At 38.6% G+C, this 142,199-nt stretch overlaps 14 protein-coding genes, 1 long non-coding RNA gene and 3 pseudogenes across 21 annotated transcripts in view; 9 read left to right on the top strand and 9 right to left on the bottom strand.

Moving 5' to 3' along the window:
- Window positions 1–3,407, top strand: part of LOC106436828 (PTI1-like tyrosine-protein kinase 3) — a 6,213-nt gene extending 2,806 nt beyond the window's left edge. Inside the window, exons 1-4 of one of the 4 annotated variants that reach the window (XM_013877774.3) lie at window positions 1,159–1,648; window positions 1,900–2,080; window positions 2,157–3,025; window positions 3,114–3,407. In XM_013877774.3, coding sequence (XP_013733228.1) covers window positions 1,607–1,648; window positions 1,900–2,080; window positions 2,157–3,025; window positions 3,114–3,245 — 1,224 coding nt within the window. In that variant the 5' untranslated portion in view covers window positions 1,159–1,606 and the 3' untranslated portion in view covers window positions 3,246–3,407. Of the gene's footprint in view, window positions 1,649–1,884; window positions 2,086–2,156; window positions 3,026–3,113 lie in introns of those variants that run through there. The other 3 variants (XM_048753713.1, XM_013877776.3, XR_007322051.1) reach the window with 3 other exon arrangements.
- Window positions 3,408–3,427: 20 nt separating this feature from the next.
- On the bottom strand, window positions 3,428–7,769 carry LOC106436829 (annotated as a pseudogene).
- A 14,957-nt stretch (window positions 7,770–22,726) lies between these two features.
- On the bottom strand, window positions 22,727–28,201 carry LOC125586007. The gene is made up of 2 exons (XM_048755770.1): window positions 26,336–28,201; window positions 22,727–23,224 (listed from the first exon to the last, which is right to left on the bottom strand). Exons 1-2 carry the CDS (start codon window positions 28,199–28,201, stop codon window positions 22,727–22,729), a joined length of 2,364 nt encoding a protein of 787 aa, XP_048611727.1.
- Window positions 28,202–40,894: 12,693 nt separating this feature from the next.
- LOC111213772 lies at window positions 40,895–42,750 on the bottom strand. The gene is made up of 3 exons (XM_022715604.2): window positions 42,445–42,750; window positions 41,539–42,069; window positions 40,895–41,299 (listed from the first exon to the last, which is right to left on the bottom strand). Exons 1-3 carry the CDS (start codon window positions 42,748–42,750, stop codon window positions 40,895–40,897), a joined length of 1,242 nt encoding a protein of 413 aa, XP_022571325.2.
- A 14,424-nt stretch (window positions 42,751–57,174) lies between these two features.
- LOC125586006 lies at window positions 57,175–58,167 on the top strand. Its single transcript, XM_048755769.1, has one exon. It carries the CDS (start codon window positions 57,175–57,177, stop codon window positions 58,165–58,167), a length of 993 nt encoding a protein of 330 aa, XP_048611726.1.
- Window positions 58,168–62,223: 4,056 nt separating this feature from the next.
- LOC125585136 lies at window positions 62,224–67,255 on the top strand. Its single transcript, XR_007322050.1, has 2 exons — window positions 62,224–66,818; window positions 66,907–67,255. It is a non-coding gene; the product is annotated as an uncharacterized LOC125585136 (long non-coding RNA).
- An 8,434-nt stretch (window positions 67,256–75,689) lies between these two features.
- Window positions 75,690–77,329, top strand: LOC111213913 (probable fructokinase-4). The gene is made up of 4 exons (XM_022715754.2): window positions 75,690–76,155; window positions 76,445–76,777; window positions 76,849–76,965; window positions 77,065–77,329. Exons 1-4 carry the CDS (start codon window positions 75,754–75,756, stop codon window positions 77,191–77,193), a joined length of 981 nt encoding a protein of 326 aa, XP_022571475.1. The 5' UTR covers window positions 75,690–75,753; the 3' UTR covers window positions 77,194–77,329.
- A 44-nt stretch (window positions 77,330–77,373) lies between these two features.
- LOC111213914 lies at window positions 77,374–78,978 on the bottom strand. The gene is made up of 4 exons (XM_048753712.1): window positions 77,913–78,978; window positions 77,725–77,835; window positions 77,609–77,653; window positions 77,374–77,525 (listed from the first exon to the last, which is right to left on the bottom strand). The coding sequence occupies exons 1-4, from the start codon at window positions 78,080–78,082 to the stop codon at window positions 77,393–77,395; spliced, it is 459 nt and encodes a 152-aa protein (XP_048609669.1). The 5' UTR covers window positions 78,083–78,978; the 3' UTR covers window positions 77,374–77,392.
- A 224-nt stretch (window positions 78,979–79,202) lies between these two features.
- Window positions 79,203–80,625, top strand: LOC125575620 (protein YIF1B-like). The gene is made up of 5 exons (XM_048753711.1): window positions 79,203–79,334; window positions 79,552–79,706; window positions 79,784–79,882; window positions 79,952–80,103; window positions 80,177–80,625. The coding sequence occupies exons 2-5, from the start codon at window positions 79,554–79,556 to the stop codon at window positions 80,562–80,564; spliced, it is 792 nt and encodes a 263-aa protein (XP_048609668.1). The 5' UTR covers window positions 79,203–79,334; window positions 79,552–79,553; the 3' UTR covers window positions 80,565–80,625.
- A 77-nt stretch (window positions 80,626–80,702) lies between these two features.
- Window positions 80,703–83,665, bottom strand: LOC125585135 (receptor-like protein 53). The gene has a single exon (XM_048753710.1). It carries the CDS (start codon window positions 81,972–81,974, stop codon window positions 80,721–80,723), a length of 1,254 nt encoding a protein of 417 aa, XP_048609667.1. The 5' UTR covers window positions 81,975–83,665; the 3' UTR covers window positions 80,703–80,720.
- Window positions 83,666–95,852: 12,187 nt separating this feature from the next.
- LOC125585133 (zinc finger BED domain-containing protein DAYSLEEPER-like) lies at window positions 95,853–99,579 on the top strand. The gene is made up of 3 exons (XM_048753707.1): window positions 95,853–96,050; window positions 96,144–96,199; window positions 96,314–99,579. Exon 3 carries the CDS (start codon window positions 96,337–96,339, stop codon window positions 99,385–99,387), a length of 3,051 nt encoding a protein of 1,016 aa, XP_048609664.1. The 5' UTR covers window positions 95,853–96,050; window positions 96,144–96,199; window positions 96,314–96,336; the 3' UTR covers window positions 99,388–99,579.
- Window positions 99,580–99,788: 209 nt separating this feature from the next.
- LOC111213353 lies at window positions 99,789–100,583 on the top strand (annotated as a pseudogene).
- Window positions 100,584–100,637: 54 nt separating this feature from the next.
- LOC111213355 (protein STRICTOSIDINE SYNTHASE-LIKE 13) lies at window positions 100,638–102,742 on the top strand. 2 transcript variants are annotated; one of them, XM_048753708.1, is made up of 5 exons: window positions 100,638–100,850; window positions 101,122–101,510; window positions 101,580–101,864; window positions 101,936–102,103; window positions 102,190–102,742. In XM_048753708.1, exons 1-5 carry the CDS (start codon window positions 100,833–100,835, stop codon window positions 102,599–102,601), a joined length of 1,272 nt encoding a protein of 423 aa, XP_048609665.1. In that variant the 5' UTR covers window positions 100,638–100,832; the 3' UTR covers window positions 102,602–102,742. The 2 variants fall into 2 exon arrangements, with proteins under 2 accessions (XP_048609665.1, XP_048609666.1); XM_048753709.1 differs by having other exon boundaries at window positions 100,667–100,850; window positions 101,216–101,510.
- Window positions 102,743–102,831: 89 nt separating this feature from the next.
- Window positions 102,832–104,545, bottom strand: LOC111213354 (60S ribosomal protein L38). Its single transcript, XM_022715094.2, has 3 exons — window positions 104,379–104,545; window positions 103,852–104,035; window positions 102,832–103,110 (listed from the first exon to the last, which is right to left on the bottom strand). The coding sequence occupies exons 1-3, from the start codon at window positions 104,379–104,381 to the stop codon at window positions 103,088–103,090; spliced, it is 210 nt and encodes a 69-aa protein (XP_022570815.1). The 5' UTR covers window positions 104,382–104,545; the 3' UTR covers window positions 102,832–103,087.
- A 730-nt stretch (window positions 104,546–105,275) lies between these two features.
- On the top strand, window positions 105,276–115,163 carry LOC111213356 (annotated as a pseudogene).
- Window positions 115,164–130,900: 15,737 nt separating this feature from the next.
- On the bottom strand, window positions 130,901–133,096 carry LOC125586005 (ATP-dependent DNA helicase pif1-like). Its single transcript, XM_048755768.1, has one exon. The coding sequence runs from the start codon at window positions 133,094–133,096 to the stop codon at window positions 130,901–130,903; it is 2,196 nt and encodes a 731-aa protein (XP_048611725.1).
- Window positions 133,097–136,912: 3,816 nt separating this feature from the next.
- LOC106416818 lies at window positions 136,913–140,546 on the bottom strand. The gene is made up of 8 exons (XM_048755767.1): window positions 140,417–140,546; window positions 140,248–140,346; window positions 140,073–140,177; window positions 139,549–139,632; window positions 139,362–139,472; window positions 138,942–139,280; window positions 137,930–138,859; window positions 136,913–137,835 (listed from the first exon to the last, which is right to left on the bottom strand). Exons 1-8 carry the CDS (start codon window positions 140,544–140,546, stop codon window positions 136,913–136,915), a joined length of 2,721 nt encoding a protein of 906 aa, XP_048611724.1.
- Window positions 140,547–141,175: 629 nt separating this feature from the next.
- The window catches only part of LOC106418380, a 3,431-nt gene continuing 2,407 nt past the window's right edge, over window positions 141,176–142,199 (bottom strand). For 2 of the 3 annotated variants that reach the window (XM_013859074.3, XM_013859075.3), the window contains exons 10-12: window positions 141,982–142,096; window positions 141,723–141,908; window positions 141,176–141,652 (exon numbers count right to left, since the gene is read on the bottom strand). In XM_013859074.3, coding sequence (XP_013714528.1) covers window positions 141,446–141,652; window positions 141,723–141,908; window positions 141,982–142,096 — 508 coding nt within the window. In that variant the 3' untranslated portion in view covers window positions 141,176–141,445. The remainder of the gene's footprint in view (window positions 141,653–141,722; window positions 141,909–141,981; window positions 142,097–142,199) is intronic. The other variant, XM_048753706.1, reaches the window with a different exon arrangement.

Below are 142,199 nucleotides of genomic sequence, written 5' to 3'. Positions count from 1 at the left end.
AGTTTATTAGTTCTCTTTCTCTAGGAATCTCACTATTTCTGAAATTCACAACTTTTTTTAATTGCAGATTCACACAAAAAAGAGAAATATGCTAGATGCCAATCGCTTAAATAGCTTAGTCTATGTGCAATTCAATGCAAAGCTGTTTAAGAAGCAGAAAAAAATCAGAGAGCAAAATGCTGATGTGATATTCGATGATGGTAATGAAGATACAGTGGAAGAATGGCTTTTGGGCCGTGTACCAGACATAGACAATGATCTTAATTTGCTACTTGTAACCCAAGCTCCAAGGGTAAGAGATTTATATGATGATGACTTTGAGTCTGAAGAAGATGAGGAATATGCTGTGGACATGGATTTTGAACCAGATGTATATCAAAATGCTCCTCTCTCTCGTGATTCATAATCTGCTAAGTAAGGTTAGTAATTTTATCTTAGTAAGGTTAGTATGTTAAGTTACAGGTCTTATAGATCTTATAGATCTTCGTTGTTTTATATCTTTTTATTTGTAGGTGTATGTCTTTTGTTGCAGGTGTATGCTAAGTAGTCTAACTCCTAACACATCTACCCAATTCATGGTGATTATTTGATCTGAGGACAAAAGGATGAAGACTTCGATCCTTTTTTGTATTTTGTATGTTCTCAAGATCAAGACAATCTATTTTGTGTATCTCATGAATTGGAAGTTTTTGTACTTTTTGAATTTGATGTGTAAAGGAGAAAACAATGTTTATCTATAAATTATATAACAAGTTATATAATTATGTCTAAAATTTTGTATTATCATATTTAAAATTAGCTAAATATATTATAAATATATTAAATTGTATTTAAAACTAGGTCCCGCGTATATCCCGCTTAATCTCCGATTTTTTGGTAACTCGCTAGGTCCGGAACTGCCGCCCGACTAGCGCCTGGCGTAATTCCGAACAGGGGTGAAAAGGATGGTTGGTAGAATATTTTAAAAACATTTGGGCCTACAATGGACTGAAACAGCATAGAGAACTGGAATACGAGAATACTAGAAAGTCGAACAAGGCCGATTAAAAGAGACCGAATAAGGTCAAATACGTAAACTAAAGACTTTGATTTGAGTTGACCTGGTTAGGCCAAAAATCATAGTGTGGTGGTGGTATTAAAGAATGTTTATCCAGAAGAAAAACACTTGACCATCGAAAAAATGATGTCGACAGAAAGCAGAAGAAGAACAAATTAAACATATCTTTGTCGAAGCAAGCGCGTTTGCGTTTGCGTCTCTGTCTCATCCATTAATATCTCTCTGTTCTTTCGCTCAAAGCTTCTCTGTTCCCGCACGTCTCTGTTTCTTCTCTCTTATCTCTCTCTAACCAACAAAACGGAACAACAAAACCAGCATTAGAAGAAACATATCATCACTATACGGAGTTTACAGGTAAATGTTCTCTTGTTTCATTTATATATAATCTCTAAATTTGGATTGTTGTTTTACGCGACAAGTGTCTATTCTTGATCATTCCTCTCTGTCTCTCTTTGCTTTTTAACACATACCCTTAGCTGTTTTCTCCTTTTTATCTCTGTTTCTTAAAATCACTTCCTCTTTTGTGGGTGTTTCGAGTTCTTTTTGAGTATGTATTCAATGGATTCTGATTATCATCGCCGTGGTCTTGCGGTAAGTCTTATATCCAAAAGCTTTCACCTTTTCGAATCTAGATGTTCAAACAGCTCGTGGGTTTGTGTAAAGGTCTTAACTTTAACCGTGAATCTCGAATCAATGCCCATATTTAGAATCTCCTTAACATCAGAAACAGTTTCTGTTTTGTTTGAAGGAACTTGCTTTGGCTCTGTTTTTGGCTCTGTTTAGATATGAAAAAGAAAGGAAAACCTTTGCGAGTGTAATGATGATAGTGATGACATTTTCAGGCGGACGATCGTTCACCAGTCTACTTTGTTCGGCTTGATAAACCGAGAGCTGTAGACGATCTCTACATAGGCAAGAGAGAAAAGATGCGTAGGTGGTTGTGCTGCGCTTGCCACGTCGAAGAGCCTTACCATGCTTCTGAAAACGAGCACCTGAGAAGCCCTAAGCACCATATTGATTACGGTAACTGCTCTCTTTTGCTCTCAAACAAACTATTTATGATTCCTTTGGTGCCAACATGTTTGATGATTCTTTGAAGGGTACAATAAAAGAGCACCTGTTGCTTTGAAGCCAGCTGCTTTAAAGGAGCCACCATCCATCGACGTCCCTGCATTGTCATTAGATGAGTTGAAAGAGAAGACAGATAACTTCGGATCAAAGTCTTTGATCGGTGAAGGATCCTACGGAAGAGCCTACTACGCAACTCTGAAAGACGGCAAAGCTGTAGCAGTCAAGAAGCTTGACAACGCAGCCGAGCCTGAATCAAACATCGAGTTCTTGACTCAAGTCTCAAGGGTCTCTAAGCTGCACCATGAGAATTTCGTCCAGCTCTTTGGTTACTGCGTAGAAGGGAACCTCCGCATACTCGCTTATGAGTTTGCAACCATGGGGTCTTTGCATGATATCTTACACGGGAGGAAAGGTGTCCAGGGAGCACAGCCAGGTCCAACTCTTGATTGGATCCAACGGGTGAGAATCGCTGTTGATGCAGCAAGAGGGCTTGAGTATCTACATGAGAAGGTTCAGCCTGTGGTTATACACAGAGACATTCGTTCCAGCAATGTGCTTTTGTTTGAAGATTTCAAAGCCAAGATTGCTGATTTCAATCTGTCTAATCAGTCTCCTGACATGGCTGCTCGTCTTCATTCGACAAGAGTCTTGGGAACGTTCGGTTACCATGCACCGGAGTATGCTATGACTGGTCAGCTGACGCAGAAGAGTGATGTTTACAGTTTCGGTGTGGTGCTTTTGGAGCTTTTGACTGGTAGAAAGCCTGTTGATCATACAATGCCTCGCGGCCAGCAGAGTCTTGTCACTTGGGCCACTCCGAGGCTAAGTGAAGACAAAGTGAAGCAGTGTGTTGATCCTAAACTCAAAGGAGACTATCCTCCTAAAGCAGTTGCAAAGGTAATATAAAAGTTTTCATCTCTTACCTGTGTAACCACTCACTTTTGAAGCTAATTATGAAATGTTTTCTCCTTCTTGTGTCTCTTAGCTTGCGGCTGTTGCAGCGTTGTGTGTGCAATATGAATCAGAGTTTAGGCCGAACATGAGCATTGTGGTAAAAGCTCTGCAACCGTTGCTGAGGTCATCAACAGCAGTACCTGTTCAATCACAGGGGATATGATTCTTCTATGTAATAATGAGAGATTGGTTTTCTGTTTTCATGTGTTTGCCATATCATATACAAATATGTTCTTCAAAAGTCTTTTTGTCGTCTCTTCTTCTATGTTTGCTGGAGTTGTTCGATTCTTATAAAAGTATTCTATATATTTGTGTTTTTTTCCTCTTTGTCCTAACAGTCTTAAGAGCGGAAAAGTGACCTGATATTTCGCAAAAAACCAAAGAATACAAAATGTTATGTATCACTTAAACAAGTTTGCTCAATCTATCTTAAGACAATACACATCTATAGACAAGAGGTTCTTCCATGAACTTAAAACCGACTCTTGAGAGAATCAAGAGTTGGGTCTCATCAAAATTTGCTTCACTATGCAACCTGGAACATACTCCTTGTGAGTTCAAAAATCCTGCAGCGACAAGGTACAAAAGTAGATGATGACTCTCCTTATTAATAACATTCAGCTTATACTCTTTTTTAGTGGAAAGATGCACATTTTCTGCAACCTAGATTTGGTTCTAGAGGTTTCTTTGGTAAGAATCTATCTGATTAGATAATGGATGATATTTTAGAGCTTGAAAGGTGAGAATTTGTTACCTATTTTTAAGAAACATTTCATCTGGGAAGAAGCGGTGTTCTATCGTCTGATTCACCACTGTGAGTAGCCTGAACAGAGACGGTGACAAAAAGACAATGATCATTAGTGTCAGACTTAGGTTGGGACATGTTCAAGAACTGGCTTCACAAATTTATTGTTATTCACCTCTTCATTTGCTCCTGCGGCCATGTTGATGAATGAATCATCAGCCCTGAAGGAAATAACAAGGAAAAGAAGTTAAATGGTGTAGGTACGGCGATGTCTGAACAAGATTTGATAAAGAAGTATGTATACTGTCACTAACCTGTGAGTATCCTTTGCATTGCTTAATTCTAGGCTCCCGTTCTGTTGTTGCTCGTCTTTCACTTTGGCAAGTGGTGAAAAGAACTATACATAAATGAGACGATAAATAAACAACACAGAAATGAGTTTGTTGAGTTTGATTCAGCAGGGATATGGTTCATATGAGGTTTACCTGGTGCATTGAAATGAAAACGATAGATATCCCAAGAAGGAAGTTCATGGTTATAACATGTCCAAAGAGTGCTGCAGATGCTATCCCGGTAAAGATTGTGGCAACTGTGGATGAATATTTCTTCAAGATTGTATCTGAAAAGCATCAGAGATATGTTAACAAATACTCTTAACTACATATAACAAAATTCACAATCTCCAGATATAAACTCAAGCAAACTAAGACATAAGCTAAATGGATCTAACAAAACTTAGTTTAAGTAATTACCTGCATATTTGAAGAAAAAGGAGGATAGGATCCCTTGTGCTGCGTTGTTCATTATTAGAAACACGGTTGCCCTAGAATGTCCTTGTAGGATGTCAAAGCTTTCAGGACCTGTCAATGATAAATTTTGTAAGCAATGCATCGTGAAGTTCTCAGGATTATCTACTAGGATTTTCAGAAGCTATCATGGTGCTAAAAACGTATTATTTTCTTCCGACACTTCTAAAACAAATGCAAATACCTTTATATATAACAGATGCTAGTATGCCAAGAAAGTTGAATATCGCACCATAGCCATAGAGAAACAAGTTCTGCAACAGAAAATAATGTCAATCAGACGACAATTACACACACAAAAAAAGACAAACGAAGAAGAAGTCAACACAGGTGTAGAACACCATGATCTTAGAATTTGACATTACTAAGAATCTAGCTATGTACCCTAATATGTGGAATTTTAGCCATAACAGAGCTAACAAGATCAGAAAACAGAACAAAGAGTTCAACAGCCCAAGGATTTCTGCTTCTATTTCATTGATAACACATCATTTTCAAAAAACATAACAAGTAACCAAGCACACAAAGTTTCATGTTACTACACACATATCAATCCATGATGCAGGATTAAAAATTGCATCAGGACTATCTAACCTGAAGATAGATGCTTGTGTCATACTGACTCTTCAGGGCATACTCGTTGAAGACAGACGCCATCGATGGGACAGTAACCTGCACGTGAATTTTAAAAATTAGTCTCTAGCATGATTCTTGAATAAGAACTTTCCATAGTGCATCAAATCAATGAAGAAGCATGAGAAAGCAGATTATGTGCACGGAACCACTTTATATATTCAACTTCAAGATGAGCAAATATAAGCACAGGAAAAAGAAACTTACAAAGATAAAGGTACAGATGTATGCACCCGTAGCAAGAGGAATGCCAATGGCAGTAGCACCTTCAGGAAGAGAGCGCAGTTGATTTACACTAATCCCTATCAGCAACAGAGCAAGTGCCTCTCACTACAACAAAAACAAAGATAAGCAGCATGTGAGCAATATAATTATGAAAACAGATAAAATCCAAACGAGAATAAGAGGTGTAATTATGGATGGAAGGCTACACAAAACTTCCACAATAATATTTTCTGATACTGAAAACCAGACATATGCACATATAAAAATAAGAATATCTGAACCTCACCTGAATGATGGAAAACCGCCGCTTCATCACCATCTTCAATAGAACAGCAATGACAAGAACCTTTAGATTGCTAAGCATCTTTACAGTAGCAGGATTGAAGTATAGCTGGCACAGTAGAAACTTTCAGTATATGAAATAAAAATACATGAAAGAATGAAAGATAGAACCAAATAGTATAAGAATTAGAAGGAGAGCTCTGCAATGCACAATGTAAGAATAATGTTACCAACTAGACTCAAACATCTATCACCAAAAGACAACTAGTTTTATAACGCAATGACTAGCAGGTCTTACGGACGCATTTAAGTAGCAGGATTATCCTAAGAAAATGGTGATCAGTCATTTGTTTAGAGTGCATTTAAGTAGTGTCTGACTAGGAAATTCACAAAATACAGAATCAACAAAATTGGAATTAACAGAACACCACAGGACATGCCATTCTCATAAAGCCAAAACCTCAGACAGTAGATCATATCCCTACATTTCAGAAGCTTAATTAGACTAACGTATGCCAAAATGAAAAAAAGAACAAGTGGATGTACCTGCATTGTGAATTTGAGATAGTTATTGATAGCATACAACAGGGCTGGAACAGCAAGAAGCAAATTGTTTCGAGCTGCCTGCAAAATAGACTCATGTAAATGCGATTTCCATTACAAATAGTCAACCAATTGAACTTAGAAGTTTCAAGTTATTAGAATAATATGTTCTGTCAGTAACATTCACATTCCACAATCTAACAAACCCAATGAACTGTGTAAAAAAAGTGATCCGCAGATGAGATATGTGTAAGCGATCAGGTAACAAAAGGTCAAGGAACTAGCTTCAAATGTGAGGATGTGCCCTAGGAAAATCCTAGTACAGACTCTTTAATTGACAAAGAAGAAGTACCTGGACAAATGTTGAAACAGATAGAAGTGGCTTCTCTCCAACTTTTTGGTGCTTGGCCTACAGTTTGAACACAAACCATTAAGTAGTAATAGATCCATCCTCAGAAAAGCGAGCGAGTCAACAATAGGTAACAATTTGGAAATAGAGAAATTGTCTTTATGCACAGAACAGAGTGGGATCCTTTTCACATTCAAACTTCAAAGTACAAGTTAATCAAGAAAAGGGAAAAGTTACTCGAGAAAATATCCAAATGAACTTCTGGTACTTTTCATCTCCTAACGCAGAAGAAACATCTAGCAACTAGTTTCTAAATACTAGAGTGTACATGTTGAAGTCAGTTCAGAAACAAACCTGGATTAAAAGCATCACAATCGCAAAAACAACTTTAGCAATTTCCGTCAAGAAGTTGACACTAATAGGACATGTACACCAACACAGGCTGGAAAAAAAAAGGGAAAGGTAAGTAACTTTTAAGTTATTCTGATATGTAAAATGTCATGGTCATGGAAGACAAGCTGAGATGGTTTTACCTACCTGTAGACCAACAAGCATGCAATCACCAACAACCAAAAGGACATTGAGGACGCGTTGCTTTGAGGTCACTCTAGTCTTATGATCATCATAAGCCCTCGAAATAGTTTTGCTACGACATACACTGCACACAACCTTCCCATTCATCTTTTTTATCTTGAACCAACTTATAGACTCTGAGCCAACCTGAATGAAACATGAAGTCACGACAAAGGTAGCAACTTTCAGTTGAATTTGAGCAAAAGGAATCAGTCAAATCAATCAATGTTGAGCTAAGTAACAGAATCAAAACAAGGATTCTCAAAACATCCACGATCAAATCTCAAAACAATAGAAACAGAGAGTTAAGTAGCAAATAGATTTCAAAATCAAAACTTGGATCTAAGCTTAACCTCACTTGACATAAACGATCAGTTTTATCGAAGCATCATCCCTCTAAAGTCACGATCTTCTCCCACATAACTCGAATTCCAGAGAGATGAAGATTGATTGATTGAAACAGTCGCAACTCGCGAGTACTCTCTCTAATTGCTTTGATTACACAACAACAACCAACATTTATTTGTTTAATTAAATAATAGTATAGTTTTGAATCTGCAAGGAAAAGCTATTTAAGAATGTGCCTAATTTTATATACTATTTATATTATAATTCATTTATTTCAACAAAAAATCGTTGCTTTGATGTGAAAACAAAAATTGAATTGCAATGTTAATGATAGCTATTTTTGAGAGATAAATCTAGTAACAATGCTTAGCTAGTTTGGATGATTATAATGATACAAACATCTTCATTTTTTATAACTATTAATTAGTCTTAGATATTCTTATAAAATGTTGCAATGAATATAATAACATTATAAGATACTAATTGACAATTATAGTGAATAATACTTACTTGAGAAATTTCTTATGATAGTCATTTTTAATTTTTTGTCATAAAAATAGACCTCCAATGAAAAAAAATGATCAAAATAAGTTTTATTAAAGGTAAAAATATATTTTTACTATAAGGTTAACTAATCTAGACTTATAGTTTAGAGATAAAGGTGTGGAATTTTGGGGATAGGGTTTCAAATTTAAAAAAATAAAAAATAAATATTAAAATTTTCAAAATAAAAAAGAGCTATTTTGGTCATTTTTTTCTTGAGGTCTATTTTTGTGACAAAAACTTATAAATTGCTATTTGAGATAATTGCCCATAATATTATACCATTTTATTTGAAGATCAGATTTTTAGTTCTAAATTAATAAATTGGGTTTGAGTTTTCTACTTGTACAATTCTGTTTAGCTTCGATTTCCCCTTTTGTATTGCCAAAGATAGCCACAATACTAAGTATTTTTTTCTAATAAGTGAGATCTTTATCATCATTTTCAATTTTATTACGCTAATTTGAACCCTTCAAATAATGGAAAAAGAGCTTCCCAATACTGTTCCTGATCAATCTCTTTGACGAACACGTCCGATGGCAAAATCTGACTGACCAATCACTTACCACTAGTAAGAATGAACGTCAAGCTTTTTAGTTCGCGACGTGGCATGGGGGTGCATGTAATGAGATGAATCAATAGCTCTATGCCGAAAATCCCTTAATTTAGTGGATCCATTGCCATGTTGTGCATTGTCTATTAAAAGAAAAAGGCCGCCATGCATCTGGGAGAATCTAGCAAGTTACCTGGTGCAATTTGTTTGATTATTAAGCAAGTTAAGAAGAAAGTCGTCAAGTTACTTGTCCTTGCATGATATGTATGATCGATCTTTCCTATCCATTATTTCCTATTGTCAAGTTACTTATCCGGATGAAGATTGGTTGAATCAATCGGTCGCAAGTGCCTCTCTCTTGTTGCTTTGATTTCACAAGAACGTTTCCTTTTTTTTTGTCAACACAAGAACGTTTCCTATTCAAGTTTCTTAATCGATCAAGTTAATTTATATATTTTATTTAACCGAGTTTAATTAATTAAATAACAATAGTTTTGAATCTTATAAGGAAAACTATCTAAACTCTAAAAAGTGTGCCTAATTTTTTTTTATTTTTTGGGACAAAGAATTTTAATTAATAACGTGCCCAACATTCTTGGTTCTACGGCCTGTTGTTAGTTCTTGGCTCTTCGTCTTGGATAGGGGTTGAGGTGAGATTTCTTTTAAGTACATTGCATCGCTTGCTATATTGTGGATCATCGGAAGACCTCCGATCGAGTGAGGCTTTTCAAGATGTTATCTTTGTTCTATTATGAGGATTCTATGTGGGTTTAAAGGTTGACATTTGGTTTTGTCTTATGATTTGCCTATATTTATTTGTAGGTTCTTTTGTTTTGTTGGGTGTCAGTTTCCTTCTTTTAGGGCGTGTTTTCGGAGATTTTAACTTATTCCGCCTGCTTATATATCTCACTCTGATTTTCGATCAGATCTATAATATTATTTGCAAAGTGAATTTTCGCATTCAAAATCTCATGTTAAAAGTTAGAGCGATTAATGTCATTTTAATTTTATTAGATAATTAATAGGGCAAATGTACAAAATAGCACATTTTTAAGTTTATATCACAAAATAGCACTCAAAAACTAAAATGACCAAAATAGCACCTTTCTAAGTTTATATCTTATCCCCAAAACCTCATTTCTCAATTCTAAACCCTAAACCCTAAACTCTAAACCCTAAACCCTAAATTCTAAACCCTAAACCCTAAACTCTAAACCCTAAACCCTAAACTCTAAACCCTAAACCCTAAATTCTAAACCCTAAACCCTAAACCCTAAACCCTAAACTCTAAACCTTAAACCCTAAACCCTAAATCCTAAACCCCACCCTTTAACTCTAAACCCTAAGTTTGTGACTTTTGATAAAACATTAAGTGCTATTTTTGTGACTTTTGACTTTGAGTGCTAGTTTGGGAACAAAAACTTGATTCAGTGCTATTTTTGTCTTTTTCTCTAATTAATATATATATATACCAAAAAGTAAAAACATATTTTAAGAATACAAGATAAGTCCTATATGTATTATGTTGTTATCCAAAAAATATTTTTAATTATTGAAATTAAAATTAAGAAATAGAAAGATGTATAAAAATTAATTAAATAAAAATCAAATTTATAATTTTAAATAACGAATATAGTAATAAATATTTGTAATTTGATTATGCCCGCATGCGCAGACAAAACTCCTTGTTCTAATATAAATCAATTTATGGAAAAAGAATATGCCTAACATAAACTGTTTATTATAAAAATATTTATTTTAACCCAAAAATTCATTTCCTTGTATGTGAAAACAAGAATTGAATTTTTATGATAACGATAGCTGTTTTTGAGAAATAAATCTATAAGAGTGTATTCAACTCAAAATTTGAGGTGATTTGCTTTAAAATGACAAATTCATTGTTATTCAAACATGAATTTCAAATACTCACTAAAAATTTACTGTTATTAAACTTGGAATTTCATAAAATAATTTAAAATCAACTGTTATTGAAGATTTTAAGTTGTGGGTTTTTAAAAATTTAAAGTGATTTTAGAGTGTTTGGATGAAATTTCTTAGTTTTACAAACACTACAAGAAAACATCAAGGATTCTGAGGGAAAAAATCGTCGGAATTTCGTCGGAATATCGTTATTCCGACGCAATTCCGACGAAATACGTCGTCGGAAATAATTCCTCGGAATTTCTTTTTTCCTCTGAAATCCCTCGGAATTTTCCGACGGAATTCCGAGGAAATAAATTTCCGAGGAAATTCCGAGGATCCCTTGTTTGTCGGAAAAGTCCTCGGAATATACCGAGGTAGAACTTCGTCGGGATAATTCCTCGGAAGTTCATCGATCGATGCGTGTTTGGACATATATACATCGATCGATAGGAGTATACCGACGGACTTTTTCCTCGGTTTATTCCGAGGAACTGTTCCCTCGGTATATTCCGAGGGATCCGTTCCTCGGAATTTTCCGAGGGAGTTGTCCCTCGGAAAATTCCGAGGGAAATGTCCCTCGCTATATTTTTTAAAAAAAACGGATCGATCGATGCGTTTTTGTTCAAAAACGCATCGATCGATGTAGTGAAAAATATAATTAATTTCCTCGAAATGTAAAAAATATTATTTTTTTGAAAAAATAAAATTTCTGAAATTTAAATTCGAAAATATGAAATTAAAAGTAAAATTGAAATCATACTAATTAATATTCAAAGTTTCACAAATAAAAATAAAACATTCCGAGATTGGGGAAAAAAAAACTACGGGTCTGGCACGTCCGGGAACACCTCGTTCGGGTACATCCTCTGCATCATCTCCATCATTTGCTGGTTCAGCCTCCTCTGTGCCTCATAGCCCGCCTGTTGAGCCGCCATCTGGGTCTCCAACAAAGATATTCGATCATCTTTGTCCTTCAACTGAGCCGTAAGTACTTCTGGATCAACAAAGGGCGGTGGTGCAGAAGAAGGAGGAACCGACCGGGTGCGACGACCCAAACCGAACAAACGTCCCTTCTTCTTTGGAACCGACTGAATAGAAAAAAGCCAAATTTAGAAATTTAAACCAAGAAATAAATGAATTGAACTTTAAAAAAAAGAACTTACGGATTCAACGATTTCGTTGATTCGAAACCGGGACAAGTTGGTCGAAGCCGTCGAAGCGTCATCCTCGGTTTGAAGCTGAGACACTTCGTCTACCACCTGAGTTTGGACCAGGTCGACCACGTCCCTCACAAGACCGTCATCAATCTGGCCGGTCTTCTTGTTGGTATACGCCCTCCTCATTAGGGCGAGATCATCGACCGGCTCGCCATCATTTTCTTCCGCCTTGAAAAAAAACATAAAATTAAAGAAACATTAGAAATTAGAAGAAATGCACAATAAATTTAAATTCTGAAACTCAAATAATTGAAGAAAAAGCGGTTGAACTTACCATGCGATCTCCGAGAGTGGCAATAGATTGAGCACCCAAGTTATGCTTGTAGATGCCCTTCCCTTTACGGTCGCTCCTGCGGTTGGTGGAGTTGGTGGAAGAAGTTTCTTTCGTCTCCTCCTTATCCCAATGCGCACACAACTCCTTCCAGACCGTATCGTTCATCGACTTTGGGACCTTTTAATTAAAAAAAAAAAAAAAGTTTAATAAATTAAAAAATAGTTTAATAAATTAAAAAATTGTTTAATAAATTAAATCGAACCTTATTGATTTCCCACTTCTTCTTCCACTCGTGGATCTGCTTCCCATAGTTGTCCATTACTTTATGGACGAAGTGGTGATAGATAAAGAGCGTCTCATCGGAATTCCAGTTGAACTCTTGCTGAAAAAAAAACACAATTAGTAGAAAATTTATATTAAAGATTAAAAATATAAGTAAAAAATTAGAATACTTACCGCAAACTGACGAAACCACAGAACCTGCTTGTCGGTTGGGAAGTGAGTGAAAGTCGGATGTCCACTGTCGAGGGCCGAGTACATCATACGGTTGATCCATGCGCTGATCCCGTTCCCGGATCGGTTGAACCTTATTAAAAGAACAAACGGTTAATAATGAATCCAAATTTAAAGAAAAAAAAATGTTTAATTACCATGTTTGACCCCGTCCATGTGGATACGGAGTGAGATACGGAAGATGGTCACGACCGGGCTGTTGAACCAACTCCGCAACCCTCATCACTCCCGGAGGACCCGGAGGAACAGGAGCGGATGCAGCAGCGGGAGCGAGAGGAGCATGAGCGGGTGCAGCAGAGGGAGATGTATGGTTGGAGCTGTGGGGCGAAGGGGAATCCTGAAAATGGCTGGAATCCCGAGACTGGCTCCCCGTACCACCACGACCACGACGCTGTCGAGGCCGGGTCTGATCATCATGAGACCTGTAAATTAAAAAATATATATTTAATAAATACAGAAATATATAAATTAATTTTTTTTATTAAAAAAAAATCCCAAATAATTTAATCACAGAAAAAGATTTATATATATTAAATTTTTTTAATAAATATATAAAAATAGTTCTAATAAACAAAAATAGTTTTAATAAATAAAAATTGTTTAATAATTAAAATGTTTTGTAAAATCCAAAAAATCGAATTTATATAGAAATTTTTTTTGTAAAATCCAAAAAATCGAATTTATATAGAAAAATCGTTTTGTAAAATACAAAAATCGATTTTATATACAAAAATCGATTTTATAAATACAAAAAATAAAAAAATTATAAAAAAATTCTAAATCAATTCAACAAAACAAATTATTCAACCAAATCACAATTCTAAACCTATTATACAACCAAATCACAATCCTAACCAATCACCCTAACAAAAATCTATCAAAACTACACAAAAACCTAACAAATAGAACCTAAGAGAGTGGGATAGGGTCCTTACATGATTTGTGTAAGAGAAGAGGGAGATCGCCGGAGATATCGTCGGATTTCAGGGGGAAATCGCCGGAGAGAAAGAGAGGAGTCGCGCAGAGGAAGAAGAGAGAAATGGGGAAGAAGAAGGGGCTCGTGGTTATAAAACCTAGGGTCCGACGGACATTATCCGTCGGAATTCCGTCGGAATTCTAATTTCAATTTTCGCGAAATATTTGCCCGGTAAAATGAAAATATTCCGAGGAAATTCCGACAGATAGTAAAATATCCGTCGGAATTTCCTCGGAATATTCCGAGGAAATACCGAGGAACTAGTGTTTGGGGTTTCAAAACATCAATTTTTTTTGCCGTATTTCATTTCTTATACAATTGTAATGCATACCATTGAGGATTCTTTGTATACATGAGCATAAACCATGAAATAACAAATTTCAAAACTAATTGAAAGTATTCCCTTTACCGTTCGTTAAAAGGTATAAGTGTTTCTCTTATGTTGCGAGATTTCGTTCATACAATCGGAAAAGTGTTAATTATACGGTAAGGAACAAATTTTTGACTTCATAATGAACGTAAGACACTTAATAAGGGTTATATAGGTGTTATTCAAACGGCAAAACGTTGTTTTCGGTTTAAAAACCCTATTTCCTCGGAATTTCCTCGGATTATTCCGAGGGAACTCCGACGAAACCCTCTTCTTCCTCGAAATTTCCTCGGAATATTCCGAGGAAATTCCGACGAACTAGTGTTTGGGGTTTCAAAACGTAATTTTTTTTAAAAAAACGCATCGATCGATGCGTTTTTGAACAAAAACAAATCGATCGATTACTAAGATGGCCCGGGCCGTAAGATTGTGATCGATCGATGAGAGTATCCCATCGATCTATCGACAATCTGAATTGTTCCTCGGAATTTCCTCGGAAAATCTTGTATGTTTTTTTAAAAATGCATCGATCGATGCGTTATAGAACAAAAACGCATCGATCGATTACTAGGATGGACCGGGCCGTAAGATTGTGATCGATCGATGAGATTAACCCATCGATCTATCGACAATCTGAATTGTTCCTCGGAATTTCATCGGAAAATCTTGTATGTTTTTTTAAAAATGCATCGATCGATGCGTTATAGAACAAAAACGCATCGATCGATTACTAGGATTTACGGGGCCGTAAGATTGTGATCGATCGATGAGAGTAACCCATCGATCTATCGACAATCTGAATTGTTCCTCGGAATTTCGTCGGAAAATCTTGTATTTTTTTAAAAAATGCATCGATCGATGCGTTATAGAACACAAACGCATCGATCGATTACTAGGATGGACCGGGCCGTAAGATTGTGATCGATCGATGAGAGTATCCCATCGATCGATCGACAATCTGAATTGTTCCTCGGAATTTCCTCGGAAAATCTTGTATGTTTTTTTAAAAACGCATCGATCGATGCGTTATAGAACAAAAACGCATCGATCGATTACCAAGATGGCCCGGGCCGTAAGAATGTGATCGATCGATGCGTTATAGAAACAAAACGCATCGATCGATGCGTGTTCGGAAAACAGAATTATAAGGCAAAACCCGACCTTTTTTGGATCTAAACCTTAGAACTCTCATCCCCTCCGATTTCCCCTATAATTCGCCCCCCCCCCTTTCTCTCTCTATAATCATCCGATTTGAACAATTTTGGGCTCTATTCCACTTGATTTTTCGAGCTCTACCTGATTCCTACACTCGTCTTCACCCTAAGACAGGTATACTCCGCGAATCTCCACATTCTGAAATCGTGTTCTTGAGCAATTTTTTGGGTTTTGTGAATTTCTTATTTCCGTGTTGATTCCTTGATCAAATATGCATGAAACAGATGTTTAAACATGGAATAGAACACAATTGTCTGTGATCAACGAGTTTGGAACATGATTTGAGATGATTTAGGGATAGAGAATTTTTTTCAATTTCGTTTTTTTTTATCACAACTCGATTTTGCTTTTCATTTTCATGTTCAGCTTTGCCTTCTTAATTGATTATAACCATGTTGAGAGCAATGATTCTATTTTGTAGAGAATGAAGCGCACGAAAACATCAGCAAAGAAAAACACACAAGAAGCGGGTTCGTCACAGCTGGAGAAGCAAAGGCCAAAGAAGTGGGATAAGTCTGATACCACCCACTACAACAACATGAAGAAGGTAGCCGTTCCGGCTACACAACTAGCATGTCCTGAGACGATGACAATATTGGGAATCAAAGCAGACATTGAAGGACTGTTCCAGAACATGGGTCTAGGCCAACTATGCAACCTCAAGGAACCCACTTATCCGGAGTTGGTACGCCAGTTCATAGCATCCGCATACGTCACCCGTCCCGATGATAGCCATCAGGAAGGTTTTCTGGCATTCGTAGTGCAGAAAGTATACTATGAGGTATCTTTCACAGACCTCTGCGGACTATTTGGATTGAGTGCGGGGGAGAGGACATATGGTCTTTATTGGACTTCAGAGCTGTTGAACTTCTGGGAAACGATTGGCACAGGGGTTTATAGATCTTCTCAGGCAAAGGAGTCACTTATCCGGAGCCCAGTACTGAGATATGCGACACGCCTCATTGGCTCATTGCTATACGGGACAACCACAGCCGCATCAGTCACGCAATGGGAGTTGTGCCTCCTGTACCAAGGTGTGAGGCATTTGCTACCGGCATTTGGAAACTCTACATTCCCACCTGCTACTGCCTTCAACATGGGAGCGGTGCTGGCCGCAAACTTAGCAGGATACAAGGGGAAAGTAACCAAATCCAAGAGCAATGCATGTGGATTTGGTGCAGTGATTACTCGGATCCTTAGACATGTGGGTGTAGACTGTGAGAACCACCAGGTAGCACTGGACAGATCGAACAACATTGCTTGGAACTACCTGGATGTCATTTCTCTAGTAAGTAAGGAGTTCATAGCTGGTCCCCACTCGAGGATCGATCGGGATGGTCCTTACGTCTACGTATTCCAGGACCGAGCGAAGAAAACACTCTACTGCCACCTGCCTCAGATCGGCCTGACTGCTCTACTTTCAGAGGCTGCAGTTGAGTTTCTACCCCCTGCTACCGCACTAGTAGACAAGCCATCCTTCTTCACGCCAAAATATCAGACCAAAGGCAAGGGCGTGGTTGATGAAGAAGGACAAGATGAGGCTGCACAAGCCATTCCAGATGATTCACAACCCCATCAGCTACTCCCATCAGACTCCAGCCAGTACAAGCTGCAAGAGCTTCCACCGAACGCCACTTCGCGCCAGCAACAACATTGGAGAGATCAGAGCATAAAGACAAACAACGACATGCTACACAAGATCTGGGCTGCCATTTCACGTATCAGGCCGTGTCGTTGCCAAAAGGATGATGTAGTTCATCGGGACAACTCTCCATCCAGCTCTGGTTCGGGTTCGAGTGGTACACACAGGGTAAGAAAGAGGTCCAAGAGACCCAACGATGCAGGAACATCTGGAGCAGGAGACGAGGAGTAGGAGCTATCACCGGCTATTTTATTTTCTTTTCTATTCTAACGTTTTATGGTCTTATTTTCTGTTAATTTTGAACTGAGTTTTTTTTTAGGTTTCTTAATTATGAGTTCGTATTTCTTTTACATGGTTTCTTTGTTTTATTTGGTTGTGTTTTGTGTAGCTTTTAATTCGTATTCAGCTTTGCCTTGCTAGATAAACCAAATAACTATTATCCAAGGAAAGAGGTTATATCAAGTGTTCCTCGGAATTTCCTCGGTATTTCTTAAAAAAAAAAAAAAAAGTTCAATGGTAGTCTGTTTCCGAGTCATCATCACCAGATGAATCTGAATCTGGATCTTGGTGAAACTCTCCAATTACTGGTTCATCCTCTACGTGAACGACGGCTTCCTCTCCAAAGTCGGTTAAATCGACTACAAGGCCAACTCCAGCTAAATCTTCTGCTGCACTACAGTTGCCGGATGTGCTTGGTTGTAGTGGGTCTTCCAGCTCAGAACTTCCCTGAACTCGGCCTCTCGGGTTGAGTCTTGTAACAGTAACCCATGGATCATCTCTGTTCCTTACCCGGGGGTACTTGATATAACAAACCTGTAACATTTAGAAAAATTATAAATTAATACACATGATGATGAATCATTCTGAATAATTAACATTTAATTACCTGATCGGCCTGGGAAGCAAGAATGAAAGGATCATAATATTGCAGCTTTCGCCTCGAATTTACTGATGTAACACCAAATGCATCTGTTCTCACACCTCGATCTGGGGTGTTGTCGTGCCAATCACAATAGAAAACAGTACAGCGCAATCCAACCATGCCCAAATACTTGATTTCCAAAATCTCATGTATGTGTCCGTAGTATACATCATCTCCTGATGCAGAACAAACGCCAGCATCATAAGTCGTACTCGAACGTCTCCTCTTCTGAGTTGTGAATGCATATCCTCGAGTACAAAATCTCGGATATGACTTCACAACAAAGTTTGGTCCAACGACCATCTCACGTATCCAATCGTCAAATGTTTCACCTCTGGCCAAACCAGCAGACACCTATTAATAGCACATATATATATATTATATCAATAAATGTGAATTAGTATAAATATGTGATAAAATATATTTTAATTTGTTTAAAGCACTCACATAAGTAAACATCCATCCAGTAAATTCTCTCTGCTTCATTTCTTCTAGTTCGTCCTCTGTGGCGTATCTATACTCGAACCGCTTTTCTGCCATGAAAATCCTGTATATGATGACAATAATGTAATTAATTAAGATTTAAATTTCAACTTGTTAAAATAAAAATTTGTAAGCTCATTTATTTACCTCTCATATTGAAGAACGTCTTCGCAGTTGGTGAGCAAATATGTTTGCAAATGACTGCGCTCCTGCTCAGTAAGTCGACGGTCCTTTGGTTTTCCGCTAAGTCGTCCAACGTCTGTGAAAATGTCTGGAACCGTAACATGATATGTTGCCCGTTCGCCTCTATCATCATGCCGAGCAGGTCTTCTGTTTTTGGTCTGAACTTCTGCTGGAAAGTAGTACTCGGCAAAGTTTGAAGTTTCTTCATTGATCATCTGTGCGACTATAGAACCTTCCACCCTACTTAAATTTTTCACCATCTTCTTCAAATGGAACATATACCGCTCATACAGATACATCCATCTATACTGCACAGGACCACCAAGTTCCAATTCTCTTGCCAGGTGAATAACAAGATGCTCCATAACATCAAAAAATGAGGGAGGAAATATCTTCTCAAGGTTGCACTGAATCACGGCTATGTTAGTCTTCAAATTTTCAATACCTTCAAGAGTCACTGATCTCGTGCATAAATCGCGGAAGAAACCACTTATCCCTGCAATTGCTTCATGAACATTTCGTGGTAATATTTCCTTGAAGGCGAACGGAAGGAGGCGCTGCATCATTACATGGCAATCGTGGCTTTTCAAGCCAGTAAACTTTCCTTCCTTTCTGTCGATACAGTTACGCAAATTTGATGCGTAACCGTCTGGAAATTCCACATCGTTTGAAATCCAATCAAAGAACGCATCTTTTCCCGCTGCATCAAGTCGGTATATGGGAAAAGGAGCCCTACCATTCTCATCAACATGAAGTTCTGAACGAGCACATATATCGACTAAATCCAGTCTTGACTTCAAATTATCCTTTGTTTTACCTTGAACATTAAGGATCGTGTTCATGAGATTGTCAAAAAAGTTCTTCTCAATATGCATGACATCTAAATTATGCCTTAGCAGATGATCCTCCCAGTATGGCAGATCCCAGAAAATACTTTTTTTGTGCCAGTTATGTAGTTCTCCAACAGCATCTACCGGAAAACGCTCATGTCCACCGACTTCTGGCGTCCTTTCTGCACCAAAATCTCTTAGTTGTATCTTCAAATCTTTCCCACAAATTTCCGGAGGTGGACTGTCAAACACCCTCTTGTTCTTCGTAAACAAATTCCTACTCCTACGATATGGATGATCAGGTGGTAGGAATCTCCTGTGACAGTCAAACCAACACGTTTTCCTTCCGTGCTTTAGTTGGAAAGCATCAGTGTTATCTTGACAATATGGACATGATAGCCTTCCATGCGTTGTCCATCCAGACAACATACCATATGCTGGAAAATCACTTATTGTCCACATTAGTACTGCCCGCATTTGAAAGTTTTCTTTACACGAAACATCGTATGTTTCAGCACCTTGAGCCCATAGTTGTTGCAACTCATATATTAGTGGCTGAAGAAACACATCAAGTGATCTCTTAGGATGCTCTGGTCCGGGAACGAGAATCGAGAGAAACAAAAACTCTCGTCGCAAGCACAAGTTTGGGGGGAGGTTGTATGGTGTAAGAATGACGGGCCATAGAGAATACTGTCTTCCACTCTTGCCAAACGGACTGAAACCATCAGTACATAATCCAAGGTAGACATTTCTTCTCTCATACGCAAAGTCGGGATACTTTGATTGGAAATGCTTCCACGCTTTTGCATCTGAAGGATGTCTGATCTCACCATCTGTTGAGTGCTCCGCATGCCATCTCATTGGTTGCGCTGTGCGTTCAGACAGATACAACCTCTGCAACCTTTCCGTCAAAGGTAAATACCACATCCTTTTATATGGCACTGGAACTCTTCCAATTGTATCTTTATAACGAGGCTTTCCACAAAATTTGCATGTAACCCGCTGTTCATCCACCCTCCAATAAATCATGCAGTTGTCGCTGCATACATCTATTACCTGATACGATAAACCAAGACCAGCTACGAGTTTCTGAACCTCGTAGTATGAACCAGGAGCTACATTATCCTCGGGTAGAATACCTTTTACAAAATCAGCAATCGCATCCACACAGTCTTCAGCCAAATTATAATCTGTTTTAATGCCCATCAATCTTGTAGCAGATGATAAAGCTGAATGACCATCTCTGCAACCTTCGTACAATGGTTGCTTTCCAGCATCCAACATATCATAAAATCTCCTAGCTTCTGCATTGGGTAAATCTTCCCCTCTAAAATGATCATTTACCATCTGCTCAGTACCTACACCATAATCTACATCCGTTCTAATTGGTTCTTCTAATCTAACCGCTGGCTGAGGTTCACTAGTACTACCATGTTCATAATCAGTTTCCCCATGATGATACCAAATTTTGTAACTTCGTGTAAACCCACTCAAATATAGATGAGTCCAAACATCCCACTCTTTAATAACCTTTCTATTTTTACAATTAGAGCAAGGACATCTTAACATACCTGTTTTTGCTTCCGGTTGTCGGTGAACTAACCCCATGAATTCAGTTATACCTCGTTGGTATTCTTCCGTAAGCAATCTCGTGTTCGGATCCAAATGAGGTCGATCGATCCAAGAACGAAAATAATTTGAAGAAGACATATTTTTTATGAATCAAATTCGTGTGTAAATAGAGTAAGAGGGAGGATGAAGATATGAAGTGAATGAAGAGGAAGAGGAGTGCTTGTATTTATAGTTTAAATCCTGCCGACATACCGAGGAAATTCCGACGGAATTCCGACGGACAAAACTAGTTCGTCGGAATTTCCTCGGAATTTTGTAAAATCCCCCAACGGCTCTCCAACGGCTATAATATTTCCTCGGAATTCATCGGTTTTTTCCGAGGAACAGAGTTTTCCTCGGAATTTCCTCGGAATATTCCGACGGACTGTAGTTTCCTCGGAATTCCGTCGGTATATTCCGAGGAAATTCCGAGGAAACCCAATTTTGTGTTTCCTCGGAATTTCCTCGGAAATTCCTCGGTATATTCCGAGGATTTCATTTTCCGTCGGAATGTCCGTCAGAATATCGCTGTTTTCTTGTAGTGAAAAATAAAAATCTAAATCTCATGATTTTAAGTGAGATTCTAAAGTCGACTGACAGAAAACATATTAAACTCTCTAATTCATATAAATCATCTAAAACTTAATTAAAAATCAAATAACTTCAGTATAGATTGAATATGCCCCCCCATTAGTTTGGATGATTATAATGGAAAACAACTTTTTGATTTTTACAACTATTAGTTATAGATGTTTCTTATAAAGTCTTGAGAATCAACATAATAACATTAGAAGATATAAATTGACCATTGTAGTGAATACTAGTAGACAATTTAAAAATCAGAAATTTAGTTTTAATTTGTGTTTGAATTTTATACTTGTAGTTCAATTTAGCTTCAATTCTCTGTTTTCTGTTACAAAAAAATAGCACATTTCTAAATAGTTTTATTCTTATAAGTGAGATGTCATTTTCAAATTTAATGCCAAATAAATGTCTACATAATTGAAACTTTTCAGTCACTTACATACCTAATATTTTTGATTGGAGAAATTATTATTCCGCTATAAACTATAAACTAGTTGTGATTTGTTTCCCTAAATTTAATTCCTTCAATTGTTTAGCGTTTTCCTTTCTTTTCACCTATGTTCATTTGTTAGTCATATATTAAGCCAGAATTCAAAATGTAGATGATACAGTTATGTTTGAAACTAGAAATTTAATTGGTATTTTTCTCTCCCCAATTTAAATTTGACTGATTGTTTAGGTTTTCCCTTTGTTCCTCGCATATGTTTGGTTGTTAGTGATTGATTAAGCACAAATTCAGCACATGGATGTTCATTTTATATTTTATACCATATTATTAGACAAATTTCACAATACATAATATGTCAATGAAATATATCTTTGTCTTTGTAAATATGTGGTTTCACATTTTTTAATGCAGAGAAATTTTATCATGTCTTTCATGAATTCAAGACCAACTACCATGCTATGAGGACATCGAGGAATGCATGAAGAAGATTTTACTTGTGAAGTGGAAGTTTGAAACGTGGAGATATAATCTGTTTTAACAATACTTACTTTAGATTTAAAACCTTCTTTTTTGTTGCATGTTGATACACAGAATTAGTATCATTTAAAGCTTCCAAAAATAGGCTTAAAAATCTGTTGAAATTTATATATCAAATAAAACAAATTATGATAAAGAAATCAAAGATCAAACATTGTAAACCTTGTATATATAATAATTAAGTGTTTGTATAAAATTTTGTAACATCCGTCTTACCGCCTTTTGAATATATGGCGTGCTACATACGTCACTTTTATCTCAATTAACTCTTACATCCTTTTTTGATCAAAGAGTACTTCATTCATAATAAAGGTTTTACGCTCCATTAGAGGAGACTGATACAACAGAGCTGGCAAGAGCCAACTTAGCAACTGAATCAGCTTCAGAGTTTTGCAAGTGAGGAATAAAAAGAAAGGAGATTACATCCAAGTAGGTGCTAAAATGATAGATATCGAACAAAATCCCATACAGAGCCGGCCTTGATTCCTTCTGTTTCAGCATCTTGATGAGAGTAAGAGAATCAGACATGATCACAAGGGTTTTAATGTTCGAGAAAGCCACAGTCATAACTGCCAGACGAATTGCGAGGGCCTCAGCCATTAACGCAGATGATACAAGGCTCCGACTGGCGGAGATCCGGGGGAGACGAGTCAGGGTGGGAGAGCCAGAGAAGAGGCCTCCCAGCCCGCACATACCAGAGCGGGCATCCCATGCTGCATCAACATGACAAGTAGGACCAGACGTATTAACACGTAAAGGTGGGTGAGGTGCGAGGCGGTTGTGAGCTAGCGAGATATCTTCAGCAAAGTGAGTCTGCGAGTCTCACTACAAAAAAACACGTCTGTTGCGAGGGAAATTTGCGAGAGAAAAATTTCCATGCAAATTTGCAACACGTTTGTGACGGAATAGCAAGAAAAAATTAAAACCCTCGCAAATGTCTTGCAAATTTGCGAGGGAAAATTTTCATCGCAAATTTGCGAGAGATTTGCGAGGGAAGTTACAGATTTCTCGCAAATCCCTTGCAAATTTGCAAGAACACTTTTCTCTTGCAAATTTGCAACGGATTTGCAAGAATTTTGTCTATCTATCTTTTTTCCTCACAACTCTTTCGCAAATTTGCAATGGATTTGCAAAGAACAAGCATGATATTTACATTTTATCACATTTCTTTCACAAAATCAAATAAAGTTAATAAATAAAATATTTAGTGTTTAACAAGCACATCGATAAATATTTTGGAGACTTAATCAAATATCAGTCAACTAAATATTCACGGGATACGTGTTTCCTGACACTTAAACTAATATTAAGTAGTACTAAACATCAAAACTCTATAATTTATACAATAAATACATGTCAAATTTCTAAAAAAAAATTGAAACAAATTTTCTTGTTAATTATATTTTTTCAGAAAACAAATACAAAATATATATTATTCCACCAAACAAAATACTAAAACCCCAAACTAAACCCTAAAGTCACTGACATATGAATTGCAAGGAATTTGCATGGGAACCCTCGCAAATTCCCTTGCAAATCTGCGAGAGAATCTAAAAGCTCGCAAATTACCGAAGGATTTGCAATGGATCCCTCGCAAATCCCTTGCAAATATGCGAGGGATACAATTTCCATTGCAAATTTGCAAGAGATTTGCGAGAGACTCGTTACAGTTTTCTTGCAAATCCATGTTTCCATACTTGAACGGTTTGGGTTTCATCAAGGATTTTTGTGTCAGATAACACATTTTATATTGAATCATTTAGTGTCTAAAATGTATGTCAAAAAATATCTTAAGAAATTTAATTAATTATAGTTATGAACTTAATTTCCAACACTTGATTTGTTATTGCAAGTAATTAACATCAAACCTAGGCCTGGGCATAATATCCGTAACCCGAAATCCGAACCGTACCCGAACCGAAAAACCCTATCCGTATCCGGTTCGAAATGTAAAAAATATCCGAATGGATCTTGTAAGGTGGTACATAACATATCCGAACCCGAAATGTTATTATCCAAACTCGAAAAACCGAAAAAAAAACTGAAAAATCCGAAAAAAAAATCTGAAGAAACCGATCTGAATGTCCAAAATAATATACAATATAATTATATGAAACATGAATATATACTTCAAATATTCAATTTCATATTTATTTTGATATGTTATCTAACAATAAGTATTTAAAATTTAAATAACTGCCTTAAATACTTAATTATATATATATATATATATATATAAATAAATATATATTTCTTTTGTTTTACTTTTAAATTTTAAATTTTATTTCAGGTATATCCGAACCGATCCGATATAATCCGAATCCGAATGATATATGATTACTTTATGGGTTCTATGATGTGATACAAAACCGACCCAAATCCGATGTGTTATATCCGAACCCGACCCGTACTTGCAAATTTACTAGAATGGGACATATGAGGTGTTATAAAAAAGAATCAAAATCCGAAAAATCCGATCCGAACGCCAACGGGTACCCGAACGCCCAGACCTAATCAAACCCTTATAACTTATATAACTCATATACATCAACTAAATTTCCTGAAAATGTTAAACATATTTTTCACGCTAATTATTTGTTTTGAACCGAATCAATAACACTTGATTTGTTATTACAAGTAATTAACAGCAAACCCTTATAACTTATATAACTCAAATACGTAAACTAAAATTTGGAAAATGTTAAACATATTAATAAACTAGTTTATAAAGCCAAAATATAATCAAACACATCCACTAAATTATCTACCATTAACTAAAATGTTTTAAATTTTTTAAAAGTAAAACTCTCATTGGTCAATGCATAGATGCAATCTATGACCATTGATTAAACTTGAATCAATGGTTCAGATGTTGTTTCGTTTCAATCTCCGCCTCTCCTCCTCATTGGTGGAATATCTAAATGCAAGGATTGTAATCTGTGTCCATTGATTAATTTTGAATCAATGGTCCAGATGCTTTTTTTTAATCTTCTTCTCTCCTCCTTTCACGTCCCGTAGTCTCCTCCTTAACACTTCTTCTTGCTTAACTCTTCCTCATCTGCAATTCTTCTTCTTTATTTCCTTAGCATCTCATAATCTAGTCTACAATTTCTTCTTATCTCTCATCCTTCACGAGCCTTTAACCGTTCATCTTCTTTTCCACGCCTCCCTTCCTCATGTACGAATCCAGATCTCCTCCTTTGATGTACTGCCAAATTCGTGAACGCCTCCCAAATCTGAAGCTCGATCTTCTTCACCGAATTCTCCCGCCTTTCCTCACTCACCGCCTCTGACCAAGTCCCTGAAATCTGTAGTTTTCGCCGTCGTTCGTGACTCTTGCCGGTGATGAAGAAGAAGCAAGGATAGAAACATGGGAAGGACATCGACCGGCGTCTTTTTTTTTTTTTAGTTTTTTTTTCCTTTTTTTTTTTTTTTTAAAATTAGGTTAAGTTGTAAACAGGTAGGTGTGAGGTGCCAACAAAAAAAGAAATTAAAAAAAAGTTGTAAACCGGTTTAATATATAGGAATATGTATTTGTAAATTTATAATATTCATAATATATTCTCTTATGTACACATATTCACATATATATACAATTAATATATTTTTCGGTAAGAGTGAAATTATTTGTTAGTTATATATATGCTATATATCTATTTTATTTTTCAATTTCATAATTTTTTTAAAAAATATTTTTCAAGAAATTGCAAGGAAACTGCGTTTTCTAAATCTATCGCAAATTTGCGAGAAATCATTTTCCATCGCAAATTTGCGAGGATACATTTTCCGTCGCAAATTTGCGAGGAAACATCTTCCGTCGCAAATTTGCGAGAATGGATTTGCGAGGAATATGTTTTCCTCGCAATTTCCTTGCAAAGCGCGATTTGCAAGAGAATTGCGACAGTTTTTTCCCTTGCAACAAACGTGTTTTCTTGTAGTGTCTTGCCATTCCCGTGCATTAGAGACGGCCTTGGAGACAATCTCTGTAGCTGAGTAGGTACGGTCCTCAAAGCATCGCTTATTGCGGGCCTTCCAAAGGCTCCATAGGACCCAATGCCATAATGGTATAGCGACACCAGACGGGGGATGGTTAATAAGTTGCAAAGCTTCAGATATAAGAGTCTTGATTGATGGAGCTAGTGGAGATGGTATAGAGACCATCGGAACTAGCTCCCATACCTGAGCGGCGATAGGGCAGTGGATGAATACATGAAGATCATCTTCTATCCCACCGCATGACTTGCAAAAGAATGGAGTGATACCTCTACTAGCTAGATTCTCGCTGACTGGAATGGCTTTCCTAGCCACTCTCCATAGGAAGTCCTTGATCTTAGGAGCAGTGTGAATGTTCCAGATGTTCTTTAGCCAGTCGAAGGGGGAATGGGTGGCGGGGTCTTGAGGAGGGGTTTGCATCTCAGGGCTTCTCAAGAGGTTCATCCCAACCCTATAACCTGATCGAGTAGTATAGAGTCCTGACTTATCAGGTAGCCAAGCGAGGCGATCCCGAGATGGGGCTGAACTAGTGATCAAGCTTCGTATTTCATCTTCGTAATGCGGTAGCACAGCTCTGACTTTTTCCAAGTCCCAATCATTCGAGAGAGGGCAGAGTAAGTCACTGACACGTAGGTCGATTGACATAAGGGTGGGAGGACCGAAAGGGGTGGTGGATGTATCGCAGCTAATCCACGGGTCCTGCCACACTCGTATATCTTCACCATTCCCAACTGTCCAGCTCAGACCCTTTCTGAGAAGCTCCCTCCCCACTATAATGCTTCTCCACCCATGAGAAGCAGCCGACGGAACAGAGCAGTCCATAAAAGATGACTTCCAAGCATATTTACCCAACAGCACACGAGCCAACAACGACTCCGGATTTGAGATGAGTCGCCAACCGATTTTTCCAATAAGGGAGTCATTAAAGGTTTCAATATCTCGAAAACCAAGGCCGCCAGCATACTTAGGTTGGGTTAGAGTGTCCCAAGCTACCCAACACATCTTCCTCTTCTCCGGGTTTGCATCCCACCAAAAGCGAGTAAGGATGGACTGGATTTGTTTGCACAAGGAGATGGGTATTTTGAAACAGGATATGGCATAACAGGGCATAGCGGACAGCACGGCCTCGAGAAGAACCTGTTTCCCTGCCCCCGATAGAAACCTAGAGGTCCAGCTGAAGGCCTTTTGGCGAATGCGGTCAACGATAGAGGCAAAAATATCCCTCTTTTTCCTACCAAAGTGCTCGGGAAGACCGGGATATTTTCCTACGCCTCCTTCCGCCTCAATGGACAGGGTACAATTAACCCGCTGCTTAACCTCCGGAGGGGTTTTCGCCGAGAAGGTAATAGAAGATTTAAGGAGGTTGATCCGCTGACCCGAGAGTTCTTCATATTGTCTCAGAATGGAGCCTAGAGTGGTTACGCTGGTCGGGTTTGATTTGCAAAAGAACATCGTATCGTCCGCGAACAAGAGATGGTTGACCGAAGGGCTGTGGCAAGACACTCGAACCCCCGCCAGAGAGCCATCCAGCATGGCTTTATCGAAAAGGGCAGAAAGTACTTCCGTACATAAGATGAAGACGTACGGAGAGAGAGGATCACCTTGTCGTATTCCACGAGAGGGTTTAACCGAGCCTTGTGGGGAACCATTAATCAGGAAGGCATAAAAGACAGAGTCAATGCACCTCATTACCCATGTGATCCACTTGATAGCAAATCCCATATTTGTAAGGACAGCCTCGATAAAGCCCCACTCAAGTCGATCATACGCCTTGCTCATATCTGTCTTTACGGCCATGGAACAGTACTTTTTCGCTTCCGAAGTCCGCTAATAATGGAGGATTTCATGTGTAATCAGCACATTATCTCCAATGGCTCGACCAGCAACGAACGCAGGCGGTGATGGAGAGATCAAAGTAGGTAGAAGCGGTTTCAGGCGCCGTGATATAACCTCGGCAATGATCTTGTAATGTGTGTTACACAAAGCAATGGGGCGGTAGTCCGATACAGATCGCGGTCCTGTGACCTTGGGAATAAGGCGGATATGGGTTTCATTTTGCTGCGACTGGAGATAATCAGAGACAAAGAACTGGCGCACCTCGCGGGTCACATCTTTCCCGATAATATGCCAATAGGAATGATAGAACTTTGCCGAGAAGCCATCCGGGCCAGGTGCTTTACCACCATTGATGGACATTACCGCTAGCTTTATCTCCGAATCACTCGGTATAGCAGTCAACATAGCATTCATCTCGTCCGCCACCTTACTGGAGAGAATGCTGGAGATTGTCGTGAAATCAGTATTTGCACTGGATGTGAAGATCTCCTTAAAGTAATCAGAGATGACAGCAGCAATCTGAGGTTCTTCGTAAACTGTCATGCCTTCTTTGTCTTCTATCACAGAGAGAGAGTTCAGAAGTCTTCGCTGACGGGTAATGGCGTGAAAAAAGCCAGTGTTCCGATCACCATTCTTCAACCATTGGATTCTACTTTTTTGTTGCCAAAACTGCTCCTCCTCCCGATAAGCAGTCCGCAGAGTGAATGTAAGAGATTCTATAAGTACGGAATCAGGAGTGGCCGCTGAGAGAGCATGCTCTAGGTCGGTTTGTGCTTGATTGATGATCATGTTGCTCTTGGCGTTTTGCTCCTTGGCCCATTTGATTATACTTCGGCGACATGAATCCAGCCTAGCCATAGCCGAAGCTATAGGAGAGTAGTTCCATGCAGAATTAATCATCTCCTCCATCTCGGGCTTCTCAGTTAGTGTCCTATTGAATCGGAAGATTCCCCGCTTCTTGCGGTAATTGGCATTGAAATAAGTAATCAGCGGCCGATGGTCAGAGCCTTCGAAGCGCAAGTAGGAGCTTCTTCCCATCGGGTATTGCTCACTCCAGGAGCAGTTGACCATAGAGCGATCCAAGCGAGATCGTATAAAGTGGGAGTAGCGGTTACCCCTCCACGACAGTTGATTCCCTGAATGTCGTAAGTGCCAGAGCCCATTTTGCGATACAAATGATCGGAATGCTGTAAAAGAGCCTTCCCATCTCGCTGGCCCGCCTACTTTTTCTGAATTGTCAAGGATTTCATTGAAATCGCCAGTAAGAAGCCATGAGGAATCCCAATCCAAACCGGTCTGAGAGAGTTTAGTCCAGAAGGCCAATCGGTTCTCCACCATAGGGCACCGTACACAAAGGAAATGAAAGACTCCAAACCTTTGAAGGAAACCTCTGCATCGATCAGATTGGGAAGTGATTCCAGGATCTTGATATTAACGCTATGTTTCCACAGTAAGGCCAAGCCACCGCTAGCCCCAACCGGTGGAACAGAGAAGTAATTAGGGTAATGGAAACTGCTGGTCTTCTTCTTGATAAAGTCATCATCATTCTTTGTTTCCATGAGAAACAGTATGTCCAGGGACTTGGTGCGATACAACTCCTTCAGACGACGAATTGTCAAGGTGTTTCCCAAGCCTTGACAATTCCAACTCAACAATACTAAGGAAGAGGAGGAGGAGGAGGCCGAAAATCCGACCATCCCCTTCCGGTGGAGCTTCTTGATTTGGAGCTAGTACCGGCCTTATCACAAGGTAAAGATTCCTTCTCGACGCATAGCTTTTTCTTTGGTGGATTAGCTGAGCGCACCACAGCCGACTTCCTTAGGTTGAGAGCTTGCATTGGGCTTCGAACAGCTATTTTCGTTGTTACTCTAGGAACCTTTCTCTTCCCAGCCGCTTTTGAGAGCGGTGGTATGACAGTAGGCCGCATGGAGCTTGGTCCAGCTTCATCTCTCTGTCCATCACTGAGACGCAGGGCAGCAGGAATACGAGGTGGGAGAGCACTGGAATTGGTAAACACAGGGCTGAGGTGTTTGTTTTCCACACCATCATATTGAATTTCAACTTCTCGGAGACGGCCAGAGTCCAGACTGGAGACTGCTCGGGGAGAGATAAGTTCACGTATGTCAGGTTCTGTTGTGCGCCCAATCGATAGCTGTCTCTCCCTTGAACTCGGATTAGAGGTCCCTCCTGTGGAGCCAACATCATTTGGATATTCCAACCTCTCACGAAGGTTGTGTGGGGAGGGGGTATGCGAGATTTGAGAACTAGAGAGTCGATTGAGGACGCCTGCATTTGCTGAAGGGCGAGAAGCATCATCCACAGGAATGTCTTGATGGCGTATAACAACACCACTGGATAAGACTCGGGAGTCTTTGTCCTCTGGTGCCTTAGTTCCCCCGGAGCCAGAGGGTCTATAGCAAGGGGAAACAGGTGCAGCTGCACGGCGATAGGGAGAGAAACCTCCTTTTGAGCGGGTGTGCAAATCTCTATGATCAGAGTAAGTGCGACGAGAGTTCCTTTCATCTCTTCTGTCATAAGGAGGACGAGAGTCAACGGAGGGTCGCTGATACCCTCTGCGGTCGTCATGTCATCTTTTATCAGCTTCAATACGTTGTAGAGCCAGACGTTGGGTGATGCCTAACTTACGGTCTCTAGCAGGGGCGTCGTGCCTGGACCTTAGCGGGCAGTTCACTTCTTCATGGAATAAGGAGAAACACATGAAGCAATGCTTTTCTAGCTTAATATACTCAAATTTCACTGGGAGAATCTCATCTGAGGGGAGTTGTATCTCCAGGCCCATAACCAGAGGTTCCAACCCATTCATCTCCACTCTTATCTTGGCTTCCTCAACAACTTTATCAGGCATATGCCCTAACTGGTTACCTGAAGGATATCAAAGACGGAAAGGTTTCCGAGACTACAAGCTCCCATCTTTGGAGTAGTAACATCCACTTCTTGTAGTGGTAAGGACCTTTTGTAAGAACTCGCTCCATTTCTTCCTCAGACTGAAAGCGCATCTGGAACTTTTCAGGTCCTAGATCTCTGCCCTCCACTCTGCCTTCCAAGTTTCAGACCTGAGGCAGAAAATCCACAACAGCTCGCGTGCGTTGGAGAACAGGGTTAGTAGCTCTCCCTATGAGGGTTAGCTTATTCGCAGCAATGAGGGCGTTATTATCAGTAGCGGGAATGTGGACCGGCGGTCGCTTGGCCGGTGGTTCCAGTGCTGCCTTTCCTTTCCCTTTGTCAGCTCGTGAAAACCGGTGAGACATTTTGGACAAGAATACACGAGGCAGAAAGATGCTAAAAGGTTATGACAACCCAAAGTAAGGAGGAGTTAATATAGCTCGATCTGTTTGTAGTGATGGCTTTAACTTCGGTACTACGAGCAGCAGGGTAGTTGGTTGCCTTAAATTGCCTTAAATTACAGTAGCTTCACTGGATGGGAGATAGTAACAGAGGAAAAACTACCAACGGTTGGTGCAGGTGGTGAACACGCCCAGGGGGGCTATCGCTGCGAGCCATGGTGCGGTGGAGGAGGGTGCCTGGCCTACGACGGCGGTCCCTCCGACCCGGGTTGGGGAAAGAACCCGGGGGGTAAAGAAACAGAGAAAGCTATGGACCAAAGGATACTCCCTAAAAGGGAATGGAATTTGAAAAAGCAAGGAAGGTGGGAAGTGGTTTTTACTATAAAAGGTTAAAACCGGGTGGTAAAGTAAAACTGTGGGGGAAGTAACTAGTGGATAAAGACCGAGCTAGAAACTAGTGCCTGAGAGAGTTTGAAGATGTCACCGTTCTGATTACCATTCATCTTAATTAACTCTTACATCCAAATATTAAATTATAAACAGTTGTAAATGATTAGAAAATGCGCTAAACTTAGGGACATTCACATGTAATTTAGAATCACACACCAGACATATTGTTCGGACCTTAATTACGAATTGTTCTATAACTCAAATCACCATGTTCTAATCAATTAACTATCTTTGCAAATTCAACAGTTCAAACAAGCATTAAAAACAAGTTTGATAAGTTCAAAAAATCTCGAAACTAAATTTCTTTGCGGACATGTATTTTGCTCATCTAAAATTAATTTAGAGAATCAATAACACTCTCGTGGCTACCAATTATCCTAAGATCTAGATTCCAAGTTGTCAATCTAAATCTAGCATTAAGTTCAATACATATGAAGAAATATAAGATTACCCTAAAATTCTATCGACCAAACAATTCATCGTCAACCCTAGAAAACTCTAAATCTAACGGTGGATCTACTCAGTGATAGAAGCAGAAACACAGATCATCAACGAAAACATAATTAGATTAAAAGAGATATAATATGGGCTCAAAAAGATTATCTCGTCTCTCAAGAGCTCTCAACCTAACAGTATGATGATAAAATAAAATTTTGCGTAGACAATGGCTCATATATATAGGTTTAAAACACCCCAAAGACTTGTTTGCAAATAATATAATCTTTTGGGTCACTATTCAGTTCTTGAAACTTCATTAAAAGCTCATGGAGATTACTTGGTCTCGATGGGTGTCGACCGACACCAATGGGTGGTGTTGTTCGACACCAGGTCCATAGATCGAATCTAACTTGGGTCTTTTTATATGCAATCTCCTCATGCTTCAAATTTTCCCAGGATCTCTAATCTTATCCAAAACGTACATAAACCTACAATGACCCATAAAAAAAAATCGATGCCTACATAAAAGACTTTAAAACATGATTTATATTATGGTCAAAACCCCATAAAAACCATGATATATCAACTCTCCCAGACTTAGCTTTTGCTTACCCTCAAGCAAAGTAGAAAATTTAACTTGTGAAAGATGTTTGAAAATGTATGAACTCACATATCTTTTAGAACATCATTTCACCATTACCTGTTGCAAGCCACATCAATTAGTACAAGCCTTAGAAGGTACTTTCATGTATTCGATCTTAGTGTAGCAACTTAACTATTTCTCCCCACAACCCATAAGAGACATCCAAATTCACCATCATTGACGTCATTTAAGTATTTAAGGTGGAGTCTCATCGAGGGGGTATCGATCAGAGGAACCATGATTCCTTTTGAATGTGTTGTTTCTCTGAAATTGGTTTCTGAAAATTAGGCTCCTGAGTATAACCTAATCTATGCTTCTTAAAGAAAGTTCCATTGACAAAGTTAACATCATTTTGTTCGGACTCTTCATATGGATCAAAGGTCTCAATCTCTGCAGAAAAATGAAATAGCTTCTTGCTCACAAAAAGGTTTAGCTTAGCTTTCACCTTAGTAATTTGATCTCCATCTATGTTTTTAGCTAATCTCTTCAGTCAAGATCTGCATTTTTGGTATTATTGCTAAGTTCCAAGTTCTCAATAAGCCTTTTAGCTTCTTTTAAAATTATGGTATTGAATTTTCTTTCACTTCTAGCATCCAGTGCCATATGGTACCTTCAATTTATGCCTCTAAAGAAAATACCCAACAACGGAACTTCATTAAAACCATGGTGTGGAATCTCTCTTGTAGGCTATGATCCCAAGAAGTTTTGAATGCTTCAGTAGGACCTTGAGACCTTGCGTCATTAATTACATTGTTGAGGAAAGCTTTCTTAGTATCCTCCCGGAAGTCAAAGATCCTGGCCGTAAGTGTTTGAGCCAATAAGCTGCATCCAGAAAAAAGAGAGTATGAGCACAGTTTGCAGTAAATATAGTATTCAGAGATACCATTCAGCTTAATGCTCGACGCTAAGTCTTCAAACTTCTCAATGTGGTCCATATGTTTCTTATGAGGAAGACCATGAAATTATTTTGACCCAAAAGAGTGTAGTATGCAAGTTTCAGCTCAAAGTCATTCCTTTGGAATGCATGAGGTCAAATCGCAGACAAGTTATCGGACTTGTTGTAGTCTCCGAGTGTTCTCCAACAAACAGCTCCAGCATTCACAGCTTCTTCAGCAACAATCATTTCATCAGGGATCATATTTCATGTGCATCAATGTTCTAGCCTACTCTGTTCGGCGCATGACTCTCTTGGTCTCGCAAGACCTTCAGTGTTAACCACTAGTTTTACTGGTCCAACCATCTTTGCTGATTTTTTTTTCTTTCCAAGTGGTTCGTTCTAACTCAAGCAACTCATAATTCAAAGGATATAAAACAATTATTTTATATATAATTTATCAGATAGTTAAAAACAAATTTTTATACTAATACTATTAGGTTTATATGTTATATTAGATAACTGATTACAAATTAATATAATAAAATTTTGAAAATTAAAAACATATTTAAAGTTATTTTGATAATTCTTATATATATTGTGGTGTTATTTGAAAACCAGGCTGAAGTAGATGTTGCTTGAGTGACAAGTACCATGAGCGAGGTGCTGTTCGAGACCGTAAATTGGCTTGCGCAGACGACATACATGATTTGGTTTGTCTTTATCCACGAAGCCAGGCGGTTGCATCATATAGACAAGCTCAGTAAGATCTCCTTGTAATAAAGCATTGTTGATGTCTAGTTGTTTTATCGGCCACGACTTTGTCACTGCAATCTCAATAATCAGACGGATTGTAGTTGATTTAATGACAGGGCTAAAGGTCTCCGAGTAATCAACACCGTACTGCTGTGTGTAGCCTTTTGCAACTAGACGACCTTTGGGACGTTCTTCACGACCATTTGCAAGGTATTTAGTTGTGAAGAGCCATCTGCAGCTGATTACATTCTGCCCTTCTTGCGGTGGTTCTAAGTCCCACGTGTGGTTGACTATGTGAGCATCAAATTCAGCAATTGCTGCACCTCTCCACTTATCATCTTGGAGTGCTTGTTTTATTGTTGTCGGCTCTTTGTTAAGAATTTTGGTACCTGCAACTGTAAGCGTTAGTTTCTGGATGGGTTTTGATATTTTAGTTTTAGCACAAGTTTGCATTTTGTGGACATTTTGTTGTGGTTCTGTGTTTGGAATCTCTGGTTCAGTGGGGTTATTAGGCACGGTAGGAAGGGTGGTGGTTTGTGTTTCTGTATGTTGTGGCTGAGTCTTGAGGTTGAGACTCATTTTGTTGTGGAGCAGTGGACTCATTGTAAGTTGGGTGAGGCTGTCATTGGTGTTGACTCATTTTGAGAATGAGCAATGGTCTCAGAGGTTGAAGAAGTGAGTGAGTTAAGAGATTCAGAAGGCAATACCCGAGGTTTTGAGTGAAAGTTCATGCCCGGGGATCCCATTCTTGATATAGGTATGAAGGAGATTGGAGGTTCCATTGACGTTGAAGCAGTAGGTGTAGGTGTTTGTTTCTGAGTCTCTGTTATGAAAGGAAACTCTGTCTCATTAAACTGAACATGTCGATATGTATAGATGCGACTTGTTTCAATGTCAATACAATAGTAAGCACTTTGCGTTGGAGAATAGCCTAGGAATGCACATCTCTTCGAGCAATCTTGCAGCTTGTTCGTGTTGTATGGTCTTAACCATGGGAAACACAAACAGCCAAACACCTTTAGCTTCTCATAATTTGGTTTGTCTCCGAAGAGCTTATAGTATGGAGATTGCATCGAGATTGTTGGCGATGGCAGTCGGTTGATTAGATAGACCGCAGCTGTGAATGCATACGTCCAAAAGGTTTTAGGCATAGACGCAGTAGACAACAAGGTCAGACTAGTCTCCACAATATGGCGGTGCTTTCGCTCAGACACACCATTGTGCTGAGGCGTATGAGGTGGAGATGTTAGATGGGAAATGCCCCGTAGTGCAACATACTCGCCTCCATTATCTGAGAAGAGAGTTCGAATAGACAAGTTGAACTTCTTTTCAATGAGAGACTTGTAAGCAATCAACACTTCTTTAACTTGTGATTTTTGGCGTAAGGGATATATCCAAGTGTATTTTGTGTAGTGATCAACAAGAACAAGATAATATTTGAAGTTGTCAATGGAGGTTATGGGTGAACACCACACATCTGTCAATGGAGGTTATGGGTGAACACCACACATCTGTAAAGATGTATTCAAGTGGACGAGAAGAAGAGATAGAAGAATGTGTGAATGGTAAACGGTAGCTTTTATTAAATATGCATTCAGAACAAGATAATTGTTTATTTGAAGAGGTGATAGGAAGAGAAAACTGAGAAACAATAGTGTTTAAAATAGATAAAGAAAGGTGGCCAAGCCGAGAATGCCACGAGAAAAGAGATGTTTTTGGGTTGGATGAAGTGATCATGGCCACTGCTCTAGGAAGTGAAACCGGCCATTCATAGAGCTGATTTCTAGTCTTGCTTTCACTACAAAAAAGTCTACATTGATAGCATATTGTTATAACACGTTTTACTGAACTGCTATCGTAGATGATTTAAGAATTTCCTTATTATATAATAGCGTTAGATAAACGCTATGTTAGAGTAAAACCTAAAATACCACTTAATTAATGCTATTTTGAAAATTAAGTGAGCGGGAAGATAAAATTACTTATTCCGCCAATACTTAGCGGGAAATTAAACTTAAGCGCTAGAGACATTATGTAAACGGCTTCAGTAGTGCTATCAAAGACATATAATAGAATTTTTCTAATGCTAAGAAAAGCTATTTGAACCCTTAAATCCTAAACCTGATTTTAAACCCTAAACTCTAAACATTATTTTAAACCCTAAACTCTAAAGACAACCCTTAAAACGCTAATTTTTTCATATTGTAACTTCAAATCTTAAAATTAAACTCAAAATTTAACCTTCTTAATCTTAAACTATAATTTTCTAAACACAAATCTTTAATCAAACTCTATATACTAAATCTTAACTTCAAACATAAACTATACATTCAATAATTTAAATATAAACTTCGAATCTAAATTATTAAAAATTTAACTACAAATCTTATATCTAGTCTTCAAATCTATTATTTTCCAAATTTAATCTAAAATACTAAACTTTAACCCTAAACATCATATTCCAACATCCACACCTTAAATCACAAAACTAAACATTTACTACAAACTTTATATCATAAACACTAAAATTTAATTTAAAGTCTAAACCATAATGAATTATAAGTTATAAAACAAAATATAATCTGTAATTTATATGTACGAAGATTTAAAATATTTACATATAAATTATCTTATTTTCTAAAAGGTTTTCATATCATAAAGCAAAGAGTACGTTAGAAATGATATGATGTATATGTGGAGTTGTGTACAAAAAAAATGTATATTAAAGAAAAATAAGAATTTTTTCTATTGGTCAATCCATGAGTCACATGGATTGCACTTCCTACCCTTAGATTACTTTAATCTAACGGACGCAATTAATTTACGCTTCTTCTCTTTTCTGTTTCTTCTTTAGACTTTTTTTTTTTTTGGTAAAATGTTAAGATTTATACTATTTTCTGAATTTACCCAATGTTGTAAACAACGTATTATGCAAGAAACAACAATAACCCAACTCAAAAAGAAAACAAAACAGAGACAGAGGAGAACAACTTGTCAAGGAGGCCGGTAGATAGAAAAGTAGAACTGCAGAGGTGATGGCTCTGGGGCAGGCCGTGGAGGTAGTGAAAGGAGCCTGTCACGAATTAACCTGTCAAGAGCACGGTGGATGATGTGAGTTGGAGATGAGATGGTGGTGAAGATGTGCGCATTCCTCTCTTTCCAAATAAGGTAGAGCAAGGACTGAAAGATGAGTTTGATAACCGCAATGACATTAACATTACGAGGCTGGCGATGCTGCATAATCCAGGCTGATGCAGAGTGTAAGTCTGGGGAGGATTATCCCATATACCAGAAGCGAAAGCTATCCAGATAGTAGAGGAGAATTCACACTCAAAGAAGAGGTGATGGTGAGTTTCCAGACCATTTGAACAGAGAGCACAATTTTGAGGAACATTCAATCCCCATCGTTGTAATCTATCTCTTGTCGGGAGCCTTCTAAGCAGATCTAACCAAGCCATGAAAGAATTCCTTGGAATGTGTTCTTTAAACCAGATCACCTTGTGCCAGTAAATCATAAGCGCCCACATCGCATTTGTGAATTTCAGTGCTGCACAATTGAATGTTGTAATACTTCTCTTTTCCAAGTTGACTACAATTCCAAGCCAATACATTTCTTCAACTTCAATAGCCGAATAGAGGAAGTTGATATTCTTCTCTATGTTGTACTTGTCAAATACACTTATAAACTGAAAATCTTCCTTGTCATCTAAAAACTCATCATAAAGTTCATCTATTACTTCAAGAAACTTCACTCAAACAACTACGGCAGTTTTGTTCAGAAACAAATCTGGATTGTTTCTCTTTCTCAATTTCAACAACTACTAACCTGCTTCAATATGCTGAGACAAAAATAGTAAATACTCATAAAATAGATCATATAGTTTTATAAAGAAGAATAAGATAAATTTATAAGTGATTATAAAGACTATTTTCACATATAGTCTAATCGTTTTTGAAAGCTTTCTTCCGGGAGTTTCAAGATCTGAAACCACTTTGCGCTTACTATTTCTTGATTGATTTTCAGTTTCCTACATTGAAAACACATACTTATAAAATATTATGTAGGTATCTATTTTCACCTCATGAAATATATAATATCTTATAAAATATAACTTACTTGTTTTTGTTTGACATTTTCTATTCTCTCATATTTTCCTTTCTGGTTTTATCAACTGGCTCTGAAAACCGAACGCTAGTCCTTCTAGCCAGCTTCACAATGCTTCCAATGTGAGAGTTCTCTATCTGAGCAAACTCTTCCTTTCCTAATATATCAGCTACCTTATAGACATAATCTATGTTTGAATGTTGGATAATCATTTTTGGATTGTCTGGTGGTTATGTTTCAGCTTAAATCATGGCGGGCAATCTCAAAGTTGTGCAAAATTCATTGCTATCTAACTGCAAAACAAAACAAAACAAAATTACTTTATAAATGGATGATGTCAACTTTTAATCATGGTCTAAAGATAACTTATCCAAGCATAATGTTCATGTATTTCGACAACAATCTTACAGAGAATATATGATAATACAAGACAACCCTTCTCGAGTTCACACATCTTAAAATTACTTGAAATCCAGATTTATAAAAGGTTATAATTTTTCAATAACTTAATGTTCACTATCGATACTTTTTCTTTTAGATCTAACTCGGGAAATGACAATTATGAACCAATCTTCTTCAGTTTTTTGATAACAAAAAGAACACAATAAAAAATGACTTGAAACAAACAAAAAAAAATACGCAAACTAGAAACATACTTGTTGAGAATCGTGAAGAGGAGCCGACATTTTTGAGATGAGACTTTTAATCGTATAGTGTGATTGCTCTTGTTGCCTGAGAGAGATGATTTTGAACTCGTCGTCACCGGATGCTCTTTCCAGAGAGACGTCGTGAGAAAGAAGACCTTATCTCATAGCTGTGCCGTCGTGAGAGTCGCCATCGTGAGAAAGAAGATTGATCTTGTCGCCGTTGTGAGAGAAGAATAATCGTGTCGTCGTCGTGAGAGAGATACCTTATCTCGTCGCTTGATCTAGTTACTTCAGGGAGTTTAAGTCATTTACCTATCAAGGGTTTAGGTATTTATGAAAATGTCCTTTTCATGGTAAAATTAAATAGTGGTACTAGAAAAATTGTAAAAGTAAATTTTTACCAAGTTTCATTCGACAACATAAAAAAAGTTATATTTTTTTATTTTTTATTTATGTTTATTTATTTAAATAATTACTTATTATATATATAGAGAACAAGAGTATAAGAGTCTTTTTCCACTTAATGAAGAAGATATTTTTGAAAATGTCTCTTTAGTGGTGGATGAATAATGGTACAAAAAGTTGTAAACATAAAAATTCCCCTAAATTCATTATTACTATAAATTTATTTGTGATTTTGATGTTCGTCATGATATTTATTACTTAAAAATATTATTAATATTTTTAGCTGTAATATTAGTCATTAAAATCATAAACTAATTATTAAGATAAACATAATTATGATATTACCGGTATATTGTTAATATAATTGTTAATATATAATGTCCTAAATACAATGATAAGTATATATACATTAAAATATTTTAAAAAAATAATAGTATATATATTGGTAGAATAAGTTAATGTTTATTAATTATATTATATATTAAAATTAAATTTTAAATAATAATATTAATTATACTAATGATTTATGGGGGATTTGCCAAATATGACTCACAACTTGATTTTTAAACACAAACCTATACTCAAACTTGAATCAAATGTAAAACTAACCTAAAAGCCTTGTGAAATTACAGCCAGCCCCTTGTGACCAAACAAAAAAACAGAAGCCATTTTTACGAATATAGCCCCATTAAGTCGTCTGAGTCGTCTGAGATTCTAGAAGTCTTCTAGACGACTTCAAAGTAAGTATTCTAGTGTAGCTGATCTTAAATATAATTTATAAATGTTTTAAAAAATATTTTGATAAGCGAAAAATTTAAATCATGTAATTATAAACAGTTTTAAGTGATATAAATTAAAATAAAACAAAATTGAATTGTTTTCAACATAGATGAGTGTAGGTAGTGAATCATGGGATTCTTTGGTCTACGTGGTTTTTTGGCCATAGGTGTTTTAAAATAACTGCAAACACAAAATGTAGATAAGCAGGATATTTTTGTATAATAAAGGAAGTTATTATGGGACATTCTCACTTACGGATCAAGTTTCACCCAGTCAGTGAGCACCTTCGACATCTTCTTGTCAAAGGGTGCAAAAGGATCATAGCCTTGGCCAACCCTTTTGTTTGGAATGATCACTTTGGCAGTGTTGTTTCCCTTAAAAGGAGTTTGCTGTGGGGCAGCAAGTTTCCTTGCTCGCTCACTCTTTCCACAGACATGTACCATAGCAGCATTCCTCTTTATCTGCCTTCTAGTTTCCCCCTTCTGTAAATCTGAATCAGTGGGTACTTCTTTGTCCAATACAAGAAGGCTAGGTTCACCACTCTGTTCTGGAGGTTTCTCCTCGAGCTCATTTGCTATCACAAGACTCAGGTCTTTCGAGGAACTCGGTTCCTGGGGGTCATTCTGTCCTGCTTTCGCCCCATTCACACTTTCACTCTGCAATTTCGATGTACAAAATGTGTTTATAAAATATTAACCAAATATCCAAATCACACATCAAAAAATATCCATACATAAGCAATGATCAAAGCACACACTAGAAACAAACACACATGTTCCGACATACAATGATTCGTCCAAGCACACACAAGAAACAAAGCACATCATTCCTTAGACCTAACACTTTGCCTAGTCAATCTCTTCTCTGTGATTTTGGGTGAGGTTTTGGTACTAACCTCGGGTTCGTGCCCACGCTTTTCCGGATTTGAAGTTGTGATTTGAAGTTCATTAGATGCAGTCCCTTTTTTGGTGATTCCCACCTTCTTCTCCACAACTTCCATCCTATCCCCCAGCAACTTGATCTCCTTCAGGCACATCCCAAACCCATCCCTCATGACATCAGCTATGTCCTTGAAGCTTTTTTCAATCTGCTCCTTGGTCATCCCACCAACAGACGTAGAAGCATCTGACTTTGAAAACCCTACAGAAGACACTTTACTAGCCTCAACAGAAGCCTCTTTACGAGCTTTCTTCCGAGGTCTTGCACTTTCTTTCTTCACACCACTATCTGTCTCCACTGCACTCACTTCCTTCTTCACTCTCGGGTTAGTACTGGTGACTTCCCAGCAATCCATGGTCCACTTCCAATTAGCTTTCGCATTAAACATGACTTTAATAATGTTCTCCGCGGCCGGGTCTTCCACATCAAAGTCCCATCGTGGAAACATCTCAGCATAGTCCTTATGGACGAAGTTGATCACGCTAGTCTGCAAAAATAAAAGATATAAACTCAGATAACAAAGACTGGAATCATCCATAAAAGACTTCACAGAAGACTTCAAAGTAAGTCGTCTGGTAAGTCTTCCAGAGAAGACTTCGCAGAAGACTTAAAGTAAAGTCGCCCAGACGACATAACTTTAAGTCTTCTGCGAGGTCTTCTCTGGAATACTTACCAGACAACTTACTTTAAAGTCTTCTGTGAAGTCTTAGGGAGTGAAGTTTAAAAAATGTTTGCTAATGGCCTCTTTAAAAAATTTGCGTCCTTTGCCACCATTGTAAGCCAGCAACAGCGGAGACGGTTTGTCTGGTAGGGGATGCCCAAAATTAGCACCAAATTCTGGCAGAGCAAAGTACGCCCACACCTGGAGAACTTGAACAAACCCATCAACAGTGTATGAATTTGAATCCAAATTTACACCCTTCACAGACTCCAACAGTACCTTAAACGCCACTCTCCCCCAAGGATAATTCTCAAATCTTTCTAAATCAATCACTAGCCTTGAAAGACTAGCCTGTGTAGCGGTTGAGTACTTTCTCTCTTCAATGAATCCAGTGAAGATGGCAAGGTAACCGATCCGCATGTGATCCTCCCGAGACCACTCCTCGCATCTCCCAAATGCTGCTTTTATATGCTCAGTAGTTGGCCCAACATCGACATCAACACCCATCATCTCCTAGAAAGCAGCCATCTCCTTCGCAACCTCAACCCTTGGATTTTCCAGGTCCTCGATGTAATCGCAGTTCAGACCAGTGAGGTGTTCAAACTCCAACAGTGAAAACCTCACCGGTTGTGGACCAACGAGACTCCAGAGCTCAAACTTCTTCTTGATGTTAAGCTGGAAACTAAGCATATAATGAACCACCCTTGAAGCCCAACCAAAATTCAGCTCCTTGAACTTGATGAACACTCCCAACTTCGCCTCCTTCAGCTCCTCATATTCGTCAGCGTTTAGAGCTCGCCTTAGTACAGTAAATAGCTTCGAGTCATCAGTGTGATAAGAAATGCTCTTCAGTGCAGGGGGCTCTTCCCCCAATGTATACATCCGCTGCGGGAGTGCTTGTAAATCCATTTTCCGGCCTGCAAAACAATCAAAAACAAGCATCTCAAACACATAACAAGCGCACTATTCTAAATACAAATACTGGAAGACTTGCATGTAAATTTTAGTGAGAAGACTACTGAGACGACTTCCAGGAAGTCTTCTACAAAGTCTTACACTCTGGACGACTTCCAACGACGACTTAGGTCGTCTGGAAGACTTCCAGGAAGTGTTCTACGAAGTCTTAAACTATGGAAGACTTCCAGGAAGTCGTCTGAGTAGTCTTTCTGAATAAATACAAAAACTGTTTCTTTAAACGATGGATGACTTACAGTCGGAGAAGATATGGTCTCCAACAACACCAGCGGTCACAGATCTGCAAAAATCAACGGGAAAAGAAGAATCAAGACTACAATTTTTAGGGTTTTACGGCGGCTAAACGCCTAAAGATAAGAGAAATAACTTACCGGCGGCGGAGTTCAACGAGACGCGGTTTCAGATCTGAAACAAAGGAAGGGGATGGTCAGTTTAAACTACTAAAAACTCTATGCCATGAAGGAGAAACAAGATTCGTCGTAAGAGGAGAGATTACCGGCGGTGAGAACGATGGAATACGCGAGATTACTGGCGGTGAGAAATCTGAGAAAATAATCGCCTTCGAAATCGCCTCTGGAGAGAAACGACGCTACGGTTTTGGAAAGTTGTGAAAAAGTGAAAAAATGGTATTTATATGTCCGGTAAATGATTCGGTTAGGTTTAAAAGTACATTGGTAAAATAAAGGATTCGGTCCGGTATGGACGACTTCCCTGTAAGTCGTCCATCTAAAATTATTCACCAGACGACTTCTATGGAAGTAGTCTAGACCCTAAACATAACCCCTAAACTTAATTAACTAACTAAACACTTCATAAAATCAAATTAAACTTCAAAAGTGTTTACTATACACAAAAATAAACACATATAGGTAAAATTTTAATTTTTCAAAAAAAATTCAAGCTTTCCAAAATCTAACCCTAAGAATACATACAATACTACAACATATGTTGCCAAACCCTGTCTTCTAGTTTCCGCCTTACCAGTAGTTATGTCTTCTCTAGAAGACTTAACAGACGACTTACCAATTAGTCTTCTGTTAAGTCTTCTAGAGACGACTTACGCTTAAGTCGTTTGGTAAGTCTTCTCTAGAAGACTTAACAGAAGACTCTAGAAGACTTAACAGTATCTCTTACTTGTATTGTTTTATATGCAGCATATGGATGCTTTTATTAATGTACTGAGGCAACGGTACCAAGATAATCCACATCATTTCAGGAGCGAGAGACTGTGCTTTCTTGATCATGTATTTTCTCATCAGTGGTCCCACCATTACTCGGAATTTAAGAGCGACGAGAGCGACATCAACGGCTTAGGAAGAAGACTCCCTGGTAGGGCGTGGAATTATCGCGCATAAATTGTACCATCATTTTGCCAATCTATGAAGGTTTGGGTGTTGGATGTGGATGATATTTATGCGTCAGTGAACTTCAGGAACGAGCATTGGATTGCTATTTGGATATCGATCCCTAAGAACACATAGTCGTCTGGGACAGCATTTTAACACATATTAGAGCTGCAGACCTTGATGTGCTCATGGAGCTTTTTGTCAACATGGTCCCTTATCTGCTCGTTGAGTGCGCTGGCTCCGACGAAGAACGTGTCAAACACACACTGGAGCCATACACATATGAGAGAGTTACCGTTGGAGTACCTCAGTGCCGAGCTGGTGATTGTGGCGTGTTCGCTCTGAAGTACATCGAATGTCATGCTCTTGGGATGTCATTTCCTCCAGCGCTTTGTAACAAGATGGCATTGGATATATTTAAGGAGACTCCTGGAGGCCATGCAAAAGAGAATGAAGACAATGATGAGAACCTTGCAACTTATGACCAGCAAGGTTAATGATGTTTTATTTGTACTTGAACTTGTGGGATGAAATGTCTTTTGTATGACAGATTAGGAAGGTGATGTTGTTGTAACATGGTCAGGATAGGATGTAGTTTTTTGTAACCTATCCTCGTACCAAACTATCATTTCGTAGGAAATTAGTTTGGTAGTGTTGTAACCTTTCGGATAATCTAATCTAATGGTCTAATCTAATGGTGCAGTTGTTGTTTTTTTAAGTTGCAATTAAGTTCATAAAACAGATTCATCACACAAAGTCATAACAAAAGCCGATTCATAACACAAAGTCATAACAGAAGCAGATAAATTTCAATACAGAGAAGTTCATAACACAAAGTCATAACAGATGCGCAGATAGATAGTCTTCTGGACGACTAATCAGAAGGTCGTCCAGGAGTTAAGTCTTCTGGACGACTTACTAGAAGGCCGCCAAGAAGTTAAGTCATATGGACGACTAATCAGAAGGTCGTCTAGAAGTTAAGTCTTATAGACGACTTAAGAGAAGGTCGTCCACGTCAGTTCTTACAATGTGGACGCGTATGACCAGTTTCTTTGCAGACCGACCACCTATAAACCCTGTGTTGCTTCCGGGGTGTACGTCCTCTCATCCTAGATAGCTCCAATCAAGATTGCCATCTTGATTTCTTCTGTCTCCCCGGACCACGCTTTACTTCCGGAGGAAAGCATGTGTGTGCCTCAACTTGTTTTCCAGCACAAGGATAGATATTCTCTGAGTATCCTGCAAACAAAGTATCTTTTGAGTGGACCGGGCATACAAGGTATCTTCTCGACACCATAGACACCAGAATCACACTTTCGATGTTCCAAATCAACAACACAGTCCTTTTTGCCACCTTGCACAAAGAATCGCCATCCATCAATTTGTTGGACAGACATTGTTTCCGCTATCTCCGATCGAACAGCAAGCAAGTATTCAACCCCCCGACTATGTTGAGTTGTGAGACTCAAAGCATCTTCTCTCCTTTTCCAAAACCACCTTGATAGCTTATCCCTTATGAACTCCAACAAGAAATGAATCGGAAATCCTCTAGCTCGCTTCAGTGCGAAATTAATAGATTCAGCGATGTTGCTAGTTTTTATGTTGTACCGGTCTCCCTGACAATGAATCCTTGACCATAGGGTCACGTCGGCATTCTCCAAGTAGGTTGCAAGTTCTGGGTTTGCACTCCTTATCTCATCCATGTACCGGTCAAAATCGTAAAGTGTATGAGCATAAGCAACACCTTTCACCAAGTACAAGAGATGCTTCCCTTTATACTTTTTGACAATGTTCTGTTATGGGTGATAATAACATATTCCTCGGGTAGCCCACCGAAATACCTTATCACACTCATTCTTAATGCCCGTGTGCCGGTCAGAGACTATCACCAGAGGATACTCATCAGATACACAACTCGCCAATTTTGTGAAAAAACACTCCCAAGATTCATCATTTTCACCATCAATGATCGCAAAAGCCAATGGAAATATCTGAAAATTACCATCTTGTGCGGCTGCAACTAACATAACACCTTCATACTTCCCACTTAGGTGAGTCCCATCCACCACAATGACCCGTCTCTGATACTGAAAACCTCGGATTGAAACTCCAAAGGAGAGAAATAGATACTTAAATCTATTTAGAGAATCAAGTTCTAGACCAGTGATAGAACCCGGATTTGCTAAGGAGATTTGCTCCAAATATGAAGGCTGTCGCTCATACCCATCTTCCGCTGATCCTCTCACCAATTCTTGCGCATATAACAATGCTCTGTATGAAGTGGTGTAATCAAGTGTCATGCCAAACATGTTCTTCATTGCATCTTTGATATGCTGCGGATTCAACCCATCAATGATTCCAACACGATCTATGAAAAGCCTACCAACATACTTCGGAGTACAGTGTTTCCGCTGGGCGATTCTGTCTCCCACAAAACATGTATGAGTTTCCACATACTTGGTTACCCAAAAAGTGTTTGTCCCATGTTTCACACTCGCTCTGATCTTCCATCCACAACCATTAACCCGACATGTTGCCACAAGGAGAGTTTTCGTTGACTTGTATATTCTGAAGGAGAACTTACGCCTCACCGCTGTCAACCGCAACTCTGAAACCAATGCATCTTTACTAGCAAACATCTGGTTGACATAGATCCTGCTACCATACGATCTTCTTCCTTCACTACCATATGTCCCTTTGAAATCTTCAAAACACATATCATCATCTTCTTCCTCATCTTCATCCTCATCTTTAACCTTCCCATACTCACTGTAATCTTCAGCATCATCAATCGCTTCAGCAACAACAGGGATATCAGCACCCTCGTCCCCATCATCCTCCTCCCCATCATGATTTTCATCTTCAGCCATATCGTCATCATCTTTATCCCCTTGATCACCTTTATTTCCTTCATAAGCTTCATCCCATTCATCATCCTCTTCCCCTTCCTCTGAAACAGCTCTCATCTTGCTAAGGCTTGATACACAAAGACGTACTTCATGCGTTTTAGCTATCTCGAGCAAATTCCGAACTTGTCTATCACTTGTAACATGAATAGGAGGGGTGTCTGGAGCCATCTGTTGCATCATTGCCTCTGGTAATGAGTACGCTAACTGCACAGACTCTGTGTTCATGTCCAAGTTATAATCTTCTTGAGCCATTGCAACAAGTTCAGCATGTATCGAACCTTCACTCAAAAAGAACAGTCTCGCTCCTTTGAACTTATCAACCACAAAATTCCAACAGCCATCTTTCAACAACCATTCTCCATATACTGCATGTAACTGACGATCCATCTGAAAAAAAAACAAAACAAAACACATTAGCAAACATAGAACATGTATGAGTTAAAAGCACATTAGCTATAAACTTTAATTAACATGAATGTTGGTAACCTAATAAATATCACCAATTAAGTTATAAATTTCATTCAGTAGCCCAAATATTCATTAAAAAATATGAATTAACAAGAAAATGTTAAAAATTCTTTATAGTTTTAGAGAAAATGCAAGTTTATTAAACATTGACGCAGACGACATCCACATAGGTCGTCTAGTAGACTTCCAGAGAAGTCGTCAATTTAGGTCATTTTTGCATTTAAAATTTTACAAAGGACGACTTCCATAGAAGTCGTCTCTACAGCAGACTTCACTTCTATGGAAGTCTTCCTTTGTAAATATTGGCATACTTTTGTTTAAAAAAAAATCTCGGGAAACCCAGAGACGACTTCCATGGAAGTCGTCTGGGATAAACATGTTAGTTTTGCAATTGACCGGATTGTGTCAGGAATTTGACTTTCCCTGGACGACTTACTTGAAGAAAATCAAAAATTCAATATTTTATTATAACGAGATGACTTCCATGTAAGCCGTCTCAAGTTAGTTTTGCAATTGGAAAATAAAACTTAAATATTTAAGTCTTCTAGACAACTTACACAGAAGTCGTCCACCAGATGACTTCCATGTAAGTCGTCTCAAGTTAGTTTTGCAATTGGAAAATAAAACTTAAATATTTAAGTCTTCTAGACAACTTACACAGAAGTCGTCCACCAGACGACTTACATGGAAGTCGTCAAAGATAACAAAGGTTTGACCAGAATCTCGGAATAAAATCCTCGACGACTTCCGTGTTAGTCGTCTAGAGTAAATTAAATATTAAATTTTTATTTTTCAATTGCAAAACTAACCTGAGACGACTTCCATGTAAGTCGTCTCGTTATAATAAAATATTGAATTTTTGATTTTCTACTGGACGACTTCAAGGGAAAGTCAAATTTCTGACACAATCCGGTCAATTACAAAATTAACGTGTTTATTTCTGACACAATCCGGTCAATTGATACACGGAAGTCGTCTCTGGGTTTCTCGAGATTTTTTTTTAAACAAAAAAAATGGACGACGTCAATATAAGTTGTCTCTAGAAGCAGATTTAAAAGTCAATTGCAAAGTTAACCTCTCCTTTGACCAGACGACTTCCAGGGAAGTCGTCGACGCAAAGAAGACTTACCCAGAAGTCTTCTTCGCGAACAGATCTAGATAAAAACTCGATTTAATACCTTAAATTAGTGAGATAACTTCCTTAGCACACAGAAGTCTTTTCCAAGCACACAGAAGCTCAAACGAAAGTGACCCACCAAGAATCGTGACCTTCAATGCCTTTATGAACCATAAAAATTTTAGAATCAAAATCTTGGGTTTTTTGGGATGAATATGGAGAGAAAGTAAAGAGATGTTGTTTTAGTTCATAAGAATTGAGAAAAGAGAAAGTGTAAATCGATTTTAGGTGCATTAAGAGTTGGTTGTTCATGGTGGTTGGTGTATTGATGGCAATGGCAGTCTTGTAAATACTTGAAGATGATGAGGTTGAGAGAGTAAAAAACTCATTTTCGAGAAAAAAAAATTAATGCCATTTTCGTGAATAATTTGAACTTGTGGGGTGAATAGGGAAAATGAAAATTCCAAAAAAATCATAGGTTAGTTTTGTCGTTGACTTTGAGTTGTGGGTCACTTTTGCAAAAAACCCATGATTTATCCTGAAATTATGGAGAAGATGACAAGTAAGCAAATTCACTTCTCAAATAATAGTATAGATTTGAAATTATAATTATATTTTATGATAATTAAATGTTAAACTATTTAATTTTTCGGAAATAAATTTTATCTTGATTCTGAAAAGATTTTCTTAGAATGTTCTTAAACAATATATATTTGTATTTAAAATAAAAGATAAAGATATTAAAAGATATGATGATTAATTTAGGTAAAATTTGATAAACTTTCTGAGGATGGTCCATTTAAAAATATCACACATGAAAAAAGTCATGACTTATATTTTAATAGTATAGATTAACATTTGTTTTGAGGTAACAATGAAAACTATCCATCTAATAATATTTGTGCCTAATTTATTTATTTCTTTTGCTACAATAAAAACCAAATTAAGAACGTGGCTAGCTCTACTAGTGGTCTTTTTATTCAGTTTTTTTTTTCTTTTTCTTTTATGTTTTTGGTTTAGATCGACCAATATCCAATAAAATTTTGGATCCAAATTTAGTTTTTGTTCGGTTTTTGATTTTCAGATAACTCTGGTCAAAAATAAGAATTTTGTGGGTTTTTATAAATATAATAATGCTGATATATTGAAATATTTCAGACAAAACTATTTGGTTAATTTGATTCTTTTGGGCACTACATATACATTTAAATATTTTGAATAAAATCTAGATTTTTTGGTAATTCGGTTTGTAACTTGTATTTTTGGAAAACACTCGACAATTTTAAAACTGAATATAATTAATATTTTAAGGTGTTTAAATTGTATTTTAAATATTCAGGATACTTTGAAATTTTTGTTTGGTTTCTTTCGAATCCGGATTAGTTTTGGATCTATAATTAAAATACATTTGATTTTCGGGTACATATCATGTCTAGATCAATATTTAGAACCTGAAAAAGATCCAAAGTACCTGAACCCCACCAAAACTTAACTGAAATTTACCATATTTATTTAAAATTCTGCAAAATAAACTATTAATAATTGAAACTAAACTTTTTAAATTTGTTATTTAGAGTTTAATATTACTTGAAATATTACAGTTAGATCATAAACTGAAATATAGAAAATAGAATAAATGGAATGATAATCTTCGATATTTATGTTTTTAGGTCGGATATGAATCAGTTCTTATTGGGTCAGGTATATTTGTTGTTTTTGGGTCCGGATCTATTATAGATTTATAGTCAGTTTTTTTTTGTGTTATTCTTTTGGATAAAGAAATTTTGGACACAATTAAATACTTGTAAATTTTTGGTTTTGATTTGGGTGTTTAAATTTTTTTGAATCCGAATAAAATAGCCAATTTTTAGAAATTCATATAAAATGTAGACAATAAACATAATAATACTTGTTTGTTCAGAGGGAAAAAAGGGAAATCATACTAATAATAATTGCTTGATACTAAACTCAAATACTTACTCAGATATAAACGTAATTAGGCCACTCTTAAGTAAATATCTTACTTTGGGGTGGTGACACGTGTTAAACCCCTCTCCCCTCCCATTTTGAAAACCAAATTGAAATTTCATCTCGATCAGGACGAGACGGAAGTGACCGAAACACAAACACAGAGCTAAAGGTTGAAGAATACCTAATTACTCCCCTGATCTCTTTGATTCTCTGTTAAACCAATTTCTTACTGAATTTTTCATTTCTTCAGATGTTCGAGTGGATTATAAGTTGCTTCTGTGGAACAAGGGCCGAACGGATTGCAGCCGATATAAGGGAAAATAACCATTCAATTAATAGATTGCGACAAATCGAGAGGGAGCACATGGATTTGGTAGCTGCTGCAGAAGCTGACATGGTAAGAACAAATGAAGAAGCTCTCATTGCAAGAGAGACTCTTAATGTCCAGATGAGTCAAAGAGAGCTTGAGTTTATGAGAGCGGCGATGAGAGTGCTTCAGAAGGAGGACTAATTCTCAGACTCCTAGGAACGTGCTCTGTGGCTTGAAGACCTCAACATATGTCAGAAGAAGACTTCATCTCTGAGTGGTGATGTGAAAAACCTTTACACACTATAAAAAGAAATATAAAACTTGTAGTGCTATCTACCTCTTGTGTTGCTACTACACACTATCAATTGTTACTAAAAGGGTTTGTGTGTTGCAAGGGCTGAATCTATCATAAAATCTCGTATGTACCATATATTTTTGTTGGAATGGTTTCAATTAGTAAACAATACATTGATTTGGTTGGTTGATTTGGTATAATTTATGGCTTAATGTTTCTTTATCACCTAGTTGCCATTTGTTTTTTCCATATTTAGATTTCTGATTGATTTTCTAGAGGTTCCCTTAATTCTTGACCTATGTTTAGTTGTTAGTCTACGATTAAGCACAAATTTAGTACACAGATGTTCCTTGTATGTCTTAGACATAACATTTGATGTTCTAATAGACATAACATTTGATGTTCTAAACGAATTTAACAATACTTATTATGTCGGTTTACCCAAAAAGCTGGCTTTATTTTAGAGAATTGTCAATATCATAATTATTTCTTTTTCGGATTTTTGAATGGGTGTTGAATTTTTTTTGTGGAACAAAAGAAGCTCGCATGTGATCGGCAATAGAAAATTTATCAACTTCAATTGGCAAATTGATGACACTTAAAATCACCCATCGAGATTTGATCATTGTTGCATCAGATGTTACCTCAATTGTGTGTGTGATAATTGGAAAATTGCAAGCTGGACATTTGTATGTGTTAAATAAACTCTCGCTTCTAAACCAATTAACTCTTACATCCAAATATTAAATTGTTAATATTAATTCTCGTCTTACACTTACCCGTTCTTTTGTTAGGCCATGATTAACAGGAGTTCTTAAGAGCTTGATTATTGGGGGTTCTTAGGATGAGATTCTTACCGGAATATAAAAACTCGTCTCTTAACTTTTAACTAAAAAAGCTAAGAACCGGTTCTTAAAACTCTTATTTAAGAACCGGTTTTTAGCTTTTTAGTTAAAAATTAAGAGACGGGTTCTTATATTCCGTCAAGAACCCCACCATAAGAACCCCTCAATAATCATGCTCTTAGGGTGAGGTTATTAGCGGAATATAAGAACCCGTCTCTTAGTTTCTAATTAAAAAAACTAAGAACCGATTCTTAAATAAGACATTTAAGAGCCGGTTCTTAGTTTTTTTAGTTAAAAATTAAGAGACGGGTTCTTATATTCCGCTAAGAACTTCACCCTAAGAACCTCCCATTAATCATGCTCTAGTTCCCCATAAACCAAACTAAACCTAATAATAAAATCGAATAAATTTATGAGTGTTTAATCAAATAAATTTAATCAAATAAACGAATTTAACATTACTTATTATGTCGGTTTACCCAAAAAGCTGGCTTTATTTTAGAGAATTGTCAAGATCATAATTGTTTCTTTTTCGGATGTTTGAATGGGTGTTGAATTGTTTTTGTGGAACAAAAGAGGCTCGCATGTGATCGGCAATAGAAAATTTATCATCTTCAATTGGCAAATTGATGACACTTAAAATCACACATCGAGATTTGATCATTGTCGCATCAGGTGTTACCTGAATTGTGTGTGTGATAATTGGCAAATTGCAAGCGTGGACATTTGTATGTGTGAAATAAACTCTCACTTCTAAACCAATTAACTCTTACATCCAAATATTAAATTGTTAATATTAATTATCGTCTTACACCCGTTCTTTTGTTAGTTCCCCATAAACCAAACTAAACCTAATATTCCCTCCGTTTCAATTTAAATGTCATTCTGGAGGAAATTTTTTGTTTCAAAATAAGTGTCGTTTTATGATTTTAATGCAACATTTATTAATAAGATTCTTCTGTTTATTTTTTTATTGGTTGAAATATGGTTAGGTGTATGGGTAATGATGTTTTTATTTTGAAAATGTACAAAATTAAACGTTTTCTTAATCCGTGTGCATATGTCTAAAACGACAAATAAAGTGAAACGGATGGAGTAATAAAATCGAAAAAACTTATGAGTGTTTAATCAAATAAATTTGAAAATGAGTTTAAATTGAATGCTTAAAATATGTCGAATAAATAGAAGCAAACACGAGATAAAAGACAACGATACACCGAACCGTTCAGATATCCAACTACTCATATTCATCTGCAAGGAAAAAAACTCTAATAAACATAAAATAAAAGTCTAGTCTAAAGTCTACACATAATCTAATGGTGAATCAAAGAGTCCACGACAATATATTTTTGAGTCAAAGTCATAGAGAATTTGGATCACTCAGTAGATTTAAGTTTACCGAATTAGGTTGCAATATTTGATGTTCTAGACGAATTTCACAATATTTAGTAATGTTGGTTTACCCAAAAATAGTGGCTTTTGTTTTAGAGAATTATCAAGATCGTAATTATTTTTTTAGATGTTTGAATGGGTGTTGAATTTTCTTTTGTGGAACAAAAGAGACTTGCATGTGATCGGCAATAAAAGATTTATCAACTTCAATTAGCAACTTGATGACACTTGAAATCACACATCGAAATTTGATCATTGCCGCACCATGTGTTATCTCACATCTGTGTGTGATAATTGGCAAACTAAAAGTTACGTATACAAATTGTGTGTGATAACTAAACTTCTAAACCAATGTGATGTGTAAGCTAACGGAGTATCTTTTTAAGCCAACTATCAAGCCATGTCTCAGAGATACATGATCTACAAAGGCGCAGTTTGGTATTCCATTTTTATCTGCTGTTCTCTTATGGCTTGTTTTAAGTTCTTGAATCCTCGGTGAAACATCTCATTCACATGGCTTCTCCAGACTTGACTTTATTTGTATCTTGATCATGACTCGGTATATGTGTTTATTTTCTTGGTTTTTTCAGTATCCAGGGGCGTGTTTGTATGCTTCATCCATTCAACTTAATGAAGAATCTTGTGAAGTCTTTCTTGCGTTGCAAGCTGTTTCCGAATCTCCCATAGCTGTGTTTCGTCCAAATATTGCCAAATAACTTGAAGCTAAAACAACTGTCAGCACAAAATCTAACAAGGTGGTGCACTGGAAAAGTGCAAAGATCTAGTATAATAACATCTGGGAAAAGCATACAAAACCTCTTGTTTTCTCTGTTTATAGCAGAGACCTGTTGGTTGACTAGTGTTCCTCCATAAGCAACCACAACTTTCACACCGGTTTGGTAAGAGAACTTTCTAGCTTCATCATGTATCTGCCAAAAAAAACACATATCTTTTTCACGACATCGTCAGGTGATAGACAAAATGCACACAAACTTTGGTATTAGGCCAATGAGTCAGACCTGGCAAGCCAATGTGGTCTCTCTACTAACATGCTGCTCCTTCATAATCCCACTAATAATCGGAAAACAAAACGCAGCTGTATTCCCAGTTCCCACACCCTGTCTGATCACAAGCCATCAAAACCGTCCCAGCAGCCGATATGGTCCCAACCTCCACCACCACCCCCACCTCTACCAACATAGCCTTGCCCTGCTCGACCACCATATCCCTCACGATCATTACCAGGTGAAGGAGCAGCAAAGTCGGAAGATGCGGAGGAACATAGTTGGTTCCACTGTCGCCCCAACCAGATGGTGATTCAGAAACATCAGCCCATGATGAACTCATATTTACAACTGATCCCCCAGTGTCTTGTTCTTCGTGATCAAAGCCCTGGAGATTGTTGTAACCTCCCTGAGTCAGGACAAAGTTTACTCTCTTTTTTTCAGACATAAGTTGAGAGAAGCTGTGCATGTAAGAAATAAGAAAGATTCATCACATCCATAAACAACACTGAAAAGAAAGAAAATGCATATCCATTTTAAAGAAACTGTCTTTATAAGAAGGGCAAATCTCCAAAATAGCACATTTCTAAGTTTATATCACAAAAATAGCACTCAAAAACTAAAATGACCAAAATAGCACATTTCTAAGTTTATCATTTGAAAATTTTAATTTTTTTATTTTTCAAAATTTGAAATCTTATCCCCAAAACCTCATTTCTCAACTCTAAACCCTAAACCCTAAACTCTAAACCCTAAACCCTAAACTCTAAACCCTAAACCATAAACCATAAACCCTAAACTCTAAACCCTAAACCCTAAACTCTAAACCCTAAAATTTAAACCCTAAACCCTAAACCCTAAATTCTAAACCCCACCTTTTAACTCTAAACCCTAAGTTTGTGACTTTTGATAAAACATTAAGTGCTATTTTTGTGACTTTTGACCTTGAGTGCTAGTTTGAGAACAAAAACTTGATTTAGTGCTATTTTTGTTTTTTTCTCAATCTAAAAAAGCCTCGGCTAAATGTGCAATTCACTAAATTTTAGAAGCAAAATGAAATTTCTGGGTAGACAGAACAACAAAACCAAAGCCAGACCATTTTATTAAACTCTAATAGAATCACTGATATTTAGGGTGATTATTGGGGGTTCTTAGGGTGAGGTTCTTATCAGAATATAAGAACCCATCTTTTAATTTTTAACTAAAAAAGCTAAAAACTGGTTCTTAAATAAGAGTTTTAAGAACCGCTTCTTAACTTTTTTAGTTAAAAGTTAAGAGACGGGTTCTTGTATTCCGCTAAGAACCCTCAATAATCATGCTCTAAGGAACTAGAAGGAAAAAATAACAAACTAAAAAATATTGCAGCAGTATCCACCGGTTCAAGCGTTAAAGGAAGAGATAAGAAGCAATTTGGTCTAGTGATGGCTGGAGCTTTCTCAGTATGGTACTTAGTGTAATCCGTTGTTCTGCAAGTTAATAAATACAACCAAGGCCGCTATCAGATTCATATCTATCAGTTGTGGATGTACCATGGCTTGTTAATAAAACATAAACACTTAGCATCTGATTAAGCTATTAAGTGATTGTAGCCACTTGCCTTTAGAACGGGGCTTAATATTGTTGAGAGACCTGGTGTTAAGAGCAAATTAGCTGTGTACTTTGAAGCATGTCAGACGAGGGAATGTCTGAAGAAATTCTTCACGGCTTCGTCTCTGTATAAGATTGGAGGTAAAGAAAAAGTGTCAAGTGTGGTGAGTGTAGTACACACCTTAATACCTTCATAGTACACACCTTAATACCGATGAAGCCATTGACATCAAGAGTGGTGAGTGTAGCAGAGCAGCTCCGCGAGACAGTCTCCAGACAATCTATATATCAGTCACCCCAACTATTCCAAACAGGCTGCAATTTTTTTAATTGAATGGTGTCAGCAAACAATCATAATTTGGGTAAGAACACTATTATCCTCTGACAGATTAAGCTCATTGTTGGGATAAGCTCAAAGTTAGCTTGAGAAACAAGCTATCCTAATCCTACCAAGTTATGGTTATCTAAAAAGGATTAGGAAATATCTGAAGTGTTATAGGATTAGGAGTTATCTAGTCTTATATATATAGATGCATATCTTGATTGCATAGTGTGTGATTTGTGAGTGATTGAGCGATTAAGGTTTTGAGTGAGTTTTACCTTAAAGATAATAAGAGAGTTATACTTGTTATCAAGATCTTGTGTTCATGTGCGATATATCAAACTTGAAACTGTGAGATAATATTTGGTATCAGAGCCTATATCATCAACAATGGGCGACGACAAAGACGAGGTCGAGATAACAACCAAAGTAGCCGGGTCTTCCTCATCAATTAAATTTCCGATGCTTACTAATACAAACTATACTGTCTGGGCCATGAGGATGAAAATTGCTCTCAAGGTTAACAAAGTTTGGGAAACTATTGATCCAGGATACAAAACCGAAGAGAAAAACAACTTGGCTATTGCTCTACTCTTTCAATCTATACCAGAAGCATTAACTTTGCAGGTTGGAGATCTTGACATGGCAAAAGCTGTTTGGGATGCAATTAAGGCAAGACATATAGGAGCAGAAAGAGTACGGGAAGCACGGTTACAGACGTTAATGGCCGAGTTTGATCGTCTTAAGATGAAAGAAGAAGACTCAATTGATACATTTGTTGGTAGATTATCTGAGATAACATCAAAGTCGGCCTCTCTTGGAGAAATTATTGAAGAGACAAAGATTGTGAAGAAATTTTTGAAAAGTCTACCAAGAAAGAGATACATTCATATTGTTGCGTCTTTGGAACAAGTTCTCGATCTAAACACAACGAGCTTCGAAGACATCGTGGGAAGACTAAAAGCGTACGAAGAAAGAATCTGTGAGGACGAGGATGAAAATCAAGATGATCAGGGGAAGCTAATGTATGCTAACTCAGAATCACTGAATGATAACAATGGCGGTTATGTCGGAACCAGAGGAAGAGGACAAGGAGGTCGATCCGCGTGGAGAGGAAGAGGTCGTGGCAGGAATGGAAACTTCCACAACCAACGAGATGCGTACAAACAAATCTTGGGGCGAGAGACAACACACCGCGATGCTACACACATAACGTGCTTTCGTTGTGACAAAGTCGGCCATTATGCTTGTGACTGTCCCGATAGGTTACTTAAACTTCAAGAAACCGTCGAAAAGAAAACAGAGGACACACACGAGGCTGACGAACTAATGATGCATGAAGTTGTCTACCTCAAGAAAAAAGGTCAATCCAAATACCTTTGATCACGACCTCAACGCAACGAATGTTTGGTATCTCGACAACGGAGCAAGCAACCATATGAATGGAAATCGAATGTTCTTTGTTACTTTGGATGAAACGATTACCGGGCAAGTAAGGTTTGGAGATGACTCACGTATTGATATACGAGGAAAGGGATCGATTCAGTTTGTGTTCCGAGAAGGTGAGAAGAAAATTTTAAACAATGTATACTATATTCCCGGATTGAAGAGCAATATAATAAGCTTAGGTCAAGCGACAGAAGCGGGTTGTGAGGTACGAATGAGAGACGATATACTTACCTTATTTGATCGTTATGGAAAAGTAATGGTCAAGACAACCAGATCCAAGAACCGACTATACAAAGTAGTCCTGGATGTCGACAATCACGACTGTTTGAAACTGTCAATAAAGAGTGAATCATCTAAGTGGCATGCAAGGCTTGGTCACATCAATACAGACACAATGAAGGCGATGATCAACAAAGAATTGGTGACTGGCGTACCGGCAATCGCAATTGAGGGAGAGACATGTATGTCCTGTTTGCTTGGTAAACAAGCAAGAAAACCATTCCCACAAAAGACTACATATAGAGCTTCTTATCCTCTCGACCTTATTCATGGGGACTTGTGTGGACCCATCACACCGCCCACGCCGGCACACAAAAGATACGTGTTTGTGCTTATTGATGATCATACCCGTTACATGTGGACGATGTTACTAAAGGAGAAAAGTGAAGCGTTTGATAAGTTCAAAAAATTCAAAGTGTTAGTCGAGCAAGAAACTAAACTCACAGTAAAGACGTTTCGATCGGATAGAGGAGGTGAGTTCTGCTCAACCGAATTTCAGGAGTATTGCGATAAGAATGGCGTGAAGAGACACTTGACAGCTCCATACTCCCCTCAACAGAATGGAGTAGTGGAGAGACGAAACAGAACACTCCTAGAGATGACAAGAAGCATCATGAAGCATATGAAAGTACCGAATATGCTGTGGGGAGAAGCGGTCAGACATTCTACTTACCTGATCAACAGGATCGCAACTAAGTCACTAGCTGACAAGACTCCATATGAGGCACTACGAGCTCGAAAACCAGACATCTCACACCTTAAGGTGTTTGGGTGCGTATGCTATGCGAGAACAAATACGGTGGGAAGAAAGAAGCTTGATGATAGGTCTAAAATCCTAGTTCACTTGGGAACCGAACCAGGTTCCAAGGCCTATCGACTACTCGATACTGTTAAGAAGAAGATAATAGTCAGTCGTGATGTTTTTTTCGTCGAGAACGAAGGCTGGAATTGGGATAGCGATCATTCGAATGGTTACAACGACGGTGGAACGTTTGCGATCAGTGTGAAAAACACAAACAGAGACGATATAGAAGGAAAACATAGCGAGGAGGAAGCTGAGACAGAACCCATAATTGAAGAAGTCAAGGTAGATAACGAGAATGAAGAGAGTGATACAGAGGATAATCAAGAGCATCCAAGAAGATCGTCCAGGATCAGCACCAAACTAGCTTACTTGGACGACTATATCCTTATCGCAGAAACAGAATGTGAGAGACTTTTGATGATAATAAATGATGAGCCATGGGACTTCACCGAAGCTAAAGAGCTATAGGTATGGGTTGATGCTTGTCGAGATGAAATCTCTTCTATAGAGAAGAACGACACTTAGAAACTCGTGGATCTTCCTATAGGTATAAAACCTATTGGTTTGAAGTGGATATTTAAAATTAAAAGAAACGCCGATGGAAGTATCAGCAAATACAAGGCACGGTTGGTTGCAAAAGGTTATGTCCAGCGGCATGGGGTGGATTATGATGAAGTCTTTGCACCAGTAGCTCGTATTGAAACGATACGTCTGGTCATTGCATTAGCAGCCTCTAAAAGTTGGGAGATACATCATCTCGATGTGAAGACTGCGTTTTTACATGGAGAATTAAGAGAAGAAGTCTTTGTTGTTCAGCCAGAGGGTTTTAAAGTAGCAGGTAAAGAAGAGAAAGTGTATAAATTAAAGAAGGCACTCTATGGCTTGAAACAAGCACCTAGAGCTTGGAACACTAAGCTAAACAAAATTCTTCAAGAGTTCAATTTTCAGAGATGTTCCAAGGAACCTTCACTGTACAGACGAACAGAAAACGGTGGCACTCTCTTCGTAGTAGTATATGTGGACGACTTACTCGTGACGGGATCCTCATTGGTACAGATACTTGAGTTTAAGGCTGAGATGGCTACAAAATTTGAGATGAGCGACCTTGGTAAGCTCACTTACTATCTAGGAATCCAAGTGACTCAAGGTCAAGATTGCATTGTGTTGAGACAAGAAAGATATGCGGAGAAAATACTTGAAGAAACTGGAATGAATACGTGCAATGCAGTGGCAACACCCATGGACCTGAACGTAAGACTATCGAGAGCAACTGAAGAGAAAGGCATCGATGTAAAGGAGTATAGGCGAAGCGTGGGATGTCTACGTTACTTACTCCACACACGTCCAGACCTATCCTTTAGTGTTGGAATGTTGAGCAGGTATATGCAAGGTCCTAAGGTATCACATGGCGCAGCTCTGAAGCAAGTATTGCGGTATTTGCGAGGAACAACTTCGCTTGGTCTCATATATAAGAGAGCAGCGGGTGTTGAACTGGTGGGTTTTAGCGACAGTTCGCATAATGTGGATGATGACGATGGTAAGAGTACTACAGGACATGTGTTCTATTTCAACGACAGCCCGATCTCGTGGTGCTCATGTAAACAAGAGATAGTTGCTCTTTCATCGTGTGAGGCAGAGTTTATGGCAGCTACCGAAGCGGCGAAACAGGCGATTTGGCTTCAGGATCTTCTAGCGGAGATTGTCGGACAAAGGAGCAAGAAGATGACTATAAAGGTTGATAATAAATCTGTGATTGCTCTCACTAGAAACCCTGTCTTCCATGGTCGAAGCAAGCATATTCATCGGAGGTTTCATTTTATACGAGAGTGCGTGGAGAGTGAACAAATTGACGTTGAACACGTTCCGGGCAGCGAGCAACGAGCTGATATATTAACCAAGTCTTTCGGAAGAATCAAGTTCGCGGAGTTAAGAAGACTTATCGGTGTTCATCGTGTATGTGAAGCCAACTTCAAGCTTAAGGGATAGATTGTTGGGATAAGCTCAAAGTTAGCTTGAGAAACAAGCTATCCTAATCCTACCAAGTTATGGTTATCTAAAAAAGATTAAGAAATATCTGAAGTGTTATAGGATTAGGAGTTATCTAGTCTTATATATATATATATATGCATATCTTGATTGCATAGTGTGTGATTTGTGAGTAATTGAGCGATTAAGGTTTTGAGTGAGTTTTACCTTAAAGATAATAAGAGAGTTATACTTGTTATCAAGATCTTGTGTTCGTGTGCGATATATCAAACTTGAAACTGTGAGATAATACTCATGACTAGAGTATAATTGAGCAAGAGGGTGGTTACATGGACAAGTAATAATACAAACGTGGATCCCCCTTGGAAACGTAGCACTAAACAACATTGTCTGTCTGATCCCAAGTGGAGGCATGTCCATCTGTTCAACAATCTTTCTAATTTGTGGTTCAAACCCCCATGTCCAGCATCCTGTCAGCTTCATCAAGAACTAAACATTTAACCGTCCAGGAGTTGCCACAAGGATATCAACTCCCCTCTCAAGTTCCCTGAGCTGTACAAAAAAGAAAAGATGAGATCAACAAACCAATGAAGCTTGAAAATTGATCATGAATGACTCCAAAGTTTGTAAGATACAAGATTAACTATGCATTACTGACTTCAGGATCAAACCATATTTTTAACAAATGGGACATGCATCAGGAAGAAAAGAGCTGCAATATCCAAAGACAAGCAGAGAACAAAGGAGAGAAAAGCTGTGTACGATAATTACTGTGCATTAACTAAGATAAAAGATTAACTATGCATTACTGACTTCTCACTGGCATCAGGAAGAAAAGAGCTGGAGCAAGACCCAAATCAGTAAGACGTAAGCTGCTTCTCACACAAAACAGACAGAGCGTTACAAGAGCACTAGACTTATTATCACAAAATGTAGCTGATTCCTGCAGCTTTTTTCATTTGACGGATAGACTAGTTGTTTATCATACACCCATATATATATATACACCACAGGGCATGCTATTCTCATATAGCCAAAGCCTCAGACAGTAGATCATATCACTACATTTCAGCAGCTTAATTAGACTTCAGAATGTCAAAATGACAAAAGGACAAGTGGCTGTAATAGGCTTGGGACTTCGGATATTCGGATCGGGTTCGGGTAAGATCCATTCGGATCTGGGTCTTTCGGATAAATGAATTCTCTACCCAATAGGTACTTGGTAGATTTTGGTTCGTGTTTCGGGTCGGATACCACCGGTTTTGGGTCGGTTCCGGGTACCCGTTTATTATGTGAATCATATATATATTTACAAAATAAAATAATTTACCAAATAAAATTTATTTTTAAATATTTTTTAGATAAAATGAATCGGAATCGTATATATATTAATAATATGTAGATAAGTACAACAAAGTTTAAGTAGCATAGTGGTATTACACATGATACTCCGCCTATCCAACCCTGGTTCGTTCCACGGGAGATACAAATCTGTGTTTTTTAAGCACAGACTTCGGTTTAATCAGGTACCCGATCGGTTCCGGGTAAAAACCGAAACCGACCCGATACCCATGGATAATCAGCACTAATACCCATCGGATAAATCGACTAAAACCGAAACCGAACCGGTCCATTTCGGATCGGATCCGGTTCGGATAAACGGTTTCGGTTAAAAGTGAACTTTAGGTAGTGTTATTAACAGCATACAGCAGGGCTGGGACAGCAAGAAGCACATTGTTTCGAGCTTGCCTGCAAAATAGACTCACGTTAATGTGATTTTTTTTAATATTATTTCATTCATGTTTCTTCTTCCCAAAAGTACCTTTACAACAAGTCTGAAAATGAAAAAAAGAAGAAGAAGATGAAAGATGATACAGGATTTACCGATTTAGTGTTTTCATGATAAGCACCTCTCTCTCTCAGACGGTCATCTCGACATAGGCCATTATCGTTCACTTGGCAGAGAGAGAAAGAGAGACAGAGAGAGAGCACATGGAATTGATTGATGTTACACAAGCTGCCATTGGAAGAACAATTGAGGAAGCTTTGATTGCAAGAGAGACTTTGAATGTTCAGCTGAGCCAAAGGGAGCTTGACTTTGTAAGAGCGTCGATGAGGGTACTTCAAGAGGAGGTTTGTGCTTGAATCATTATCTCTTTATGTCGGTTATAATCTTATTTTAAATATGGCAGCGTAAATGTGTTCATCTATTGTTTGTTACTAGGTAAACTCGATAAAGACATCTCAGATGTCTAGGAACATTTTTAGTAGCTTGAAGGCTTCAACCTCAACCTCAGACACTACATGTTCACTTCCTGGGTGTGATCCTTCACCAGCATGAAGATGCATATACAGGCTATGAGATCTTCCACTCTGACCTGCAGACTCTAATTAAAGAGGAAGGCCTTGTTGCAGTTAGGTTTCCTTGTTATGATAGCTACTGGGAACGCGAAGGAAAGAGTATTTTCTTCCCTACAGAAGAAGAAATGAGTTCTCCTCGTCTCACAGAGGGACATGTAACTCTTGTCTCAGGAAGCTCTCGCGATGAGGAAGGAAACCTATATTATCAATGCCAGGAATCGTTCGGCACTCAATTTGGCGTTGAGGGCTATACCAGAATCTACGCCAATTTGATAATGGCCTATGTCGAGATGACCGTATGAGAGAGAGAGAGAGGTGCTTATCCTTTTCTTTGAGAGAGATGATCAAATAATTTTGTCCTTTGTTAGATATCTCAGTTGTGTGGATCAGAATCTTTCACTATTTTTGTCTTTTGTTAAGCTTGAGTAGACTAAAAAAAAAAAAAAACTTCAACTGATGTCAAAAAGTCACATTTTATAAGAATATGAACATGAGGAAAACATTATAAGTATTTTTTACAATAATCATAATTCAACATACATATTTTAGTTAGATACATAGAAAATGTCCACATTTCCTTTTACCTTCAAAATTAGGCTTAAGAGTTATTTAGCTATGTCTCAACTATACATCAAACTAAATATTTTAAATTTGATGATAAATCATCATAACTTCTCTAATTAACCTCAAATTATCTAACGCTTCATTAAAACTTAAATTCTTTCTAAGTATTCACTCTTTGATTCTAAATTATAATGATTTTAGTTATTTTGGACATATAATATGTTTGGCCTTAGAAACTTTGTGCTTTGTTTGTACATGAAGTTTTGTTCATTCATCATACTATTAAATTAGATAAAATCGATCAAATTCAAAACATGAAATTGCAATAGAGCTAATGCTCATTTCTATCCATAATTACTTATTTGAAATGTGATGAGTACATTAAATTCCACAAGTGACTACAATAAGCTCTTCTCTTTAAAGACTGAATTGAGATGATTCATACAAAGCATCAACTCTCTCTCTTTTTTTTTGTGCATATAAAAATAGTGAATTTAATATGTAGCATTAGTTGATTGATATTGCCAATCTCTTTTTTGTTCGTTAAATTTATTGGCTAGCTCATACACATCGATCAAATTCAAAACATGAAATTGCAATAGAGTTAATGCTCATTTCTATCCATAATTACTTATTTGAAATGTGATGATTAGATTGAATTCCACAAGTGATTACAATAAGCTCTTTTCTTTAAAGACTGACATGAGATGATTAAAGCATCAACTCTCTCTGTCTCTTTTTTTGTGCACATACAAATAGTGAATTTAAATTAGATAAAATTGATCAAATTCAAAACATGAAATTGCAATAGAGCTAATGCTCATTTCTATCCATAATTACTTATTTGAAATGTGATGATTAGATTGAATTTTACAAGTGATTACAATAAGCTATTCTCTTTAAAGACTGAATTGAGATGATTCATACAAAGCATCACATCTCTCTCTCTTTTTTTTGTGCATATACAAATAATGAATTTAATATGTAGCATTAGTTGATTGAAATTGCCAATCTCTTTTTTTGGTCGTTAAATTTATGAGCTACGCATCAATCAAATTCAAAACATGTAATTGCATAGAGCTAACGCTCATTTCTATCCATAATTACTTATTTGAAATGTGATGGCCAGATTGAATTCCACAAGTGATTACAATAAGCTCTTCTCTTCAAAGATTGAATTGAAATGATTCATACAAAGCATCAACTCTCTCTCTCTTTCTCTTTTTGTGCATATACAAATAGTGAATTTAATGTGTAGCATTATTTGATTGATATTGACAATCTCTTTTTGGTCGTTAAATTTATTGGCTAGCTCATACACATCTTTCCAATCTCTCTGAAGAATATAAATTAAATTGTTGAATATTCAAATGTTTGTAAATAGAAAGAAATAAAAATACATACTACAACATAATTATTAGTTACAACATAAGAAATTTAATTGTGATAAATTACCAAAATATTAAGAAACTTAGACAAAAATCACATAAACATTTTGTGCTCGTTTATGAAACCTATTGATTTTTCTTTTTACAAATGAGTATAAATTCTTGCTTGTTTCTTTACACTTGTGAATTTATTTATTTTAATATTTTGTTTCTACAAATTTCATGGTTATCTATATCTATCTATCTATATATATAAAGTAAGGCTCTCTCGTGTCCAACTTCGTGAATGTTTGTTGCTCTCTTGCGTGATTATGCTATTTCATAGTTTGGGCTAAGTGCAATCTAAATAAATTATTACATAGCATTCAATTCAACTGAGGCCCGTTTAACTAGGCCCAGTTATAACTCAAGCTTTGTCCAACACCTAAACCTAACGCCGGAGACGAATCGATTTCGCTTCCCCTCCATCCGCGCAACCGCCGTTACGCTACAGACGTCGCAGTAATGTCTATCGATCAAGTTAACCCACTAATCACACTACCTCTTCATCAATGCATGGTTTACTTCACCATCAACCGCATGATTGAGCCTATATATACACTGCCTGCGAGCCGAGGTCAATTCCTATTCATTTTCACAAATCAGAGCTCCTGTACGATTTCTTCGATCATGGCTGCTGGTGTAGAACCAAAGGTGGTTTTGGCGATCAAAATTAGCCCTATGTTGGTTGGAGGTGAACTGCTACGCCATGTTAATCTTTTTAATATATAGTCCCGACTCCCGATCTAACCTTCTACAGGTTCTTATACTATGTTTTACAAATTCTCTCAGCATCAAACGACTGTCAGTATAGAATGTTGATGATTCCTGGTTACTTACTGATTAATAAGTTAGGTTAGACTTTTTTTTTTTCTTTTTTTTTGGGACCAAGTTAGGATAGATTATAGTTTAAGCAATCTCTTTTCTTTTAGTTTAAACAATCTCATACCATCAACTACCGAACATTAGAGAATGTTGATGATTCTTGGCTCTGTATTATATATAGCTGGGTTCTGCTGATTAATAAGTTATGATCTCTGTTGTATGGTCGGTGTAAATACAAGGTTGGCTCTCTCTCTCTCTCTCTCTCTCTCTCTCAACGCTACCTTCGGCACTCATTCTACTTTGACAAAGAGTGGCGCAAGCAGTGCTTAACTGCAGAAGTAAGCACTCTAATTTTTTATTAAGAATAAAACAACATGCTTCTCTAAACTGTCACCTCCTCTTACTGCTAATATTTTGCAATGTTAGGGTTTGTGAGAGTAATGAAGGACCATAAGAGGCTGCACTGCTGCTGCCATGGCTGATGGAGAAAGATCTACTGTTTATGATTCAGTTGAGACCCCTGTTGATGCCAGTAACACTGGAGAGGAAGAAATAAATAAAGAGGAGAGGAGTTCTGCCAAGAAGACACGCAAAGACTAGATAGTCCAGTGGATCACTGTTATGTTGCATTACATGTTTTTTTTTTCAATTTTCACATTACCAATAACTACAACCAATTCTCGGTGAAAACCATGTTCTGGTTTTTATATTTTTATGTGTATTTCAAATTTCAACTAGACTCTGCATTCTCAAGTTAATAAATTTATTTTCGTTTCTTGCCCATTCCTTACTTTTTGGTATAATGACGCATGAACTATCACTTGGCCTAACATGCTCTCTTCCATATATATAAAAGCTCTTTTTCAAAAAAAAAAAAAAAAACTATCACTTGGCCGTAATTTTGTCGTATATTTGTTGCTCTCATTACGTATTACACTCCATTAACTCGATGTCAAAGTTAAATGTCCACGTGGATCTAACACTTGAATAGTATATTATTTGTTTGATGCATCTGGGTCGACTTTGTTCCGCTTCCACCCAAAAAGCATTCATAAACTAATGCAGGATATGTTTGTTCATATTATAACACTGCTAACATGCATCATGGAAACCTGAAACTCGGCAGAAAATGACACATCAGTTACGTCCGAGTATAGCAAGATTGATTATCTTCTTCGATTATCTTCTCAAATGGCGGAACGCGCCGGGGACAAGAAAGACGTCAACTGTTAGTAAGAGTAATTTTAAATCAACAGCTATCCACAAAACACAATCACAAGTCTCCACCGAAAAAATCACACTGAATTTAATAAGTTCGGACATCAGTGTAAATTTATACAATTTACAGTAAAATTCAGTTTGTTATGACTTTGTTAACATTGAACCATATATTAACAAAACATCAAATGCTTCATAAACAATCTTTATAGAAAATTATACATCAAATAGTTATGGTTTTATGTTATTTTTTAAGGTCTAGCCGAAACATCTGCTCTATTACCCCCAAATCTCATAACTCAATCTCCCAAGGATCCCATCTAAAATTATTTTCTTTTTGATTTAATTTTAATGCGAAAATTAAGTTAATTACACTAATACCCCTAACCCTAATATACATATATCAATTGATTTAGTTTTTTTATTCTTATCTTTTTTTTTCCTTTTCTTTTTCTTTCTCTGTGACAGCCGTTCCCTTTCTCTCTCTTCTTCCGGCCACTTTTTCTCTTCTTATCTTTCTATCTTCTCCATTTTCTCTGTGTTCTCTTTTTTTACTCAGTATACAGTAAAACAGATCCACTGTAGATGATGAAAAAAACAGTCAAAGGTGATATAAACAACATCAATGGCGATTATTCTGCGATGGTTCAACATATTCACTTCAAATCTCCTTCTCGCGCTTCACATCAATGGCGATTCTTCCTCTTCTCGAGTTTTTATTGTCCTCATGTTTTCGATTTAGGGTTGTAAATTAAGATTTTGGGTTTTGTATGACTAGGGTTCTTCTTGTTCTCTATAGATCTGGGCTTTTTTTTAATGATTTTGGGATTTTATTGTTCTTGTTCCCCCTTTGCAAAGTATGTTTTGTGTTTTTTTATTTATTTTCTTCAGACCTGGATCTAGTATAACTCGATATTACTAACTCAGACGAATTTGCTATAACTAACTCAGTAGTACTTAGTATTATGCAGTATAACCAGTAGAACTTAGTCGAACTCGGTATAACTAACTTAGTAGTAGTACTAGTAGTACTCAGTACAATCGGTATAACTACACTTGGTAGTACTCAGTATAACTAATTATAATCTGGTATAACTACACTCGGTAGTACTCAGTATAACTCTATATAACTCAGTATAACTACATTCAGTAGTACTCAGTATAACTTAACATCAATATTATCCAGTAGAACGAAGTATAACCCAGTACAACTAAGTAAAACTATACAATATAATGTAGTATCCGAAATTTGAAAATTTTGAAATTTTGAAAATTGAAAATTTAAAAATTTAAATTTTGATTTTTTTATGATTTAAATTAATAATTTCGAAAATGCAAAAGGGCAAAATCGGATATTCATGTTTCATTAAAGCAATAGGGGTATAAGGGATTTGAGAGGCCCATAGGAGATTGGCTCACCACAAATAGGGGCATGAGAGGAGTTGGCTCGGTTTAGCCTAAATTTTGGTTGTTAAAAAAGGAAACAATTGCGGAATTCATTATTTTCAAATTTTTGTTGATGTGAGTTTGAAGGAACATAAAAAACCAAATTAAATATATTTTTCTAAAATATAATAATACATAAATATATAACCTAACATGTTATTTATAAATATTAAACATAACAATTAATATCATATTTTTATGCTACTTGATTGTTTCTTTAAGAAATAATAAATTGGCTTTTCTTTTTCGATTGTTTAAATTATAAAATTAAGAAGAAATGTATTACAAATCTATTAAAGTAAAGAAAATAAAATATTGTGAACAAAATAAAATAGTTATATTTTTATAAATTGTTTTAATATAGTAACAAATATATAATTTCTAAAACAAATAGTAAAATTTGCAGTAAAAATAGTGAAAAATATAATTAAAATAAACTAAAAAAATCATTAAAGTTTAAAATATATTTGTATTATTTTCTTCATTTTCTTACCCGCCATAGTATAAAATACAATACAAACAAGCATACATTTCTATTTGTTATGAATTTTTCGCCGAAGTCTATTACATAACAAATACCATAGAAAAGGAGATTTGTTTAGATTATAAAAATCACATAAAGAGAAAATTGACTCGTGATGTTAAAGGAAAACATCATGAGACAATTATTGCTTCCCAGTGGCTTATTTAATATGCATATAAGACAATCAATGATGTTATGTAACAGAACCAAAATGAGTGGTTATGATATAATTTCCCAAGTTGATTTATAAAATGAAAAGGATTTTTGTTTTATAAAAAGTTGTAGCATTTTATGAACCGATAGCCTGTGTAGCTCAGTGGTAGAGCATCAGTCTTGTAAACTGAGGTCCATAGTTCGATCCTTCGTTTTGGCATTTTTTAATCTCCTTTTTTAAAACTGAAGGTCTCAGTCTCGTTCCACAAATGAGAAAGCAAACTCAGAATCAAACCAGCACACATTATGAGCCTGACTGGTTTCCCAGCTACCACCCGCAAACGCAACTTTTGCGGTTAGTAGCGGTTGACAACGTTTCGAAACAATCATACAAACCGATACAAATACTTCAAACCGCTCCGGACCTCTTAAAATCAACCAGCTAGCGTTTGCGGTTGCGGGAGGATAATTTTTTTTCAATCATATAAATACAAAAATAAAAATATTCAATAAAAATTTTAAATTGGAATTATAAAAATACTAAAATATATCTATTATATTTTAATTAATATTATAAAATTTTAAAATAAAAATATTTTCTATAATTTTTAAAAATTTAAAACTATAATTTTCTAAATATAAATTTCATATTTATTATAATATTATGATTTTTGAAATTTTTATAATTATATAAAATGTAAATATTGTTAATTTATTATTTAACCGCTGCTGTATATGGTAGTTAACCAGTCATAAGTATCACGCAAACGCACCAACCCATTTACCAGAATTTTATTTTCTAATCAAGATCATTGCTCTACATCCAACCCTTGTTTCCACTCTTTGTCTAATAACCTTGTACGGCTTGCTAAGCAGCATGTAGCCTTTCCTTGTTGCAAACAAGTTGCCTTCCTATGGGAGATCCATCATGCCTTGACCGAGACAGTTTGCTGACACGGATGACTGATACAGAAAAATAGTATATCAGTCACAAACCCTACTTTTGTAGTGTAAGCATTGTAAAACCCGTGTGCAACTGCTTATGATTCAAACTCCTGCCAACATAAGCCTCATCCGCCTAAACCTCCCCGATATCAACTTTTTCATCTTGCTCAAGAGGCATTGCTTGACCAGAATGTTCTCTTATCTCGTTATGGTTGTCATTGTCTTGTTCAATCATTGCTGGACCAGTGCTTTACCCCCATTTTATTATGGTTCTCCACTGTTGTATAAGCCTCTCTAGCTATCATCATCACCATTATCAATCCTGAAATCCATTGCAATGCACAAGAGATGAAATAATAGAATCAGAAAATATCTATTTCGTGTACTAGATTGTTGTAGACCCCAGTCTCTCATTGACAAACTTTCTTGATTCTTGTCATAAGATTAGTCATGATACACAAGGATTAGGCAAATGAACATAATAAAAGAGTACACTTACTAATATATATCCAAAACTTTATACAATCAAATACTTATAGCTCAACTGTATTCCAGCAGTTGAAGCGGATGTTACCAAAGTTGGTGCAGATATCCAAAAACACTAGGATAAACCTTCACATCATTAGTAGCTACAACATCCTAATTGAGCAGTCAAGATCATAATATGACAAGAGATATGAGAAATAGACAAATTAAGCTATTGCATTCACGACCAATCTTTCATTTATACTTCTTCTCAAATCTCAAATTCACCGGCAGATGTCTCATGATAAAAGTGTGGGTTTTCCTGCACAACACACCCACCAAGGCCAATTATATCTAGGTTTTAACCACTTATTTTTAGTCCATTTTAGATTATCTTGTATTATGCATTTTTTTAGAAACTTATATAGATATACACATTTATTTTTGGAATTGCTACCTTGCAAATTTTGTTTTGCTAAATACCGAACCTTGGATATTTTTTTTCCTTAACTGACAGTTTGTATAGTAAGAAAGTCATAACTTTATTTTTTTTTAATTCATCTTTTGGAAGTTTTCAACTAAATCATTTATTTTGTGTTTGATTTTAAAGACAACAATGAAAATGATCTTTTCTCGAGAAAAAAACAATGAAAATGATCTAACACCGTTATGGAATGCATGCATTCGTTTCTTTTATTGGGTCGTTCGTATGCGTTACTTAGCATTTACCAAATAGTTTGACTTTTTTCGTTTTTAAATGGTTCTTATCAATAAATTCTGAAACTGATTTTAACGTCTAAGAATCGAAGGAAATTCCGCTGATTAATGATAATATAAAAATATTTATTACTTAAAGGAATATGAAAGGATAAGGATCATTAAATATGTATAAAATCTCACCTTAAATTTTCGATTTAGTAAAAAATAAAGAGTAAAGCAAGAATTACAAGAGTCAATATCCATTAAATGTGTATTAGATAATGAACGTAATCCTAACAATGAAATAAATCGGAAAATAAAAGAGGATTGTATATCTTTATCCATCAATCCCTAGTAATTAGTAAACCTTGCAAAACACGTTACGTGGGTTCCATTAACAAGCGAAAAATCCGTTTCAAATGACCAATCAATGTTCTCATAAGATCATAATATCACGCCATACGACCAATCAAATATCTCAATATTAATTACTTACCAAATATATTTTCCAAGATTTCGGATAAAAACAACTTTAGCTGGATAAATATATTAAATTTTCATTTAAATTAATTAAAAGTCTATTGGATTTCATGCAATGGACCAATCAAGTATTTTAATATTAATTAGTTACCAAATACCAATAATTCCATATTTCGGACAAAAAAACAATTTGTTGACAAAAAAAGGATAAAACAATTTTAACTGGACATAAATCTATTAGATTTGACTAAACCAAAGATCATATAATATCATCAGATTAACCAATCAAATATTTCGATGTTAATACTTACTAAATACAATTCCCATATTTCGGATAAAAACAATTATAACTGGATAAATCTATCAATTTCATTTAAATCAATTAAAAATCTAATGGATATGATCCTAACACTTTCAGATTAATAACTTGAAAGAGGTCATTTCAGCAAATATATCACTCAGCTTGCTTATAAAGGTATCAATTGAAAAGTTAAAAACCAAACATTTTTGTGCAGACTATAACCCAGCTGTTCTCACATACCAATTATGTAACACTCATAAAACTAAACTATCATGATATTGGTAGGAACAAAGTCATAAACCGTCATTTCCGCTTGCTAGGAAACATGTAGCCTTCCTTCCCCTGGGAGATCCATCATGTCTTGACCGTGACAGTTTGCTGACACGGATGACAACCTACTTTTGTAGTGTAAGCATTATAAAACCCGTGTGCATCTGCTTATAATTCAAACTCCTAACCAACATAAGGCTCATCCGCCTAACCTCCCCATATCTACTTTTTCATCTTGCTCAAGAGGCATTGCTTGACCAGAATGTTCACTTATCTTGTTATGTTTGTCATTGTCTTGTTCAATCATTGATGGACCAGAGCTTTACCCCATTTTATTATGGTTCTCCACTGTTGTATAAACCTCTAGCTCTATCATAATCACCATTATCAATCCTGAAATCCATTGCAATGCACAAGAGAGGAAATAATAGAATCAGAAAATATATATTTCGTATACTAGATTGTTGTAGGCCTCTCAGTCTCTCATTGACAAACTTTCTTGATTCTTAACATAAAATTAGTCATCATACACAAGGATTATGCAAATGAACATAATAAAAGAGTACACTTACTAATATATATCAAATATCTTATACAATCAAATACTTATAGCCCAACCATATTCCAGCAGTTGAAGCGGATGTTACCAAAGTTGGTGTAGATATCCAAAACTAGGATACACCTTCACATCATTAATAGCTACAACATCCAAAATTAGCAGTCAAGATCATAATATGGCAAGAGACATGACAAAAAGACAAAACCTATTGCATTCACGACCAATCTCACGTTCATACTTCTTCTCAAATTCACCGGTCAGATGTCTCATGATGAAAGTAGGGTTTCCTGCGCAACACACCCACCAAGACCAATCATAGCTAGGTTTTAACCACTTCTTTTTAGCCCATTTTAGATTATCTTGTATTCTCTATTTTCCTTAAAGTTACATATTTTTTACGCGTTTTATTAAAACGCATTAAATTTACATATTTTATGTGTTTATCTTTTTTTTTCTATAATTTTAAGCCAGTAAAAATTCAACTAGAACAATTAAGTTTTTTGAAGTTTGCAATTAGTTAATAAAATATGCATAGGAAATGTAAAAAATTGATCTTTTTGAAACAAACTTTTTCTCTAGCTAGAATATGTATTATGGAACGTAGGGAGTATTATGCATTTTTTTAGAAACATATATACACATTTATTTTGGAATGGCTACCTTGTAATTTTTTTTTTGCTAAATACCTAACCTTGAATTTTTTTTTTTAAACTCACAGTTTGTATATAAAGAAAGTCATAACTTTATTTTTCTAAATAATTTTAATCTTTTGGCAGTTACCAACTAAATCATTCATTTTGTGTTTGTTTTTAAAGACAACAACGAAAATGATTTAAATACCTTTTGGAATGCATGCTACGTTTCTTTTAGTAGAGTATTTACCAAATAGTTTGACTTTTTTTCGTTTTAACATGGTTCTTATCAATAAATTCTGAAACTGATTTAACATCTAAGAATCGAAGGAAATTCCGTTGATTAATGATAAATACAAAAATATTTATTACTTAGAGGAATATGAAAGGATAAGGATCATTAAATGTTTAATCTCACATTAAATTTTCAATTTAGAAAAATCAAGAGTAAATCAAGAGTTAGATAAGTCAATATCCATTAAATGTGTATTATATACAATGAAGGGCAAATCTCCAAAATAGAACATTTTTTAAGTTTATATCACAAAAATAGCACTCCAAAAATAAAATGACCAAAATAGCACCTTTCTAAGTTTATCCTTTGAAAATTTTAATTTTTTTATTTTTTAAAATTCGAAATCTTATCCTCAAAACCTCATTTCTTAACACTAAACCCTAAACCTTAAACCCTAAACCCTAAACCCTAAACCCTAAACCCTAAACTCTAAACCCTAAACCCTAAACCCTAAACTCTAAACCCTAAACCCTAAACCCTAAACCCTAAATCCTAAACCCCACCCTTTAACTCTAAACCTTAAGTTTGTGACTTTTGATAAAACATTAAGTACTATTTTTGTGACTTTTGACCTTGAGTGCTAGTTTGGAAACAAAAACTTGATTTAGTGCTATTTTTTTCTTTTTCTCTACAATGAACGTAATCTGTGTTAAAAAAAAAAGAGATAATGAACGTAATCCTAATGCCTAACAAATGTAATAATCGGAAAATAAAAGAGGATTAGATATCTTTATCCAACAATCCCTAGTAATTAGTAAACCTTGCAAAAGACGTTATGTGGGTTCCATTAACAAGCGAAAAATCCGTTTCAAATGACCAATCAATGTTCTCATAAGATCATAATATCACGCAATAAGACCAATCAAATATCTCAATATTAATTACTTACCAAATATATTTTCCAAGATTTAGGATAAATTTTCATTTAAATTAATTAAAAGTCTAGTGGATTTTATGCAATGGACCAATCAAATATTTCAATATTAATTAGTTGCCATAAATCTATTAGACGTCTAGTGGATTTGACTAAACCAAGATCATAATATCATCAAATAAACCAATCAAATATTTCGATATTAATACTTACTAAATACAATTCCCATATTTCGGATAAAAACAATTCTAACTAGATAAATCAAATAAATTTTAATTAAACTTAAATAAAAGTCTAGTGGATTTGATCCTAAACACTTGTATATAAACCCTTCCTCGTTCTCCAACACATCTCATATCCAAAACATAATCTCTCCCTTAGTTCCATAACATAAACACTCTCCAAAACCACAAATGGCTACATCCGACGGCGAGAAAAGCTTGATCGTGAGCTTCGGTGAGATGCTCATCGACTTTGTCCCCACCGTCTCCGGCGTATCCCTCTCCGAGGCTCCTGGCTTCATCAAGGCTCCCGGTGGTGCGCCTGCCAACGTTGCCATTGCTGTCGCCCGTCTCGGTGGCCGTGCTGCTTTTGTCGGAAAGCTCGGTGACGATGAGTTTGGTCACATGCTCGCCGGGATCTTGAAACAAAACGGTGTCTCTGCAGAAGGAATCAACTTTGACACCGGAGCTAGGACGGCGCTTGCGTTCGTGACGCTTAGATCTGATGGAGAACGTGAGTTCATGTTTTACCGGAACCCTAGCGCCGACATGCTCCTCCGTCCTGATGAGCTTAACCTCGATCTCATCAGATCTGTACGTTACTTTGACTTTTAGATAACTACTAATTAAGTTTTTCTTATGTAACGGTTGTTGATAAACCTTACGTAGAGGTGAAGTTAGGTATCGTTGATAAACCTAACGTAGAGGTCAAGTTATTTTATCAATTGCTAAAATGATTACCTGTTAAGTAAACTTTTGTATGTAACGTTTGTTGATAAACCTAACGTATATGTGAAGTTAGATTTGTATGTAACGTTTGTTGATAAAACCTAACGTGAATGTCAAGTTAATTAGGTTAACCAAGTTCTCTGTTTTTTAACAGGCTAAGGTGTTTCACTATGGATCAATAAGTCTCATCGTCGAGCCATGTAGATCTGCTCACCTGAAGGCCATGGAGGTGGCTAAAGAAGCTGGTGCGTTGCTCTCTTATGACCCAAACTTGAGGCTACCTTTGTGGCCTTCCAAGGAGGAGGCTAAGAAGCAGATTCTTAGCATCTGGGACAAAGCTGAAGTGATCAAAGTCAGCGATGAAGAGCTTATGTTCTTGACTGGATCTGATAACGTTGATGATGAGACTGCGTTGTCTCTGTGGCATGATAACTTGAAACTTCTCTTGGTCACTTTGGGTGAAAAGGGTTGTAATTATTACACCAAGGTAACTTAGTTTTTCAAGAGCTTTCTTCTTTCAAACTTGACTTTACCATTAACCGTTACTTATGATTATAGAGCTTCCGTGGATCTGTTGATCCTTTCCATGTGGACGCTGTGGACACAACTGGTGCTGGTGATTCATATGTTGGTGCCTTGCTTTGCAACATTGTTGATGACCGTTCTGTTCTTGAGGTATACAACAATACATATAGAATTATAAACTAACATATCAGATCAGTATAGAGTCTAGACCATTTCTGAATCTTTGGCTCTTGTGTGTTTTAACTACAGGATGAAGCTCGTCTTAGAGAAGTGCTCAGGTTTGCTAATGCATGTGGAGCCATTACAACAACCAAGAAAGGAGCAATTCCAGCTCTTCCCACAGTGTCTGAAGTTGAAACTCTCCTAAATGCAAAGTGATCTACAACAAGTCTGGAACTTTAAGATTTAACGTTTTACTTTCTTCTGTTGGCTTTGTGTTTTGGTTCTGTGTGTTCGTTCATAGAACTGTTTTGATTTTGTTACCTTATGAATAAAAAAAGCGTTACCAAGTTTAGTGACGACTGTTTTTTTTTTTGAGTAGTGAATGCTTTAAAGAACAATTGCTTGAGGATAACATTCAGACACTTGCAAATCTAGTGATCTCACAGATATGTTTGCATTCTTCCCACCTCGAACTCATCCTCTCTAGAAATGATTCAGCCCAGACTTCCTTGCTACCTCCCATACTCAGCTCATATGGCACTGAGAAACTGCTACAAACACACTCAATTATTTTCATACATACATTGTTGTTTAGTCAGCAGAATCACAATGTTGGTACTGAAGTTGTTACCTAGTTAGCTCTTCTAAATGAGAGTCTTGTCCGGTTGTACCGTTCCTGGAAGATTTTTTAAGTTAGACATCACAACAATGTTTCAGAAAGCTAAAAAAATTAACTAACTACCTAACCTTTGTAAAAGAACTTTGAAGATGCGGAGAGACTTGGTTGAGAGGTTGTAGATTGCATCTTCTATGTGATCTGTGCCGAATAAATACACAACTGGATAGTCCAGTAACCATCTGCAAATACAGATCAACGCTGAATAAACTAAGATTACATACGGTGAAATGAATGAGGATTAGGATCTGAAAATTACCCGCTTAGTGTTGGAATTGTAACCTTAGTGTCTTGTAAACAACAACTAAGATCAATGAATAAAGAAGACTGAGAAGAGTTGGCTTCATCTAAAGCTGGTGTGTGATCATCATTGCTGCCATCTAAAGGAAATGTGGAATAGAATAGATTCTGAATCGACCTAAGCTGCATCCCTAGATCGCTTTACTTGCTTTGCTCTACCATCTTGAATAAGACAAAAGCAAGAGTGAGATCAGTCCAACCACTGAAACAAATACTGAAGCTTTTATAAGAGGAACAACCTGTGGAGGATCTTGTTCCAAGTCGAGGAAGAACAATTCAGGTTCAGAACTCAGCCAATTGGGCAGTGTTCTTCCATTGATCAGGTAAATCATATCCTCTATAACCATAACCATCAGATCTTTGAAAACTGGTAAAACCTAGAGGACACAAGCAGCATGAACAAAAGCAGCTTACTCAAGTAGTAATGTTGCTTGAAGAGAAAGTAGAGAGACTAACCTCTTGGAGAAGCTCAAGAAGAGAAAGTAAGCGAGTTTGTAGCTCAGGCAACTTGCCACCATAGTCAATCATTACAACTGGTCTCATCCCCGTGCATAGTGCTGCCAGCACATATGTGAAACTGAGATCATCATAATAGAGTCTAAAGTTCAAAACTTTTAATGGTTTATCTCTGACAGAGAGTGGAAACTCTGATAAATCCATCAAGCCAAAACGCACAGATTGGCTTCATTCTATGTAAAATGATCTCAAACAACCTATATCGAGGCGGCGTTTGGAAGAGGCTTTGAGTCGCCATTTGATTTGTGAGAGAGAAGAGCTCATACATTGAAGTATTTCCTCAGAGCTTGGAACCTCCATCTCGGAAAACAAAAGACTCTGAAGCTTAAGAATCACTTCATCGTTCGTTTTCTTATTAGAAAATTATTTCAATACAAACCCTGAACTTTTTAGTTTTCTCATAAATAGCCCCAAACTTGTTTTCTTATCAAGAATCACTTCCTTGATCGTTCTCCGCATCTTTATTAGGAATATTTACAGTACAAACCCCTGAACTTTAGGATTTGTTACATAGTTAACCCCAAATTTGTTTTCTTATCTATCACTTCCTTGATCGTTCCTCCAGTTTTCGAGTTTTTGGACGCTTTTTATAACTAGAAATATTTTCAATACAAACCCTGAACTTTAAATTTCTTTCTCAAAAAAAAGTAATTAAGAAATATACGCGTCGTTGCTCAAACAAAAAAAAAAAAATATACGTGTCAAACTTCTATTGGTTCGATATCACACGTGCGGGCAAGAGTCTCTCACATGACCTTCCTTCGATCTATTGTATATTCATCACTTTCTATCACACCGGAAACTTAGCCGGCGAACTAATCAATTCAACCTCGAGATCCATCACCTCCTCCACACCTTCCTTCAGGTATGCGTGTATGATACTTTAGAACCCCTAGATTAGCAATGTCGCAGCTTCGATGCTCGGACCCTTTTGAATCGATCTTTTCTTTGATTGCGTAATAGAAGATCATTTTGATTGCTGGGTTGTTAAAAACAAGAACCAAATTCAAATAAAGCTTTCTTCTTTGAGCATTTGAGCTTAGCAATTAGTTAAATTAAACCTCTATTGTGTTAAATGGCAGAGATGTATAACAACAACAACATGACTCAGGCAGTTCCACAGCCTAACCCTTTTGGCAATCCCTTCTCTGGCCCTGGCTCTGGCCTTATCCGAAGTGGCTTGGGTGCCTATGGGGAGAAAATATTCGGATCCAGCTCTGAGTATGTGCAGAGCAACGTAAGTTATAAACCCTCCTTGTGTTCATTACTCAGCGTTTCATTTGTTTTTAACTCTTAAGTTGTTGATATGAACAGATAACTCGTTACTTCTCCGATCCTCAATACTATTTTCAAGTGAATGACCAGTATGTGAGGAACAAGTTGAAGATTGTTCTGCTTCCTTTCCTTCACAGGGTAAGATGAAGTCTCCCTTTGTTTTGTTTTGCTCTTTATTTGTACTTATGACTCTTGATGAAACCTCAGGGACACTGGGCTAGAATCTCAGAACCTGTTGGTGGTAGACTTTCATACAAGCCTCCGATATATGATATTAATGCTCCAGACTTATACATTCCGCTCATGGCCTTTGGCACCTATCTTGTTCTTGCTGGTTTATCACTAGGACTCTATGGCAAGTATGTTTCTTTATTTATCTGTTCATGTGTATATGTCTTCCTTTTTTAAACCCTTTGATTCCCAATTTGTTAGGTTTTCTCCGGAAGCTCTGAACTGGCTTTTTGTGAAAGGAATGGTTGGCTGGTTTATGCAAGTCATGCTGCTGAAGATGACATTGTTTTCACTGGGTAGTGGAGAAGCACCGCTCTTGGATATTGTGGCGTATGCTGGGTATGCTTTCACGGGTCTCTGCTTAGCTGTTCTTGGAAAGATCATGTGGGGATACTCTTACTATGTTTTGATTCCGTGGACCTGCTTATGCACCGGGGTTTTCTTAGTGAAGACGATGAAGCGAGTTCTCTTTGCGGAAGCTAGGAGTTATGACTCGAGCAGGCGTCACTACCTCTTGATCTTTGTAGCTTTGGCTCAGTTTCCTCTTTTGATCTGGCTTGGTAACATTAGTGTCAATTGGCTCTTTTGAAATGCATTGTGTTGTGAAAAAAACTGTTATTTTGGTTTTGAATGTCAATTTTTTTTCATAAGAGTACATTTCTATCATGATTACAAACAAATAAGGACATGAACTTTGGTAACGTTTATGCTTTTTAGTAGAAACTGTTTCCCATGTGTATGATCCCTACTCCAAGCCCTCCACCTGCATTGCATTGGTGCATTGCGATTTCGCCTTTTGTACTCCTTTGCAGATTGGAACGTTCTTTGGACACTGCAGACAGTTATTGGAAAGGCTTCCTCTGACCTGTCTGGAGAGCCTTAGAAACTCTTCAGGAAGCAAACCTGTGAGGTAGTTGTTCTCCAAGTACAAGCTTCTCCATGAATTCTCAAGTCTTTTCCCATAAATCCTCGGAATGTCTCCGGAGAACTTGTTGCTCCTTAGATTGATATCCTTCAAGTTTCCATAAGTCGGCAGGTTCAGTGGAAGGTGACCCTGTAGTTGGTTTCCTTCAGCGTCAAGTATCCGCAGGCGGGACTCAATGCCTGTAACCTGAACAACCTCTATGGATGTGAAATGGTTAAATGATACATTGATGTGAGATATCTCTGGGAACGTTAGGATTTGGTGGCCAATGGTGCCTGAGAATCTGTTCTGGCTCACATCTAGTGACACAAGGTGTTTCAGCCTATGCAGAGGCGATATGCGTCCTGCGAGGCTGTTGTAGCAGAGAGATAGAGTTCTTAGACTTGGAGGAAGCTTAGGGAGGGTTCCGGAAAGGTGATTGTTACCGAGTTCCAACGCTTGTAGCTTCCACAAGCCGTTGAGTGGAGGTATTCTCCCGTCTAGATGGTTGTTTGATAGGATCAGGTGAGTCAAGCTTCTCAAGGATGAGATCCTTGGAGGGATCTCGCCCGCAATGCTGTTCTTGGACAGGTCTATGGTTTTGAGCTCTTTGAGCCAGGTGATTCCTGGTGTTATGTCTCCAGTGAAGAGGTTTTCAGAGAGGGAGAGTTTGGTGAGTTTCTTGAGTTGGAAGACAGTTTCTGGCATTGGACCGCGGAACCTGTTCCTGCTGAGGCTAAGGACCGTGAGCTCTGTAAGGTTCCCTACTTCATCAGAGAGGAAACCTTCGTAGCCATCATCGTCAAGGTCGATCTCTGTGACTCTGCTGGTTGTGTTTTCAAGAGGGAAAGAACACATGACTCCTAAGAACGTCCCTGAGCCTTCACATGGGTCTTCAGAGAAGTCCCATGTGCTGAGGTAAGAGGAAGGGGAGATGGAACTTGGATCAATGCTCCGTATGATAGACTCTAGAGCTTGGATATCAGATCGAAGAGTGGCTGAGAGAACTGATGAAGGGAAAATGAGTGAAACAAGTAGTAAGAGCAAGGACATGAGTAGTAATGAAGAAGAAGATGGTTGTGTTTTAGCAGCCATTGTTATTGTTCTTCTTTAACATGAATGAAAGATATGGAACCTTTTCTTTTTAAGAGAGTATTCTTGTAATAAGAATGAGAAGAAAGTCATCGTGTTGGACCTAATTGGGATCTAACATAAGGTTTTTGGGTACATTATGGGTGAGATTCATATACATCAAAACCATATGTGGACCGACCACACAATTAGCTTTAGATAGTTTTCCATTTACACAAAGCTCTATGGATATTTAAAGTCATTATCATCAAATGCATTTTAAGTTATGATTACGTCTACATTATTAAAACTAATCTTAATTTGTATGAGATGTATCTAAAGTAAAAAAGGACACTTATGAAAATGTGGAAGAAACAATTAGTGGTTATTACTTTTTGGCAATTTTTTTGTCATACATTATCAAATCCTACTATTTTAGAATTCCATCTAAACAATGTTAGTAATCATTTGACCAATATCTAAGAAAAGACGATTGAAACAGTCCACAAAATTTTTAAATTAGAAATTCACTATTTATAGAAGTTTGGTTTTGCATATAAATACGTTGTTAAGTTAATCAAGAACTACTAACAAGAAAGAGACCAAAAAAAAAAACAAGACCCGTTTAAGAGCTTATTAAACATTATGGCTATCGAAAAGAAAACCCTAATCGCCTCCTTCGTCATCGTTTTGATGATGGTAATGATGATCGTGACCGAGGTCGAGGCAAGGAACCATGTCACAATCAAGCCGCCTCCAAAGTGATATATAGTCTTTGTTGTTTCTGAATCGATCGTTCCTTCAACGAGGAGCTTCAAGCATGCATAGCTTAACTAAATTTTATTTTATATATTGTTTTTCACCTTCTTATTTTCTTAGTTATGGATGTATTATTAGTTTATTACTTACAAATAATGTATTACATAAAAAAATTAATATGTGAATGGAATGCACTAGTTTTATATTTCATATATGTAGAGATTTACTCTATGATCTCTCTAGAAATTGACAACTTTAATGTTCACATACTTTCTTTTTAGTTTGTAATTTGTAAAAAGGATACAATATCCTTATATTAAAACTAAAACTGTGTTTTTCTTCTGTGTGTTGTTTTTTTTTTTTATTATCCATCATCTTGTTTTGGTTGCCATGTAGAGGTTTAATTATCAAGTATCTTCTTCCTCTCATACAATCAACCAGTCCAAGTTAATAAAGCCTAAAAGATACAAACGTAGCTACTTATATACACAAATTCACAAATATCACATGAACTTACTTTCCTTCTATTTAATACACAAGCTACACATTACAAATATTTGATTATCCAAACCCCAAATATACATTAACCCAATTTTTCAAAAACTCAAAAACTTTAATTAATTAGCATAATCTTCATGCATATATACATACGTTATACAAACAGGAAAAAAATGGAAAACAAAGTACAATCCTGTTGATTTGTTCTTTGGCCATTATGTCTGCATTCAACGCCTTGTCATATCTCGTACCTAATTGTATATAAATTTAAATATTGCATTACATATAGTAATACTATAGTGTCATCATTTTATAACTTTTGAACGAAAATATAAAAATACAAACCTTTTTAATTTGGAATTCTTAACGGTCTTCAAGAATTGAGCTTCTAAACTTGGACTTTTCAATTTGATTATCCTTCTAAGATTTATAGTTGGAGCGAAAATCGATGGTGATTGACCCTATTAGCATCGGTTTAATCATGGTTTACAGTTCACAACGTTAATTCATTCCGGTTTATCCCTTTGTAAACAACTCTCTATATAGAAATAGGCTAAGGTACTTCTAAGATTTACATTTGGACCGAAAATTGATGGTCATTGACCCTATATATTAGCATCGGTTTAATCATGGTTTACCGTTTACCGAAATTTTTGGTTTTCGGTTCGGGTTCAGTTTTGAGTTCGGTATGATTTTGAGAAATAATTCGGTTTTCGGTTAGGTTTACAATTTTTTTTAACATAATAACATAACCCAAAATTAACAGAGATTACTGAAAATAACAAAACCGAATTAACCAAACGAACCAAAAATAACCAAAAAATCTTAATTTTATAGCTAATTATATTGACATCTAACCAAAATTTTAAAATTCGGTTATTTTCGGAAAAAACTATAAAACCAAAAACCAAAAACCAAATGGAACCGAACCGATTTTATTTTCGATTCATTTCGGAGGGATTGTGGCTGAACTAGAGCTTGGAATTTTAATCAATGCCCGCGGGCCCCACCCCATTTGACCCGCTGCGTGGCGGGTGCGGGTCTAACAATCTGAAAATTTTCAATTGTGGGTGCGGGTGCGGTCGAGATTATTTTAAGTGGGGCGGGTCCGGGTTAGCCGAATTTGAGTCGCGGGTACTTGCTAACCCGCAAATTAAAAAAAAAGATTTTTCTTTTTTAAAAAACCATTTAAAAAAAAAACATTTTGTAAAAAAAAAAAAATTTGTAAAAATTTATAAAATATCGTAAATATTTATATAATTTTAATTATAAATATATTATTTTAATATATTTTTTTAAATAATTATTTTTAACTATATAATAATTATTTTTAATATAATTAATATTACCCGCGGGTTTGGCGGGTTACCCGCGGGTTTTTGCGGGGCGGGTTGGTAGAAATTTTTTTGTTTGCGGGTTATGCGGGTCAATTTTTTGAATCATGATTCGACCCGCAGTGGGGGCGGGGCGGGTCGGGGCGGGTTCACCCGTAAACCCAGCACTAGGCTGAACCGACCCTTAATATTCAAGACAAAGACTAGTTAAAAATCATGTATATAGATAAAAGACTCAATGTTTCTTTCCCTCGTGACAGGTTAGTGAAATACTGGGTGGATGGTTCAAGAAAGGGTGCATGGGAGGTAGGGCTGGGCAAAAAACCTGGATCCGAAAAACCGAACCGAACCCGATCCGAAAAAGTAGTATCGACCCCGAACCAAAATTGATTAAATATCCGAATGAGTTCAAAATTTTGGTATTTAGAGAACCGAAACCGAACCCGATCCGAACAGAAGTATTTCGGGTACCCGATTATATCCGAAATTGATTTATATACCTATATATATTAATTATTTTTAGATTTAATATATGTTAAGAATATCAAAATATATAAGATACTTTTAAATTTTCCAAAATACTTATAAATATATACAAATAGTCAAAAGTAACATGTCTAAAATAGCTAAAGTATACTCAAAACACCAACAATACTTATTGATTCTCAATCCAAAAATTCAAACCAAACTAATTTATATGTTAATTTTAGGTACTTTGACATATGCTATTCAAATTTATATGTAATATATTGTTTTGTTTATAGATTTTGAGAAATTTAAAGTATATAGTGAATTTAAAAATTTTTAAAATAATTTAAATGGGTTATCCGAACCCGAACCGAACCCGCAAAGATCATGTGGGAACCATAATTCACACCGTCGATTTTAATGAATAAGTATGGAGGAAAACCAAGAAAACCCGATTTTTCCTGAAGGTCTGAATTCTCTGCGTAATCACTTTCAGAGCGTAAAAAGATAGATAGCAAGATAAAGATAAATAGTCGCTCGGAGGCGTTTTATTAATGAAATAATAAGAATATAAGACTTCTCCGAGAGGAGTAGAGATATGCTAACTAGACAAAAGCAGAAAAGAAAGGCGGCAAAACGTTATAAGCCTTGCCTTGCTAATCTAACCACCTAAGTTCTAAGTTCCTAAGCTAGCAGGAGTTCTCTAAGTCTAAATTCTCGGATCCCTTTTCTTCAGCTCCAGCTCTCTTTATATAGTTGTTTTAGGTCGGTGGCCCATTTACTCCTTTGCCTTTGGGCCTAACTTTATCTCTTTTGGGAATATTCCATTTTTCGTCGATCTTGGTAGTTATCCTCGAATCTTGATATTTATCTTCGGAAACTTAACGTTTATCCCACTTCCGCGAGTTAGGATAAGCCGTCATAACTCCCATTGGGCTCAGGTCCCTTCTAAATCGTAGATCGGCCTCTAGACACGTTTAGATCCTCTCGGGCCGTTTTTACGCTTTCGGGGTTTTCTACGATGTTAGTAGTAAAACTTTGAGAGTAACTCCGATCGAGACGAAACGAGAGTTATATGATCCAAAAGTCAGACATCACAACTATACGGAAGACACGAGAGTCGTAACGAGTCGGACTGGCCGAGATTGGATTGTCCTCGGCCTAGGGCGAGGTGAACCGGGCGCGGATCGTCCTCGCCCATGTGCGAGGTGACCGTGGTGCTGGTCGTCCTCGCCCATGGGCGAGGTGACCTTGGTGATGGTCGTCCTCGCCCACGGGCGAGGTGACCGTGGTGCTGGTCGTCCTCGCCCATGGGGGAGGTGACCTTGGTGATGGTCGTCCTCGCCCATGGGGGAGGTGACCATGGTGCTGGTCGTCCTCGCCCACCTTGTGAGAACGGTCCGGCTCTCGGGTCTTGACCTGTCTCTTTTCGTACCGATCTTTCATGAGACCCTCGTCCATAAGTATTTGCATTCCTCCGATCTTTCTTTCGAGAAGTCTTTCATGAAGAATTTGCTAAAATAATAATCTTAGCCGTTGATTTCGAGATAACCGTTTTCAACCCCAACAGTTAGCCCCCCAGCCTGCAAGACTCGGAGACGATTTTGCGGGCGAGTGAAGTGTTTTTAATCAGAATTTTCGGTTAAGAGTACGTTTTCTCTTAGATTATCTTTTGAGATTATTTTATTGCGGAAATCCACGTCACCCTCATATCCTTATAAGTAGCAACTCAACAATTACCATTCTTCACACATCTTATTCCTTCAAACTTTTCTCTCTTCATTCTCTCAAGCAAGAATGTCTTCCTCCCAAAACGAAAAGAAGAACACCGACGTCGAGATGGGTGAGGCCAGCCCGGTTCTACCGATTCCTGCCATTCATGAAGCCACTCCGACTTTCGTTGCTGGATTCCTTTCTTTCAAAGAGAGGCTATCCAGGCGTAATGCCGAAAAGGAAACGAGTCAGACCTCTGCTGAAATGTCGGCTATCCCTTCCTCGTCTGCGCTGTCGATCTCAACTGAAGGAAACAAGTCTCTGAGCGATGCTGCGCCCCTCGTAGGAACGGATACGGTACCTGTGCAAGTGCCAGAGGTCTTGGCCCAATCTTCGGGCTCTTCCACTACCCCGGTCTCGATTCCTGAGAAAGGACAAGTAATGGAGTTGATGCCTCCGCCTTTGGACAGGAAAGAGATCGTCTTAGGGCTTCCTGCGCCTAGTGCCGCTCTGCTGCCCAAAGGTCGCAAAAGGAATGGCGCCGCAACCGAGACCGCCAAGAAGAGGAGATGTTCCAAAGGTGCGGAAGGAGAGCCTTTGGGGCCTTTACCGCAATATCGTGCCAAGGTTCGTTTTCGAAAAACAAATTTTCTTATAGGATACTTTGTTCTTCAATTATTCTGACTTTTATTTCGTTCGCAGTTCATATCGTTGATCGACGGGATGATCAGCGACTGTGGTTCGGAGGTGGAGCGTTTGACATAGGGACTAGCAGAGTCGCGGGAGGCGTTGAAACGAATTGAACTCACGCTGAAATCTACTGAGGACGCTCACGCTGCTGAGACTTCGCAGCTGGAGTTTCAGGTCAGCGGTCTCGAGCGGGATCTCGGAAAGTCGGCGAGTGCACTGTTTAGGATGAAGAAAGAGAAAAAAGCCAAGGCTTCCGAAGTCCGTCGTCTTCAGCGCCAAATCAAAAGTCAAAAGGAACCGAGGACTTGTGAGCCAGCGGGGACCGTTGTCCCAACCCATGGGACGAGTTTCATGCCCGCCTAACGAGGATGGCTATTCTCTTTGATTCCCTCATGGCAGTCCGTAAGAAGGATCTGGCCCTGGCGGGCATCGAGGGAGGTCTAGGTGAGATCCAGCTATTCAAAGGCGAAGCGGTTCCGACTCTGGACTCTGAAGAGGCCAGGCTACTGGCTCATAAGGAGGAACTGATGGCCTCCGAAGGTGACTTCGATTCGATCCTCTCTCTCCTGAAATTTGAATGCACCCTCGCGCCGTGTTTGGAAGAGACCGAAGGGCAAGGCCGTGCCGCCGAAGAAGGCGAGGGCGATGCTGTCGAGAGAGGTGACGGTGAAGTGGCTGAGGGAGGTGATGTCGATGCGGTCCCGAGCTCCGATGAGGTTGAGGATGAAGGCGATGCTCTGAGGAGTGCCTAGGGTAACGATCCTTTCGGGGATTTTCTTTGTTTTGTTTTGGTCTGTTCATGAGGCCGTAATTTGTATGTTCCGGGACTGGCCGTTGGTGGCTTCGAATCCCTGCCCTTGTTACGGATTTTTGTAAGATGCTTGGCTCAATCTATAAAACTTTTCGGTTGTTTTAAATCGAGAGAACTTCTGTTTTTCAAGGTTGGAGGGCAGGGTGTGAGTTGTCTTCTCATCCCCCCCCCCCCCCCGAATGATCACCGTATCCATCGTTTGTTGAGTACGCGAGTTTACGTGGTTTTCTGCTTTATGCGAAGGCTCGTGAAAACGTACTGATTTAAGTGAAGAGACAAGTTTTGGGATCTCATATCAGAGTGTTGATATTATGCCTTTGTGATGTCAAGATCCCGTAAGGCTGGGTTTAGGTCAAGACCTAGGTTTACTTTTGGACTGAGGCTATGCGATGACAAGTCGGCTTTCGTTTTGCCTGTTTGCGATTTTAACCTGATTCGTACCGATATAAAGTCCGCGAATTGTTATCGGCTTATACGACTTGTCTTAATACGAATCGAGCTACCTCCAAAGGCCGTTTGGAGATACTGACCAAAATTTCGGATTTCTTCTATAGCGCGCTATGGTATCCTTGTCGGATGCAAGAGAGCCTATCCTTTCGAGGGCGGCTGATGTCTGTTTAGGACGTTAGGGTTCGTTTGTTGTGATCATCAACAAAGAAATAATGTCAGTTTAAAGGCATTTTACCGTTAGAGGTGTACTAAGTTTGTTTTGGAAACGAGAACGTCGTTTCTGTAGATGTCGAAAAAATCGTAACTTTAAGCGTGTAGCGACGTCTCGCAGAGCCGAAAGTTGACCTTTTCTTTTGTGCCACATTTGTTCGCGGGCTTTTTCCGAAGGATTCCTCTTTTACGAGCGTTCGGGGGGTTTTATCGGATTTAGTGTGATAACTAATCGATTTTGCTTAGGCGCTTTGAGCGAGTCTTAGATTGCCACTTTAGCTGTTTGGCGAATAGCGGGATTGGCAACCGTAAGGTCGCGTTTTTCCGCAAAAAAATTCGAAAAAGGTTGAGTTTTTTTTTTTTGAAAGTCGTGGGAGTATACGAGTATACGTACCCACTCCCCCCCCCCTTTTTAAGATGGAGGGATAGCTGAACTCGCTTGGCGAGCTGCCTACGTACCCTTTTTTCGGGGATCAAGCCATCTCGTATTTCTTAGTTCTCATGTTGCGATTAGTGGTTGTATTTTTTAAGATGCATCGCGTTCCAGGTTCTTTGGATCTTGACGTCTTGCATATTCGCGATTTGGTACGATCCTGGTCGGACCACCTTTATGACCTTGTATGGTCCTTCCCAGTTTGCTCCCAGTTTTCATGTGTTACGTTCGGCAGTGTTTTGGAAGACTTTGCGCAGAACCAGATCACTTTCCTTGAACCTGCGGTGGCGAACGTTTGAATTGTAGTATTTCGCGGCAGCGTGCTGGTAGTATGGATTCTTATGAGAGCTTGGTCTCGTCGCTTGTGGGAACCGAAATTCGCACTGTCGATTTCCGTTTAAATAAGGAAAGTTAGGAAAACCCTAACTTCCCAGAGGTCCCGGATATCTGTTAAACCACACGCCAAGCAATCAGAACACGCAATTAAAGACGAAAAGAAATAAGAAATCGTAAAAGAGAGCAAAAGAAGTTTTATTCCGAATCTGCGTATGAGCGTTACAACAAGGTAGAAGCCTAGGCCACGAGACTGCAAAACCTAGTTGAGTCGCAGCTCAAAATAACAAAAACGGAAAGTTGCCTAATTGCTCTAAATGCTAAGTTTGCTCTGAAAAAGTCCTCCCCCATGCCTCTCGCCTAGGACCCCTTATATACTGACTCCAAGGTCGGTTTACGCCTTTCATCTTCTGCCCTTAAGCCGCCATAGCATATAAATGGAGATATTCCATTTTTTCCGATCTTCGTAATTATCTACAAAATTCCGTATTTATCCGCGGAAACTTGACATTTATCTTCCCTTGCGGACCAAGCGTAAACCGACATGCGGTTTACGGGCTGTTGGTTAAGAAATCGTAAGTTGGGCCTCGAGTCGTGTCTTAGGTCCCTTTGGGCCGTCTCTCGACTCGAAGCATTTATTACGGCTTCTTTCGATAAAGAATGAACTTTCTGCGGTTTTTACGGTAAAGTTTGATTGATAACTTAGAAATGGTGGGGAACGTGAGATGGGTTCGCTACGGTATTCGGGAGAAAGCATCGAAGGGTATACGAGAATGCATGGACTGATGTCGTATCGACGTTTCGGAAGAGCTCGGTCGCTACATAGCGACCGAACTTTGGTTCGAGCTCGGTCGCTACGTAGCGACCGAGCTCCGGCTCGAGCTCGGTCGCTACATAGCGACCGAGCGGAATGGGCGTTTGGTCGCTATGTAGCGACTGAGCTTTGGCTCGAACTTGGTCGCTACGTAGCGACCGAGCGGAGCACGCGTTTGGTCGCTACGTAACGATCTTTCTCGAGCTCTTGTCCGATGATTCGCGTTTCTTCCGCAAAGGTTTTTTGTAAAGAAGAATCTATTTCGAAAATATATTTGTCGAAGAATTTTTCTACGTTTTTCTTCTTCGGGGATTTGGACGTTAACTTCGTCGTAACCGTTTTTGACCCCAACATCGCTCGTTAATGAGATCAAGTTCATCCAGCAGCATCGCGTTGTTGAGATCTTCTCATTCGGGAAGGAATCTTCTTTGCACTCCGGGAAATTCTACTTCCGCTGGGATCGTGCATTCCGTCCTGTAAACGAAGGCGAAGGGGGTTTCTCCCGTAGCCCGTCTTGGGGTTGTACGATGTGACCAAAGAACTCCTTCTAGCTCATCTGCCCATCGTCCCTTTTTGGCTTCTAAGCGCTTTTTTAACTCGTCAAGGACGGTTTTGTTAATGGTCTCTGCCTGGCCGTTACATTGTGGATATCTAGGAGTTGACTTGTTCAGCCGTATCTTCCACTTCTCGCAAAATGCTTCAAATCGGGTAGAGATGAACTGAGATCCGTTGTCTGTTACAATTTCGTAAGGGACCCCGTGCCTGGTGATAATGTTCTTCCATACGAAGCTCTCGACTTGTACGTCTTTGATACTTGCGTAGGATTCTGCTTCTACCCACCTCGAAAAGAAATCCGTAAGGACAAAAAGGAAGCATTTCTGTTTTGAATTGTGTAAAGGTCCGACGATATCCATGGACCATCGCGTAAAGGGATACGGAGATGAAATGGACGAGAGCACCTCCGCAGGTTGATGGATGGTGGGCGCGTGCCTTTGGCATTTTTCGCATTTTCGTACGAATTTCTCGCAGTCTTTGATCATAGTTGGCCAGTAATAACCGTGGCATTTTATTTTGACTGCGAGTGACCTTCCACCGGAGTGGTTTCTGCACGATCCGGAATGGACCTCTTCCATCACTTTTCTCGCTTTCTCTCCCTCGGCGCAGGTCATGAGTGGGCCAGAGAATCTCCATTTGTAGATTTCTCCCTCTACCGTTACATATCGTGCGGCTTGGGTTTTAATTTTGCGTGTTGCCCATTTCTCGGCGGGCAGCGTTCCGTCGCCTATGTAGGCTCGGATCGGCTCTAGCCATGGGCTGTCGCAACCGTATTCCGGCTGATCCATCTTTCCTTATGGTGGATCTTCGATTTCCTCCGCATCTTCGATTTGTCCCCAAATCAGATTGGCGATCACCGGCAGTCTGATGCTCGGATGTTCAATGAATTCCATAGGGATTACCCGTTTTAGTCTTGGATCCGAGCTTGACGCGAGCGCGGCCAAGGCATCTGCGTGGGTGTTTTCCGAGCGAGGAATTATAGTGAGGGCGAAGTGGTTGAAGTCTTGGGCCAGGTCTTGCGACTAACTGAGAATCGCAGTAAGCGTGGATGTTGCAAATCTTCAGCCCATGGGCTAGTCGTAATCCTGCAATGAGTGCTTCATATTCAGCCTTGTTGTTTGATGCATGGAATTCTAACCGAAACGACTGCTCCAAGATTTCCCCGGTGGGCGACGTGAGCCGAATCCCAATTCCGGATCCTTGTTTGGACGATGATCCATCGACGTGAAGAACCCAAGTTGAATCTGGTTCCGTGTTTGTCATATCCCCCGTGGGCAATTCTACTAAGAAATCCGCAAGCACCTGAGATTTTGCACAGGTTCTTGGGCGGTACTCGACATCGTACTTGCTCAGTTCGATCGCCCATTTCGCGAGGCGTCCTGACTGACTCGGACTGTGCAGAATCGTGCACAGGGGAAAGGTGGTGAGAATCACTATGGTATGAGATTGGAAATATGGCCTGAGCTTTCTCGCCGATGTTACAACAGAGAATGCTAGTTTTTCCATCAAGGGGTACCGCGTCTCAGCGTCCAGCAAGGTTTTACTTATGTAAAAGATTGGTTTTTGTTCACCGCGTTCTTCTCTGATCAAAACGCCACTTACTGATGTTGCGGAGACCGCGATGTATAAGAATATAGGTTCTCCCTCTACTGGTTTTGCAAGAACAGGAGGAGTGGCCAGGTAACGCTTCAGCTGTTGGAAAGCCTTTTCGCACTCTTCCGACCACTCAAACTTTTTGTTCCCTTTCAACGTGTCGTAGAAAAGCTGGCACTTGTCCGTCGAACGTGAGATGAAACGGTTCAAAGCTGCGACCCTTCCGGTTAGCCTTTGGACTTCTCGTTTTGTCTTTGGTGAGACCATTTCTATCTGTGCGTTTATCTGTTTGGGGTTGGCCTCGATCCCGCGACACGTGACCAAATAACCGAGAAAATCTCCTGATGCGACTGCGAACCTACATTTTGCCGGGTTTAGTTTCATGTTATGTAGGTTCAGCCTTGCGAAGCACTCTTCCAAGTGGGATACGTGGTCGTGTTTGTCAAGGGATTTTATGAGCATGTCATCGATGTACACTTCCATAGTCTTTCCGAGCTGTTCGGGGAACATTCGATTGACAAGTCGCTGGTAAGTAACACCCGCATTCTTGAGACCGAAAGGCATTACCTTGTAGCAATACGTTCCGCGGTCGGTGATGAATGCGGTCTTCTCGCGATCGTCGGGATTCATCATGATTTGATTGTACCTGGAGAAGGCGTTCATGAATGATAAAAGTCCATTCCTTGCTGTTGCTTCGACCAGTCGGTCAATGTGCAGAAGTGGGAAGCAATCTTTTGGACAGGCCTTGTTGAGATCGGTGAAGGCGACGCATACTCGCCATTTGCCATTTTTCTTTTTGACCACGACAGGATTGGCGAGCTAATCCGGGTATCTGACTTCTATTATTGACCCTACTTTGAGGAGTTTCTCAACTTCCTCGTTTACCGCGGTAGCACGCTCTGGTCCTAGCTTCCGTCCTTTTTGTTTTACGGGTTTGTAGGTCGGGTCAATGTTGAGTTCGTGACATGTTATGCCGATGTCGATTCCTGGCATATCCTCCGCGGCCCAAGCGAACATATCGAGGTTCTTTTTAAGACAAGCCATGGCTCTGTTCTCAATGGTTCGCAGAGGTTGGCTCCGATCTTGACGCATCGTTCTGGGCGGGATTCGTCGAGACAGACCGAGATTACCGGTTTGCAAGTTGGTTCGCGCTTCCCTTCTAGAGCTTCGACCCTCTATGACTGCCAGAAGACTTCCGAGTCTTCTTCTGGGGCGCCCTTGTCGAGAGCCAGCTTTCTTTTCTTCTTGTGGGAAGCTTCAATCGCAAAGTTCTTTCTTTTTAACTCAGCGGCGAAACATACTTGTGACATCCTGTGGTCCCTTTGAATTGTTTCGACTCCATGAGGGGTCGGAAATTTAAGGCATAGGTGGAATGTTGATGGGATCGCTCTCATGGAATTCAGCCATGGAGTTCCAATGATTACATTATACGATGTTGGGCGATCGACGACCAAGAATTCCGTGATTTTTACGACGCTCTCAGCTTTAGCCAAGAGGTTGATTGAGCCGAGGGTCATAGTAGCGTCTCCTGAGAGTCCGAAAATTGGACTGGGACCTTGCGTGATGGCGCACAAGTCGATTTCCATTCTCTCGAGGGTGCTTGTATAGATAATGTTGGCCGAGCATCCGGTGTCGAACAACACTCTTGCTACGTCGATGTCCTGGATGGTCAGTTCGATGACAAGGAGATGGTTGTGAGGTTTGAACTGGTCGGCCGTTGCTCTGTCCTTGAAAGAGACGACATCGTGAGCTACTGGAGCGGACATCTTGTATCTTTAATCGTTTGTGATTTTTGAGTTAGAGAATTCGACCCCCCCCCCCTCCTTCTAGCGCCAAACTGTGGGAACCGGAATTCACACCGTCGATTTTAATGAATAAGTATGGAGGAAAACCAAGAAAAACCGATTTTCCCTGAAAGTCCGAATTCTCTGCGTAATCACTTTCAGAGCGTAAAAAGATAGATAGCAAGATAAAGATAAATAGTCACTCGGAGGCGTTTTATTAATGAAATAGTATGAATACATGACTTCTCCGAGAGGAGTAGAGATATGCTAACTAGACAAAAGCATAACAGAAAGGCGGGGAAACGTTCTAAGCCTTGCCTTGCTAGTCTAACCACCTAAGTTCTAAGTTCCCTAAGCTAGCAGGAGTTCTCTAAGTCTAAATTCTCGGATCCCTTTTCTTCTGCTCCAGCTCTCCTTATATAGTTGTTTTAGGTCGGTGGCCCATTTACTCCTTTGCCTTTGGACCCAAGTTTATCTCTTTTGGTAATATTCCATTTTTCGTCGATCTTTGTAGTTATCCTCGAATCTTGATATTTATCTTCGGAAAATTAACGTTTATCCTACTTCCGCGAGTTAGGATAAACCGTCATAACTCCCATTGGGCTTGGGTCCCTTCTAAATCGTAGATCGGCCTCTAGACACGTTTAGATCCTCTCGGGCCGTTTTTAGGCCTTCAGGGTTTTCTACGATTTTAGTCGTAAAACTTCGAGATAGAGACGAAACGAGAGGTATATGATCCAAAAGTCGGATATCACAACTATATGGAGGACACGAGAGTCGAAACGAGTCGGACTGGCCGGGATTGGATTGTCCTCGCCCTATGGCGAGGTGAACCGGGCGCAGATCATCCTCGCCCATGGGCGAGGTGACCGTGGTGCTGGTCGTCCTCGCCCACGGGCGAGGTGACCGTGGTGCTGGTCGTCCTCGCCCACGGGCGAGGTGACCGTGATGCTGGTCGTCCTCGCCCACGGGCGAGGTGACCGTGGTGCTGGTCGTCCTCGCCCACGGGCGAGGTGACCTTGTGAGAACGGTCCGGCTCTCGGGTCTTGACCTGTCTCTTTTCGTACCGATCTTTCCGGAGACCCTCGTCCATAAGTATTTTTATTCTTCCGGTCTTTCTTTCGAGAAGTCTTTCGTGAAGAATTTGCTAAAATGATAATCTTAGCCGTTGATTTCGAGATAACCGTTTTCGGCCCCAACAGATCCGAACCGAACCCGAACCGAAATTTAGAAATACCCGAATGGAACTGAAATCTTTGAACCCAAAAACCCGAAACCCGAATAGACACGAACCAAACCCGAACAGGTACCCGAACGCCCACACCTAATTGGAGGTGAACGAATGAGAAGGGTGAGTTTTTTTACCATGTGCTTCTGTTTTTTTTTTTTTTTTGTAACACCTCCATATTTTTTCTCTTTAATAATAAATAAATATATAAAAATAATTAGGTGAATAAGTGACTAGTAAGAAGAAAAGGCCGAGAAAGAAAGAGAGAAAAAAAAAGCTCAAAACCTAGCGGCCGTAAAGGAGAGCGCAGAGCCGAAGTTCATCCTAAAGCCCATTAATCCCTTCCTCCCTCGTGGTTTGAAAATCTTTCGCCTCTGATTCGCGCGGCCTCTCCTCCCTCCTTACTCTACCAATCAATCATCCATCCGTGAGCCCTCTCTCTCTCTCTCTCTCTCCGATGTTCCATAATTAGATCTCGCTATCTCTTACTCTAAATCTACTGTGCTTTTTTTATTCCCAGTGGTTTAGGCTCCTTGTCGATCTTTACCCCCTCCCACGATCTGCAATCCTACCGAGGTTTGTGTATGCTGTGATGAAGATAGTCTTTCTTTTTTATTTGTCAGATTGTTTTTTTTTTTTTGTTCTTCAAGTATATTATCTTAGCTTGATTCAGTTTTTGTCTTGGTACAGAGGACTTTTTCCACAAGAGGATTATGGATAACAACACTTCTTCTTTGATGCTCATTGATAACAACGGTTCATTTGAGATTGATGACAAATCCCATATGGATTTGGTCACCACCACCAGGCCCACTGATGCTGCTGCTGCAGGGGATACCGACGACGGCGGCGGCTCTCTGCTGTCTCAGCCTGGTATACGCCGCAGGAGAAAAAAGTCAATGGTCTGGGAGCACTTCACCATCGAAACCACCAGCCCCGGGTCCTCCAAGGCTTGCTGCAAGCACTGCAGGAAGTCATTCGCCTACATAACCGGCCAGAAGCTCGCCGGAACGAGCCACCTCAAGCGTCACATTCAGTTGGGTATATGCCCAATGAGCCGAGGAGGCGATCAGCTCACGCAAATCTCTCCTGATGCCAAAGATGTTGTCGTTACCACCCCTCCCAAGAAACGTCAGAGGGCTTCTTCTACGCCCCTGAACGCTCCTCTAGATCAAGACCGTTGCTACGGCGAGATGGCGAAGATGATTATTATGCATGAGTACCCTCTCCACATGGTTGAGCATTCTGGATTCGCCCGTTTCGTCCGCGCCCTTCGTCCCCAGCTCGGTATGGCGACCTTCCACGCCATCCACGCTGATTGTGTGGCTATCTACTTGTCAGAGAAGCAGAAGCTCTCGGCCTTCATCGGCGAGATCCCGGGCCAGGTGAACCTCACCGTGGATTTGTGGTCGTCGAATCAGTCTGTGGGGTACGCGTTTGTGACGGGGCACTTCATTGATAAGGACTGGAATCTGACTCGCAGGCTTTTGAACGTTGCGCTTGTTCCTTCCCCTGATTCGGATTTCGCTTTGAACCAGCCTGTTGCGGCTTGTTTAGCGGACTGGAATCTCGAGAGGAGGCTTTGCAGCCTCACTGTTGGGGAATCAGTGGTGAATAAAAGCGCTGTTGAGAACCTCAGGTGCTGTTTGTCTGCCAGGAACCAGCATGTCATGAATGGTCAGCTGTTGCTGGGGAGTTGCTACGCCCGCCTCCTGAGCAGTATGGCGCGCGACGCGCTTGGGGCTGAGGATCTTCAGACTCCCATTAAAAAGGTTCGTGATAGCGTGAAGCATGTGAAGACCAGAGACAGTTGCTCTGAGAGGTTTGATGAACTGAAGGCGCAGCTTCAGACGCGTTCTGAAAAAGATCTCCGCATTGACAACCAGACGAAATGGGACACGACTTACAGCATGTTGTTGGCTGCGTATGAACACAAGGAAGTGTTTTCTTGTCTGGGAAACTGTGATCTTGAATATAAAATTTCGATATCTCCTGAAGAGTGGAGAAAGATTGAGGTGCTTTGCTCCTGCTTGAAGATTCTTTTTGACGCGGCTAGTGTTTTGACTGGCCCAACCCGACGATTGACAGCAAACGATCTGTACCATGAGATGACAAAGCTTCAGCTAGAGCTAAGCCACACAGCCATGAGTGAAGAGCCAGATGTCAGAAATCTGGCGACTCCATTGAGAGAGAAGTTTGATGAGTACTGGAGAGGATGTTTCCTGCTACTGGCAGTTGCTGTTGTGATGGATCCGCGCTTCAAGATGAAGCTTATTGAGTTTAGTTTCTCTAAGGCTTATGGGGAAGATGCAGAAAAATGGATCAGGAGCGTTGATGATGCTGTACATGAACTGTACCATGACTATGCTGAACAGAGTCACTCCCTGTTGGAGGCTTATGTGGCCCACGGGAATGATGGCTTTTCTGAAACGGAAGTTCACTTTCATCCTGAATACAACCATTCCAACGAGCTTTCACATGATCAAATATATGAACAGCCTGGAGGAGATAGCAATCTGCTGAATGAAAAGCCAAGAGACCATGCTTTAGACGGTCATGAGTCTCAAGAAGCTGCTCAGACTGACCGGACCCAGCTGGTTGAGGAACTGCCGCTGGAAAACCAGCAAGTGGAGGATACTGATATGACTCAGGAAACGCAGCCGGTGGATGAAATACTCGAGGACACTCAATCAGTGCAAGAACTGGCCCAGGAGGCACAATTGGTGGAGGAGAAGCATGCTGACAGTGACATTCTTGTTGAGGAAGTAGAACATGAGACACAACCGGTGGAGGAAATGGTCGAGAACACTGAACCAGTTGAGCAAGTGGTTCAGGAGGCACAACTGGTGGAAGAGAAGCATGGTGACAGTGACATTCAGCCTGTTGAGGAACTAGGACATGAGACACAGCCGGTGGAGGAAATGGTCGAGAACACTGAACCAGTTGAGGAAGTGGCTCAGGAGGCACAATTGGTGGAAGAGAAGCATGGTGACAGTGAGATTCAGGCTGTTAAGGAACTAGAACATGAGACACAACCGGTGGAGGAAATGGTGGAGAACACTGAACCAGTTGAGGAAGTGGCTCAGGAGGCACAACTGGTGGAGGAAAAGCACGATGACATTCAGCCTGTTGAAGAAGCAGAACATGACACGCAGCCAGTAGAGGAAATAATAGAGGACACTCAGCCAGTTGAGGATTTGGCACAGGAGACACAACCAGTGGAAACCATTCCCGAGCACATCAAAAATCCACAAAACGGTGATTCTCAATCACATGCAATGCCGCAGGAAGAAGCTGCGTTTACAATCTCTCAAGAAGGTCACCACGTTGACGTCCTTCTCCAGGAAGGCCATCACCTTGAAGCCTCTTCGCAGGAGTTTCCCCTCATCACCATTGGAGATGGATTCTCAGACTTTGAGCTTTACATCTCTGAGGTAGGGAGTCGCGAGCAGATGAAATCGGAGCTCGACCAATACCTGGAGGAATCTCTGATACCGCGATCACCAGACTTTGAGGTTTTGGGCTGGTGGAGCCTGAACCGAACCAAGTACCCCACCCTCTCCAAGATGGCAGCTGATGTCTTATCCTTACCATTTTGCACTGTCTCTCCTGATTCTGTTTTTGACACTGACGTGAAAAAGATGGACAACTACAGGAGCTCTCTTGGACATGTGACCTTGGAAGCTCTCTTCTGCGCCAAGGATTGGCTCATGCACTCTTCAAACGCTTCCACCTCAGAGAACAATATGAAGAGGGAACCGTGAGGGTATCCCTTCTATCTTTCCTTGTCCTTCGACTTAGTTTAAGCGTACTGTATTTTGTTGTGGCCTCTAGGCTAATTTGGATTTGTGTTTGCTTATGCTTTTTTTTTACCATCTCTCTTTCCGGGCTTTTGAGCAGCTCCCTTGTTAGACATGATTTGATATTACAATTTGGTATCGTTATTTTTTTTTTTATTGGCTCTCTCAGTCTTCTGGGTGAGTGGTGAGGTCTGTTATGATAGTATGTAACTCGTTTCTAGGGAGATGTTATATAAGCCAACAGAGAAGAGTCTGGTATGAACCACTTGGGTCTTAATTCAAAGCTGATGATCCCTAATTTAGGGGAGATGTAAATCTGATTGTGAATTGCTCGATCATTAATTTGTCATGGTTACGTTGTGTTTGGATGATCACCTCTGCTTTCTCTCATATCAGCGTCTTGCATCTCGTCTTCAGCATGAGTGCTCTATGGAGTCTTGGTGTTGTCTTGGAACTGCTTATTCCCTTCATTACAACTATTGTTCTTGTAGTCTTCTCAGGTGTTTTGGTTATTGGGATATACCTTCTGCTGATTGGTAGATTCGAGATTGAGTATTTCAGGAGAGTTACAGCTGTGTTGTGTTTGGTTGGATGACGATTTTGTCTGTGAAGCAACCTTCTTGATTTTTTTTTTTTGGGTTTGTCTCTTCCCATTTACTTTGCGTCCTTTGAGTCGCTCATTTTCACTTCCATCATTGTCCCGCAAGCTAGCTTTTTTGGAACATTTGTTTGGAATCTTGGTTGGTTATGCGGTTTGATTGGCGGGGTGAACAACTACTGGGCAGCTGTTACGATGCTTGGTTGGATCAATGTGGTGTTTGTCTTCAGTTCGAAGAAGTCTGGTGCTTATGATTTAAGTTTTTTGGAGATTGAATCACTTACTGATGCTTCTTTACCGTCAGTGATGTTTATTGGAAATGGTTGGACCTTGCAAGCCAGTGCATTTCCGTTTAGTGGAGTGGAAGTTGTCTAAACTTCAGTTTCAGTGTCAATGTTATATTGGTGAACAATGTTCTTGTCAAAGAGGTAGTTGATGAAGATATACCGAGAGTTGTTAAACCAAAGCTTATGCAATTCCATTCACAGAACTTAAAAGATCTGTAATGCTTGATTGAAACCGCTTGTGAGAGAGTCACATGTTTGATATATAGTTGAGAAAAGGGTCCCATGTCTTACCTAAAGATTCCATCCACTAAAGCATGTTTCCTGATTTGTGACCTTCACATTTATTTCATTTATGAAAGTATCCAACCAAACATTCTTGTTTTTTATTTGATATATTGTATAAGATGTTACGCCATTTGCATTCTTTCAGTTTCACAAAGTAATGAGATGAAGGTTTCTGAAGCTCTCTTAGATTAGATCAGTGTCTTCTCTTGTAACTTACTTCATTCTTCAGATCTTGCTGTATGTATTTCAAAAAGAAGGTAAGGCAAAGGGTAGAGGAAAAGTTAAGGATTCAAAGTTCATGTTTTATTAATGAGAAGTTGTAGGTTGGATGATTTGCAGGTTAACTAGAGTCATGACAATTGTATTTGTTATCAAAATTTCTCTAACTTGGATCCGCTTTTGACTTAGTTGTTCATCACCATTTAAACCTACTTTCAACCCAATTTTCATTTCACAACCACACTTTCTTTAAATTTCATATATAATCTGTACAGTGATAAGGTGAATCTGATCTTTGCTTTCTCTCAGCACTTTCAAATGGAGAAGAAAGGCCAGCAGCATAGTACACATGATTCCTTTCTGACTCATCACCCTGTTCTCTGTATCATTGCTTTGTCTGTAGTATTCATAGCCATCGACCCTTTCCACATGAGTCCTATTGGAGGTCGTGAGTTCAAGCCTATGAAGCATGAGGTTGCACCATACAAGCAAGTCATGGAGAACTGGCCAAGAGACAACCTGAGTCAACTGGGTCAACATGGGAAGCTGGAGTTTGTGGACCGAGTCTTTGGCCCAGAATCGTTAGAGTTTGATGGTTTAGGTCGTGGTCCATACACAGGGTTGGCTGATGGAAGGGTCGTTAGATGGATGGGTGAAGCAGTCGGATGGGAGACATTCTCCGTTGTAACATCAAAATGGTAAAGACTCGTCAATTTTATGACTGTTTGCGTTTCTCTTGTTGATGTTGTGTGTTCATGAGAGTTAAGGTCAGAGGAGGCATGCGCAAGAGGTGTGGATTCAACAACAAACAAGCAGTGGAAGCACGAGAAGCTGTGTGGGAGACCTCTTGGTCTGAGATTTGATAAAGAGACAGGGAACTTGTACATTGCAGACGCTTACTATGGTCTGCTAGTGGTTGGTCCTGAAGGAGGAGTTGCTACGCCTTTAGCTACTCATGTGGAAGGAAAGCCTATACTCTTTGCCAACGATCTTGACATCCATAGAAATGGATCCATCTTCTTCACTGACACAAGCAAAAGATATGATAGAGCGTAAGTTTTGTGTTCATTTATATACCGTTAACTGTATGATAATAAGAGTTAAGAGTTTGTTTATTTTGTAGGAATCATTTCTTCATATTGCTTGAAGGAGAATCAACAGGAAGGCTTCTAAGATATGACCCACCTACCAAAACAACACACATTGTGCAGGAAGGTTTGGCTTTTCCCAATGGCATTCAGCTGTCTAAAGACCAATCTTTCCTTCTCTTCACCGAAACAACCAACTGCAGGTGTAACCATATAAACAATCCTTGAAACCCAAGCAAGACTAGTTCACACCTGATGTTTGTATCATCAATATGTATGTATATGACAGGTTAGTGAAATATTGGCTGGAGGGTGCAAAGACGGGTGAAGTGGAGGTGGTGGCGGATCTACCAGGGTTTCCGGATAACGTTAGGATGAATAAGAAGGGTGAGTTTTGGGTTGCAATAGACTGTTGTAGAACACCGGCACAAGAGGTTCTTACAGACAACCCTTGGATAAAGAGCATCTACTTTAGACTTCCCATACCCATGAAGCTGCTGGCCAAAGCGATGGGGATGAAGATGTACACTGTGATATCAAGATTCGATGAGGATGGTGAGGTGTTGGAGGTTCTTGAGGATAGACAAGGAAAGGTAATGAAGCTTGTGAGTGAAGTGAGGGAGGTTCAAGGGAAGCTTTGGATTGGAACCGTGGCTCATAACCATATTGCTTCTGTGCCTTATCCTTTAACAATGAATTAGTGAACAACTTTGTTGTTTAGCTCTTTAGCTTCTGCATGTAATATCATCTTGATTAACATTATATAACAAATGTCTGATTTAGACTAATATCTCCCTGTAATTTAACTATAAAGCCTTAATTATATTATAAGTTTAGTTTAATCGTGTTAATTACATATTGCGAATATATCCCCTTAATTACGTTTTAACAAAAGTTCAGAAATATATGATAGGCTTTGATAAGACGATGATTAATAATGCGTATTCCATTTTGTAACACATGTAAATTCTTCTGATAAGACAACTGTCAAAATCTTTTGGACAACTATGTTTACTAAACACCTTGATAGTAGATAGCAAATAGCAAATAGCAAATAGCAAATAGCAAAACAAAAGCTCAAGTCTTGAAATTGAAAAGAGGAGTCTGAATAATAGTTAATTCAAAAAGGCAGCAAAGATAAAAATCTCTCAAGCCAAAAGTATTCAAAGCTGGCTTCAAGAGGATCTTCAAAGGTCTTGAACACTCAAACCTGAAACAAGGACAAAGCGATTGTCAGCTTTACATCACATACTTGAGCCATATACAATAAACTCTTCACAAGGAGGTATGATACCAATACAATACACTCACATGCTTCCTACAGGTACCCAAACAGCTTAATGACACAGATGCTAAGACACCTATGACATAAACAAGTGCATATACAAACTTAAATACACCTAACCAAACGCCTATTACTGTCCGGACGTTTCAAGTGATGTTAAATACCCATTTAGCAAAATCAAACAAAGACAATGTTTTCAAGGGTCTTGAACACTCAAACCTGAAACAACGACAATGTTATTTTCAACTTAACACAACATAATATGACTTGCTTGAGCAATGTATATATAAACTATTCACACTGAGGTATGATACATATACAACACACCACACATATTTACTACAAGTACCAAAACAACTTAAACGAAACAGATTCTCTCATACGATATACACAAGTGCATATACAAAGATCCAAAAGTTTCAAGCGATAGCCATTAATTAAATCCTAGTAAGACATTTGGCAAATGTGTAAATGTATGTATCACACACGCAAGTCAACAAATAAAACTCCTACATTTTCAAATTTACAAAACATTTCACATACTTGAACCATATATAAACTCTTCAAGTACGCAAACAACTTAAAGAACCCATATGCTAAGACTCTTATGATATACAAAAGTGCATAAGAAAACATGAGATTGGCGAAAGAGACGAGGTTATGAACCTGGAGGAAGTGACTGCTTAAGCTTATCAGCCTTCTCTTGGTCGAAGACGCATAGTGTGTAGAGGTATCTAGAGCACCTGACCTTGAACTTGACGATGTCCTTGCTTCTCTTGATCTTCACAGACCTAGCATCCTTCCTTCTCGCCGTCAGAAGGAAGTCCTTGATCTCGTGGATTTGCTTAGGCTGCACACATATCAACATCAAAACACCCAATTTTTCATTATTTACTCTAATTAAAAACTGTTGGGCTGGTTAAAGATTAAAAAAAAAAAACGATTTATTACAAAACACCCAAAGACAAAATTTTTCATTCAATACAAAACCCAAACTAGATCAGAACTGAAACTCAATGACAAGGATGGCTCTTAATTTACAAGATCATTAGAAATAAACACACAACAAAGAGATTACATTTCAAATGGATACCACAACCCTAGTACCAATAACAAACAATCAAGACAGTGATATAAAAACATAAAAAGAGAACATAAGCTTCAATACGAAGTGAGAGACGACGAATAAGTACCATTTTCGGTTCTGATTTTGCTCGCTTGCTCGCCGCAACCACCGTCGGAGAAGAAACACAACAGCAGCAGCTCTATATAAGGTGAAAACCCTAGATGATGTGATATTGGGCCTAAATGTAAGCCCATTAACTCAATAATTTGGGCTATTTGGTCCCATTTTAATACCCGAAGTAGTTATCCTCTTTTGTTTCTGTTCCAACTAGAACGTTTTTTATTTCTTTTTGGTCCCTTTATTATCGTTTTGTTATTGTTTTAACCCAAACTCTTTTTTTTTTTGATAACACCGCGCCACCAGACGGTATTTCCCGCGCCAATTAAATCTCTTCTTCTTCTTCTCCGAAAAATCACATTAAAAAAAACCTAAACCTCCACTGTAAATCGAAACTGATTAGTTTATTATATATTTACCTTCGATAATCCTCTTCCTCTCTCTCTCTCAACCCGAATCCTTGTTCATTACTTGGTTTGGAAGTAACTAAAAGAGAAAAAGACAAAAATAGCACTAAATCAAGTTTTTGTTCCCAAACTAGTACTCAAGGTCAAAAGTCACAAAAATAGCACTTAATGTTTTATCAAAAGTCACAAACTTAGGGTTTAGAGTTAAAGGGTGGGGTTTAGGATTTAGGGTTTAGGGTTTAGAGTTTAGAGTTTAGGGTTTAGGGTTTAGATTTTAGGGTTTAGGGTTTAGGGTTTAGGGTTTAGAGTTTAGGGTTTAGAGTTTATGGTTTAGGGTTTAAAGTTTAGGGTTTAGGGTTTAGAGTTGAGAAATGAGGGTTTGAGGATAAGATTTTAAATTTTGAAAAATAAAAAAATTAAAATTTTCAAAGTATACAATTAGAAAGGTGCTATTTTGATCATTTTAGTTTTTGAGTGCTATTTTTGTGATATAAACTTAGAAATGTGTTATTTTGGAGATTTGCCCGGGCTAAAATGTTTTATTCGCATACTCATTTGGCTAGAAAGGGTCCACTGGGAACGGTTTGGTCCGCCGCTCACTTGCAAAACCGTCTCAAGAAGTCTCACTACACCGCCACCAACATCCCCAGAACTGTTGGTTCGTCTCTTTCCTCTCCCCCTTATTGCTTTTTTCATCATGAATTTTAGTTTTTTTTAATCTCCTTTGAATCTATACAATTCAACCCTTTTTTTGGTTCAAGTAATGATTATTCTTGACATGGGCATATATCAAACTGTATAAAGTTTCAATTTTTTTCGATAAAATTTACATGTGATTGTCTTTTTTTTTTTTGCAGATCTTATACTGTTTTCTGCGTTGAGATTGTCAGGGCACCTTCTACTTGGTGTTGTGAGAATATACTCAAAGCAAGCAAGTTGATTATGTTTTCCGTGACTGTACTACTTGGTTAGCTAAGGCTTTCGTCTCCACTCAAGTTGACTTGCCTGAGGATGCAAGACAGGCTCCCGTTGAGTCTGTGACTTTGCCTCAGGCACTTAACTTGGATGACTTCGACTTGGAGGAGGATGACACACTCCAAGGGTATGAGTATTCCATCTTTTTTTTATTGGAGGTTGATGATCTCTTGAGAGATATTAACTCTCTTTTTTTTTTTATTCTTTAGGGAGTTTGATAATCACCTAAGGAGTCAGCAAGATATCACTCTCACTGGTACCTATTTTGCCTGCCGTTTATTGATGTATCATGTCATGATTCGAGATGGTGTTTATGATGATGTTGCTGGTTTTTGCAGATCAGATTCCTACTGGCATTGATCCTTATGTTGCTGTAACTTTTGATGAGGTGAGATTCCTGCTTGAGTTTATGACTTTGAAGTTGATTCTGATTACCTGTTACTGAAAGAAAGTTTCTATGTCTTTCCTACAGGACATCTTTCCAGAATCTAGCCCCATGGATGTTGAGTGAGTCTCTTCATTGGTGTTTTCTCTACTACACATAATTCATTATTTTTCCTTATATGTTTCAAGGATATGCCTCTCTTAATGTTTTTACCTTCTCTTCTTATGACTTAAGCAGCCAGTCTACAGAACCTGTGAGAGCGCATCGTCCTGGTGATACTGATATTGAAATGGCTTATGAGACAGAACCAAACAATGATCAAGCAGACTTCAATATTGGTCTAGATACTGGAACATATGGCTCTCTTAACGACACAGAGGAAATTCCTGAGTTCCAGGATCCTAGACCAATTAACTTGACAGAACCAATCAATCTCAGTCCAGGGAGAAGCAATGCCAATTCTCCTGGAAGTGTTCCCGAGGTTGAGATAAGGCGTGATGCTGTGCACGGTTTAAGCCCTGCGTCTCATCCACCATTTGCTGCAGAGCAACATAACGTTGGAGTTGAAAGCACTTTAGATGAAACTTTGAATGAGAAGGAACCCAATATCCCTAATATTGATGAAGAAGTGTTAAACTCTGGAGGACATTCGAACTTTGAGCTTCGCACAGGATCTCCAGGTTTTGCTGGTTCTATGCTTAACCAGTATATGTACTATCTTAGCGTTTGTCTGAAATTTGTTTTTTTTTTTGTTTTGATGTTAAGTGCATCCATCACCTCAACTGGTTCTTCAGCCAACTCCTCTTCCTCCCCAACCACAAGTAAGGCCAAGGAAGAGGAAGCACTTTGATAAGGTCACAGTATTGACTAACAGGTTGTAGCTTTGTGACTTTGATTATTTCATTACCTGTTGCACTGCATACTGTTAAAATGAATCTGGACAGGATCATGAGAGAAAGGCTTGAGGATCCTAGTGATACTCTGATAAGATCATAACCAAAGGGTAACCAAAGTAAACCAAGATTGACTTGGTTAGAGATGTGGATGTGGTAACGTGTGTCTCCTATATTCTAGGATTGTCTCCCATTCCTTCACGTTTCCCATTTGTTTAGTTACAGTTATTGTACGTACTTCTAATGTATTTAAGAGACTATTGTCTTATGAAAAGATATGAAGAGAAAATTGTTATTACCTGTTTTTTTAAGTCTTTGGGTTCCATCATTTGGTATCAGAGCAAACTCTCTTAGCTTTGAGGAGGGGCCTTAATTGGCATCAAAGCACATTTTTGTTTTTGATCCGGACCACTTTGTGGTATCAAAAACTTCTATCTCTGTTTTGATCCGGACCACAATTTGTGGTATCAAAACTTCTATCCAAAAAAAAAAAAAAAATATGGGAAACACACGAGAGTGCATTGAAGAATTCAAGATCAATCTCCTCCACCAAATGCACTATGAGTTCCAAAAAATGAAGGTTTCTATGACTGAAAGTTTTAGGATTCTTGAGGCTACCATAAATCATATGGTGGAGATAGTGAGAAAGATGAAAGCTGGTGATGGAGGAGCCAGTGATGGTACTGCATCTCGTTAGTCACAAACGGTTTCGTCTTACCCGATTCTATCAATCGGTCAATCAAAGACATCACCACCGGAACAAAGACGTCACCATCACACTTTTCTGGCCACAATCTTTAACCGGTCAAACTCTTGCAAGCATGGGTGTGGATTCAGTTATTTGCAGCTCCGTACACGGCCTGTTTCATTTGGTAATTATGGGAAACACCCATTTGATCGTGGACGTAACAGTGACGTCGAGGCATGTGTCATCAAAGATGAACCAGTCTTTGGTAGACCACCACCACTACGTGATAAGAAGTTTGAGCAGTCCGATGTTGCTATGGAGAAGAAACATAACATGTTCCTAAAAGCTGTTCATGCTGTGTTGAACCTTGAGGACAAGGTTCTTTGGAGGGTGGAGTATTGATAAGATCATAACCAAAGGGTAACCAAAGTAAACCAAGATTGACTTGGTTAGAGATGTGGATGTGGTAACGTGTGTCTCCTATATTCTAGGATTGTCTCCCATTCCTTCACGTTTCCCATTTGTTTAGTTACAGTTATTGTACGTACTTCTAATGTATTTAAGAGACTATTGTCTTATGAAAATATATGAAGAGAAAATTGTTATTACCTGTTCTTTTAAGTCTTTGGGTTCCATCATACTCTTCGTAAGAGAAAGAAGATGCCTTCTTCTAAATTAAGTGTCTGGAGAATGAATAACCAGTCAAAGAAAGAGCAAATCTTCAATGAGCCCTTGCTTACTGGTAGCTTTCCAGTTATTTCAACGGTTTTGAACTTAATTTTTCCGTTTGAATAACGTTTATGGCTTATCTCCAGGCTCCTCAGATGTTCTACGCAGTGTCTTTGATAAGGACTGTGTAGCTTCAAAGACATATCTTGCTGCTGTTTCTGATGAAACTATACCAGAAGCTGCACCTGTATCATCTCCTACTAATCAAGACAGTACAGTTCATCTGTCTCCAGTTCGGCAAACTGAACATGTCCAAGACTCTGCAGGTCCTCAATCCACGCCTGCAGAGTCTGTAGCAAGAGAAGCACAATCTCCACCGCCATTTAATAATGATGACACTGGAATCGAACGCTTCAGAGATGGTGGTTACACTGAGTACATGCCCTCGCCTCCTCCAAGATTTTCATCGTCTAGAACCGATGACTTCACCACTCAGCCTGGTATTTGGGAGACAGAATCTTATAGAACAGAGCCGTCTACTTCCACATATAGAGAGGATCTGCCTGGATCAACTAACTCAGGGGCTTCATCTATTCCTGAAATGGTGGACGAGGTTTGTCTCATGTCCTTCCATGTTTTGTGTTTACCATTGGTAGTAATACCATTTGCCTGTGTCATACAGGAACTTTATTTCCTAGAGGTAGGTGGCAACACCCCAGCTAGTCAAGATTCTGGTGCTTTGACAGGGAGAACAAGGTATAAAGATTCCATAATCTAACTAGCTCTATGAACATTCTCTACTAACATGTAACACATTTCATTAAAACATTGCAGAGCCTTGGGTCAGTATCTTAAAGAACGTTCTTCAAATACTACTCCCACTTCAAGCCATTCTTCTGGAGATCTAAGTTTGGGGAAGATCTTGGCTGGAAAGACAAGGAAGTTAGCTGCTCGGATGTTCTTTGAGACACTGGTACTTGATTCTTAATACCTTTTCTTTATTTCTATCTCTGCATTTGTCTCTAATGGATACTTGTTGCTTTTGGATCACCAGGTGTTGAAGTCTAGAGGACTCATAGATATGCAACAGGATCAACCCTACGGCGATATTATAGGTTTAGAAGCTTGTCTATTATTATTAACGAGATAGGAGTATATATACATCAGAGTATCTAGGGTACTTAGAAAGTTAATTACACTTAAGTCCCTTATTTACATATTCATGTATACGCTCCCGCAAGCTGGAGGGGCCTTGACAACTCCAAGCTTGTTAGTTGCATCCAGGAAAGGTGTTCTTGGCAGAGGTTTTGTCAGGGCATCAGCCAGTTGATCCTTTGTAGAAACATGTGTTACCCGAAGCTGGCCAGACTCTATCTGTTCCCGTATGAAGTGATAATCCAAAGCAACATGTTTCATCCTCGAGTGAAAAACTGGATTGGCGCAGAGATATGTTGCTCCAATGTTGTCGCAGTAGATGACAGGCTTGGCAGGTATTTGGATTCCAAGATCAGAAAGTAATGAACATACCCATCTGACTTCGGACGCAGTGTTTGCGACTGATCTGTATTCCGCTTCTGTAGATGATCTAGCAACTCCCTTTTGTTTCTTTGATGACCACGAGATAGGATGGCTGCCCAAGTAGATAACATAGGCATTGGTGGAGACAAAATCATCAGTGTCGCCAGCCCAATCCGCATCGGAATAGGCATGTAAGGACAGAGGGTTGTGGCGTTTTAAGAGAATCCCATGAGAGATAGTACCAGCGAGGTAGCGAAGCACTCTTTTTGTAGCAGCCCAATGATCCTCCGTTGGTCTATGCATGAACTGAGAAAGGCGATTGACGGCATACGCTATATCTGGGCGTGTAAAACCAGATATTGAAGGCTTCCAATGACAGTACGATACTCGGTTGCGTCTTGTAACGGAGCTCCTGTATGTAATGTTAGCTTTAGCGAAGTGGCTAAGGGAGTGAGGACTGGCTTTGCGTCGAGCATGTTGGTCTTGGTGAGGAGGTCGACTGTGTATTTCCGTTGCATCAAATGTAAGCCTTGCTGTGTGCGGGTGACTTCTATGCCAAGAAAGTAGTGAAGCTTGCCGAGGTCTTTAATTGAGAACCGCTGACCAAGCGAATTGATGATATTGTTGATCATAATGTCACTGCTTCCTGTAACGATTATATCATCAACGTAAACAAGGAGATAGACAATATGGTTTTGTAATCGCAGAACAAAAAGGGATGTGTCTGCCATCGAGTTCCGAAACCCAAGAGATAGTAGATATTTTTTGAGCTCCTTGTACCAAGCACGAGGCGACTGTTTAAGGCCATAGATAGCCTTATTGAGTCGACAGACGTAGTTAGGGCGATCTTTGTCGACGAAACCTGGTGGCTGTGTCATGTATACTTCATCAGACAGCCGTGCTTGAAGAAACGCATTGTTAACGTCTAGTTGACGAAGAGACCAGTGTTTGGTGACGGCAATTCCAAGAACAGTTCTCAGTGTTGTAGTTTTGATCACTGGACTGAATGTTTCCGCAAAATCCACTCCGTATTGTTGTGTGAAACCCCGGGCTACAAGTCGCGACTTTGGCCGTTCCTCTGTACCATCAGCAAAATATTTAGTGGTAAAAATCCAATGACATGAGACTATATTTTGATTTGGCGGAGGTGGAACCAAGTCCCATGTTCGATTTTTAATCTGGGCATTGAATTCCTCATTACAGGAAGCTCTCCATCTCGAATCTCGCAGGGCCTGGTGTATGGTTGTTGGTTCGGATTTGTTTTTGGGTTTGGCTTGGACAGAGAGGGTGTATTTCTTATTTGGTTTGCGGATATTGTTTTGGGATCTTGTGGTCATTTTCGGGTTTGATACAGGAAGAACGGGTTGCGAAGGTTGTGTTTCAGGTTGGGAAGACGATGACGTGTTTGCTGGTGGGGGTGAAATTGGATTGGTCATAGATATTTGGTTTACGCTTTGGGTTTGTTGGGCTGGTTGGACATTTAGAGTAATTGGTATTTGGTTTTGTGATAATGGGTTTTGTGGTAATGGGTTTTGTGGTAATGGGCATGTCGAACGAGGGTCAGGTTCAATTGGGCCAGGAATTTGAGAAATAGAGTTAGGAATTAAAACACCTGAGTTTTGGTTTGACGGTGGAGGAATCCCCGATGAATTCGCCGACGCAGATTGCGATGATGTCGCCACCGGAGGTGTTGACATGTGAAGGTCCGAGCTCAGGGGCGCCATGGGAGTGGGTTGTGACGGAGACGGAGCTTTATGAGGAAGAGGGGTGACGATCGGGATCCAAGAGGTTTCCGGTTCTGATGTTTGAGATGGAAGTTTTGATGGTTGGGTTTTCTTGAATGGGAAGGAAGTTTCGTCGAACTGGACATGCCTTGAGACATACAGTCGGTTAGTATCGTCTTCTAGGCATAGATAGGCACTTTGAGTTAATGAGTATCCAAGGAAGACACATCGTTTTGACTTGTCGTCGAGCTTATGAGAATTGTAAGGCCGGAGCCAAGGAAAACAAAGGCATCCAAAGATCTTGAAAATGGGACCCCCGTGCTGAGATCCTTCACCTGAAAATGCGCCGGAAAAAATTCAACAGAGACTTGGTTAGAGTTGCATAATCGGTATACAGATATAAGGTTTTTATGAATATTGGGTACATGTAGGACTTTATGTAAGGCTAAAGGACGAGAGTAAGAGGGTAGGAAAGAGGAACCCGTTTGCGAGATTGCAAGACCAGAACCGTCTCCGATGAGGACTTCGTCATTGCCATGGTAAGGCTGGTGAAGAGACAAGTTGGCTAGATCGCTTGTTATATGGTGGGTCGCTCCACTATCGAGAAGCCAATTGTTTGCCGTGTACTGTGGACCAACTGCAACATTAGCTCTTGGCTGCCATGGACTGAAAGGGTTACGCTGCTGGAGTCCATCCGTTTTGTTGTTCCTATTGGCGCCAGTGAACTGAGGGCATCTCCTGGCACTGTGCCCATGTGTACTGCAGAGCTGACAGCGACCCTGGTAAGGGCGAGGTGAGTAACTGTCCTGGCGGTTGGTGTAGGTCTGAGGCGACCAGTTGTTGTTGCTGCGTTGGTTGTTGTTGTTCCTGGTGGAGTAGTTCCGGTTGTTTTGATTTCGCTGTCCATTATTGGTGTTGTTGTTGCCGCGATATGTGGAGACATTTGCTGAGGCAGGAAGCGAGAGAACTGATTTTTAAGACTGCAGTTTAGCTTCATGGTTCAGCAAGCGCTCATGGATCTCAGTCAATGATGGTGGTGTGTCTTTGTTCTCGATCTGATCAACAATTGGTTTGTAATCTTCTGGTAGACCTTCGAGAATAAATTCCACTTGATCCTCATGCTCTAGAGGCTTGCCCAGAATGGCCAACTGATCGAATCTGGTGGTGAGTCCTTGGAAGTAGTCATCAACTGATTTGGTCTCCTTCTTCCATTCCTTAAGTTGTTGACGCACTTGTTTGACATGTGCTCTGCTCGGCTTCGCGTACGTTGAGGCTAGTGTGTCCCAGATCTGACTTGCGGTTGTGGCACGAGACAGGAGCGGTTGAATGTTAGGTGAGATCGAGCCAAGCAAGGCGCTGTACACCAACTTGTCTTGGCGTTTCCAGCGTGTGTGTTCCTGATTCACCATTGTCGTGTCTTCAGTGGTGATGGTGGGTGCAGGAACAACGAGGGATCCATCAAGATAGCCAGCAAGTTCATAGGCATCAAAGAGAGCATGAACTTGTTTGCTCCACACATGAGATGATTGCTGCTTGTTAACTTAGTGACATTAGTCATGTTAACGCTGAAGAGGGTCTGGTTATCGAGAATAACTTGTTCATTGGTTGAAAAAGGGGAGGTTGACATTTTGGGAGAAAAAAAAAAAAAAAAAATAATTGAGAAGGCGGCGTTGAAGTGTTTTGATTAAAAAAGTGGCTCTGATACCATATAGGTTTAGAAGTTTGTCTATTATTATTAACGAGATAGGAGTATATATACATCAGACTATCTAGGGTACTTAGGAAGTTAATTACACTTAAGTCCCTTATTTACATATTCATGTATAGATATCACTCTGAAGTTGATGCCTGGCCTTTTCTCAGAAGTTCAACCATGAATAACCAATGCTCAATTATATTTTATTTATGTGTATATTAGCATAAGATGCAATTTATTCATTCTTAGTAGTTAGTTTCTGGATCCTTATTTTGTAAGTTTTGAAGTCAAGCTTTATTTGAAGGAAACATGGGTAATAAAGATCTGGAAACCATCATTGGTCACTGCTAAAGTTAAAACTGCCAATGTCGTGACCAAATGAGAGGCCGGAGGAGAGTCATAATAATCACAGGACGCTGGTGTTTAATAATTTGGGCTAAAGCACAGATGCTGAACATGCAGCAAGCATCAAGTGGAGGTTAGGCACCTTCCAATAATTACAGGACGCTGGTGTTTTATCGACGGTTCGTGGAAAGATAAGGATCCTTATTCAGGGCAAGGTTGGTATCATTCTCGAGTGTTTTGATGGATTGATGGGGGCAAGAAACATTCGGGCAAGTCTCTCACCTCTACATTCGGAGATGGAAGCACTGATATGGGCAATGGAGTGTATGAGGAACTTACATCAGTTTCAGGTCACGTTTGTTACGGATTGTTCTCAATTGGTGAAATGGTTTTGGAACCAGAAGAATGACCGGCGTTTGAAAGTTATTTGTAAGACATAAAGACTTTGAAGATAAGTTTCCTCAGTTCAGAGATTATTCATGTACCTCGGACGGAGAATTTACAGGTGGATAGTCTAACACGCAGTGCCAGAAAACAATCGTTTTTCGTCGTTTACATGGATGGAGAGTTACCAATTTGGTTTGCAGAGTCAGTATGAGTCTGTTTAAATTGATGATAAAAAAAAGGAATGTTAGTGATTTAATTTAAAAACTTACAAAATAAATGTTAGGTCCAACACAATGTTTATATTTTAATAAGATAGATGCTTAAGAAATAAGGGTTGTACACACCTTGAAGGCTTGAAGGCTTTTAATTATTGAGTTAGTGACCAGCATTTAGTATTACACTATTACTATAAGTCATCATTAACATCATCCATCAAACTTAACTAAAAAGTCAAAGAATTTTCAGTATAAATAGAGTCAGGTATTTTGGTAAGTTGTGGAGAAGTAACTCAAAGTAGCAAAACAAAATGGCGAAGAGCGTGTGCATCGTTACTCTTTTGATAATCTTTCTATTGATTTCCACAGGTAATGTATGTTGTAATATACTATGAATCAAACAAAATCATTTAATTTTCTGAAATTTGTTAAAGAAAGATGTTCTATCAAATTCTTTAATCGATACATGTTGAAATGTATATATATACACATTTCTAATCAGGGATACCGAAGGGAAAAGCTCAATGCATGGGCACACTAAGCAAGACAGCACCGGAACTGATCTGCCATGAAACGGGAGGATTGAGAATTTGCAACATTGTATGCAATGATGAAGGCCATAAGCGCGGCGAATGTGACACAGATTTTGCTTGTAGCTGTTACGATTGCTAAAAGCTTAAACAACGACTTCTGCTGCTTGGAAAAAAAAATACCCATCCGTTCGATCAGTTGAACTACATTGATCTTTGTATTTGAATTACTATGTGTGTGTGTGCGCTTTTAAATGTTTTTTTGTGTGGTTTAATTTGAATAATCGATTAAATAGCCGTTTATCTGAAACTAACACAACACACAAGTTTATGTTTGTTTCAATCTGACTTTTTTTGCTGTTCCTCATATCTAACTGCATAGCTTTTACATGAGTCAGGTAACCAAGATCAAGAACCACATTCAGTGCCAGAAACATAAACCGCACCAGTTACAGAATCAGGCTGCGGTCACTACAAGAAAACAGCGGTATTCTGACGGACATTCCGACGGAAAATGAAATCCTCGGAATATCCCGAGGAATTTCCGAGGAAATTCCGAGGAAACACAAAATTTGGTTTCCTCGGAATTTCCTCGGAATATACCGACGGAATTCCGAGGAAATATCAATCCGTCGGAATATTCCGAGGAAATTCCGAGGAAAAATGTGTTCCTCGGAAAAAACCGATGAATTCCGAGGAAATATTATAGCCGTTGGAGAGCCGTTGGGGGATTTTACAAAATTCCGAGGAAATTCCGACGAACTAACCGTTGGCGTCGGAATTCCGTCGGAATTTCCTCGGTCTGTCGGCAGGATTTAAACTATAAATACAAGCAGTCCTCTTCTTCTTCATTCACTCCATATCTTCATCCTCCCTCTTACTCTATTTACACACGAATTTGATTCATAAAAAATATGTCTTCTTCAAATTATTTTCGTTCTTGGATCGATCGACCTCATTTGGATCCGAACACGAGATTGCTTACGGAAGGATACCAACGAGGTATAACCGAATTCATGGGGTTAGTTCACCGACAACCGGAAGCAAAAATAGGTATGTTAAGATGTCCTTGCTCTAATTGTAAAAATAGAAAGGTTATTAAAGAGTGGGATGTTTGGACTCATCTATATTTGAGTGGGTTTACACGAAGTTACAAAATTTGGTATCATCATGGGGAAACTGATTATGAACATGGTAGTACTAGCGAACCTAGTGTATACCAAGCCCCAAGATGAGAAAATTTGAGTAGATTGAGTGGTCAGTCAGTTTGAATCCTTTGAACATTCTTAAAAGCATGGATGTTGTTGGTTGATCAATGTTTGTGGCTTTTCCATGTTTCACAGCCTGCAGTTGATAGCTGAAAGAATGGTACTCAGATATTAGTTATTTGGTTTATCTAGCAAGGCAAAGCTGAATACGAATTAAAAACTACTCAAAACACAACCAAATAAAACGAAGAAACCATGTAAAAGAAATACGAACTCATAATTAAGAAAAAAAACAAAAAAAAAACTAAGTTCAAAATTAACCGAAAAAGTTATGGCAGATTCCTAAATGGAACTATGACAAGTACCCTCCCCCAGACTTAGTTTACACCGTCCCTGGTGTGACAACAGAAAATAAGACCATAAAACGTTAGAATAGAAAAGAAAAGAAAATAGCGCGGTCGGAAATCAAATGGCAATACTGGCCGGTGATAGCTCCTACTCCTCGTCTCCTGCTCCAGATGTTCCTGCATCTTTGGGTCTCTTGGACCTCTTTCTTACCCTGTGTGTACCACTCGAACCCGAACCAGAGCTGGATGGAGAGTTGTCCCGATGAACTACATCATCCTTTTGGCAACGACACGGCCTGATACGTGAAATGGCAGCCCAGATCTTGTGTAGCATGTCGTTGTTTGTCTTTATGCTCTGATCTCTCCAATGTTGTTGCTGGCGCGAAGTGGCGTTCGGTGGAAGCTCTTGCAGCTTGTACTGGCTGGAGTCTGATGGGAGTAGCTGATGGGGTTGTGAATCATCTGGAATGGCTTGTGCAGCCTCATCTTCTCCTTCTTCATCATCCACGTCCTTGCCTTTGGTCTGATATTTTGGCGTGAAGAAGGATGGCTTGTCTACTAGTGCGGTAGCAGGGGGTAGGAACTCAACTGCAGCCTCTGAAAGTAGAGCAGTCAGGCCGATCTGAGGCAGGTGGCAGTAGAGTGTTTTCTTCGCTCGGTCCTGGAATACGTAGACGTAAGGACCATCCCGATCGATCCTCGAGTGGGGACCATCTATGAACTCCTTACTTACTAGAGAAATGACATCCAGGTAGTTCCAAGCAATGTTGTTCGATCTGTCCAGTGCTACCTGATGGTTCTCGCAGTCTACACCCACATGTGTAAGGATCCGAGTAATCACTGCACCAAATCCACATGCACTGCTCTTGGATTTGGTTACTTTCCCCTTGTATCCTGCTAAGTTTGCGGCCAGCACCGCTCCCATGTTGAAGGCAGTAGCAGGTGGGAATGTAGAGTTTCCAAATGCCGGTAGCAAATGCCTCACACCTTGGTACAGGAGGCACAACTCCCATTGCGTGACTGATGCGGCTGTGGTTGTCCCGTATAGCAATGAGCCAATGAGGCGTGTGGCATATCTCAGTACTGGGTTCCGGATAAGTGACTCCTTTGCCTGAGAAGATCTATAAACCCCTGTGCCAATCATTTCCCAGAAGTTCAACAGCTCTGAAGTCCAATAAAGACCAGATGTCCTCTCCCCTGCACTCTATCCAAATAGTCCGCAGAGGTCTGTGAAAGATACCTCAAAGTATATTCTGCACTACGAATGCCAGAAAACCTTCCTGATGGCTATCATCGGGATGGCTGACGTATGCGGATGCTATGAACTGGCGTACCAACTCCGGATAAGTGGGTTCGTTGAGGTTGCATAGTTGGCCTAGACCCATGTTCTGGAACAGCCCTTCAATGTCTGATTTGATTCCCAATATTGTCATCGTCTCAGGACATGCTAGTTGTGTAGCCGGAACGGCTACCTTCTTCATGTTGTTGTAGTGGGTGGTATCAGACTTATCCCACTTCTTTGGCCTTTGCTTCTCTCGCTGAGACGAACCCTCTTCTTGTGTGTTCTTCTTTGCTGATGTTTTCGTGCGCTTCATTCTCTACAAAATAGAATCTTTGAAACAAGTGAGTATGCAGTATATGTTTTTCAAAGCAGCACAATACTAACACGAGTTTAGTAAACACTAGCGACTCAGCTAAGGAACATCAATCCATAATCAGTTCATTCCCCAGGTTCATCATTCCAATATGTATTTCAACAACGATTTGTTCTCAACATGGTTATAATCAATTAAGAACTCAAATCAACATGAAAATGAAAGGCGAAATCGAGTTGTGATAAAAAAAACCAAATTGAAAAAAATTCTCAATCCCTAAATCATCTCAAATCCTGTTCCAAACTCGTTGATCACAGACAATTGTGTTCTATTCCATGTTTAAACATCTGTTTCATGCATATTTGATCAAGGAATCAACACGGAAATAAGAAATTCACAAAACCCAAAAAATTGCTCAAGAACACGATTTGAGAATGTGGAGATTCGCGGAGTATACATGTCTTAGGGTGAAAACGAGTGTAGGAATCAGGTAGAGCTCGAAAATCAAGGGGAATAGAGCCCAAAAAGGGGGGGGGGTCGAATTATAGGGGAAATCGGAGGGGATGAGAGTTCTGAGGTTTTGATCCAAAAAGTTCGGGTTTTGCCATATAATTCTGTTTACCGCACACGCATCGATCGATGCATTTTTGTACAAATACAGATCGATCGATGCGTTTAAAAAAAGGCTCCCGAGATTTTGTTCGATCCATCGATGGGATAATCTAATCGATCGATCACATTGTTACGCTTTGGTCCATCTTTGTGATCGATCGATGCGTTTTCGGACATATATCCATCGATCGATCCGTTTATAAAAAAACTTACAAGATTTCCCGAGGACATTCCAAGGAACGCTTGAGATTCTCGATCGATCGATGGGATAATCTAATCGATCGATCACATTGTTACGCTTTGGTTCATCTTAGTGATCGATCGATGCGTTTTTGGATATATATACATCGATCGATCCGTTTATAAAAAAACGTACGAGATTTTGTTCTCGATCGATCACATTGTTACCCCAAACCCTGTTTCCTCGGAAAAGCCTCGGAATATTCCGACGAAATTCCGAGGAACACCTGATATACTCTATCGATCGATGCGTTTTGGTACATATATCCATCGATCGATCCGTTTAAAAAAAACATTGACGTATTGAAACCCCGAACACTAGTTCCTCGGAATTTCCTCAGAATATTCCGACGGAATTCCGAGGAAGAAAAGGGTTTCCTCGGAATTCCCTCGGAATAATCCGAGGAAATTCCGAGGAAATAAGGTTTTTAAACCGAAAACAACGTTTTGCGGTTTGAATAACATCTATATAACCCTTATTAAGTGTATTACGTTCATTATGAAGTCAAAAATTTGTTCCTTACCGTATAATTAACACTTTTCCGATTGTATGAACGAAATCCCACAACATAAGAGAAACACTTATACCTTTTAATGAACGGTAAAGGGAATACTTTCAATTAGTTTTGAAATTTGTTATTTCATGGTTTATGCTCATCTATACAAAGAATCCTCAATGGTATGCATTACAATTGTATAAGAAATGAAATACGGCAAAAAAAAATTGATGTTTTGAAACCCCAAACACTAGTTCCTCGGTATTTCCGACGGATATTTTACTATTCGTCGGAATTTCCTCGGAATATTTTCATTTTACCGGGCAAATATTTCGCGAAAATTGAAATTAGAATTCCGACGGAATTCCGACGGATAATGTCCGTCGGACCCTAGGTTTTATAACCACGAGCCCCTTCTTCTTCCCCATTTCTCTCTTCTTCCTCTGCGCGACTCCTCTCTTCTCTCCGGCGATTTCCCCCTGAAATCCGGCGATATCTCCGGCGATCTCCCCCTTCTCTTACACAAATCATGTAAGGACCCTATCCCACTCTCTTAGGTTCTATTTGTTAGGTTTTTGTTTAGTTTTGATAGATTTTTGTTAGGGTGATTGGTTAGGATTGTGATTTGGTTGTATAATAGGTTTAGAATTGTGATTTGGTTGAATAATTTGTTTTGTTGAATTGATTTAGAATTTTTTTTATAATTTTTTTATTTTTTTTGTATTTATAAAATCGATTTTTTTATATAAAATCGATTTTTTTATTTTACAAAACGATTTTTTATATAAATTCGATTTTTTGGATTTTACAAAATCTTTTTTGTATATAAATTTGATTTTTTGGATTTTACAAAACATTTTTAATATCTATAAAACTTTTTTTGTGATTAAAAACTATTATTTGGGATTTAAAAATATTTTTAATATATATATATATATATTATTAAAACTATTTTTTTGTAATTATTAAACTATTTTTTATTTATTAAAACTATTTTTTGTTTATTAGAACTATTTTTATATATTTATTAAATATTTTTAATATCTATAAATCTTTTTTTGTTATTAAATTATTTGGGATTTAAAAAAAAAAATTTAATTTATATATTTCTGTATTTATTAAATATATTTTTTTAATTTACAGGTCTCATGATGATCAGACCCGGTCTCGACAACATCCTTGAAGGACAAGGATGATCGCATATCTTTGTTGGAAACCCAGATGGCGGCTCAACAGGCGGGCTATGAGGCACAGAGGAGGCTGAACCAGCAAATAATGGAGATGATGCAGAGGATGTACCCGAACGAGGTGTTCCCGGACGTGCCAAACCCGTAGTTTTTTTTTTCCAAAAACTGAGAATGTTTTATTTTTATTTGTGAAACTTTTAATATTAATTAATATGATTTCAATTTTAATTTTAATTTTATATTTTTGAATTTTAATTTCAAAAATTTTATTTTTTTAAAAAAATTAATATTTTTTACAATCCGAGGAAATTAATTATATTTTTTACTCGATCGATCGATGCGTTTTTGGACATATATCCATCGATCGATCTGTTTATAAAAAACGTTCAGAATATACCGAGGGACATCTTCCTCGGAATATACCGAGGGACACATTTCCTCGGAATATACCGTGGGACATCTCCGAGGAAGATGTCCCTCGGTATATTCCGAACGTTTTTTTATAAACGGATCGATCGATGGATATATGTCCAAAAATGCATCGATCGATGAACTTCGGAGGAAATATCCCGACGAAGTTCTCCCTCGGTATATTCCGAGGAGATTTCCGACAAACTAGTGATCCTCGGAATTTCCTCGGAAAGAAGAAATTCCGAGAAATTATTTCTGAGGACTTGTTTCGTCGGTATGTCGTCGGAATAACGTTATTCCGACGAAATTCCGACGATTTTTTCCCTCAGTATCCTTGCTGTTTTCTTGTAGTGGGTGGAGAATCAGATGCCAGTCTGACTAAAGATATAAAAGAATAATAAATAACTAAGATAGATTTGACCTATAACCATTAATTTTCTTTCTAGATACAAAAGTCTGACTAAAGATATAAAAGAAGAACAAGTTTAAACACAGGTAGAGGTCCTCATCTAGGTTGCATGGAATCCGAAACGTGATTTTTAAAAATTTTAGGAATACAAACGTTTATTACATGTGAGTACAATTGTTTTCTATGTTTAGTCTATCTAAGAATATAAATCAACAAATAACAATCTTATGTTAAGTATACGAAAATGAAACAAATAATAGTTAAACATCGAAATCATATTAAAATTTAAAAATAGCAGATATCCAATACTAAGTGGCCTAACTCAAAATAAAGATACAAGTTACAAAATTTGTTTTAAAAAGCTTACAGAATCACAAGTTTTTAAAGTGGAAACATAAGTTCCCATTGATTTTCTAAAATGAGATTTTCAAGAAATGAGTTTCTAATGAGTTTTCATGAGTTTTCAAGAGATTCTGATTCCGAAACGTTTCTGAAACGTTTCTGTGAAACGTACCTTCATCCGAGTTTCCATGCAACTTAGGTCCTCATTGTATTTTGAACAAGTTCAGCCTAAGATTCGTGTGCTCATCTACACGTACTACGTTTTTTTGACAGCTTTTTGACTTGATCGTGAGCAACCTGTAAATCACCAACACGGTAATGTGAAAAAAAACTGCTATGGGGAGGATCTATAAGTGGATGACCATATACTACAAGGACTGGTTTGTTTGCATTCTCCACATGGTATATTATGACTCTCCGGAGGACAGATTCTCTAACTCTTCCCAACTCTTTCCATCATAGTAGCCTCTGGATTCTACAAATTGCACATCTCTTGAGACTAAGACCCTCCTGGTCTCTGGTACATAACACTTATAGCCTTTCTGGTGAGGAGAGTACCCAATAAATATTGCCTTTTTGCTCTTGGCTGATAGCTTATCTCTTTGTTCTCCTGGTATCAAAACAAAGCAAAGACACCCAAACACACGCATATGTTCTATAGATGATTTTTTTTTGTTAAGTACCTCATAAGGGGATTGATTTTGAAGGACTTTTGTGGGGATCCTATTGATTAGATAGCAAGCTGTTAAGACTGCATCTCCCCAAAATCACTTGGGCACACTTGTGTGAAACATCATGCTCCTTGCCACCTCCATGAGATGTCTATTCTTTCTCTCAGCTACACCATTTTGTTGTGGAGTATATGGACAGCTAGTTTGGTGGATCATCCCATGTTTGGCTAAGTGTTGTTTGAAAGCATTGCTTGTGTATTCTCCTCCATTATCTGAACTCAAAATCTTAATCTTGGCATTAAAGTGATTAGATACATAGGTTTGAAAATTTATGAAAGCTTCTAAGACCCTATCTTTAGATTGTAATAATGTGATCCATGTATACTTTGATTTCTCATCTATAAAGGTCACAAAATACTTATGATGTTCTCTAGATATGCATGGAGCAGTCCATACATCAGAGTGAATTAAGTCAAAGCAATTTTCAAAAATAGTACTTGATCTAGAGAACACACTCTTGCAATGTTTGCCTAGAATACAAGTCTCACAATCACTTTTAAAGGAAATACTAGGAATCATGATGTTCAAAGCACGAGAATGGGGATGTACTAATCTAGTATGCCATAATACATCTTTAGGTAAAGTAGAAATGGAATTTAGAGCATAAGATAAATCGGCTGATAGCTTAGTGTCTTCAAGTAAGTACAAGTCTCCCTTGGTTAAACCTTTGCCAAGCAACCTACTAGTTTCAATATCCTGAAAGTAGACATCATTAGGAGTGAAAGTAACACTACAATTCAAGTCATTAGTAGCTCTTTTAATTGATAACAAGTTTGAGGTAAAACTAGGCATATAGAAAGCCTTAAAATCTTTATCAGATAGCCTAAGATCACCTACACCTTTGATTGGTACTTTCTCTCCATTAGCTATCATAACATTTCCTAGGGCAGGAACAATGTTTTTAATTAATCTAAGATCACTAATCATGTGGTGACTTGCCCCTGATTCTATAACTAATGATTTTGTAATTTTAGGTTCCGTTAAAGCATTCAGCAAGATATCACAAGTGGAGGCATGTAAAGTGGTACCAAGTGTGTTACCAGAGTTATCCTTGAGGAGTTTGATTAGAGCCTCAATGTCAGAACGTCTGATGACTTCATCTTGATTGTTCCTCAAGGTAAGTTTGCCACTGGAAGCTAGAGCTTTGCCTTCACCACCTGCTGGATCAGAGCGCATGGTTGCTGGAGTAGATGGCTCTCCCATGTCACCAGAGAAGTTGGCTCTTGCGTCATTGTAGTTGGTTATGAACTTCTGTGGCTTGAGGTGAGGATGAAGGATCCAACACTTGTCCTTTCCATGGCCTTTCTTCTTGCAATGATCACAGATCCACACCTTCTTGTCTTCAGTCTTGTAGGTGCCTTTATTTGCAACTCCTTCAGCTTGGTTTGCTAGTACCAAGTCTCGCTTGCCTCCAAAGAGCCCCACTGATCCTTGTTCTTTCTGAATCCTAGCACAAACTTCTTCAAGGGATGGGAGTTCCTTGTCTCTTAAGATATGCTTGATTAGGTCATTGTATCCAGGGTTGAGAGTAGAGAGTAGTGCAAACACCTTGTCTTGTTCTCTCCTTTCATTCAACACATCTGGATCAATAGTTGCTGGCCTTAACATCTCTAGCTCAGCCCACAGAGATCTGAACTTCCCAAAGTGTTTATCAAAGTCATTGTCCTCTTGACTGAGAGTATTGATAGCCCTCTTGACTTCAAACACCCTACTGATGTTGGACTGGTTTCCATACACCTTCTTGAGTGTATCCCATAGGTCTTTGGAAGTTTCACAGTAGCCATAAGCTTCCTGGAGTGAAGCATCAAGGCTGGACTGAAGAATAAACAGTACCATGAGATCCTCTTGATTCTTCTTCTTGTCGCCAGCCTCACTCACCACCACTTCTCTACCATCCTCTCCTAGGATTGTTTTCTTTGGGTTCTTGCCTTCTTCAACTATATCCCAGAAGCATCTGCCTCCAAGAGCTGTCTTAGCAAGCCTTGCCCACAACAGATAGTTAGCTCCCTTAAGAGTAACCGGAATCACAACCATTTTTGAATTTTCTCCAGAATCCATCAAGAACAACTCAAGAACAGTTCAAGAATGATGAGAGAAAATAGAAAAGATTTGTGAAAAAGAAATAATCAGAGTGAAAGATTTGTGGAAGTAATAGGTTTCAAGAGCTTAAATGCTCTGATACCATGTGAGTTTTAGTGATTTATGAGATGGTTGTGTGTATAGATTAAGGAAATTAAGTTAGAACCATAAGAATAAGAAAGAGAGAGATTGTTGAAAAGTGAGAGAGTAAAAAGGAGGAATCTCTTATTCCCTTACTTAATTTGTTTATGGGAACATCCCATATATAAAGAGGTTACAAGTACATGGTGACAGATGAGATATAATAAACTAGTAGAATCCTAGACAAATAATAAACAAGAGAAGACCTAGACAAGGCTGATCTGTGCAGGCTGTCCCGGATAGTGACATGTCCTAAATGTCTCCATTGACTTGAAACCTTAACCAACCCATGTGATCTGATCCTCCAACGGTCTACAGCACAAGAAATCTTCTTCTGATCATCCTTATTGTGATTCAGCTTCCTTTCTTTGTCTTGCAATTCACTCTAGGTCTTAGGTTGTATGGACAGACTTGGAACACAAGGTAACTCAGCTCATGCTTGATTTAAACTCGCCTGGTTCCCTCTTGTTTCTTATTGCTTCATTTCCATATCTCATTGCTTCATCTTCACACCCAAATCAAAACTTACCCTCACGGCAACTATAAAAAAATCCAACCCCAAGATCCCAACGACTGTAGCTGAGGCTCTCAAGGATCCCAATTGACGCAATGCAATGTGTGAAGAGTATAATGCTCAAATAAAGAACCACACATGGGACTTGACAGAACAAACAACATTGCAAAATATTATTACTTGTAAGCCGATTTTTATAATTAAATATCATGCAGATGGTTCCATTGAAAGGTACAAAGCGAAACTTGTCGCAAGGGGCTTTCATCAACAATATGGCGGCCTGGACTACTCTGAGACCTTCAGTCCGGTCATAAAACCGACTACAGTTCGCATGGTTCTTGATGTTGCTGTGAAAAAGAACTGGAGCATTCATCAGCTCGATATCAATCATGCTTTTCTTCCAGGAACCTTGATGGATGAAGTTTATGTCCCTCAGCCACCGGGGTTCATTGATAGTGATCGTCCTCATCATGTTTGTCGCTTCAACAAGGCACTCTATGGCCTCAAACAAGCGCCTCGCGCATGGTACAATGAGCTGCGTAACTTTCTCCTGCAATCTGGTTTCACCAACTCTCTAGCTGACACCTCTCTGTTCATCTACAACCAATTAGGCAACAGCTGCATTTACATACTGGTATATGTAGATGATATACTACTTGCAGGAGACTCTACATCGGTCAAAGCGGCCATTGCCTCTCTTAGTGCTCGATTTTCACTTAAAGACCTCGGAGAATTGAGTTACTTTCTGGGTATTGAGGCTATCAGATCACGAAAGGGACTTCACCTAATGCAAAAGAAGTACATCAATGATCTCCTTCATAAGCTCAACATGGCTGATGCGAAACCTGTTAACACTCCTATGAAATTACTGCCGAAACTATCCTCGGAAGTCTTCAGTACCTCTCTCTCACAAGTCCATAGAGTTTACGGTCAACAGACTCTCACAATATATTCATCGCCCAACAGATCTTCATTGGAAAGCCGTGAAACGTGTCTTGAGATATCTTGCAGGCACAACAAACTATGGTATTTTCTTGAGCTCCACTACACCACTCACGGTTCATGCCTACTCCGACGAAGATTGGGCAGGCGATGCAGATGATTACATCTCCACAAACGCTTATGTTATCTACATTGGTGGCAGCCCATTTCATGGTCCTCGCAAAAAAAACGTAGCATCGCAAGATCATTGACTGAAGCTGAATATCGGGCTGTGGCTAACACTGCATCAGAACTTGGATGGATCTTCTCACTCCTCTCTGAAATCGGTATCAAACTCCCCACCTCACCGGTCATTTACTGTGATAACATTAGCGCTACATATATGTGTGGAAACCCGGTTTTCCACTCTAGGATGAAGCATATGGCACTTGACTATCATTTTGTTCTAGCAACATTCAAACTGGGGCACTGCGTGTACAACATGTCAACACTAAAGACCAGCTAGCTGACTCGCTTACGAAACCGTTGCCATGACCGCAATTCACTGAACTAAGAAGCAAGATTGGTGTCAAAGAACTGCCTCCATCTTGAGGGAGGGTATAAGGATACTATAGATTAAGGGACTTGATTGTAATTAATGTTGGTCTAAACCCTAAGACATACTGTCTGTATATTGTAAATCATTCTGTATAATGAATATATCATTCAGCATATTCCATAATAGTATATACATATTACAAATTAATTTTGTATTATAGCATTAAAGATTGCACACTCAAGCGTAAAAAATTATCTATCACAAGTTCGGAAATGTTTACTTAAGGAAGCTAGCAAGACGATTGATGATTCATATTTTCCATAATTTTAGTTAATTTTGCTTATTTGTCATATTTTTTATAATTTTAGGTAACTGATTTTTTTTATTTGTCATATTTTCCATAATTGCTAATATGTCATATTTTTATGATTTAAGCTAACTTTGCTTATTTGTCATATTTTCTATATTATTAGGTAATTTTACATATTTATCACATTCTCCCTATAATTTAAGATAATTTTCCTATTTGTTATCTTCTTATTAGTTTGACTTATAAGTCATCAATTTAACTTATATTGTTATATGCATGTGAACCATATATGTATTACTACGTATAAATAATTAAATAATTAGAAGTAAGACTTAGAATTTAATTCTAATAATACATCTTCCAAAAAAATATTATCAATTTTATTATATTAAATATTATGCTTGAAACAATCTTTAAAAGTTGAAGCCCTTTTGTTTAGTGGTTTTCCTAAGTATTCATTAATTTTTCTACACCAAGAAGTCCAGAGTTCAAACCCCCAAAAATACAAATTATACATATTATGGAAAAAAAAATTATAAGAGTTCTTCAGCATGGTGCATGGCGTACCATCGGGCAGAATGTACCATCGGGCATGAATCTCATAAGGCGGCTTGGTATGGTGCAGTCAGACGTGTAATCTCATAATTTGGTAGAATTGTCGGTTGTATAACGTCTATGTAATTTCTCTTTGTTGTAATAGCATAATTATTCAGATGTTCAAAAGAAGAAACAAGGTTAAAATAATACTTTTATAGAATATATGGCTTAATGTTTTAATATGTATTAGTTTATTTTAAATAGACAATTTATTAGTTTGTTATAATGAAATAATATGATATTTGATTGTAGTTTACATGATTTACTTTTTTATAAGAATATGAATATTTAAGACAAATGAAATTATCTATATCCAGAAGTTTCTTCAAATTAACTTAAGTTATAGATATATTTTGATTTTAACCCTAAAATTAGTATATTATATTTAATATAAAAATAAATAAACATAGAAATGTTCTGAGAATGTTTACTGGATCTCTTATATTTCAGAACGTTTTGAAATTAATTTTATATTTTGGGTTATTTGTGTACACAACTAAACTATACCTAATAATTAATATTTGAAAATTTCAAAATAAATTTAGATTATATATCCAACTAATATAATAGTTTTTTAAAACTTACTATTTCTGAATTTGACAGAAATACAAGATGTATATCACGGAAAAAAATTACTTTTACATTTTTTTTGGTACCACAATTCATGTTTACTTTCATAAAATGGTCATTTTCACAAATATTTTCTTTATTAATTAAAGAAGCAGAAGACCTTTCTACTTTTACTTTATTGATATACTAGGGGGGTGCCCGCGCTACGCGCGGGATTGTTGATAATTATTTTTGTTTTAAATGTTTTTATTTTATTTTTAAGTGTGCCATTTTGTCATTTTAGTTCCTTTTTTATAAAAGGTGGAATATTACAAATCAATAACTGTTACAAATATGAATTCACTAAATTAGTTTAAAATAAATGGGAAAAATCATATCTAACTAATATTATTTTTTAAAATTAGTTAAATGTTAAATCATATGCAAACATCCTTAACAATGATTTTAATAAAGTAATATGATATAATAATATGGTGTATTTTTTATTAGTTTTCGTTAAAGCGTAGTAAATTATTGGTTATAATATCACAATAGATATATTTATAATTTAATCCCACTAACTCTACCGAGGAAAGTAACTTTATTACTAATGGCAAACACAAATTATTATTTGGAGTAGGAAACTGAGGCTAACATTTGCCATTATTTGAACATAAATAAAAAGTAGATTTTAATAAAAAAGTACAAATTTCCTCATTTGTTTGTAGAAAAAGTATGAATTGCATCGACTCATTTTTGTGCCCGGATGACATGTGATGGTTGCTTTCACCATTTTGAGAGTGGCAATGTAACATGGAAGTGTTTCAACATGTATGCCGTGAAGAGATCTTTTGATGTCTTTCCAACAATTGTCAGCCGTTGTTTTGCAGTGTTGCCACTCTAGTTTCTCAAAAATGTTTTTTCCAATTTCCATTTCTCCTCTGCATAACATAACTATGCCATAAAGATAGAAAGCATTTTGATACGAACCTTTAGTAGCCAAGTGAAGATGATAAAGTCCTTCAACAGTGTTTTTGTGGTGGAAATATTCTTGAATGCCTTTTACATAGTGAGCTTCTGGGTTGCCGGCTTGTAGACATCTGCTCATTAGATCCGTGTAACTGGTCAGTGAGGTGAGTGGATGCTCCGTCAGGATTGAGAGCTGCATATTTTTGTAAACACGATCATGTATTGCAGCTTTGGTCATAACTGGAATAGAGGTCATGATGGTACGGACTGTGTCCCTTGAAGCTTTAGCTGCATGTGAGATTATTTCTGTGTGGATTTCTTGTGGGAGCTGCTCTAGCCTTGAAGGAGGATGATTGCGACCCATTTTGTTTTTTGATTTTTATATTTTGTGTGTTTTTTTTTTGGTTAGATGATGGCGTTTTTTGTATCTAGTTATATACCATGATTTGATGCGCACGTTATGAGTATATTTGGGTGGGGTGAATCTTTTTAATTATTTGTTGTTATTGTAATTGATATGAAAGATATCAGATATGTAACGTTCGGTATATTTAATGTGTGAGGTATTTGATTTTAAACAATTGTTAATGATGTGCGCTAATTTCGTTCTCGTTATTTGTGGTTTTACTTTGGGATTTTTTTTTTAATTTGTAAAGATTTTGTTCGGAAGAGTATTTGGTAACAATTTATCTGAAAAATTTGAGTTGTATTATTGGGTGATAGTGGATTTTTTTTGTTTGGTGAAGTTTGGGTCCATAGTTGTTGTAGGCCTCATTGATTTAAGCCTTTAGAAATGAACATGCTTAGCAATTGTCAGTTTGTTTTTTACTTTTGTTTTAAGTAAGACGATTGGGCCTTCATTATGATATGAAGGGCGGTTTATTGTAATTTGGGTTACATGGGTTAGCAAATGAATTAGGGTGATTTACGGGTTTAATGTATTTGGTTTGTCGTAGTTTTTTTTTGTTGGCGTGCATGTCATCCAGGTTTTTAATTAAATATTATATGGATTGGGTTTATTATAATTATTATAGAGAATTTGAACCCAATAGCTAAAGTAACCAAAATTCACAGACTAAACCAAGTTCTCATTCTCTTTCCGCTTTTTTCTTTCTATCTCTACCCTCTCTCTTAAAAACTTTTTTTGGTTTTTGGTTACAAATAACCCTTTTATTATACTAATAATGTAAATAGCTGGTTGATTGTTTTATGTTCTTGTTATCTGACATTGGTGGTTGGTCATTTTTTTAGTTTTTGTTATCTGAAGAGCTTGTATGTAAGCTTTATAAACATTGAAACGTATTATTTTTAAAACAGAAACAGAATCAGATAATAACGGGGTTCAACGGAAAGACAAATGGCACTTGGGCGCATGAGAGTATTATATGATCGGATTATTTAAATATGTTGGTCGTAGCTATATATACTTTAAATTGTTTTAAAGTAGCCAACGATAGTCGGATTTTATTTTTTCCTGTTTTGAAAATGGTATTATAAACTATCCAATCATAGTGTTTGTATTTATAATTGAATACAGTTTGGTATAAGACGGTACGTGTCGGTTGTAATTGGTTTAGTTAGACCGTGGACACTCAGATTAGATATAATTGTGGTAGAAGCAATTTGGTGTTAAAACTCAAAGCTGGTTTAATAAAGATACAGGATTATCATATAAGTGTACTTGATTGGAGAGACGCCTTTTTCCACAAATTTCAAAAAAGAGTATATGTTTTGAACAGAAGAGGAAATAAAAGAGTATTTGTTTGAAATCGTTTTTTGATTTCGTGTTTCGATATTATTGTTGTCGCCGAGTTGATTCTACTGTAATCTAGGAGGCAGCATAAGGTGGAGAATTGCTGGTGTTTGCTGCTGATAACGGAGGTTAGGACTCTGAGGAAGCATTTGCATTCACTGGGTAGCTGTTTAATTGGTCGTTTGGGATCACCACGGTTTCCCTGTTGTACCTATCCTCCAACCACATCGTCATTGCTACCTGCAAAATTTTTTGAATCTGGTTGTTAATACCGTCAATGTGAGGAGTTGTATTCTGGTTTGCATTTGACACACTTGTTGCAAGTGCTGCGAATATCTCTCTGTACACAATGTTAGTGACACTCTCTGTGGGACTTTTGTCAGACGATGCGTCTAGGATTTTGAGACCTCCGGGTGTTGTGACTCGGGAAAGCGCAACGTACAGCTGACCATGGCTGAAAACTGATTTAGGGAGATAGAGGGCTACTTGTTTGAGACTTTGCCCTTGGCTCTTGTTTATTGTCATTGCATAGCATAGTCTGACGGGGAATTGTCGTCTCCGAAATGTGAATGGATTTGTGGTGTCATTTGGTGACAATTGAATCCTTGGGATCAATACCTCCGCCCCTACATTGGTGCCTGTCAGTATGACTGCATCAATCACTCTATGTCCTAGGCGTTTGACCACCATTCTAGTCCCATTGCAAAGACCATATTTCTGGTTGAGATTGCGTAACATCATCACTGGAGCGCCGACTTTAAGACCTAGCTTGTGGTTAGGTAAGCCTGGAAATTCTAATGAGTTCAGATATTCTTGAGTGTAGTGTTTTGTCCAGTCTCCAACAGGTGTGGACTCAATGGCAACAGTATCTGAGCTCAAGTATTCCTCAACTTCAGACGGAATTTTAGAGAGTACGTGTTTGTTGAGCTTATGTGCTGTCTCATTTGTGGGCGTTAAGATTGCCCTCTCAGTTAAGTACTCTCTGTTGCTGTAGCTTTCCAGAAAGTTTGGGTAAGCAGCTTCAGATATGGCATCAAGTGGGTCGTCGTAATTGTTGATCATGAACTGCTTGTCGACAACAATCTGGTGGCCCTCCTCATCAATTCCTTCAGCTGGTGGTACAGTCACTGCTGTCCCATTTCCGACATTGAGAATCCAGTTTGCAAATTCCTTGTCCGCCGCTCTTAGACGCATATTGATACTGAGTGTGTAGACTTTAGCGTAGGCCCACAGGTATGACTTACTGATTGATGCTAGGACAGTATCTTGGCGTGTTCCCTGAGGAATAACTGGTAATATTTGTCTAAAATCACCACCAAGTAGAACAGTCTTCCCACCAAAGGGTTTTTCTGCTGCTGCCGGATTCTGTACAGACAGTAAGTCCCTGAGAGTGCGGTCCAGTGTTTCAAAACAATGACGGTGTGCCATCGGTGCCTCATCCCATATTATTAAATCTGACATCTCCATTAAGGAAGCTAGCCTTGTTCCACTGTGAATTTCACACATTGTCTGCTCGGTTAAATTTAGTGGTAATTTAAACCTTGAGTGTGCTGTACTTCCGCCTGGCAGCAACAGTGCAGCTATACCAGATGATGCCACAGGAACTACTACTTTTCCAACAGACCTCAGTTTTGCAATGATAGTATTGTAGAGGTATGTTTTCCCGGTTCCTCCAGCCCCACAAACGAAGAACAGCTGGCCGTCTCCATTTTCTACAGAAGTTAAGACAGAGGAATAAATCTTATTCTGGTCGCCATTCATCCCAGCAAACAACTCAGCATGCAACTTTGCCTCTTTCTCAGTGTCATAATTCAACTCTTGTCTTAAAACCGAATTGGCGATGTCTGTGAGAATGGCATTGTCTGGTAATGGCAAGCTGGGGTAATCAGTAAGGGATTTATCATGCTCTTTAAGAAGTTTCTCGATCTCTATTAAGGTATACTGCTGCAACTCTGAATCCTGAAGAACCAATCCAGGGAATCTGAATTCCTTTTGTTTCATGTAAAGGATGTCCTCTGATAATGACTTCCATGCGTGGTTCCAGAGATTTAGTGGACTGCCGACTTCACAGTAAACTAAGATAGTGACAAACAGCCTTCTTAATCTGCGTCCTGTAGCCCAGTGGGAAGGCTCGTCAATGGCATCATGCCATTCTGTGTCATCGTCAAGTAATCCTCTTGCATAACATGCATCCCTACACTCTTTATATGTCACACCTCCAACTGTACATACGTCTTCATAACATTTTGGTCCCTTAACAACGTTGACGAGAATCCTTAGTGATGCGCCTCGGATCATAGACCCGGGCCAGGATGATGCGACCATGGCTGAGCCAGATGATTCTTCAACAAAAGACAAACCAAGATGGATTAATGGTGAGGATACTGATCTAAAACCAGCTGATGAGACTGAGGACGAGCTGGAACCAGCTAAAGAGAGTATGCTTGAGCTGAAACCAGCTGAAGTGATAGTAGATGAGCTAGATGAGCTGAGTGAGCTAAGTGATACTAGCTTGGAGCTGAATGAGCTAAGTGACACTGAAGATGGAGCTGGTTTAGTTGCTGGGCGAAATGAGCATTTTTCAGCCCAAAGAAAAATTCATAACAAATTCAATTTGGGTCGGTTTTACACCAAATTCGACCAGACCTTTCCTCAGTCCATTTCAAGCCCATTCTCATCAAGAATGTCAAGAGGGAGTCAGCAAGGAAGTCTTGGTCGTGCATGGGAAAAAGAATTCAACAAAAATCATTAATTTCGGTCTTTAGTCAAAGTCTTCATTTCTAGTTTCCATGTCTTGTTTTTAGCACATTCTTCTTTGGATTTCTACAACTTGTAATCCTATATATAGGGCCTAAGAGCCACGAAATAAGATAAGCTTTTTCCCCCTTTTATTTGAGTTTATCTATTTGTTCTTTGTAGAACACTTCTTTGTTTCTTGGTGAGGTTATCTCCGAGTAAACAGCCTCTAATTCGTTGGACCTGTGCGTCATATCAGGCAACGTTTAGAAATCCTTCTTTTGGTGGACTTGTGAGTCATATCAAGCACCAACTGAAGTCTGGTAGTATCATTGGGCCATCCGCAACCCATTGTGTCACCGTTCAATCCATCAGTTCTCCCTTTTGGCGAGTTCATATCCCTTTAGTCCGGTCGAGTGATCCTTCCCTATTTTAGGGCGTATCAAGTGGTATCAGAGCCACTCAACCGGTACTATCTATCCATCTTTCTCATCTTTCATTTCTAAACACTTCTTCTTCATCTTTCTATCTCAAATCCGGGCCACTACCTTACCTATCGCCATTCTTCTATAAAAAAAAAAAGAGAAAAGAAAAGAAAAAAAAAAAAAGATCTATCAAAAAAAAGAGAAAAGAAAAAAAAAAGTTTGATTTATTTGGCTAGGTGGTGGAAGAGAAATCCTGCTGGCTGAGGAGAAATCCAGCCTTGGAGTGGTTAATACGGATTTCAAAACAATTCTCTTTATCTTTCTATCTTGTGTTCATCTCTTGCTTGCTTGGAGAAATCCATTGGGTTATTTGATTTGTTCTCTTAGAACTTTGAGAGGAGACTCTTGAGTGACCATAAAATCTGAGAGAAACACTTGTGTGGGTGAGATCAAACACTTGAGAGTGTGAGGATTATTTTTATCTGTTAACCTTTTGTGTTGAGAACTTTCAGGTTAAGATGTTTGAAGCTGATCAAAGAAGGCTTTTCAGTCAGTTTGAAGTCTGGGAGTTTTGTGACAACCTTGTGGAGGGTGTGGTGAAAGCCCTCAAGGACGTCAGCAAGATCCAAAAGAAGAGCACAACCACACGTGCATCTGTAGCTAAGCCTTCTTTATTCATCAATGAAAAACCCAAAGGTAAATCTGAAAACAACCTTGAAGATCAAAAAGATTTTTCAGATTCTTTACCAATTTTTGATGAGTATGATGAAGAGATGATTGAAAGTTTGATCATTTGTGAGGATGAATGTGATCTTCCATCTCCAAAATCTGATTTTATGTTTGATGATGAAGAGACTAATGGACTAACCTGTTTTGAACCGGAGCATCCGAGTAGTCTTGTTTTATTTTCACAGGATTTTAAGGAAGAACCATTCGACTACTCACATCAAGGACTGCTTCTTGGCACCAGGAGACCCATATTTGATGAGGAAGGCGAACCTGGTCCAACCTTTGAAGCGGAAGCACCAAGCATAACATCCATCATCATGGAGAACCAACTTTGCTTTGATCCCTGCACAACTCCTACGCCTTTGACCACATACATTCAAGAGCACTGTGAGAAACTTGATTTGATTAATTTTCTGCCTGATCTGTTTGATAAAGTCAGTTCCAATGACATAAAACTTTCTGGTCTTGATCATCTTGAAAAGTCACCTGAGCTTGATTTGCAACAACTAGTTTTCTGCTCTAGAAAATCGTTTGATTCATTTGTCTTCAAAGAAAATAGCTTTAGTCTGAGATCTTATGGACATGAACTGATCACTGGAATTTTGTTTGCATCCTCATATGCTTTGGAAGATTTTATGGTTAGCACATTGCTGGAACAGAATTCACATAAAGCTGAAACAGATTTTTGTGGTGATTCTGTTTTGAAACCTGTCCATTCTTATTCTGAATCTGATCTTGAACTAAAACTTTTGTGTTCTGAATCTGATCAAGTTAGGCACGTTTTGGAAATGTTCTATGGTAGTTCATGCCTCGAAAACATTCTGATTTACAACACCTTCTTTGATAAACATGCTGAGCCTTGGATAAGAAATTCTCAATTTGAACTTAATCTTTTGTGTTCTAAATCTGAGAAACTTGCGCATGATTTGAATTTGTTCTTTAGGAACTGTGCTATCACGTGCCCTGACACCATTCTGGTGTACAAGACTTACTTTGATAGGCTTCATGATGATCTGAAACGTGTGCTACATGTTCTAGGGAAAGAAACTTTGGTTTATGATCTGAACAAGTACTTGTCTTGTACATATGATCCTGGTATTTTAATGTTTGTTTTGAGTGTCCAGGATAAACAGGATCAGTCTCCAAGAGGTGTCAGGAACAGAAGCAGAGATCGTGCTTATCAGTTTAAGACTTGGAGATGCATGTACTCGAGGAAACCAACTTCAAAACTCCAAGGAAGTTTCTTTCCAAAATTTTCCTTCACTAAATTTTACATGATTTTTAAATTCTTTTTGTCTGATTCATTTCCTTTTGATACAGGTAAAATGGATTTGAGGTCAAATCCTTTTCAAGAGGGAGGGAATGATGCGCCTCGGATCATAGACCCGGGCCAGGATGATGCGACCATGGCTGAGCCAGATGATTCTTCAACAAAAGACAAACCAGGATGGATTAATGGTGAGGATACTGATCTAAAACCAGCTGATGAGACTGAGGACGAGCTGGAACCAGCTAAAGAGAGTATGCTTGAGCTGAAACCAGCTGAAGTGATAGTAGATGAGCTAGATGAGCTGAGTGAGCTAAGTGATACTAGCTTGGAGCTGAATGAGCTAAGTGACACTGAAGATGGAGCTGGTTTAGTTGCTGGGCGAAATGAGCATTTTTCAGCCCAAAGAAAAATTCATAACAAATTCAATTTGGGTCGGTTTTACACCAAATTCGACCAGACCTTTCCTCAGTCCATTTCAAGCCCATTCTCATCAAGAATGCCAAGAGGGAGTCAGCAAGGAAGTCTTGGTCGTGCATGGGAAAAAGAATTCAACAAAAATCATTAATTTCGGTCTTTAGTCAAAGTCTTCATTTCTAGTTTCCATGTCTTGTTTTTAGCACATTCTTCTTTGGATTTCTACAACTTGTAATCCTATATATAGGGCCTAAGAGCCACGAAATAAGATAAGCTTTTTCCCCCTTTTATTTGAGTTTATCTATTTGTTCTTTGTAGAACACTTCTTTGTTTCTTGGTGAGGTTATCTCTGAGTAAACAGCCTCTAATTCGTTGGACCTGTGCGTCATATCAGGCAACGTTTAGAAATCCTTCTTTTGGTGGACTTGTGAGTCATATCAAGCACCAACTGAAGTCTGGTAGTATCATTGGGCCATCCGCAACCCATTGTGTCACCGTTCAATCCATCAGTTCTCCCTTTTGGCGAGTTCATATCCCTTTAGTCCGGTCGAGTGATCCTTCCCTATTTTAGGGCGTATCACTTAGGAAATACAAATCTCCCGCTGATGGGTGGACGTAGACGACCCTGCCTATAGCACCGCCTTGCTTCCTAGGTGTCCATGTCTTTGAGTTTGAGTGGTATGTGAACATACTTGGGAACTGAATGTAAGTCAGATCTCTGCCTTCTTCATAGATCTGATTCGCTTCGAAGTATGCTGTCAGCATTGTCCTATCTGCGTCAGGCCTTGAGAGAACATCTTGTAAGTTCTTTTTTTCCTCATATACCAGTTTGTGCTTTCCAGGCAGGTGCAGCGGCAGCTTTACGACAGATGGTTTGTTGTGGTGGATGTGGAAGGAGAACAGCCTCCATGAGGCCTCACATGCTGAGATGTATCGGCAGTCTTGAAATCTGGTAATCTCATCAAGGTTTGGTTCCTGTTTACCAGCCTGCTCCAGCAAAATAGTTGCTCTATCCGCACCCTTCGTTATGTATTTGAAAAGATATTTAATAGCACTTGTTTTGCAACACCACTCAATATTGATGTGTGCCTGGTATTTCTTTAGCAGGGCGAGGTTATGAGGAACTACATGGCGATTATCCACTTTGATATCACCTTTAACTGCACAGGCTGATGCATCTGCTCGCCTTCGGTACACAACAAAACCAGATTTGTCTATCTTGGTATGGTCTGAGAAGGGTTTTGGATAGTTCTTAGTGCATTCCCCTCTTTCCATACACGGTGAGTTTGGTCGTAGACGACCACATGGACCGTGAATCATATGTCGCTCGACTAATGCAAATCCTTCTTCGTCAGTTTCTTTGTTTGGAAGTTCAGCGGATATATACCGGTCAATCATGGAAGTACTAACATCTCCTCTCAGTCCTTCAAACCATAGAAGAATATGGGCATGGGGTAGGCCTCGTTTTTGAAACTCAATTGTGTAGACAACTGCATTTTTAAAATGAATGGGAAAAATTAGGAGGCCTGTTTAGTAATAAGTGTTTAACATTATCATGAAAACGTTGGTTAAGTTATTTTGTACCTGCTGCTGGTTTGGGAAAAAACACACCCTCTTTGAAGTCTGCCATCATTTCGTCTAGCTTTATCTTAAACAACCTGCACTCAAGGTCTGGTCTACTATTCGCTGAGTCACCACCGTATGCTTGTAGGTGATTTTTCAGTTCAACCCAGTTGGGGTTTGCGGTGACGGTTATGAATAAGTTTGGGTTTCCATACCACCTGCAGATTGCCATAGCATCTTGGTACTTCTCTGACATATAGCGAGGACCAGCAGTGAATGACGAAGGTAAGATTATCCTTTTTCCCAACTGTCTAGCATCAGTATCGCCGATTTGGACAGCGTCACAGACATTAGTGTATAACTCAGCTCGTAGCTTTTTTTGGTTTAATCTGAGGAAGCGTAGCCTTTCTTGCTCAGTAGCTATGTAGGCATCAACAATATATTGGTGTAGTAATCTTCCTGACATGATTATTGTCATTCCTTCGGTTGGCCGAGTTTGGATCTGGTAAGCATAGAACTCTCTCATTGTCATACATTCTCTTTTGACTGTTGATGATTCAGTCGCGCGATAAGGGATATTTTCAGTATAGCCAGATTCCCCATATGGGAAGAGCAATGGATACTGCAGTGTCATGTAAAGTGGGTGCAAGTCGCTGATCCGTTGAAGGCCTGAGGATCTGTACTCTACCACCAGATCTTTACTTGATGGGTTCGCTGACTGATCACCAAATAATAGGCCACCTATCTCATCTGCACTTGGGAGATCATATTGCCTCCCACGTTGCTTCTGCTTCACAAAAGTGATCCTAAATTCTTCAGTGTTTGATGAGTTGACACGGTCGCGAGCATTCCTGAAGGTCTTTGCTAACTCGTTATGTTCATCCACCATATTTATCAACTGAACAATCGGGTATGGAAATTTCTGAAGAACCCCCTGTGATTGCCTTTTTCCTGTTTTGAACCTCATTTGCAGTGTCAACAATATATAACTGCAAAAACTGGGGTTCATTTCCATCCTCCGGGAGGAGTGAACCTATTCTATGGATGATCTGTCCATTGATTCGAAAGGTGAATGTTCCAGGAGTCCCTGTAACTGTCCGATCTATATTAGCACCCATAGATGTGAAAGCAAGCATCCCGTTCGCAATCCGGATTTGTAGCCGAAAACTTGGTGTTTCTAATAGCTCCTTAAGTGGGGAGGGTGGTTCCCGTACAGGTGGGAGTTTTACTCGTCCTTGCTGACAGCAGATACTGAATTTTCTTGGAGCTTTTTGTGTTTCATTCCCAACTGCCTCTGCATTCCATACTAATGCATTGCAGGATGGACAGGAGACTATATCATATTTACTGGCAATAGGTGCTTTGTTTTTCCCTGGAAAAAGAACACTCATGATTATAATTCAGCGGCCGTATAATTTATGCTTAAATTCGCACTGTAAGTAGGCTTTTGTACCTCGATGTCTCTGTCTTGTTCTTGACGGTCCGGCTGCTTCGCTTCGTGGATTGTGTTTCTTCAATTGCATTACTTTCACACGCAACGCTCTAGCCTTCTTGGCTCTAACTTCTGTGTCAAGAAAACAGACACATGTAAAGTTTAGAAAACAGTGTTTAGCCATTGTAAGTTTGAAACTCTGAAGTACCTTTATTTATCCTTGTTTGATCTTCTAGCTCTTCATTATGGATTGTTGGGTCTGTTATCTGGTTATCAGGTGGAGCATGGCGCACTGCAAACAGAGCAATTTTTTTTTGGTAGAGTACAACATGTTGGAAACTCGAGATTGGATTTTTTTTACTGCTGAACCTGAAGTCGTTGGTGTACCCTTGAGGCCGCTGTTATTGGTAATTTTCATAGGGCCTGCAGGTTAGGCCAAACAAAAGAACGTTAGGTATGATTGCAATGTTTTTATGAATCTGTAATGTAAATGTTAGTGTTTTATTGTAATATTTTAAATTCATGGTAGAAGCCTTTTGATAGAATGTAATTTTCATAATATGTCTTGCCTTCATGGGGGCATTTTAGACGCTTAGCTGCTCGTAGTTGTAGACGTTGGTCCCGTGATTCTTTTGCAAGGGTAACTGTTTTAGAGATATAATGTTACCATAACGTGAAGAAGATAGAAACAATAGACATAGTTGAAGTTAAATAATGAGGAATTCATTATACCTTTCTCTCTTACTGAACCTGGTTGATCACTGAATGTGGTATGATACTGTGGTGGAAGATTTATGGTGCCTAACCATGGCTTCCCTTGATCATCTCCTTTAGTGCCTGCCATTATTTCTTACATTGACATTTAGAAGTTACTAAGCATGGAACAATTGAAGTTTTGTTCAGGGACCTTCTTTCTTTTTCTTCTTTCCCTTTGTAGAGGATGTTGAGATTGACCCTGACGCCTCAGCTGTAGGCTTTCTTAAGTCAGATATATTTCCTTCAGTGCCTGCAGTGGTTTCTTACATTGCCAATTAGAAGGCAATAAGTATATAAAAATAAGAATCATGTTCAGGGACCTGTTTTCTTTTCCTCCTTTCCCTTTGTAGATGATGTTGAGATGGATCCAGAAGCCACATCTGTAGGATTACTTAACTCAGATTCACTTCCGTGTGCAAGACGGTTGGTCCGAGGAACCTTACTGACCATGACGTTGAGTGTATGTTGGTAAACTCTGTTTTTCCCTTCTGTGTGTGCTCAGAAATGAAACTGTATAGCTTATGGAGTAATCTCTTTAACTCCTAGGAATGAAGATGATTGTTTCGTGAGGGTCAAGGGACAATTAATGAGTCGAGGAGGCAAGGTACCAAACGTTTCCTTATTATTAGCTGCAAACTTCAAGGCCTTGCTAGGGAGTGTAACGGTAGACATTTAATGTTTTAAGATAATAGGTCTCATAAATATGGTCTCGCTTGTGTATTGAAATTTCATATTATGTGGTTGAATGATTTATGTTCAGACAGTTTTTGATTTAAATCAGACAAAAATAGAATAATTATGTAGTAGCAAACCCCGATATATTTCCACCAGAGCATGCACCATTATCTGAAAGTGATGATTGAGGAATGTATATTGTTTGATTAGCATATGAACATATTATGGCAAGTTTTATTAGCTGTATGAATACTTGATGCATGAGAATCGTTAAGTGGAACCATGACAAAACAGGGGAGCTCGAAGAAAAAACAGAGAGGGAATAAGCTGAGGAAGTTATGCTGAAAGATGAAAATGTTGTCGGTCTTCTGTTCTATGTCTATACATACACCAAGAAGATGGACTGAAGGAACTCAAAATAGTTTCATATGGACTAACATAATGCACATTTCAATTATATCCAGTGATTTTTGTTAATCCATGAGATATTGCTTGCGCAAGGGGATGATTTGACATTATTAAATACGAAACTATAAGACTTTTAAATCAGGAAACATTGATATGATACGACTATAAGTGAAACCAGATAACGTTAAAGTACCTTACAACCAAAAACAAAACCATTATTTGAAAAAAACGACAGCATGATAACTTTAAAATACTCTCATATTCATCTAATCGGAGCGGGCCTTCTTAGCAGTAGGCTCACTCATCTCGAGCTTACGATCCTTGGTTGTGCATTTATCCACCTGTTGGAGTTCACCCAATGCTGGCACACCAAGAGGCGATGTCTCCTTCTCATTGTTGTTGACTACTTCAGCTGAGGTGGAGCCAAGTGAGATGTCTCCCTGTGAGTTGGTGATAGACCCATCATCTCCTCCCTGTTGAAGTGAATTGAGTACCAAAAATGAGTATGCTCATTAGTTAACACACAAAATTCTAGATACTTACTTCACCATCAAAAACAGGAATGGGGGCCTCTCGACGATCAGTAAAGATTCTTGATATTGTGAATGTCTGATGCTTCGGACTGAAATTAAAGTCGGTCAACTTCAACTGAAAAGTGTAAGTATTCCCGACTAAATCAGTGATGACAGTTGGGACATCGCTAGCCTGCTGGTCATCAAAACTTCCACCCTGAAATTGGAGTATGTACGTGTCTCTTAAATTCAGACAACAGTTGAAGATGTTTGGAGTTATGTAACCATACCATGAGTTCCCCAACCGCAGAAGCGCTGAATTTGGTGATCTTGCTCATCTCCTCATCGAAAGCAACGAAGACAGCCTCCTCGGTTCCATCTGAGATGGACAACTCGACACGGTACCTGACACACATAACCGTTTAACATTCTAAGATCAAGAGCCTAAGTTCAATGGCTATGTTCGGGCAAAATATATTGGCTGTTTGATCAACCATATGTAACTGAA

The sequence above is a fragment of the Brassica napus genome, chromosome C4 (genome assembly GCF_020379485.1).
Source record: "Brassica napus cultivar Da-Ae chromosome C4, Da-Ae, whole genome shotgun sequence".
In the NCBI taxonomy this organism is placed as follows: Eukaryota; Viridiplantae; Streptophyta; class Magnoliopsida; order Brassicales; family Brassicaceae; genus Brassica; species Brassica napus.
Note: the sequence above shows the minus strand (reverse complement) of the source record. Positions and strands in the feature narration are given on the sequence as shown.

Excerpts from the sequence above, each read along its gene's own strand:
- LOC111213914 (XM_048753712.1), bottom strand. The coding sequence starts at position 78,082 with ATGCAGCTTAGGTCGATTCAGAATCTATTCTATTCCACATTTCCTTTA. Across the intron at positions 77,836-77,912 it reads ACAATTCCAACACTAAGCGG|ATGGTTACTGGACTATCCAG; the intron begins GTAATTTTCAGA and ends CTGTATTTGCAG. Across the intron at positions 77,526-77,608 it reads CATTTAGAAGAGCTAACTAG|TTTCTCAGTGCCATATGAGC; the intron begins GTAACAACTTCA and ends TGTTTGTAGCAG.
- LOC125586006 (XM_048755769.1), top strand. The coding sequence starts at position 57,175 with ATGGGCGACGACAAAGACGAGGTCGAGATAACAACCAAAGTAGCCGGG.
- LOC125586007 (XM_048755770.1), bottom strand. The coding sequence starts at position 28,201 with ATGGCCGTAAAGACAGATATGAGCAAGGCGTATGATCGACTTGAGTGG. Across the intron at positions 23,225-26,335 it reads AAGACACTACAAGAAAACAC|ACTCACTTTGCTGAAGATAT; the intron begins GTTTGTTGCAAG and ends TGAGACTCGCAG.
- LOC106416818 (XM_048755767.1), bottom strand. The coding sequence starts at position 140,546 with ATGGTCAGTAAGGTTCCTCGGACCAACCGTCTTGCACACGGAAGTGAA. Across the intron at positions 139,633-140,072 it reads AGGTTCAGTAAGAGAGAAAG|TGCGCCATGCTCCACCTGAT; the intron begins GTATAATGAATT and ends CTCTGTTTGCAG. Across the intron at positions 138,860-138,941 it reads ACAGATCATCCATAGAATAG|GAAAAAGGCAATCACAGGGG; the intron begins GTTCACTCCTCC and ends GGTTCAAAACAG.
- LOC125585135 (XM_048753710.1), bottom strand. The coding sequence starts at position 81,974 with ATGGCTGCTAAAACACAACCATCTTCTTCTTCATTACTACTCATGTCC.
- LOC125586005 (XM_048755768.1), bottom strand. The coding sequence starts at position 133,096 with ATGGTCGCATCATCCTGGCCCGGGTCTATGATCCGAGGCGCATCACTA.
- LOC125575620 (XM_048753711.1), top strand. The coding sequence starts at position 79,554 with ATGTATAACAACAACAACATGACTCAGGCAGTTCCACAGCCTAACCCT. Across the intron at positions 79,883-79,951 it reads TGCTTCCTTTCCTTCACAGG|GGACACTGGGCTAGAATCTC; the intron begins GTAAGATGAAGT and ends ATGAAACCTCAG. Across the intron at positions 80,104-80,176 it reads TCACTAGGACTCTATGGCAA|GTTTTCTCCGGAAGCTCTGA; the intron begins GTATGTTTCTTT and ends CCAATTTGTTAG.
- LOC111213354 (XM_022715094.2), bottom strand. Across the intron at positions 103,111-103,851 it reads TAAGCAGTCACTTCCTCCAG|GTTTGAGTGTTCAAGACCTT; the intron begins GTTCATAACCTC and ends TCCTTGTTTCAG.
- LOC111213913 (XM_022715754.2), top strand. The coding sequence starts at position 75,754 with ATGGCTACATCCGACGGCGAGAAAAGCTTGATCGTGAGCTTCGGTGAG. Across the intron at positions 76,156-76,444 it reads ACCTCGATCTCATCAGATCT|GCTAAGGTGTTTCACTATGG; the intron begins GTACGTTACTTT and ends GTTTTTTAACAG. Across the intron at positions 76,966-77,064 it reads ATGACCGTTCTGTTCTTGAG|GATGAAGCTCGTCTTAGAGA; the intron begins GTATACAACAAT and ends TTTTAACTACAG.
- LOC111213772 (XM_022715604.2), bottom strand. The coding sequence starts at position 42,750 with ATGGGTGTTGATGTCGATGTTGGGCCAACTACTGAGCATATAAAAGCA. Across the intron at positions 42,070-42,444 it reads GGTTTGTTCAAGTTCTCCAG|ACTAGCGTGATCAACTTCGT; the intron begins GTGTGGGCGTAC and ends TTATTTTTGCAG. Across the intron at positions 41,300-41,538 it reads AGCGTGGGCACGAACCCGAG|AGTGAAAGTGTGAATGGGGC; the intron begins GTTAGTACCAAA and ends TCGAAATTGCAG.
- LOC111213355 (XM_048753708.1), top strand. Across the intron at positions 101,865-101,935 it reads AGCAAAAGATATGATAGAGC|GAATCATTTCTTCATATTGC; the intron begins GTAAGTTTTGTG and ends TTTATTTTGTAG. Across the intron at positions 102,104-102,189 it reads ACCGAAACAACCAACTGCAG|GTTAGTGAAATATTGGCTGG; the intron begins GTGTAACCATAT and ends TGTATATGACAG.
- LOC125585133 (XM_048753707.1), top strand. The coding sequence starts at position 96,337 with ATGGATAACAACACTTCTTCTTTGATGCTCATTGATAACAACGGTTCA.